The 144,179-nt window shown below is 37.6% G+C and overlaps 2 protein-coding genes across 2 annotated transcripts; one reads left to right on the forward strand and one right to left on the reverse strand.

The window, feature by feature from the left end:
• The first annotated feature begins 3,588 nt into the window (after positions 1-3,588).
• LOC140145753 (nose resistant to fluoxetine protein 6-like) lies at positions 3,589-74,164 on the forward strand. Its single transcript, XM_072167430.1, has 15 exons — positions 3,589-4,029; positions 22,342-22,514; positions 23,966-24,029; positions 39,885-39,981; positions 40,960-41,153; positions 45,840-46,016; positions 52,210-52,309; positions 55,582-55,674; positions 58,411-58,582; positions 61,127-61,206; positions 63,543-63,638; positions 64,715-64,799; positions 67,448-67,634; positions 70,086-70,228; positions 73,324-74,164. The coding sequence occupies exons 1-15, from the start codon at positions 3,729-3,731 to the stop codon at positions 73,537-73,539; spliced, it is 2,178 nt and encodes a 725-aa protein (XP_072023531.1). The 5' UTR covers positions 3,589-3,728; the 3' UTR covers positions 73,540-74,164.
• Positions 74,165-86,417: 12,253 nt separating this feature from the next.
• On the reverse strand, positions 86,418-108,215 carry LOC140145754 (sodium-coupled monocarboxylate transporter 1-like). The gene is given in 15 exon segments (XM_072167431.1): positions 86,418-86,689; positions 87,334-87,434; positions 87,753-87,952; positions 88,770-88,856; positions 89,146-89,213; positions 92,425-92,537; positions 96,985-97,073; positions 97,781-97,910; positions 98,187-98,327; positions 99,196-99,350; positions 101,483-101,550; positions 102,336-102,387; positions 103,045-103,110; positions 106,405-106,539; positions 108,005-108,215. Coding segments are annotated over 15 exon segments (1,884 nt in total). The 5' UTR covers positions 108,212-108,215.
• Between the last annotated feature and the right edge of the window lie 35,964 nt (positions 108,216-144,179).

The raw sequence follows: 144,179 nt of genomic DNA on the forward strand, positions 1-144,179 counted from the left end.
TCTTACTTAAATATCGCCATCTAAATCTAACTAGACGTTTATGCTATTTTGTCTTATCTAAATATCGCCGTCTAAATCTTAACTAGACGATATGTATCGTTTGTCTAACTATCAGATATATCGCCGATATTTTATAAAATTCCCATGTTCCTATATACTTTGTCTAACTATCGTTCTCAAAATCCAGCTAGACGATATCTATCATTTGTCTAACTATCAGATATATCGCCGATATTGTATAAAATTTCCAAGTTCCTACTTTGTCTAATTATCGTTCTCAAAATCTAGCTAGACGATATCTATCATTTTGTCTAACTATCAGATATATCGCCGATATTCATACAATTTCTATGCTATTTTGTCTTATCTAAATATCGCCGTCCAAATCTAACCAGACGATATGTATCGTTTGTCTAACTATCAGATATATCGCCGATATTTCATAACATTTCCAGCTACTTTGTCTATTACTTAAATATCGCCATCTAAATCTAACTAGACGTTTATGCTATTTTGTCTTATCTAAATATCGCCGTCTAAATCTTAACTAGACGATATGTATCGTTTGTCTAACTATCAGATATATCGCCGATATTTTATAAAATTCCCATGTTCCTATATACTTTGTCTAACTATCATTCTCAAAATCCAGCTAGACGATATCTATCATTTGTCTAACTATCAGATATATTCGCCGATATTTTATAAAATTTCCAAGTTCCTACTTTGTCTAACTATCGTTCTCAAAATCCAGCTAGACGATATCTATCATTTGTCTAACTATCAGATATATCGCCGATATTTTATAAAATTTCCAAGTTCCTACTTTGTCTAACTATCGTTCTCAAAATCTAGCTAGACGATATCTATCATTTTGTCTAACTATCAGATATATCGCCGATATTGTATAAAAATGTCCAGCTACTTTGTCTTATCTAAATATCGCCATCTAAATCTAGCTAGACGATATGTATCGTTTGTCTAACTATCAGATATATCGCCGATATTCTATAAAATGTCCATGTTACTTTGTCTTATCTTAATATCGCCATCTAAATCTAACTAGACGATATGTATCGTTTGTCTAACTATCAGATATATCATCGATATTTCATAAAAGTTCCAAGTTGCTACTTTGTCTATATCGTTCTCAAAATCTAGCTAGACGATATCTATCATATCTAAATATCGCCATCTAAATCTAACTAGACGATATGTATCGTTTGTCTAACTATCAGATATATCGTCGATATTTCATAAAATTTCCAAGTTGCTACTTTGTCTAACTATCGTTCTCAAAATCTAGCTAGACGATATCTATCATTTTGTCTAACTATCAGATATATCGCCGATATTTTATAAAAATGTCCAGCTACTTTGTCTTATCTAAATATCGCCATCTAAATCTAGCTAGACGATATGTATCGTTTGTCTAACTATCAGATATATCGCCGATATTCTATAAAATGTCCATGTTACTTTGTCTTATCTTAATATCGCCATCTAAATCTAACTAGACGATATGTATCGTTTGTCTAAATATCAGATATATCATCGATATTTCATATAAAAGTTCCAAGTTGCTACTTTGTCTATATCGTTCTCAAAATCTAGCTAGACGATATCTATCATATCTAAATATCGCCATCTAAATCTAACTAGACGATATGTATCGTTTGTCTAACTATCAGATATATCGTCGATATTTCATAAAATTTCCAAGTTGCTACTTTGTCTAACTATCGTTCTAAAAATCTAGCTAGACGATATCTATCAGTTGTCTAACCATCAGATATATCGCCGATATTTTATAAAATTTCCAAGTTCCTACTTTGTCTTATCTAAATATCGCCATCTAAATCTAACTAGACGATATGTATCGTTTGTCTAACTATCAGATATATCGTTGATATTTCATAAAATTTCCAAGTTGCTACTTTGTCTAACTATCGTTCTCAAAATCTAGCTAGACGATATCTATCCGTTGTCTAACTATCAGATATATCGCCGATATTTTATAAAATTTCCAAGTTCCTACTTTGTCTTATCTAAATATCGCCACCTAAATCTAACTAGACGATATGTATCGTTTGTCTAACTATCAGATATATCGTCGATATTTCATAAAATTTACAAGTTGCTACTTTGGCTAACTATCGTTCTCAAAATCTAGCTAGACGATATCTATCAGTTGTCTAACTATCAGATATATCGCCGATATTTTATAAAATTTCCAAGTTCCTACTTTGTCTTATTTAAATATCGCCACCTAAATCTATAGACGATATGTATCGTTTGTCTAACTATCAGATATATCGTCGATATTTCATAAAATTTCCAAGTTGCTACTTTGTCTTATCTAAATATCGCCATATAAATCTAGCTAGACGATATCTATCAGTCTAACTATCATATCGTTATGAATTCGGCAGACGGCCGAATCCGGATTCGTCTTTTGGTAAATTCATTTTACGCATACATTACTTTTGAATTCGAGAACAAGGGATCAATGCTTTACCTATAGAGGGCGGCATATCGATTTTTTAACGGTTATCGTCTTTGACCGTACTGTGAGTCACCGTTAGCTAACCCTGTATGCCGCCCTCTTTTGAATACTTATCATCTGATCTCCGTTAATAAATCGACATGCTGCCCTCCATCATGTATAGCATTGATCCCTTATTCTCAAATTCAAAAGTAATGAATGCGTAAAATGAATTTACCAAAAGCCGAATCCGGATTCGGCCGTCTGCCGAATTCATAACGATATATATGTCTAAATATCACAAAATATCGTGGCACTATCAAAAATATCTAAATTTCTCCCTATCTATTAGTACGTAAAATATCATTCATCCACCCAAAAAGACCAATCCTGCACCTTCCTCGACGTGTCTGGGATGGAAAAGCACGTCGTTCGTCTGCAGTATATTTTAAGATTGCCAGCTGGTTTGCATGCTTTAATTGTCATGTGTGTACTTGATTGTTTATCTTGTTCAGTTAACATATCTCTTTAAACTGCTGATAAATCGTGGTTTACTGGAGTTGGCTCTGTTAGAATTCAATATTTTTTAATAGAATTCTATTATCCAGATGGGGCAATGCAGCGGAATTTGACATTACTAGATTTAGCTAGATTTCACCTGAGCTTGGCACTTTAGATGCTAAAAACGTACAAACTTGACGTTTACACAAAATAAATTTAACATTTATTTTATTACAAAAATGGTTTACTATGGAAAGCCGATCATTAGACAGCTATTTAATTGCGCATTCCAATATCTGTGATTTAACCCAATATAGAATTTGAGTCAAGCTCTGTCTGTGTATATTATTCGCGCCCTCTAGCCAGGCAGACCATCATTTTAATAACAATATGCTATTAACATATGAATTGGACACATGCAAATTACTGAGTGTCACATCCTGATTTAATGATCCTTGTACTGATCTTTATGATATTCAGGGTTTTGTACAACTCATAATAACATGTCACCATGGTCACTAAGCAGATCATAATGTCTTGGCCGCCTCCTATTGTACTTGTTCATCATCCACGCCCGGCATCCACGTGAATTGAGTGCCCTCTCAAGGATGTCTACGTTGATAATATTTAGGCCTAATAGTTCCGCTTTCAGTTATACATTTGCTATGTAGAAACCTATACTCTCTGCCAAGTCTCTGCCCGTAAGCTGTTTGCACACCGAAGTGCTGAAAATCCATGTACAATGTGTAAATATCTACACTATACACTGTTATGGGATGTTCTTCTATTCACTTTAATCACCGTCATCAATGCACAAAATCTACAGCTTTCATCACAACTATTGTCACCTGAAACTGTTGCAAGTGGTACACTCTATGAATATTTAGTTAACGAGCTATTTAATTATGGCACTCCCCGTGGCATGCAAGAAGATACTGTTATATTGGATACAGACATGTCTCAAAATGGCTCGACACAATGTCAGCAAGATCTCAATCAGATGATGTTGGATCTTTCCCAAGGACAGATGTATGCCTTTAACAGTAAGTTAATTACAATTTTTTTTACTGAGTACTATAATAGAAGACATAGATAAAAAAAAGACTAGTTTGCGTCTGACGTCAATGTCAATCACATTCCTTACGAATCGCCAGAAAATGGCGGAAAATTACGTACTTTTACGAGGCAAAAGCAACTTTTCTAGGTATTGTTGACGGAGCCTTCGGGAAAAAAAGTTTCCCACTATAAAAGACCTAACTTTTGAGATGGTTTGTATGTTTGAAGGTGCAAAATTAACAAAGAGGCGTCCGGTTTTTCAGGACCTCATCATCACGACACTTGTTAACAAACCGTGCTCGAGTTTGATTGACAGATGACGTCAGACGCAAGCTGGTCTTTTTTTTTTTTATCTCTGTCTTCAATTATACCAGTGACACTGCCTGATTCCTATTGTTGCCGCTCAGCTCAGATATATCACTGCTGCTAGCAACTTCATTGGCACCCCAAGACTACCCCATTAAAACCATTTGTGTGCCTCACATGTTATATGTCACTGATGTCATCAGACAGGGTCTAATTCTGCATAAAACCGGGCAACGTTATTTCTATAGATCTGCTGCGCATTCAAATTGCATTGTATTGCATCGTAATTTCATTTGTGTCTATGCTAATTATGTTTACACAACATGAACTCACGTGTTTTCAAGCAAATTCGCCGATAATAGGTGATCAAAAGCGATCGGAATGTTACAAAAGTACAGATCACATTCAGCTTACTTCATATGAGATGATCTTTGGAAAAATACGGCATAATTTGTCTTGGTGCCATGAAATAAAATGCCATGAAATAAAATATTAATACGTTGCGGCAATTCATGATTGACAACTAACAATCGGCGTGTCCTTCGTATCCTCCACTGTCAATTTCTTATCCACTCACTAATCCTCACAAAAGCTTTGTATTGATTACGTAATGTGTGGAGGCAAATTGCAATAAGTACAATGAAATAATGAGTAGGGCGGGCTCCGAGGTGGGTTTCTTCTTCATCTTACGTAACAGTATTGTTCTCCAAAAAACCCGGAAGCTTGTCGTTTGGAGCTCTAGCTGAAATACAGCAAGATAATGTAAGATAGTAAATGTAAACCTGTATTTTAGCTAGAGTATCTCGAGCTAGAAGTCATCCTTACAAGCCGACGTCGAACGTCGGCTTGTGCTGTCTCTTCCCAATTCTTCTTTCTTCTTCTTCTTCTTTCTTTCTTCTGGCAACCGCAATCAACTGCATCTAGCTTCGCAAGGGATTGACAGATTTCAACCAAACTTGACCCAAAAGACCACGGGGGTAGGCCAAACCTAGCTAAAATACAGGTTTACATTTACTATCTTACATTATCTTGCTGTATTTCAGCTAGAGCTCCAAACGACAAGCTTCCGGGTTTTGTTGGAGAACAATACTGTTACGTAAGATGAAGAAGAAACCCGCCTCGGAGCCCGCCCTACTCATTATTTCATTGTACTTATTGCAATTTGCCTCCACACATTACGTAATCAACACAAAGCTTTTGTGAGGATTAGTGAGTGGATAAGAAATTGACAGTGGAGGATACGAAGGACACGCCGATTGCTAGTTGTCAATCATGAATTGCCGCAACGTTTTAATATTTTACTGCATGGCATTCCGCAAGCACCAAGACAAATTATGCCGTATTTTTCCCAAGATCATCTCATATGAAGTAAGCTGAATGCGATCTGTACTTTTGTAACATTCCGATCGCTTTTGATCACCTATTATCGGCGAATTTGCTTGAAAACACGTGAGTTCATGTTGTGTAAACATAATTAGCATAGACACAAATGAAATTACGATGCAATACAATGCAATTTGAATGCGCAGCAGATCTATAGAAATAACGTTGCCCGGTTTTATGCAGAATTAGACCCTGTCTGGCCAAACCTTCCATTTGACTTTGACCTTGCTGTGACCTTTGACCTAGCTATAATGGTCAAAAATGTGATTTCACCAAAAATGCTACTCCTTCCACAAATTTAATGCGATGAGGACATGGTTATATCATGTGACTCGGCCTTAGTCGGTGTCTATAGGGTGTGCTCAGATAAGGGGTCAAAGGTCATTAAGGGGTCATTTCCGGTCAAAGTCTAAAAAATATTCAAAAAATCACTGTCTTTACAAATTACATAGCAGAGAGTCGCCATTAGCACACATGCATCGCTACTAGCCAGGGTCTTTAGGATGCCTACAATTTTGGGGTCAAAGGTCATTAAGGGGTTACTTCTGGTGAAAAACCAAAATTATCAAAAATGTTCAAAAAAATTGTATCTCAAAATGTAAACAGACCAGAGTAATATAACCATCATACATGAATCAGTGTTACCTGATGTATGCACGGTATTTTTATTTTGGGGGTCAAAGGTCATTAAGGGGTCACTTCCTGTTTTTAGCTAGATAACTTCAAGAATTTTTATCTCAACAACTGAACATAGTAGAATTTTTTAATTAAAACTGGATCAATGCATTTTGTCGGTGTACATAAGGTTTTTTTTCCATTGAGGTCAAAGGTCATTAAGGGGGTCAAAAGGTCAATCAAAATTTTCAAAAATCAAAATCCATGTATAAGTTCCGATTAAGCTGAAATTCACCAGGAATATTTCTTATGACATCCTAAGCACAATGCAAGAGCAGTTGACCCCATCCGTAACCCAGGGGTCAAGTTATAGGGTCAAATTGCGGCTTGTATTCAGCGTCTGTTGATTTTTTTTCTTTCTTTTTTTAATATATTTATTCATATGTATTTTCTTTAATTGTTTAATTACTTATTTACTTGATTTATTTCTTGTCATTTACTTTAACTTGTTTTAAATTTAGCTGTCCATGACATTTTTCTGAATCATTGTGTTCATTGGCGGGTGATTGAACATGTTTTTCTTTCCTTAATCTTCGCCATTATACTTGCCTGCTATATTCACCTTGATTGCTGGAATGTCGTGATCAATTTTCCCCTTTTTGTTGTGTATTTTCAAGTCATATTTAGTACTAGGTTTCTAATCGTTGTGATTAAAAAAAAAAAAAAAAAATCCCTTATATTATTATTTCTGTATCTATTATTGATTTATATTTGTTTATGCATTAGCCTTTCTTTATGGTATATTTCGTCGGTCGCAACACATAGTGGCGTACGTGAAGGACAAAATACGTTTCCGAGCAAACCGTTTTTGAAGGATATGCTACTAGTAACAGGGTCTATACTTCTCCACTGTTATCTCTCAGTGGCCCGATTCCATTTGAAATTGAAGTTTAAGGTTCAAACTATTAAACTGTGTCTTTAATAGTTAACAAGGAATAACTGTTATAGGATAATAGTTAGCTCTAAAGCTATACGCCACTATGTGAAACGGAAAGTTTGGACAATCACTCTACGCCACTATGTGTTGCGACCGACGATTTATCAGTTACCTGGTGGTTTTCCGTGCTCGTATGACTCTGTCCTATATGCTTTTGGCCCCTAATTTGTTTTTCATCACCTACTTTAAACTTCAGTGTTTAGTTTAACCTTGTGAGGTTTTTTTTTGTGTGTGTTTTTTTGTTTGTGTTTGTTGTTGTGTGTGTTTGACGTTGGATCTTCATGGCAAATTGTAAAAAATGTTTGAAGACCATTGTTCATGATCGTATTTAGCTTTGCTCCAAAGCCAACCTATTTTCCATCCAATTGAAAGAAAAAATGAAAAACCATGCCATATGCCCTCTGACACTAATAGTAAAGACCTCGCCTGGCGGCTCGGTGAGTGGGCTTTCGCGGTTGGTGGGTTTTGTAGACCAATATCTTAGGGAGACAGTGATCTTTACTGCATAGTTGTCCTACTGCATAGTGGCCATATACCCGGTACTTGTTGGTGACTTATGTACCGTAGCTTGCCAATAGTGAAGCTTGCCTTCGGCAAGCTCTGTACCATGTACATGCACTGCTGGGAGTGGTATTAATTTTTTACAGAATGGTCTAAACCAGGCAGGGATTGGCCTATATACATTTTCTTTAAAAATACCAGTCACTTGCTTGGGTTTATTTTACTTGGGGATCACTGGATCTTCTAAGGTACTGCGAGGGCTCTTACCTGGCGGCTCGGTGAGTGGGCTTTCGCGGTTGGTGGGTTTTGTAGACCAATATCTTAGGGAGACAGTGATCTTTACTGCATAGTTGTCCTACTGCATAGTGGCCATATACCCGGTACTTGTTGGTGACTTATGTACCGTAGCTTGCCAATAGTGAAGCTTGCCTTCGGCAAGCTCTGTACCATGTACATGCACTGCTGGGAGTGGTATTAATTTTTACAGAATGGTCTAAACCAGGCAGGGAATGGTCTATCTACATTTTCTTTACAAAATACCAGTCACTTGCTTGGGTTTATTTTACTTGTGGATCACTGGATCTTCTAAGGTACTGCGAGGGCTCTTATCAAGAGCTAACAGCAGCTCTGTACCTGTAGAGCTGGAGTTAGTATATACTAGAATGTGCTTTTAAGTTCAAGCTTGAGCTTTAATATCATGCTAACATGACTTCATTAATTTTGTTTTCATGTTAGTGTCCTAACACGAGAGATCCGAAATGGATATTCGTGCATAAGGACAGGAAGGTCATTTTTAGCAATCATCACACGAAAGACCAAAAATGGGTACTCGTGCTGAAATTTTCATAGATCCAAGTTAGGAATCTATGTTTTCTTGTATGCTTTTATATGATATACCATATAGGCCTATATTATATAAGAAAAACGATATAATTCAACTATAGACATTCTTCAACTAAGTCGCATGTTACTAGTATAGGTTGTACTGCTATGAATAAGTAAAGTAGTAAGCCTATAGAGTGTCTGGAATTAATCAATATTACGGCGCAAGATGACATTGTCATGGTGCTGTAGTAATTCGTGAGAGCTTTAGTAAAAGCTAACCGATACATAATTTATACACATCGAATTTATGTTCAAAATCTAAACATGGGTCAGTTTTAGAACCATTCTAGACCTTCACAGCGCAACTGATGACGGAGTTTAACTCCAGAAACGTGATTTTGTATATAAGCTTGCATACAGCTTGCAAAACACGTCTTGCTAGCTGTATGTTTAGTAGCAACGGATTTAGCTTGTTCCAATTTGGGTAGATAATCATGACAGTGGAACAAAGTATAGCTAATTGCCGATATGAGTGGGTTTCGTTTGAGAATATGTTGTGCGCAGAGTAGCATAACTTAATACATTTGCAAGGCTCCAAAGAGCAAGCAAAAGAGACTTCTAGTACAATCATCATTATCATAAAATATAGTACCAAGTGCAGGTACATATGAAGTATACATGCTTTCAAGTCTGAAAGACAATTATGTGAACTCCACTAATTGCAAGTCTTTGCTATGTTTTTAAGCTGTACGGAATTAATATTTTGTTTAATTCCTAGTTAGCACGCTTACTATTCAGAACGCCGCATTAAAAGCCAATAAGACATGAAACACTGATCTCTCACAAAGTTGTTTCGATTAATCAATATTGTTATACCATGTACACGGTATAGTGATGAGATCAGATGGTGTTTAACATGTCTAGATGTTTACAGCATGATTCGATATTTCGGGTATTTCTAGCCAGAATTACCCGAGGGATTTCCAGATAGAAATTCCTTACAAAAATGAGACTCTAAATTGTTCCATAGTTTTTGGATATTTATGTCTTTTTCGGATATATTATTTTCATCGCCTAATGAGATAGCTCACTGGAAGCAGATTCTGTCCGTGGACCCGCCATTTTATATAATAAATTGAATCCTTTCTTTTATGATGATATTGTCGATAATGCTATGCCAAAGAATCTGTTTAAACCCAATTGTGTTAACTCCTGTAACTACTACTTTGATAATTTACTTGATATTGATGTATCGTTCAGTGACAATTTTTCAATTTTACATTTAAATTCTTGTAGTTTTAACAAAAACCGTGACAACATTGAAATTTTCTTATCAAATTTGAAACACACTTTTTCTGTAATTGCAATGTCAGAAACTTGGTTTAAGGAGGATCAATCTAATTTAATCGATATTACCAATTATAATTTAATTAGTGTACCACGGAAGAACAGGAAAAGTGGTGGTGCTGCTTTGTACATTCATAATTCGCTTTCTTTTAAATTAAGAAAGGATCTTGACCTAATTCAGTATGACTCTTCTGTTAATGTTATTGATCACTCTGAGTCTATCTTCGTTGAAATTATGAATTCAAAGTGTAAGAATATAATTATTGGTAATGTTTATCGTGCTCATAGAACTGACGTTGATTCATTTAACTCTGATTTAAGCCGTTGTCTTGATGTTATTGCAAATGAAAACAAGCATTGCTATATTTCAGGTGATTTTAACTTAGACCTTTTACAGCACGAGAATGATTTAAAAATTCAGAATTTCCTTACAAATTTCTTTGATCATAATATGTTTCCACTTATAGATAGCCCCACCAGGATAACGTCACATTCTGCCACACTTCTTGATAATATTTTCACTAATGTTTTTGATAAGAAAATTAAGTCTGGTATATGTGTGTCTGACATCACGGATCATTACCCTATTTTTCAATTTACTGATTCTATTTCATTGAAATATAATTTTGTTGGATCCACACATGGTCGTTCATTTACTCAACGGAACATTCATTCATCCACAAATCACCTTCAATTAACTAATTGGAATCATGTTCTTAATGAGGAATCTGTTAGCCAAGCGTATAAGTTATTTATTGATAAACTGTCTGTATTATATAATCGTTGTTTTCCAGTTAAGGCTAAACGTGTGAATTTAAGTTATAAGCGTATCTACCAAAAAAACGTTGACAACGTAAAGAAATCAGCAAGTTTAAAACAACCCACCTCGGCTCACTTTTTGAAACTTGGTCCCATTTGTAAAAGGTATACTGATTTAAACTTTATCATATTTATATAAATTTAAAACATTTCCAGAAGTGTTATGTATCTTTAATATTCAGATGCGATATTAATTTGTAAGCTTTCTGGAACGACCTGAAAGGTTATTATCTAGTTCTTGCATAATAATCATGATTAATGATTGAATTAAGCAAATAACAAGTAGGCTTGTAATCTTGTTGGAAACGCTGTGTTCTGTTGAAATAAAATAAAAACACTGATTTGCTGTTGGTGTTAAAAATGGGACCAAGTTTCAAAAAGTGAGCCGAGGTGGGTTTTTTAAACTTGCTGATTTCTTTACGTTGTCAACGTTTTTTGGTAGATTTCTTTTCTTTTTATGAATGTAGTCAAGCAGCTCCAAGCTTGGAAAGTCATCAGGTTAGGAAGTGCTCCATAAAACGAATAAAACGAAAAATAGATGTTTGAAGTTGCAATTCTTGATTCATGACAATAAATAATTAAACGAAACTTTATAGTCGTTTATTTTAAAACTTGCTTGTCATGCGTGACTGTAATGTTAAGAGGCGTACACAAATGATCAATATACATTTTAATATATATTCAAGGCAAGGTAAATATGTAAAGAAAATGTAAATATGAACAACACACACCCAATGTTGACAATGCCACAGAGACACAGAGAGTAAGTCCGATTTAGGCCTACCTCAAGTCGGAACTGGTAAATGCGCATTATATTTAAGCCTATACTACGGAAGCGTCTAAATTCCCCGAGTATGCAATATAATCGTGTTTTAATGTTTATGGTTCTTTGTAGCCCTAGTTGGATATTCCTATTAAGCGGCGGTTGTCGGCGATCTTTCGTGGTTTGTGGTTTTCATCAAGCCCTGCCCTCTATCGGGAGCTAATTTATAGTTTAAGCTTGTTGGATATCCATATTTCGTGGTTTCTGGTTCTTGGTAGCTATGTGGGGCAATCTATAGTTGCATATCCAAATTTCGCGGTTTCTGGTTCTTTATAGCCCTGTGGGGCAATCTAGTTGGATATCAATATTGAGCTGCAGTTGTTGTTGATCTTTCGCGGTTTGTGGTCTTAATTTGTTGGATATCCATATTTAGCGGTTTGTGGTTGTTTATAATCGATAGGCCTGCGGGCAATGTAATTGGATATCCAAATTTCGTGGTTTGTGGTTCTTTGTAGCCCTGCGAGGCAATCTAGTTGGATAACCCTATTAAGCGGCGGTTATCGGCGATCTTTCGTGGTTTGTGGTTTTAATTTTCCTCATCAAGCCCTGCCCTCTATCGGGAGCTAATTTATAGTTTAAGCTTGTTGGATATCCATATTTCGTGGCTTGTGGTTCTTTGAAGCCCTGTGGGGTCATAGTTGCATATCGAAATTCCGCGGTTTGTGGTTCTTTATAGCCCTGCGGGCAATCTAGTTGGATATCAATATTGACCGGCAGTTGTTGGCGATCTTTCGCGGTTTGTGGTTTTAATTTTTTGGATCCATATTTCGCGGGTTGTGGTTCTTTATAATCAATAGGCCTGCGAGAAATCTGGTTGGATTTCCAAATTTCGCGGTCTGTGGTTCTGTGCAGCCCTGCGGGGCAATCTTGTTGGATATCCCTATTAAGCGGCGGTTGTCGGCGATCTTTCGCGGTTCGTGATTTTAATTTCCGTATCAAGCCCTGCCCTCTATCGGGAGCTAATTTATAGTTTAAGCTTGTTGGATATCCATATTTCGTGGGTCTTCAACAAAGAGCTTATTAATGTGAATAGATGGTTCCAGGTAAATAAATTATCTGTCAATGCTAAAAAAACTAATTATATGTTACTCGGTACCAAGAAGAACACAAAACCCGAGTACAATTTGCAATTGTTTCTTAACTCTGACAGGCACTCAAGAACACCGCTTGAAAAAGTGCCAAGCACTAAGTTTCTAGGTCTACAAATTGACCAGAATATCACTTGGAAAGAACATATTGATAATATTGTAAAAACATGTTCAAGAAATGTCGGTATAATTAATAAATTAAAAACTTCCTCCCACATGAGGCGTTATATACATTGTATTGCTCTTTGATATTACCGTATATCAATTATGGTATCTTAGCTTGGGGATGTGCATGTTCATCATACATAAATGATCTTTTTAAAATTCAAAAGAGGGCACTTCGTATTATAAGTGCAAGTGATTATAGAAGTAGCACTAATCCCTTACTGATTAGGTATAATACTTTAAGTGTCAGGGATATGTATACATTTGAACTTGGTTTATTTATGTATAAACATGATAATGGACTTTTACCGAGTGTTTTTGATGATTTATTTGTAAAACAGTCTAAGATCCATGACTTAAACACCAGATATAAAGATCGACTGAGGCTTCCATTTATCAAAAGAGCTTTCTGTGAAAAATCTATTAAATATGCAGCTACTAAGTTATGGTATAATGTTGATAACAGCATCAAAAGTTCATCATCGATTAATCAATTCCGCCATGTATTTAAAAAACATCTTATGCAAAGTTACTATTAATTCCTATTATATCTGATTTATATGACTACATTGGATATTTATATTACTTATTGTTGTGCATTTTCTTATTCACTATTGTTTACTGTTATTTTTCATGTATTTAGGTTAATTCATATCAAGATATGACAGCTTACTGTTGCTTCTTCATTGAAATGACAACCTGCTGCCATGTCAAATGATGAATTAACCAATCAAGGGATCACAGAAATTCAGGCCTCTTCATGGCCTTTCCTGTGATTCCTTCACTCTGACTTGTATTATGATTTTGTATGTATCCTATGTTTTTTGCTATTTGATGAGTGAAAAAATGAATGAATGAATGAATGATTCTTTATAGCTCTGCGGGGCAATCTAGTATATATCCAAATTTCGCGGTTTGTGGTTCTTTATATCCCTGTGGGAAATCTAGTTTGATAACAATATTCGGCGGCAGTTGTTGGCGATCTTTCGCGGTTTGTGATTTTAATTTGTGACAATTTATAATATTTATTCCAAATATAATTTCAATGTGAGCTGTGAACAGAGCCACTGATAAATGTGTTTTAAATGACGAAAATATCATGATCGTCAGGCATGGTGAAAGCATCTGGATGGTGAAAGTAGGCCCTAGGCCTACGTGTGAATAAAAAATCAAACATGTTTGTTTGATGAAAAAAAATATAATATCACAATAGCAATGGATGTTCGAAATGGTGTTATTCTTGATTTATCTCAATAAATTGGTTAATAAAACATTTATAAAAAAAGGTGGTGGGAAGTTTCGAACTTGAGCAAAACTTCGAAAGTGGATTAGAAGTCCATGGCCTTAACCACTTCGCCACGTGGACGTCCCGATATAACGACGTGTGAAAGTGGAGTATTTATTAATATGAATGTATGCTGTGGTCCGGAAAGAATAAAAGAATTGTGAAAAACTTGATTTTTTTGGCGAATGGGATCCAGAATTTGTATGTAGGGTATCCAGGAAAATGCTAGGGTATATTTTGAAAGTGAATCTCAAAAAGTAGTGCGACAGTGACAGCCATGTATGGCTGTAGCAGTGACGAAAGATTCTGGATATCAGTATGATTAGCTATGATTTGCCACTAATTTTGGCTATGAAATACCGCGTGAAATAAACAAGAATGTTTGTTTATTATCAAACAATCGGATTGACTGTAAGATTGGCGTAACTTTTTGAATTAATGAGTTATTAAAATATTACACTTTGGACAGTAAATAAGATTTAGCATGGTTTTAGATATATTTTGTACCCAGCGAAAAATATCATAGAACAATAGCGTTTTGTTTCGTGTAAATATAGTCTTGCGGTGCATCTGTTTATTCTTCTTTATCAGTCGTTTTTTTAAAACTTGCTGGTCATGCTACCGCATGACTCTAATTCTTCATAAACCATGGATCACAACTGCTATTTTAACATCCATCAATCGTAAGGATAAGCTGTACCGTAAATTTAAATCTTCTCCAACAGATGCCAATAAGCGTTTACTAGTAAATTTTTGAAATACTCTTACCAGTCTGATTCGTAATTCTAAAAAAATGTATTATTGTAATTTGCTCAGTGAACAAAAGCACAATCTCAAACAAACCTGGAAAATCCTTAATGATCTTTTAGGAAGGAGGCGTAGGCAACCTCTTCCAGATTGTTTTGATATAAATGGCACTCCAACAACTAATCCTAAAATGATTGCAAATGGTTTTAATGATTTCTTCACCAACATTGGTCCTAAATTAGCTAAAAATATTCCTCCTATACATGTTTCTTTTGATCACTTTTTGAATGATATTCCTTCTCCCCAGAAGTTATTTATTGATAAACTGTCTGTATTATATAATCGTTGTTTTCCAGTTAAGGCTAAACGTGTGAATTTAAGTTATAAGCGTATCTACCAAAAAAACGTTGACAACGTAAAGAAATCAGCAAGTTTAAAACAACCCACCTCGGCTCACTTTTTGAAACTTGGTCCCATTTGTAAAAGGTATACTGATTTAAACTTTATCATATTTATATAAATTTAAAACATTTCCAGAAGTGTTATGTATCTTTAATATTCAGATGCGATATTAATTTGTAAGCTTTCTGGAACGACCTGAAAGGTTATTATCTAGTTCTTGCATAATAATCATGATTAATGATTGAATTAAGCAAATAACAAGTAGGCTTGTAATCTTGTTGGAAACGCTGTGTTCTGTTGAAATAAAATAAAAACACTGATTTGCTGTTGGTGTTAAAAATGGGACCAAGTTTCAAAAAGTGAGCCGAGGTGGGTTTTTTTAAACTTGCTGATTTCTTTACGTTGTCAACGTTTTTTTGGTAGATTTCTTTTCTTTTTATGAATGTAGTCAAGCAGCTCCAAGCTTGGAAAGTCATCAGGTTAGGAAGTGCTCCATAAAACGAATAAAACGAAAAATAGATGTTTGAAGTTGCAATTCTTGATTCATGACAATAAATAATTAAACGAAACTTTATAGTCGTTTATTTTTAAAACTTGCTTGTCATGCGTGACTGTAATGTTAAGAGGCGTACACAAATGATCAATATACATTTTAATATATATTCAAGGCAAGGTAAATATGTAAAGAAAATGTAAATATGAACAACACACACCCAATGTTGACAATGCCACAGAGACACAGAGAGTAAGTCCGATTTAGGCCTACCTCAAGTCGGAACTGGTAAATGCGCATTATATTTAAGCCTATACTACGGAAGCGTCTAAATTCCCCGAGTATGCAATATAATCGTGTTTTAATGTTTATGGTTCTTTGTAGCCCTGCGGGGCAACCTAGTTGGATATTCCTATTAAGCGGCGGTTGTCGGCGATCTTTCGTGGTTTGTGGTTTTCATCAAGCCCTGCCCTCTATCGGGAGCTAATTTATAGTTTAAGCTTGTTGGATATCCATATTTCGTGGTTTCTGGTTCTTGGTAGCTATGTGGGGCAATCTATAGTTGCATATCCAAATTTCGCGGTTTCTGGTTCTTTATAGCCCTGCGGGGCAATCTAGTTGGATATCAATATTGAGCTGCAGTTGTTGTTGATCTTTCGCGGTTTGTGGTCTTAATTTGTTGGATATCCATATTTAGCGGTTTGTGGTTGTTTATAATCGATAGGCCTGCGGGCAATGTAATTGGATATCCAAATTTCGTGGTTTGTGGTTCTTTGTAGCCCTGCGAGGCAATCTAGTTGGATAACCCTATTAAGCGGCGGTTATCGGCGATCTTTCGTGGTTTGTGGTTTTAATTTTCCTCATCAAGCCCTGCCCTCTATCGGGAGCTAATTTATAGTTTAAGCTTGTTGGATATCTATATTTCGTGGCTTGTGGTTCTTTGAAGCCCTGTGGGGTTATAGTTGCATATCGAAATTCCGCGGTTTGTGGTTCTTTATAGCCCTGCGGGCAATCTAGTTGGATATCAATATTGACCGGCAGTTGTTGGCGATCTTTCGCGGTTTGTGGTTTTAATTTTTTGGATCCATATTTCGCGGGTTGTGGTTCTTTATAATCAATAGGCCTGCGAGAAATCTGGTTGGATTTCCAAATTTCGCGGTCTGTGGTTCTTTGCAGCCCTGCGGGGCAATCTTGTTGGATATCCCTATTAAGCGGCGGTTGTCGGCGATCTTTCGCGGTTCGTGATTTTAATTTCCCGTATCAAGCCCTGCCCTCTATCGGGAGCTAATTTATAGTTTAAGCTTGTTGGATATCCATATTTCGTGGGTCTTCAACAAAGAGCTTATTAATGTGAATAGATGGTTCCAGGTAAATAAATTATCTGTCAATGCTAAAAAAACTAATTATATGTTACTCGGTACCAAGAAGAACACAAAACCCGAGTACAATTTGCAATTGTTTCTTAACTCTGACAGGCACTCAAGAACACCGCTTGAAAAAGTGCCAAGCACTAAGTTTCTAGGTCTACAAATTGACCAGAATATCACTTGGAAAGAACATATTGATAATATTGTAAAAACATGTTCAAGAAATGTCGGTATAATTAATAAATTAAAAACTTCCTCCCACATGAGGCGTTATATACATTGTATTGCTCTTTGATATTACCGTATATCAATTATGGTATCTTAGCTTGGGGATGTGCATGTTCATCATACATAAATGATCTTTTTAAAATTCAAAAGAGGGCACTTCGTATTATAAGTGCAAGTGATTATAGAAGTAGCACTAATCCCTTACTGATTAGGTATAATACTTTAAGTGTCAGGGATATGTATACATTTGAACTTGGTTTATTTATGTATAAACATGATAATGGACTTTTACCGAGTGTTTTTGATGATTTATTTGTAAAACAGTCTAAGATCCATGACTTAAACACCAGATATAAAGATCGACTGAGGCTTCCATTTATCAAAAGAGCTTTCTGTGAAAAATCTATTAAATATGCAGCTACTAAGTTATGGAATAATGTTGATAACAGCATCAAAAGTTCATCATCGATTAATCAATTCCGCCATGTATTTAAAAAACATCTTATGCAAAGTTACTATTAATTCCTATTATATCTGATTTATATGACTACATTGGATATTTATATTACTTATTGTTGTGCATTTTCTTATTCACTATTGTTTACTGTTATTTTTCATGTATTTAGGTTAATTCATATCAAGATATGACAGCTTACTGTTGCTTCTTCATTGAAATGACAACCTGCTGCCATGTCAAATGATGAATTAACCAATCAAGGGATCACAGACTTTCAGGCCTCTTCATGGCCTTTCCTGTGATATCTTCACTCTCACTTGTATTATGATTTTGTATGTATCCTATGTTTTTTGCTATTTGATGAGTGAAAAAAATGAATGAATGAATGAATGATTCTTTATAGCTCTGCGGGGCAATCTAGTATATATCCAAATTTCGCGGTTTGTGGTTCTTTATATCCCTGTGGGAAATCTAGTTTGATAACAATATTCGGCGGCAGTTGTTGGCGATCTTTCGCGGTTTGTGATTTTAATTTGTGACAATTTATAATATTTATTCCAAATATAATTTCAATGTGAGCTGTGAACAGAGCCACTGATAAATGTGTTTTAAATGACGAAAATATCATGATCGTCAGGCATGGTGAAAGCATCTGGATGGTGAAAGTAGGCCCTAGGCCTACGTGTGAATAAAAAATCAAACATGTTTGTTTGATGAAAAAAATATAATATCACAATAGCAATGGATGTTCGAAATGGTGTTATTCTTGATTTATCTCAATAAATTGGTTAATAAAACATTTAAAAAAAAAAAGGTGGTGGGAAGTTTCGAACTTGAGCAAAACTTCGAAAGTGGATTAGAAGTCCATGGCCTTAACCACTTCGCCACGTGGACGTCCTGATATAACGACGTGTGAAAGTGGAGTATTTATTAATATGAATGTATGCTGTGGTCCGGAAAGAATAAAAGAATTGTGAAAAACTTGATTTTTTTTTTGGCGAATGGGATCCAGAATTTGTATGTAGGGTATCCAGGAAAATGCTAGGGTATATTTTGAAAGTGAATCTCAAAAAGTAGTGCGACAGTGACAGCCATGTATGGCTGTAGCAGTGACGAAAGATTCTGGATATCAGTATGATTAGCTATGATTTGCCACTAATTTTGGCTATGAAATACCGCGTGAAATAAACAAGAATGTTTGTTTATTATCAAACAATCGGATTGACTGTAAGATTGGCGTAACTTTTTGAATTAATGAGTTATTAAAATATTACACTTTGGACAGTAAATAAGATTTAGCATGGTTTTAGATATATTTTGTACCCAGCGAAAAATATCATAGAACAATAGCGTTTTGTTTCGTGTAAATATAGTCTTGCGGTGCATCTGTTTATTCTTCTTTATCAGTCGTTTTTTAAAACTTGCTGGTCATGCTACCGCATGACTCTAATTCTTCATAAACCATGGATCACAACTGCTATTTTAACATCCATCAATCGTAAGGATAAGCTGTACCGTAAATTTAAATCTTCTCCAACAGATGCCAATAAGCGTTTACTAGTAAATTATAGAAATACTCTTACCAGTCTGATTCGTAATTCTAAAAAATGTATTATTGTAATTTGCTCAGTGAACAAAAGCACAATCTCAAACAAACCTGGAAAATCCTTAATGATCTTTTAGGAAGGAGGCGTAAGCAACCTCTTCCAGATTGTTTTGATATAAATGGCACTCCAACAACTAATCCTAAAATGATTGCAAATGGTTTTAATGATTTCTTCACCAACATTGGTCCTAAATTAGCTAAAAATATTCCTCCTATACATGTTTCTTTTGATCACTTTTTGAATGATATTCCTTCTCCCCAGAATTCACTTTTTCTTACACCAACGGACACGAATGAAGTCATCAAAACATGTGCTTCTCTTAGATCTGGTGCAAGTCCTGGATATGATGAAATTAGACCTGATATTGTAAAACATGTTAAACATCTGATTGCTTCTCCGTTGGTTCACATATTTAATTTGTCTATTTCTAATGGAATTTTTCCAGATGAGCTTAAGCACGCTAAAGTTGTTCCTATTTTTAAAGCTGGCGACTCCCATTTATGTAACAATTATCGCCCAATTTCAATCCTTCCTGTGTTTTCAAAAATATTTGAGCGTATTATTCACAAGAGATTTTATAATTTTCTTACATTTTATTCATTACTTCATCAAAGTCAATTTGGTTTTAGGACAAATTATTCATCCTACATGGCTGTTTTAGAGGCATACAATATTGTCACGGAGGTATAAGTGCGTTAGTGTTATAGACCTGACGGGGAAGTCCTCTTTTGGTCTATACGCTAGCGCGCTCGCCTCTTAAACCCAGGGTCGTGGGTTCGAGTCCCGGCAGGACCGGAAGTGGCTCGAGGAGGCGCAGGATATTTCCGTGAGGGGTTTGTGACAAAATGGTGGCAGCGGTGGTCCCTGGTGTTTCTTAACACCAGGGGATCACCCATCGGAATCGGAAAGGGTTAGGCGTTCACAAAAATGGCTGGCCGAGTATGCCTTGTATCAAGGACGACCAGTCTGGCCGAGTATGCCTTGTATCAAGGACGACCAGTTTAAACAGAGGAAGTAAGGCGCGAGGACGCGCCTTACGAGGAGGGGGAGCATGTCACGGAGGTATAAGTGCGTTAGTGTTATAGACCTGACGGGAAGTCCTCTTTTGGTCTATACGCTAGCGCGCTCGCCTCTTAAACCCAGGGTCGTGGGTTCGAGTCACGGCAGGACCGGAAGTGGCTCGAGGAGGCGCAGGATATTTCCGTGAGGGGTTTGTGACAATATGATTGTTTCTAACCTTGATAAAGGTCACCATACATTGGGTATATTCCTGGACCTCTCCAAGGCTTTCGATACGATCAATCATGATATTCTCATTGAGAAACTTCACCATTATGGAGTACGTGGAAAGGCTTTGGAGTGGTTCAGGAGCTATCTTACCAATAGAAAACAATTTGTTGTGTTTAATAATTGTAAATCTTCTTTAAGTACAGTTCAATGTGGTGTTCCCCAAGGTTCAGTATTGGGTCCCCTTCTTTTATTATTTTCCTTAATGATATTGTTTATTCTTCGAAAGATTTGTCCTTTTTATTTATGCAGATGATACAAATGCTATTATGTCCAATCCGAACCTTGATGAACTTATTTGTTCTGTTAATAATCAATTAATTAATATTTCTGTATGGTTCAAAGCCAATAAGTTGTCCCTTAATGTTCAAAAAACGAATTATATTATGTTTAAAAACCGTCATAGCAATCGCACATACCACAATACGCATATATTTATAGATGGCAATGAACTTATTAAAGTAACTCGTACTAAATTTGTGGGTGTTATTCTTGATGAATCTCTGACATGGTATGATCATACCTCTTATGTTACCAATATTGTTTCAAGATATAGTGGAATCTTATTTCGTCTAAAGCACATTCTTTCGTGTGATACGTTATTTACCTTGTACAATACATTAGTTCTACCTCATCTACACTACTGTAATATAATTTGGGCAGATCCTAACAATTGTAATTTGAATTCTATTTTTGTGAAACAAAAGAGAATTATCAGGTTATCATGGTTATGTACCAATTCCAGCTGGCTGGCCCATACATCACCTTTATTTTGTCAGCTAAATACTTTGAATATTTTTGATATTCATAAACTTATCAAAGATTTATTAAGTATAATTTCAGTATTAACAATATGCCTTGTAATTTTGCCAATTATTTTGTTAAAAATATGGCCATCCACAGTTATTCAACACGCTCATCCAATTTGTTTCGCCCTGCAATATTCAATTATGATTTGGCCAGAAATACCATTAGAAGGCAGGGCCCATTGCTCTGGAATTCTATCCCCGATGATATCAAAATCGCCTTGTCTCCTAATTCATTCAAACGCAGCTATAAAGATTATCTGATTTCTTTATACTCATAAATGTATTGCTTCATAAATACCCTGTATCATATATTGTATTTTGTACTGTATAAAGTTAATGCATTTTTTTTTTCAATTGACTTTTGTTTATATGCTATTGCCATTGCCAACGTCATTGTCTGTCCGCACTAGTCCTGTCAGTCTGCGTTTGCACCCCGTCCTTGTCTGTTGTCTGTAGGCGTCTTTTGTTTCTGCACTGAGGGCAATCATGTCTTACGAGATTTGCTCTTGTGATTGTCCTACCATCCTTTTCTTGATATTTTGTTATTGTATATAATAATATTATGATGATGGTGAAATAAACTTGAACTTGAACTTGAACTTGATATGTAAATCCACTCGGCTTATTACAAGTATTAAAGAGCTGAAAGCTCCAGAACTAATCCTTATAAGTAATGATGCTAGTCCTCATAATTCTCGACTGAAATTAAAAACTATATAAACAAATTCTTCTTCCTATTTCTCCATAGTGTTGGATGCATCCGGCAAACCCCCACCTGGAATTTTGCAAGGAAATATTCGCTGGATAGGAAGATACGACCTATGTCGGGACATAAAAGCCTCCCTCACGCAGCGTGATTTTAATGGACGCTACTGCTTGACAATGTCAACTGCAGTTAATAAGTCGGGGACGCTGCTACCTGTAAGTAATGAGACCTACATTTTGAATAATAACATATACCAAAAAGTAACTACCCCCTAATGAAAGACAGACCATTACTCAAAAACGGTTTATCTTGTGCCAAAGTTGGGACATTCATTCGGAGCAGAATTTATTTCTGCGCATTATGACATTTCATTTGTTGCAATGGTCCCAATATTGATGTCGCAGCGTACATTTAAAAAACCGCAACCCAAGATTTGAAAGTTGCAGCAAAATCATATTACCCCGCATATTGCCTTCAAAAAGGTGACATGAATACAAAAAGGGGGCCATTGGGTGAGAGGTAGTTCAGTAAACAAAAAAGGGGGTCATTGGGTTGTTTAGTGCTTTAAGTTCGTAAATGATTTTATCTGAGAATTAAAATTAAGGGCGCACAACCAATTATATAAATAATAAATAATAACAAATGAAGAGCTCTGTTTCAAAAGCCCTTACATCCACTTTTGGCTGAAATTGAGTTATTGGCATGATATTATAGAGTGGGTAAAAATACACATTTTGGTGGTTGTTTGACCTTCATATCACCTTCCCTTCCGGAGATATCGTATATTTCCCGTTTGGGAAATCTGAACTTTAAATGAATATAGAATTGTTTTGTTTTAATATAATAGTAGCCTGGAATGTTCTTTACCTATTAAAACCATCATGTTTGAAAAAATCATTTTAATTAACAAAAGGTACGTGTAGCTTCGGAAATACTCAAAAAATGCGATTTTCCCGAATTTAATTAAAAATTCATAATTAAAAAAGTAAATGAGATATTTCAATTTTTCTTTTTGATTTTGAAAGCATTAGTCAAGTTACATAAAGTAGTGCAAACAAATGGGCTCAAACTTTATTGCAAAGGTGGTTTCTAGAAAAGGAGTAAATGTATTTTGTTACAAAACCCCTTACATCCACAAAAGGCGTGATATAAAAGAAATAATAAAATAAATAGGAAGGCTTGAAAATAGTACCAAACCTATTTGTTTGTTTGTTTGTTTATTTCTTCTTTATACTGGGTCCATATTCAGGGGAAAATTTAAGTATTCCCTGTTCTTCCATATGGCCCAGTTCTTTTAGTTTCTATTCATGTACACTTTATCCAAACCCAAATTGAATCAAATCGAACAAGTAATACTTGCACAATTAAAAAAAGCTGTTTTTCTCAAAAAGTCAAAAGTTTATGTAAGGGGTTTTGCAAAAAAGCTCTTCAAATATTATTGTACTATTTGGTGGTGTGAAATCATCATGATCATAATGCAGGCCCTGCATTTTAACCTTTGTTCTTTGCCGACCCTTATTATGACTAACCATGCATCACACTACATGCACATATTAACATAATGTTACAGTTGCTGTTGGTTAATTGCTGCCAAACGACAAGCACCATGTACCATGCTATATGAATATATTTTTATTTCTTTGCTATCTTTTTTCTTCATGAAAAGGAAATAGGTGTTTGCGTTCCTAACAGTTGCAGTGCCGATGTGGTTAACCAATTGATTTTATCAGGTAAAAATAATATGAGTTTGCGTGTTGGGTGGGCACGTCTTTAGCGTCCCGTAATAAACTTTTTAGGCTTCTTGTGAGAAACACGCCATCTCGCGATGACCTCATGGCATGTGAACCAATCAAAATCCAGCTACTATCCAACCTGAAAAGGACGTGCGCTTGATGTAAAAAGGGATAAAGTCAATACGTGATTCTGAGAATGTGTACGCATGGTGGTGATTGTATTAAAGTATATTGTAAAACGCCGTCGCAAATTCGACGTTGCCAGCATTATAGGCTATCAGCAGTTTTGCGTCTGCCTGCATTATAACAATGCATAGCAACGATTATGGGACTGGCTCAACAAATCAGATACCGGTACCATAGGATTTAATAAAGTTCAAAGTTCATACAAAGTAAAATCGTTCGACGATTGTCATGCACTGGAAACATACATGTAGGCCTATCATAGCTGAATAGCTCTCAAAAATGATGACATGATAATCGATAATTAGCATGATCAAACTCAGAACTGCAAAAGTCAGATATCTGATAGTATGATTCAGCAGCAGGATGTCATGACTTAATTTATTCTTTATGATTACGATTTAAAAAATAACAACGAAATAATAATTATAATTAAACGATGATAATATTATAAACTATAATGTATAGGATTTTGTTTTAAATTTAATAAAGAAATTATAAACATTTTTTATCATAGGCCTAATTTAACATGTTAAATATAGGCCTAGGCCTATATATCATTTCGCAACATCTTACAGGCCACACAAACAGCATGAACATGATGAATATTATAAACTTGTCAAATAACTTAAAAACACTCAGTTGAAAACGATTGTCATTTTGTCTTTATTTATACAATATTGCTTCTCGTATCATTTGTTTTTGTGTAATTATTTTAACAAAACAATAGCCTACCAATCCAATTTAGCAGAAAAATGTTATATTAAAATGCGCTTTGCGATATTTGTAGGCCCTAAATTCAATTAAAACGCCATATAGGTCTAACTGCACGCGGTTGGTATAGGCTGAGAGAGAAACTTTTTCAGCCTACAATGAAATTATTATTATCATTATTATTATTTTTTTGGTTAAAAAAAAGCAGGACAATAAATCTGAAGTGTTTTCCAATTTATACAAATACATGTTTGTAGTAGGCCCTAACCCAGCGAACACAAAACATTAATTTTTAAAACGTTGGAAGCAGGTTGTATTTTGGGTTTTGGTTTTGGTTTTGGTAAAAACCTTTTAATAACATTAAAGGAGTATTTCGTGATCATAGCACTGATGATCCCCTTTTTATGACAATTTTCAGTATAGATATCCACGAAAAAAGCTTATTCCCAAAATTTCAGTTGAATCCAATTTTGCGTTTGCGAGTTATGCATGATTATACTGCTCCATAGACTGTGTTGTAATTTCGTTCTGGTATACCAGAATGAAATATTCATATCTTTGCTAAACGAATTAATCTGCAAGAATTTTTTTGTACATAAACATTATGTAAAAGTCTCAACTTTTTTTTGAAAAAAGTGGGGGAGATTTTATTTATTTATTTATTTTATTCATATTTATCCAGGGTAGCCCAATTCAGCCGATAGCTGGTCTTACATGGGGCCCTGCAATACATTTACATAACATTAAAAGGCAACAATCTTCAACATGCAATTTATATAAAATATACAACTATTAGATACAAAATTAAAATACAGAAATATATACAATTTTCAAAGTAGAAAGAAATACATCATTAACAAGTACATGCTCAATTTTTTTAAGACTTGAACCTTTGCTTGAAAGTCTGCACATTTATAGAACTTCTTACATCATTACTCAGTTTATTCCAAACCTCAACCCCACTGTATGAAAAAGATGATTTAAAGTACCCAGTGTCATAACCATTTGTGCAAGGCGGTAGAGCCAATAAATTGGACGCAGCTTGTCTGGTGTTCACATTATGTTTTTCATGTACATAAGAAAACCTGTTGATAAGGTACTGTGGTGATATATCGTTAAGACATTTAAACATTAACAGTGATTTGAAATACATTGCACGATTTGGAAGTGATTCCCATCCTAATATAGGAAACATTATATCAGAAGACGTAAGGTAGTTGGCACGCAATATTATTCTAGCACATCGCTTTTGTAAAACACATAATTTACGTACATCTTCATTGAAGCGACCAAACCAAACTACACTGCAATAGTCGAATTGCGGTTGGATAAGAGCCTTATATAAAACATTAAGAGTGCGAACGTCAAGAAATGTTTTAGACGTCTCAAGAGTCCTATTTTACAAAATAATTTCTGTATGACTGAATTAACATGATCGTGCCAAAGTAATTTAGAATCTATCTTTACACCAAGACATTTGGCACTATGAACTCTTACAAGTTGACAATCATCAATGGAAACTGAAAAAGCAGAGCATTTATCATTGCGTAACTTAGGCTCACTACCAATGAGCATAACATTTGTCTTATCAGTATTAAGAAACAATTTGTTTACATTTAACCATGCCTTAATTGCAGAAAGATCGTCAGTGAGCTTTTTAGAAATAATATCAGTATCAGTACCACTGACAGACAGAGTGGTATCGTCTGCGTACATAGATATTTTCCCATGTGATATTACATTTGGCATATCATTGATAAAAATCAAAAATAATAATGGGCCCAATATACTGCCCTGCGGAACACCAACTTTTATTTCAAGAGAATCAGAGACAATACCCTTAAAAGTAACTCTTTGCTTTCTACAAGATAAATACGATGCAAACCATTTAACTGTATCTTCAGATGCCCCAATATAATAGAGCTTTCTAAGCAAAATATCATGATTTACGGTGTCGAACGCTTTTCTAAGGTCGATAAAGGCAACACCAGTCAATTCACCGCTGTTGATGCTCGTCAGCCAATCGTCAACCATGTCAACAAGAGCAGTCTCGGTAGAATGACCAGGACGAAAACCTGATTGATGAACATTTAAGATACCATTTCGATTTAAAAAAGAGTAAACATGATTATGCATAGCCCTTTCAATGATCTTACTTATTACAGGTAGGATGGAAATTGGCCTGTAATTATTGGTGTTATCAAGATCACCTCCTTTATGCAAAGGGATCACTTTGGCTTCTTTCCACAAAGTAGGAAATATCCCCTTTGACAAAGAAAGATTCATTATATAAGTTAAACTTTTAACAATGACTGGACGAACCAGTTTCAGGATCTTGCAACTGACATCATCCAGACCTACCGCCTTTTTAATGCTCATGGAGCGAATTTCTTTGTCAACAAAATCATATGGAATACATGGTATATTAAGAACAGGTTTATCATTAAGATCTTCACATGTATGTAACACATTAACATCATCAATATTATTAACATTGTTAACATTTCTTTCATCACTTTCATTAAGTAGATTTGTTGCAACACTTGCAAAATGGCTGTTGAACACATTTGATATATCAATGTCAGATGTAACTACATTATCTCCAAACCCAACAGCTGATGGAGTTGGGGAAACTTTGGATGGTATAACTTTTTTTAGTGTTTGCCAGAGCTTACCAGAATCATTACAACTCTCATCTATTAGACCCTTATAATAATTACATTTAGCTGATCTTATCATACTAGTAACTTGATTACGAACAAGTTTATAGGCTTTCCAATCATTTACACTATTAGAACGAGTTGCAATACGATGGAGGCTATCCCTATGATGCATACACTGCTTTATTTCTCTACCTAACCAAGGCGATGGAGTTGATTTAACACGCTTGGTCTTTTTAGGTAAATGAAAGTTTACAACATCAAATAACATCGAATTCCACATATTTACAGCATCATCAACATTGTCAATTTTTTCAATATCATTCCATGGCAGTTCGGAGAGATGATTAATAAAACTTTGATCATCAAAATTTTTAAAACAACGATAATCAATGGTTTTATGTTGACCCTTACTTGGCTTGGATTTTCTTATGGCATAGATTAAATAGTGATCACTAATCGATGTTTGAATCACACCACTTTCAGTAAAAAGCTCATCTTTTGATGTGAAAAACAAATCAATAATCGTCTTGCTGTGAGATGTCACACGAGTTGGAAGATTTATCAATTGCTGCAACTGATACAAATCACACACAAATTTTAAATCTCTAACTTGCTTACAGTCGACATGAGGAGAAAAATCACAATTAAAGTCGCCAAGTACAATTAATTCCTTCTCTTCATTTGCAGCTTTTGACAACATTGTACACAACTTACTTGAAAAATCATTATCATTTCCATCAGGATTATACACAGCACATACAAGGAGTGTGTTTGTATAAGGTGGTGAAATTTCGACCCAAATACATTCAAGAGAATCATCACATAGGTCATCCCTTCTCCTGAAATCGAACATATTATTAATTAAAACTGCCACACCGCCGCCACCCCTATTTCGATCTTTCCTGAGAATATTAAAACCATCAAAATTAACCTCGTTATCACTTACTGTGTGATCACAAAGTGTTTCATTCACACAAATGATGTCAAACGAATCACCACACATATACTTAAACTCATCAATTTTACCAACAAGGCTTCTTATGTTAAGATGAGCAAATTTAATACCTTTGGTCTTAAAATTAGGTATTTTGCCATTTTGAAGTTGCACGTAATCAGAGCTCTCATCTGTATCAGACAAATCATTACCACTTACACTACAACTGTCATGCAAATTGTTATTATCATGAGTATCGTTAATGCAAGCAGAATTAAATACACTTTCATCAACAGATCTTAAGTGATTACTAACATTGCATGAAACATCGGGCATTTTCTTACTGACATCATTCTCAACATCATTTTCAGACACACAAGCAACATTTTCATGAACATTCGTCATATCAGAGTTAGACTTATTAATATGTGACACAAAGGTATCATTAATACAACAATTTTCACACATATTGTTATTAACATATATATCATTATTGCAAGCAAAATTAAAAATAGTTTCATCAGCAGTAGAGGAAACGTCGGGCATATTATTTGCAACATCATTATCAAACATAATGGAACAGGCAACATTATCATGAACATTGGTCATATCAGAATTATACATATCATTATGTGACACAAAGGTATAATTAACACAACAATTTTCATACATATTGTTATTCACATTAATATCATTATTGCAAACAGTATTAAAAACAGTTTCAAACACATTTCCATCAACAGATCTAAGTTGATTACCAATAGTAGAGGAAACGTCAGGCATATTTTTACTAACATCATTTGCAACTGTGGATCACGAAATGCCCCTTTAAATGTCGGATTATATAAAAGTCATTAAAACGTTTTAAAATGTTTTGTTATGAAAACACACAACAACAATATTTTTAAAATGTTTTCAAAATTTTATTTTTAATAAAAATTCCAAACATTTCTTTTGTGAAATATTTTGTCAACACTTAAATAACATAATGTTAGAATATTTTTGAATGTTATGAAAAACGTTTTATATATCGTCTGTATACCCTTTATATAACCCGACATTTAAACATTTTCTGACAACCTTTTCTAACCGTTTGCGAATGATCTCGAAAATGTTTTGTGTTTGCTGAGAAGGTTGCTTCATTTTAGTAATACGTTTTATTTATTTTCATATATTTAGTGTAGCAACATTGAATAGTATTGTTATTATTTTATATTGTTTTATTAAATTTTGAACTATATATGTTCAAAATCTCACCTTCTCTGGTTCAACTATGGTCTTTCAGACTTTCACATTAAAATGTAGATTATGTGGTATCTTTATACTATAGGCTATATAAATAAATGGCCAATGATTTAACATAAAAGTGGGAATATTTTAACTTTATAACATTAAGTTTTAAAGTTTTAATATTTATTTAATATTATTATTATTATTATTATTATTAGTGTTATTTTTGTAGCTAATGAGTTAATGACCATAGGGGTAGATCCCGGGGATATGGGGGATAAATCCTCCTAATATTTTAATCATCCCCCAATGTTGTGGCCTGTATATGGGTTTCTAACCAAAATTAACCCCATATTTGGTAATTTTAAACTAAAAAGTGCCAATTTTTTGCGCTTCGCGCAAATTAATTCCGGTTTTGTACTATATTTCACCAGTTTAGCTTCAATATAGCAATTTTTTTGCGTTTCGCGCGCATTTGTACTCATAAACTTATTTTGTCGGCAAAAGGTGCTGCATTCACTAGACTTTAAGAAATTTTCTCCAACCCCAAAAAGAAATCTATGCTACTGTTAGTGATGTATATTTTGGTTTCTTTTTTAGGACATGAAGGGGGATCAAAAAATTTTAGACCATAAAAGGGGGAATAAAAAATCCACCTTTTTTAGGGGATCAAAAATTTGACGTCCGAGGTTCCAACTTTTCCAACCATCCCTCCCCACCAAAGTATTTATGAACACTCCCTAAACTGGCACAAGTCTCTGGCACAAGTCTCTCTTGTTTTAGAAAAGATTAATTTCCGGCTTACGCGACACCACCCGGATTTAGAAAATTCCCGGGAAAAAATGGCCTATTGGCATTTCAACTCAAAACTTGTCATATGTGACTCCTCGCCACAACTGAGCCCGGATGTCGCCAGTGCCACTATTGAGATATGCTCCATCGAACTTAACAATAAACAATAGGAAAGAAAGGATTTATTGACTGTTTTATTGATTTTCACTACTTAAATGTCAAGTACTATAGACATGAAATACATCATTTTAAAGCTAATTTCAAGCAGAATATTTTGGTTGAATATCTCAAAAATGATGATTGGCGACATCCGGGCTCAGTTGTGGCGAGGAGTCACATATTATCTTTCCGATTTAAAAGCACCTATCCTAAAGAATATGATCCCGAATCACACATAAATTCGCCCAGTCCCATTTCCCAAATATGAAAGTGAAAAAAAAAGTGAATTTCAGTTTTGCAGAGGTGGGACTCGAACATACGCCGCAGCTGCATACAGTATCTCCAAGTCCAGCGCGCTAATCCATTGGACCACATGAGTGGCTGGTAGCCATATTGAATTTTAAACATATAGCTTATAGGCAACTCCAACATTTCTGGGTATAGAATAGAAATACAACAACGTGTACAACGTAATTCAGCATCGAAGTGGTTACGTAATTCTCTTGGTTACCGGATCACGCTACTTTGGTATGCCTTCGAGTGCCATATACTTTATGTGGTGATCATTTCGATCGTGGTTCATTACTCTAGCGCGTGATCCCGTTGACATAGTAACATTACGTAACTTCGATACTGAATACAACGTGTATTGTGCTGAGCACAATAGATAATATCAACTTTGACTGCATCGTGCATCATGGTATTGATATATCGGTCCGTACAATGTAGGCCTATAGGGAATCTACCATTTTCTTGTAGGCCTATAGTCCCCGGAGTATAGACGTTGGGTTTTCCCCCAGTTTATTCAAGATTTTCACATAGAACCCCCCAAGATGTTTTTTAGAAAATAGAAGATTAGATTACCATAAAAACGACACAGTAATCTTTATCGGGGTTCTATGTAAAAATTACATTAGATTTTTCATCATTTTTGAGCGTTTATTTTCAGGAAATTCAAAAAATATCTTGACGTATATAAACTTGAAATAAAATTCTCCCCTGCTAAACAACAACAACTGTACCACAATTGGGTATCACGAATCGTCCTACATGTTGTGCAGTTAATATTCATATATTCCTTTATACATAGAATGCTGCAGTTTTTACACAAAAAATATTTCAGCGAAAACCCGCCCACTCGGCTATTTTATAATGATAATCAGACTTCCTTGGAACATGCAATAATTAGCATTAAAACCAAGTTGTTTTTATGCATTTTAAAAACACTTTGGCTGGACGGCGAAGGCCGCTGTGATCCCGAATATAGAGTGCTTGCACGAAAAGTCATTAGTTCAAATCATCATCCAGACACGCTCCAGAAGATATATATGCAAATGCATGGAGTACAAAAGAATTACTTTGATCAATACCAGTTAAACAGGCAATTGGTATTGTACTCCATGCATTTGCATGTCTTCTGGAGCGTGTCTGGAGGATGATTTGAACGAATGACCTTCCGTGCAAGCACCCTATAATTATGATAGGGTCACGCATAAATTCAGCGCACACTTTAAATTTTCGTCTTGGGTAAAGACTATGCTGCAGGGATCGTTTTAAACGTAAATACCTAAATAAATCATGCAAGTGGCCATATTTTTGGGAATTTGTTGTGACGCACCATGATCTTTGCGAAGGTTGCATTCATAGAACACCTCAATGAAATATGATATGTCCCATATATATGTTTACTTTAAAGTCGAAACTAATTTATAGGCAGAAAAAATTAAAATTTACTGGCCAAAAATGTGATATTTTTGGCATTTTTCTAGTAACATTTTTATGGAAACAAAAATTACAAAAAACCTCGGTAAATCTGTCAATTTACAACCAATTCTACCACCCGAAAGAAAAAACTGTCCGTGTTATTTTGCTCACACAATAGTTCTTGTTCAAAAAAGCAAAACAGCAGAATGCGTGTTATCTCTAATTTTAAAAGAAATGTTCGGGACTTTTTATCACGATTATTGTAACACGACAAAAGAAGTACAGTACATACATCCGACACGTAGCATACATCCTTTTGGTCTGATAACATACCAACATAGCACCCGGCTATATGGCCACATAAATTTTTTAATTCGTTTCGCATCCCAGTTGGAAAAGTGAGGAGGGAGGGGGCTGTTGATTTTTTTTTGTTGTTGCTGAATTGACCAAATAAAGCAGTTTTCATGTAAAATTGACATTGCTAGCAGTTTTCGGGCATTTCAGCATATGCCATGAAAACGACGAAACCATCATTAATGAGGGGTAAGATCCCTTACAAAAACACTAGCAAGTGATTCATGCTGACTAATAATCTTGTTTATACGCATTAACATTTCACTCATGTATTGAAACCTTTTAATGTAATATGAAAATTGAAAAATGAAAAATGAAAAAATATAGACTGATCCCAGAAAGTGAGGAAGAAGGTGGGCGTACAACAAATGATTTTTTTTATTTGGCTTAGCATGGACTAACCGGTGTATGTCTATTATTCTTAACTGTAACTGCGGGGTCAACAGTACATCCGATTTATAGTGATCTACAATCAGTCGCCAAGCTGTGAGTTATTGATTAGCAATCAATCAAGTAAAAGCACTTTCCTACAATAACAAAAGCTTCTAGTCATGTCTCGCAGTTGAAATCGCAATGATCTTAAGCGACCAGTAAGTATAAACTCAGCGCCATGGGTTGTTCCTGGGATATTATATATAGAGGGAGACATTCCAAACCCAGAAAGATTATCGCTGTAGGACCTATGCTATGAAACACTTGTGTGGGGTGTATTTGTGTAGGAAACAAAATTACGAAGTTATTCGCTGGCGAAGTGATGTAATAATCTGATTAACTACTGTACCATAGCAGTAGGGTAAAACAATTTTTGAATATACCGCGCTGCACTAGTACGTGCTAGTCCTTCCAGAAGGACCCAACAGTTAGCATGACAACCCACGCTTGACGACGTGGATTAAAGTCTGTTACCGGCTTAGATATAGTCCGTCGGTCGGTGTGGATATTGTCCGTCTAGAAGGACTAATACGTTCACGCGGTACCTCTGCATTTAACCATATCATGCTGAGCACTTGCACCTGTAAGATTAGTATCTTTGAAAAGAACGGTATTGTATTCAATCTATGATTGTAGACATGCACAGGTGATGAGTGTAACCTGCTTGTATAGTGCAGGGCGATATATTCAAAATTGTTTTACCCTATTGCTAATTTCAGGGTCGGTTCATAGTGAATATTCGAAGGCGAATATTCGGCTTCGAATACTTTTTGTGACGTCAAAATATATACGGCAACGAATAAAATATGATGACACGCCGAGTTGAATCGGATTAAATATCGCGCAACTGATAGCGCGATACTATTGATTCATATGAAAGGCTCGAGGTCACCTGAATATCGTTCGACGAACGATGATTTCAAAAATCCCCAATGAAAATTAACCTGCACAGTTGTCAAAATACGCCTGGATAGTTCCAAAATGGCTGATAAAATGTTATTAGTGCGGTACTAGTCCGAATAATCAGACCCAGAACAAAATATTAATTTCTGACATGATCGTGTACTGGGTCTGAACTGTTTCCATATGAAATCTTGATGACAAATTGGACAATTCGCCACTTGCACGGTTCCGCCATTATGCACTATATGCGGGGAGAGCCTCGAACTGGCAGCATACATGAAAGGAAGAATTACGTAACCTTACACAGAATGTTATATGACTGGTTCAATTCCCATTCATGTATGCTGCCAGTTCGAGGCTCTCCTGCACATAGTGCATAATGGCGGAACTGTGCAAGTGGCGAATAGCTTTATGGTTCTACGTGACAGCTTTTTAATCCCTATTCATGTTACGTGAATCACGCTATTGTGGACCATCCTTCTGATACTTGAGTGTTTGGACAAGCGGAACGGTCTTTTGTCTACCTCTCTGTTTGTAAACAAACCAGGAGGTCGAAATCGTCCTCCTCGCCGAATACGAAAGTCAGCGTAATAGTACGGCACTATTGTCTGTCCAGATAACTTAGACACCCGGTTTTTAGGATATATTTCGAAAAGTTTTCACTTTGGCAAAAAGTCATGAAAGAAAAGTGGCTAAACTCGGTCAGACCTAACAGAAATTATTAGTAAAGCGATAAAAAAATATTCTTCCTTTGTCTACTTTTATTCAATTTTGACCAATTTACAGCAAGATATCTGGGTCCAGCCGAATATTCCTAATGACTTGAAACTTTTGATGGGATAATCTATTTACAGTAAGGATTGTTTAAACAGTGCCTCATTTCAAATATATAGTTTTGGTTTTGGTTTTGGTCACGTGGTTTCCTATTGTCCTGCCTAACCACTTGAATCACAAGATATCGAACTCTTTGTTTCTACCTTTTGTTTAAAACTAAACATTTGTGACAGGTAGTTTCGGTTTTGGTTTCAGTTTCTTATAAGTGGTGTGACGAATAAAATTACAGGATTTTCGAGTTACCTGATCTAAGTATACAAAAGAAATGTTTAAATTTCGCAGTGCAATATTCACGAGCAGAGAAGTCGAACAAAACAGTCTACATTTGAAAGCATTGATTTAGTTTGAAAGCATTGGCTTGAGACTACGAAATAGCCTAAGCTGATTTCACTGTGAAAATATATAGACCATCGAAATATTTGCATTCGACATTACAAAAGGGCCACTACTGTAATTGTATAGGTGCTATAAACAAAATCGATTCATGTCCTAAAGCAGTATACAGACTTTTTATTGTACGTACAATATTGTATGTACAATATGTACGTTATTTAATCTATTGCCATTCTATTTCCAGTAATGTTTTTAAGTTCTAACGAATGTTTGATGACGTAAAATCGATAATATATTTCTGCTAGATATAGTATGTAACATATTATCGATTTTTCGTCATCAAACATTCGTTAGAACTTAAACATTACTGGAAATAGAATGGCAATAGATTAAATAACGTACATATTGTACATACAATATTGTACGTACAATACTCGGAGTCTGAAGCGCGCTTTAATCCCATGTACCAGAATCGATGGAAGGCCATTATATGACCTCTAATAACCTAATGACTTTTACTGAAGCAATTTTTACTGCAAAAAGTAGAAGATAGAGGGGAGAAGATTGGGGGGTGTGTGTGTGTGTGTGTGGGGGGGGGGGGGGAAGGGCAAGGGGGATATGGGCCGGGAGAGAGAGAAACATATGAGAGAGAGCATTGGAAGTGAAAGAGAAGGGGAGGAGAGCTCGAGATGAAGATATCGAATGTAGGGAGGAGGAGGGGGAAAGGGGTAATTTAGGAAAGAGGTGGTTATATAGGGAGGGGAGCCCCCTCTTAAAGAGGTATGGGTTGTGCTTCCCGGGGATAATAAACTAATTCATAATCAAATCATCTCCATGCATCGTTTATGTTTCATACAAACAAACAAATTTCCCCACCCCACCCCATCCTTCAGTATACGCGCATGTATATGATTTCTAGGCCTAGAACTCGTGAGTGTAATATGCCACCTATACCTTCGACAGAGAGCATCAACTGTCGTCCGCGGGATAGATTTCCGATATCAATCGTGATAATAATTATGTTAGCACAATAGGCTATTGTATACTACTGGTTATATACCCTATACTGTGTCCTCCCAGCATAATAGTGTTATGATTGCAGATCAGATCAGCTCTACTTTTTAATCCCTTGATTTTTGGTTTCTGAACAAAAGAGAAACCAAAACTATATATTTGAAATGAGGGAGTGTAATCATGCATATTGATCAGTGATTCCGCCCGTTTTTCTTTGATCCTTTTACAAATTCACAATAATGGCGGTCTACTCAAATGCATTCAACAAAATCATGTTTGCAATCTACCGCGAGAGGTCGTCACACGCATAACAAATACACTACGATCAAATAGGTTGATGACAATTATTTGATTGAATGGACTACACTGTGCCATGATTTCGGTGAAGGACCCTGGTTCAAATCCTTTGTTTGGAGCCAATCAATAATTTCATGCACAATCTCTATAACTCAAAAGATGTCACAGTTGGTGCATTATAACAAATGATAGGGCAAGTTACTATGCGTCTGGAGTGTATTGTGAATTATACTCCTCACCAATAACATCAGAACATTCATATGGCATACATTTCATACAATTTGTATTTTCTTAGAATTGTGCCAAGCCAAAAGCATGCACAGAAGAAGATTCAAATACCGCGCCGAATTGTTGTAATTGGTTGAGGGACAGCTGGGATCACTGGTTAATACACTAAGAATAAATATATGCCAATTACAGTGGCGTACCGTGGCCGCCCCAACCCCGGGGGGCTGAAGAAAATTCAATTTTGCCGCCCCTTCCTCAACAGCCCGAAAAGATTGACCCATTTTTTTTCTCGGTCGTTTGAAAAAGTGAAGAGCAAAAAAAAAAAAAAGGGGGTTTCAGGCGGTTCTTCTCCAAAGGGGTAAAATTATTAAGAAAAAATGGTTTCAGGCGCTAGCGCCCTAAAAGCAGCACATTTTGATGTATAGTACCATTTTTTCAAAAATATTTATGCTTTATCAAATTTTTCCGCCCTTTTATTTAATAATTATTTTTGCCGCCCCTTCGTTTTTGCCGCCCCTGTTTTTGCCGCCCCTTCTTCTTCCGCCGCCCCTTCATTTTGGCCGCCCCCTGCTTTTACCCCGGGGGGCTGGCGCCCCCAAAGCCCCCCCAAAAAAAAAAAAAATACGCGCATGAATTAGAAACACTGTCTGCATTTTATGACCAGAATTATATTTTCATTTTTATAAAATGCTTTTGGTGAGGAGTATAATTAATTTACTATTCATCCATTCACTATCCAAAATCACCATACCTACAAATCTGTATAATGAGACCTTCCAAAATAATGGTACACAACTTCTACCGGATTATTTTTAAAGTGTTGAGAAAAACCTTCCAATTTCAATAGAATTTCTGGTAAACTCTCACTCAATGCTTTGGAAACACAAAAATCCCGTTAGGTCTCAGCGAATGTTAACACTTTTCTTTCATGACTTTCTTTGAAAGTGTATATTTTTTCAAATAAGTAACAAAAACTGGGTGTCTAAGTTAATTGGACAGACAATAGTGCGGTACAAGCGTACCCATTTTTATATGATATAAAAGAAAGGGACTATAATATAAAGACGTCCAGAAAAAGGAAAATGCCTGGTAGGCAATAGCATTCCAATGCTGTAGTGATGGTAAGTAATGCAAATAATATGATATTTAGGCTTACAAACATAACCTACAAAATGTACAAGTGAATGTTTCCATATTAACGTAGCTCTATGTAAATCGACTCAATGGAGAACTCAAAATTCAGATTGATGCCTCCACCCCGGTTTGTCGGACATAAATAATGTTTGGCCCCAGATCCAGGTCCCCATGCATCTGCCCCTGGCAGAGGTTGTGGGAGGGGGGGGGGGGGGAAGTAAATTATTGGTTATTGATATAAAAATGCGTTTGCCACGGTGGTTCACCCATTTTTGTCATCTTTTCCGCAATAGCGGAATTCTTGACGTTTTTTGGCACCTATAAATGATGTTATTTTGGGCGGAATAAAGATGAAATGCGTTATCAGTCAAATTCATAATTATAATTAATAATTAAGGATGCAAAATAAGTAACATGTAGGAATGGAACTATAGCGCTTTGCAATGAATCTCTTCATAAATTATGCAGAACAACCAAAACCACGAACGTTGGTACCCTATTGCGTGTTCTTTTAAAAAAAAATTATTGTTTATTTCTATAATTTGTGAATCAGGCATTAAAACACACTTATGCCCTATAGCAATGTAGCCTATACAAGTTCGGAACGAGACTTTTTATCTTTTGACGCGTATTCCGGTCGAATGCCAAAATTGATTGCTCAATGAATCATGAAATGAGAGCAATACTACTTTGATGATACCGATCTCAAGTGGGTATAGTATTATGATTTTATTAACTTCGTTAAAGAAATTCTCTAAATTTTGCTTACCTTGGTCAACGGGCAATACTTGGTAACAGTCGGGCAACGCTGTGAACTGTAGAAATATATCTTTCTCCGGTTCATAGTTTTATATTCGAAGCCGCATATATTTTGACGACCAAAAAGTATTCGAAGCCGAATATTCGCCTTCGAATATACACTTTGAACCGGCCTTAACATTAGTTTTGCGGAAAGTTGCTTTGTGCCGATTTGATTTGCCGACAAGCTATTCATTGTTCAGGACAAACGGGTTCCGCCATTAAATCGGTAACTGACCTGACATCGTATTAACGCTTGACCAGACAGGGTACTGTCAATAAGTGATCAAAAGAAACTCATGTGAAACGCCCACTTGAGCGAGAGGTACCTTTTGTTCTCATACAGCCCACGGATGTGATTGAGTCTTCGCCAGCACACAAAAGCACACTTTACCGTCAATGTGCAGCTATTTACCGCTCACTTTAATTTAGGCGCCTCATTGAAATAAATTGAATAGAGTGCTGAGCGATAACCCGTAACAACACGGCGTGCCTGCCACAGGTATATAAGCCCGTGTCTATCCGTGTTACTTTCTATTAATTAACTATTTCGCAGTATAATGTTGTTATGGGCCTATTTAGTAAAGTCAAATGGGTTTCTTAATGCCACGAATATCCATTTTAAAAGCCAGGGGTAAGTGAGGGAGTGAAGCAGGGGTCGAAGGGAAAAAAGAGGAGAAGCGGACGGGCTATCGAAATTGAAGGGGAGACAAAAAAGGAAGACAAAAAGAAAAAGAAAGGAAGAGGGGGAGAGAGGGAGAAGGGGAGCGAAGGAGTGATAGGCCTCTAAAGTATAGACATAAGAAAGAATAAGTGCAGAGAAAGGAAATGAAATGAATGAATAAAGAAAATAATAATTACTATTAGAGAAACTGGTCGCTAAAACGACCCTAAAATTTCACCGAAAGCTTGAAAATTTGGCAAATATTTTGAAAATGTTCTGATTTTTTTCTTCAAATTTTCTGTCAAAATCAATAAGTTGTAACTTAAAAGTTTTTGTCTTAAAAGACCCCAAAACGGCTGATTGTTTTTCGCTGCCTAAACGCTACTTTGTACACCCTTCCTGAACTGTAAGTCAGTCCTCTTAATTTCAATGAAGTTGTCATAAGATAGTTATTTACTTTTATTTACTTATTTGCTTTCAAGGTGTATTAGGAACGGATGTTCTTGACATTCCCAGATACAATCCCAATACCATTTGTATCACAGATCCAGAATATTCAGCCGCTGCTATTGCCGCATTGTAAGTAACACTTTTGGTATTCTTCTATAATACCATGTAACGTTCATTTAATGTTGAGCATGCACACACACCAATTCTGTTTCGTACATTTGCCTGTAAAATGATTTGAAAAAAAACCCAACAACAACAAAACAAAAACACAAACGGGAGGGAAATGGCTACTTATGGCGGGGGATAGAAAAGGCTTAGGAAGCCTGTTCCACAGTAACGAAGTGCCGAAATCATGTATGGCTTTCTGAACATGCTGAATGGATACCTATAAGTTCAGTGATGCCGAGGTACCAATTATTCATCATTCGGAAAAACCAAACCAAACCATAATTTCATAACATTAAACCGAACCCCCTAATTAACCCTTATCCTACTCACTTGGGGTTGCTTGGGGTGGCGGACATATCCACATTATGCACATGTTAGAGAGGTTGCGATTTCCAAATGCACGTATCATACGCTCGTGCATCTATTCAAAATCACTCTGATGTGACGGGATTTTGAATAGATCTACGGGCGTACGATACGCACGTTTTGGAAATCGCAACTTCTCAATTCTATCGTTTGTTACGTTGAAGCAGCACTCTTTTCTTTTTGGTACTATGTTGAGTTCCCCACCACCATTTTTCTTTGGTGCGATAATACTCCATGTGCCTATTACTATAATATACGAACTATTTAGAGAATAAAGTTATTGTTTTTAGCCGATGTCGTGTATCTATCGTCTCATATTACACGGGCGACATAATTGTTTTAAGCAAAACAACGAGGCGAAGCCAAGTTCTCTTTTTTTCTCCAGAATTATTGTACCGTGCTTGTTTTACAGTGAGCATTGCATATCAAAAGCTAGAAAACACATGTCAGAGTGACCTTCGTGTCATCAACTACCTATAATGACATATTTTCTACACACCTTTTCACTGTAAAGAAGTTCACCATAATCAGATAATGAATCGTGTCATTTGCTTTTTTCATTGTTCTTTGTAGATGCATTTGCTCTATTCTGGGTTTACTCAATGTTGGCGGCACTGGTATCAGCGTTTTCAGGTATCTACGAAAAACAATTTTTTCAACCGATGACGACGACATAGATGTTGATGGCATACTCAATCAGAGCGCAACGCAATCACTCGACAGTAGAAATCGTACCGAGTCGGACAATATGAGGGATACTGTGAAAGGTTTAGTTAAAAATGAAAAGGCTGCACATGTTCCCAATAATAATATTATACAACTAGTGTTTCCCATATCTCTATCTAAGGTCACATTGCATGCACATATGCAGGTGTGGTTCGTATGAGAGTATGCCATCGAATGCGGTCAGCGGCAGCCCCGGTAGCCTCAGTGATGCTCAGGCCTGTGATAATTTTGATGTCGTCAAGCCAGCTCGCTGCAGGTCTGCCTCTCGTTTGCCCTCAACCATTCCTTGGACAATTGTTTTCTGAAGGCAGTGATGTCTGGTGATGTGGCCAACGTATGATAACTTTCTAGAAATGATATCTGCCCGCAAGGTCTTCTGAACTCCAAGCTCTTGGAGAACCCACTCATTTGTTTTCCTCGCAGTCCATGGAATCCTCAGGATTCGGCGATAGCACCACAGCTCAAAAGAATCCAGTCTCTTCCATTGTCCAGGATTCAGATCCATATGATGCCACAGCAAATGCTGTTGATTTTAGCAAACGAACCTTGAGGGATGGAGGAATTTTACTTTTCCACAGTTTGGTCAGGTTTGAGACTATACCTCGAGCTATTGCCAATCTTCGTTTTATCTCCTGGGTGCAGTCACTTTTGGTGTTAATGATGGAACCCAGAAAGCTTTCCACCTCTTCAGTGAAATCACCCTCTAAGGAAAGGTTTGCATCTGTATCATTTCGTCCTGCGTCTACAATCATGACTTTCGTCTTCTTTGTGTTCAAGATCAGTCCCCTCTGTTCACTTGCCGATTTTATTGCTTTCAATAGATCCATCAATTCCTCTTTCCTACTGCAAACCAGGGTTGTATCGTCTGCATATCTGAGATTTGTGATCCGTTGACCACCTATGGTAACACCTCCTCCAAAGTTTTCCAAAACATCTCTCATGATGCTCTCAGCATAGATGTTGAAGAGCTGCGGAGACAAAATGCACCTTGTCTCACACCTCTGCCAATTTGGAACCACTCCGAGTCATCTCTGCTCGTCCTAACTGAAAATTCCTGATCCTGGTATAGCGTACTGATGAGCTTCACCACATGACCGGGGAATCCCATATCCCCCATGATGTTCCATAGGTCTTGATGGTTGACACAGTCAAAAGCCTTGCTGTAATCGATGCAACAAAGGTAGAGTGGAATGGAATGTCCTCAGCATTTTCAATGATATTTCGCATGTTGACAATTTGATCCCTGGTGCCTTTTCCTGCTCTAAACCCAGCCTGTTCATCTGCTATCTCAGTCTTGAGCCTCTGTCTCATTCTGTTGTTGATGATCTTGAGAAGAATCTTGCTGGCGTGGCTGATTAGGCTAATGGTTCGGTGGTTTGAACACTTTTTTATATTTACTTTCTTTGGTATTGGGATAAAAACTGCTCTCTTCCAGTCCTTAGGCCATTCCGCATCCCTCCAGATTTTGTCACATAGCTTCCACATGATGATCACACCTTGCTCACCAAATGCCTTTTGGAATGCCCAAATCACTTGGAATCTCATCACAGCCTGGTGATTTGCCATTTTTTCATCTCTTTCATTGATTTACGAACTTCATCCAGTAGGGGTGGTGGTTCAGGGTCAATTTCACCTGAATCATTGATAGTGGGTTCCTCCTCTGCCTTCTGTTCATAAAGCTCAATGCAGTATTCTGCCCAACGGGTCTTGATGTCTTCGCTCTCTGTAAGCGTGGTGCAATTTCTATCATTTCGTCGTCTGTATTCCATAGTGGCGTATAGTGGGGCGCCGCGAATAAACAACTTTTCGAGAAAATCGGGTTTGAAGAAATGCCAATTTACAATCGAGTTGTGTAAATCAGACATTCATTATATTTTGTAAATGATGTGAAATTTCTGTAGTAAACTAAATAGATTTTATTGTTTTTTCAAAAGAAATAAATACATACTATTGCTGACAAACTGAAAATAAAAAGCACAAAACTATACGTCACTATGGAAAACAAACAAAACGCAATACCCTAACCTAACGTTAACCTTACGCCACCTCGGTCGCCGTGTAATCCCTATGGCGTTACTTTTCGTCGTTTGTATTCCATAGTGGCGTATAGGTCCGATACGTGTACGCCACTATGACATACAATGTTTTTCATTTTGCCGATATTTCTTAATTATAAAATGTGTATACAAAGTGGCGTATGGTCGATACGCCACTATGGAATACAAAATGTCACTTTGTAGCTATACGCCACATTTAATTAATTAATTACTAATTAATTAGCTAATTATGACTGATGAGACTTAGAAAAAATGAAAGAGAACATCATTAAAAACATGACCAAAAATCACTTTACGCCACTATGGAATACAGCCGACGATTTATGACATCAGATCTTGCTGAAGTTTTTTTGAGTCAGCTCCTTTACCAAAGCAAACACCTTCTTGGAGTCATTTCCTGCTTTTTCCATATCCTCACATTTCCTCTCAACAAAGTCTCGTTGATCAGCTCTGACTGCTTTTGTTACTTCTCTGTGTTGTTTCCTCCATTCTGACATATCTCCTCTTTTCCTGGCTTCCTGTCTCTTATCAGCAAGCTCTATTGTCTTCTTAGATATCCAGGGCTGCTTCTTTTTCTTCTTCTTTGTGATGTTTTCCTCTGCTGCACTTAGCACTGCTTTCTTCATTTCTTCCCACAATTCATTCGGAGAGAGTTCTTCCTCATCCGTTCGAAGGAGCGCCTCAAATCGGTTCCCCACACTAACTGTGTATTGCTCTGGGATTTTATCCACATCAAATCTCACTGGTGGTGTCACTCGCTCCTTTGCTTTGAGTTTCAGCTTCATACGTGCGACAAGTAGCTGGTGGTCACTGCCACAGTCTGCACCTGGTCTAGTTCGTACACTGAACAATGAAGAGCGCCATCTTCTCTTAAGCAGAATATAATCAATCTGATTTTTCACATTTCCGCCAGGGCTCCTCCAAGTCCACAGTCTGTGGGGATGCTGCTGAAAGGTGTTTCCAACAATCAGGTCGTTTGTCTGACAAAACTCTTCCAAACTGTCTCCACGATCGTTTCTTTCTCCCAATCCAAACTTTCCAATTGACCTCGACTTGATGTCAGACTTGCCAACTTTTGCGTTCCAGTCTCCCAAGATGATAAGCATAGAAGTTTTCCATCGCTTCATCAGATGCAGTGGATGTTGGTGCATAAACCTGGACAATTGAGATGTTGAAAGGGTGACCATGCAGTCTGAGAGAGATGATTCTGTCGCTGATTGGGTTGAAGCCCAGGAAGGATCTAGCTGTATTCCTGTCCAAGATGAAACCAATTCCGAACTCCCGCTTTCCTTCATCTTTGCCTGAATATATCACTGTGTATCCATTGTCTGTAGTAAAACGTCCTTGGTTGAGCCACCATGTTTCTGAGATGCCCAGTACACAAATGTGTTGCTCTCCCATTCTTTTTGTAACGATCTCTAGCTTCCCAGCAGTCATACCTTGAACATTCCATGTTCCTATGACTTGATGTTTTCTCAGTTTCATGCTGCTCCTTTCATGCTCAGGGTTGTCGGCAGTACACTCTGCGTCATTACAGCTGTGCCTAGTCGGAACAACATGCTCCTCTTCCCCAGTAGCCATTGACGCATCGTCTGGCCTGCGGGTCCCACCATTGGATGACGGGTTTCTACATTGATTACGACCTTTCATATAAACTATCTTGGCCAAAAGTAAATGCAGTGGGTGGCCGGGTCCTTCTGCATTAACGGATTTGCTGAATGGTCGCCGTTGGCTCTCCAGAGCCGACGCCCTTAAGATGAATCTTGTATTTCGTTTCAACCGGGTGTTCAGCCACATATCAGCAGCCCTTAAAGTAGACCTACATAGGTCCTTTTGACCGTCCGTGACAATTTCCCAAAAACCCCGCATTATATCCAGAGAACTTCTAACCTAGGGATAACTGCCAGACTCAGAGACCGCTCGGGTGGAGTGTTCACTGGGTTTAACCCGCTCGGTGGACTGGTCATTGGGTTTTAACACTCCTCGCGATTTTGGCTTTTGTAGCGGGCCGAGGGGGGGGGCGATATTTTTGGTGGGCCGTTTGGAAATTTAATAGTGTCATATGACACTAGAAAATTGGGTATGTGTTGTTGATATTTGCATGTTCTTGCCTTTATTCAAATACAAAATGTATATAGCCTATTCATAATATTCATCTGCACATGAAGATGCATAACATAACACTTCAATTCTGGATATGTCTCTCTCTTCTCTCTCTTTTATTGGACAAAATACGTGCCATACAAGTGCGCGCTCTTCACCTGGACCGTACTCTGTTTTCGTAATAGCGCCATCTCATGAAAAGCGTTTTTAGAAGACTTAAAAGGCATTTTATTAATTTTGTATTTCAAGCGTTAATTTCTGCTGTATATAGAACTACTTTACCTGCATTCAATGCATATTAGTAAACAGTAACAAAATCAAAATCAAAACCAAGTTAGTTGTGTTATTTACTCTAAACACATACTTTTAAACAAAACAGATGCAAAGTAAATCTAGAAAGCCGAAATTTGAAGCAAATTGCAAAGCCAAGCCAATATAGGGGCCCCGCCGTAGCGGGTGCCCCAAAAACAGTATAAATTTCGTGTTACCGTTAAATGAAGTGTATTTGTGCTTTGTTGAAAATTATAATATTGATATGATATATATGATTTGAAATTTTCTCAACAGACGGAGTGATTGTAAAAACATTGTTGTGCTTCTGTGCCATAACAAATGGAAGGAAAATTTTGGCGATTCCAAAGTCTGGGCCATACAGTCGATTAGCAGCTCTGAATGGGATCCGTGTGCTCAGCATGTTTTGGGTTATACTGTTACATACACACCAGAATATTCCAAATTTTACTGGTAGGTAATAAATGAGGAGGGAGGAGGAGGAGGAGATATAATAGGGTCAGTCCATGTCAAATCAACCAATTTTCTGAAAAGTTCCCAGGTAACCCTCTCAGATTTTGATAAAATTCCATCAGAATAATCTTTTGTGGCCACAATGAACCCATACAAAAATTTGGCTTCATAGGCCATGTCGTTTTCGAGAAATGGCCCTTTGAAGTTTGGCTCGGACCCCCCTTTTTTTGGCACTCGCGAGCAACGCCCTGCAGGGTCTATTGTTCTATTGTTTCCGATTAGAGCGCTGACATATTGGAAAATGTTGCCAATCAATATTCATGAGAGTGTACATTCAACGCCCAGTTTGCGAAATTGGGTGCGTTGTGTTTGGTAGGTGTGAAATACATCTGACTGGGCATTTTAATTACGTAACGAATAAAGGCATTGATATCATCGAATGGCTGCCCAGTGCTGTTATGTGTTTAGTTATTATATAGGCCTAATAATTATTATTAAATGTATTCATCATTCCTTTCTTTTCCCTTCTCTGTACTTATTCTTTCCTAGGCCTACACTTTATCACTCCCTCGCTCTCATTGTCCCCTCTCACCCTCCCTCTCTCATTCCCATCATTTTCCTTATATTTCTATTTATCTACTTTTTATTTCTCCTTCCTCCAGCCCTCTCTCATTCTCCATATCCCCTCTTCCCCTCTTCCTCCCTCTTCCTCCCTCTCCCTCCCAAGACTTCTCACAGAGGTGAATCTGCCCCTCCCCAACCCCCTCCCCTCTTTGTGTACGCCACTATTTCTGTACCAATCTCCTTGTTAAAATAAAATTAAATGGAAATTTCTTAAAAACAACCTTTATAGGCCTATACTTATACTTACATGTATACGTATAGCGATTACCATTATAGTGTAATATAGATATATGGACTGGACATGGCAGCCTTCATACATTCTAATGTGTAATCGGTCAGCAAGAGCATTCAATTTATTTAAATGAAACGCGTAACGTCAGGTGGGTGGTAAAGATGATTGCATCGACAGCTAAAGCCTCCTTATAGACTCCAGACCCACACAAGCACACATTTGGGATACGTGAATACAATGGTACCACTTTACACATGACTGCCCTTACACATGACTGTAGTGTGGTCACTTATTGATACTCGCCTGTTGTGTAGAGCGTTAATATGATGCCGGATCAGTGACCAATTTAATGGCGGAACCCTTTATTCGAAACAATGGTACCACTTTTATGAATAGCCTGTCGCAACTTCTAATCAGCATCAAACGAACAAAAGATTATATAATCTATTGCGACTCTATTTCTATTTAAAAGCTCTTTGCTCGCGAGTGTCATTGGTGATTTTTACCAACTTTGGTGGCTCATAACTTTTTGTTCTAAACAGATCTGGCTCTAAATTTCAGATATCTGCTTTCTTTTTAAAGTTATGAGCACCCAAAGTTGGTCATTTATTCAACCGCAAGTGTGATTTTGGCATTTTGGGGGTCCCCTGGTGCCAAAAATATGTGATCATACAGGGTGTATCAAAATGATTGGTACCGGGCTATGTGACATTTTCAAAAATATATCAAAAATATAAAATGGCTAATTAATATAGTTTTTGTAGTATAAATAGAAAGGGGCATATGTTAACTTGTTGATCTATTAATCTGAAGTTGATAGGTTGATGCATCTGGGAGCATTAAAACGAAGATCGACGTAATTATGGTTTGACTTACACAACACAAGATGAATAGGTTCACTGCTTGAACCATTTATTGCATACATTCTCTTCAATATCTCGCCTCAGTGTACATAACATAAAATTGCTTTACACATTCTTTTAGAAAGACAGTTCTTGAAGTCCCTGCCTTACGACGCTGGCAGTGTGAGGTGAAGCCCTATCTTGAAAAAACTTAACATCTGGGATGGGTCCATTCTGTAACTGCCCATATCAAATTTTGAATCATTGCAAGTGTATAGCATGTTTGCATGGGATACGCCTTGCTCTTAGAAACTGTCTCCTAAATTTTTTCTGCACTTCTCCATAGCTTCGTGTCTACCAGTAATTCTTAACTATGAATGCACACTGAAGTGTGGAATACGGTGGAGCCATTCCAATAACTTTTACCAGGTCTAAACTAACCTACACTGTCTACAGTCTATAGCCATTCTGCCACACCATCTACTTAGTAATCTCAATAATACAATTTAAATTACCGACCGCACTGGATGGTGTTGATACACAAACTTCTTTCACCCCACCTAAATTATTCAAGTCAATAATATTACTCTCAAGCAATAAATATTGATTAGAACATTTATATATAATATGAATGAAGAAATAGGCAAGGAAAATATTAAACATTTCCATGATTTTCAACATATCATCCTCACAAGGTATTTGCAGTAAAATAGAGCTTTGAAAATGGTGCGCTCCAGATCCAGCGTTGCGACGAAAAGTGTGAAAATACCTACTTTCCTTTAGAATCATGTAACTTCTGAATAGAATGTGCTATCTTTATGATCCAAAAATCTTACAGAAGATAAAACTACTATAATTACAAATATTTAAACAATTAACCCCAAACTGCCATAAAAAATAGTAAAAAAATTCGGCAAAAAATGAAAAGTCTTCGGTACCAATCATTTTGATACACCCTGTATGACTCAAATGTCATAGATACATTGTTTATGGGTACGTATCTGAGGAGGTATAATAGGAGGAGGAGATATAGGAGAAGATATATACTGCTCCAAGATAGTATCCCTACACTTGGAAAAATAATTACAATTTCAAAACTGAACCATATTGGGGTAAATTTATTTTTTTAATAGATGCACTATCTAATACGGCACATTTTGACACCTCATTGACTCCAATGTGACTTCAAGAAGCAAAGTTACAAGCATTTGATTAAACGAAGGTCCAGTTTCAAAAGTGACATGCTGGCCTATTCAAAAATCCACGGACTAGACATTTGGTTTGAGAGTGGTAAATGGCTAATTTGTGTGTGTGAACAAAAGAAAACTGAAACAAAAGAGCTGACAAATAAAAGTTATGAAAAGTACAGAGAAGTAAAAACTTAAATAAATACTGCTTTAAATAAAGTTTCATTGAAGAAACTGTGTAGTCTCTTTGTTCATGTTGTTGCGCTTGTTGGAATAATTTTGCGCCTTGTATAGGCTAATTTGTCACTTTTAAAACTGAACATTCGTCTATTCATTTGCTTGTAACTTTACTTCTTGAGGTTACATTGGATTCAATGTGGTGTCGGAATGTGCAGGATTATATAGTGCATCTATTACAAAAACAAATTTACCCCAATATGGTTCAGTTCTGAAATTGTGATTATTTTTCCAAGTGTAAGGATACTTTCTTGGCGCGGTATAATAGGTGGAGAAGGAGGAGATATAATAGGAAAAGGAGATATTATTAGCTTTAGGTGGTATGGTACGGGAAATTATCGTGCGCGAAGTGTCATACTGGGTGAAGCCGAAGGCTGAACCCAGTATGACACTGAGCTGAACCTAATAACGAATTTATCATACCACAAAGTCATTCTAAATATTGAAATAATTACGTTTTTAAACATTTTAATTCCTGCCAAATAGGAAAAATATTTTTAAAAAAATAGATGACTGTTCCGCGTATTACAGGTTGCGTGCATTTTACGCGCCCGGTTTACGCGATTCGCCTTTATACGCGTACCTCGCCGTACACGCGTATCGGCCTTGCCTAGATATAAAGCGTAAAATACGCACTCACTGACTAGATACGAAAATATATCAGGTTAGCGGTGTTCTTTGATGTTTACCTTAGTGGTATGATAAAATAGGTGACGGAGATATAATAGGAGGAGGCGATATAATTGGAGGATATATAATAGGAGGAGGAGAAGATTTAGAAGAGGATATATAAAAGAAGGAGGAGGGCGGGGTATTATCCCAGCAAACACAAAACGTTTTAAATAAGTTATATTTTGGCTTTTGGTTTAGGTAAAAACGTTTTAATAACATTAAAATGTCGGGTTATATAAAGGTCATGAAAACGTTGTAAAACGTTTTGTATGAAAACACACTACAATATTTTTAAAATGTGTTCAAAATGTTATTGTAAACTATTTTTTGCCAAATATTTTGTCAACATATAAATAACGCGTGAAAATAGTTGCACCCAGCTAAGACAAAACGTTTTAATGACATTTAAATGTCGGGTTATATAAAGATCATGAAAACGTTTTTAAAACGTTACTGCAAATATTTTGTGCAAACATTTTTCGCAAAATATTTTTTCAACCTCAAAATAACAATCTGTTTAGAATGTTTTGTATCAAGTTTTCAAAAATGTTTTTGGATTGTTATTAAAACGTTTGTATACCCTTTATATAACCCGACACACAGCGACGACGCCTGGGAAATAATTATTTTGTACAGGCAAGGAAACTAAATCAATACCGGGGATCAATACACGTGTACTGTAACTGCTATGCACGATTTGATATTCAGACGATAAATCTTTGGATACCGGGAGTTCTATCAGAGTAGAAAATGATGAATATCTCCCGTAATTTTTTGTTTCTAAAGAAGCCGATTTTAAGGTTTGCACTTGAATATATGTGTTGAAAAAATATGATTGTTGTTAGCTTGCGTATTGACAAAGAACGTTGCTACCCTCATTCGTAAACACTCGGGTCACGGAAGATACACGGTATTATAGCGCAGCGTAGGCCCCTGGTGGAGGCAGTCCGATGACGTACCATGCTCACTGACATCTACAGAGGTCAGTCACCAGGCTATTGTCAATAGCCTTAGTCGGATGTCCCTCGGCCCATTATGCGTCTCAAAGCTATTAAACAGGTCGGAACAAAATGGCCATGAGTGGCTGTGGATTCGATCTACCATCGTACCGATTTCTGCCATGAAGATATCGGCCGATGACACTGTGCGACATTTAAACGTTTTCTGTAAAACATTTTGTGTTTGCTGGGCAGTAGCTTATCAAAAAATGTTTTTTAATGTTATGAAAACGTTTTACCCTTAATATACCCTTTATATAACCCGACATTTGAATGTTTTCTGACAACCTTTTATATTTTGCGAATGATATCGAAAACGTTTTGTGTTTGAAGGGATTGTAATGATGATGACGAGGACGACCCCCCGGGGGGGAGGGGCACTCCCACTTTGGAGGTGACGCGTATGTAGGGTCGCTGTTAACCCCCCCCCTTTTAGCTTCGCTGTCACCCAAACACTCCATATTTTTTTACGAACACAACTTTCATTTATCACTGATTTTGTTACTTATTTTAAAAACAACAAAGAAATTTGAAGCAATTTAGAACTAGAAATTCGATGTTCGAGGTTTCTGTGGCGCTGTTTCGGCTCTCACCAAAAATTCCATTAAAAAGGTCATGTTCTCACCCAATGACCTCATATTTTTTACATTTTGCTCTCACCGAATGCCAACAATCATGCTCTCATCCAATGACCCCATATTTTTTTACATTTTGCTCTCACCGAATGCCCCTTCTGCGAAGTATCCATTTCATATTGGAGTCCCCCACCCCTCCGGGGGGCGGATTATTTTACCGTAGTTCACATTTGAATAGGGAGCCTGTTTAGGCAATTATATACCTATTAATATTGATCGGAGATTATACTGTATTCACTAGTAATAGTATATCGTGTGTTTGCGCTTTATTCCGTAATCAGTAAGTATGTTAAACAGACGCATTTCTTGCAGAGCTACTCGTAGCACAGTGGTAAAGCGTCTGACTATGCATACATAGGTTGTTGGTTCGAACCCCGATCAATCCTTTGGTAGAATTTTAAATCTAAGGTATTTAATTTATTTTTGTTAAGTAAGAAGAAATTAATCGCAATGTGGTGGAACCTAGCCTATAATACATGTAACACTATACATGTACATTATGCGTTAGAAGTTTCTCCTATTCAAATGTTAACTACGGAAAAAAATATTGCCTCCGGGGGACGACCATGACGATGACGACGATATAAGTGGTAGTGGTGCTGGTGCAGGTGGTGGTAGGGTGAACAAAGGAGGAGTTGATGGTGTTTGATGAGGGACGATTTTGTTATTGGACATGTTAACTTACAATCCACGAAATAAATCAAATGAATGATAAAATAATAGTAAAACCATAACTCACTGACTATGTTGACTAATCTGTTCGCAGATAACCCACACGCACTGACATCAGTTTACGAACGATTCAGCGGTCAAGTTCTGGTTAGTGATAGTGCTACTCTCTCCGTCGATTCCTTCTTCGTTCTGAGGTTTGTTTGTTAAAGAGAATTACGGGGTTTTAAGAGGTTTTTTGTTTGTTACAAAGCACGTTATGGGGGTACTACACCCCTGTGGTACATTTGTGACCATTTTTGCATTTTTCTCCAAAAATAATAACACGCTGGTAACAAAAGTTATGTATATTATTGGGGTAAGGAATCCAATTACTACACTGAAATTTCAGTGACTCAAAACAAGCGGTTCAGTATATATGATAGAAAATGAGGTACATCCTAGCGGTACCTCATTTCTTATCATAAATAACGAACCGCTTGTCTTCTTTGCCCCTATAATATACATAACTTTTGTTACCACTGTGTTATTAGTTTTTGAGAAAAATGCAAAAATAGACACAAATTTAACGAGGGGTGTAGTACCCCCTTAAACAAGTTTACAATCAAACTTTTGATATAATTATGTTGGGTCAAGAGAGCCTAGGATGTTGTGAATTCAACAAGCCCAATCGGCATTGGAACTTCCGGTTTTTGAGAGCAGTTTTGGGACCTCTGACATATCGCGGAAATTGCTGTAATTATTATTAATTTATTTATTATTGTAATAATTTTTTTCATTAAAATATTAAAGTAATTAATTTACAAAATAACCATGTTTTTTTTTTATTTGTTTTTATTTTAGTAAAACATTTTAAATTTATATTTTGTACGAATTTTCCCGATAGATGATGGTTGAAGTTCATGCAGTGGTCAAAATTCTAAACTGCTCAAATGCTGTTGGAAAGGTCACCACATTATTTCTCATGTCATAACGATCCAGAAAAAGTATACTTATACCTATCTGTGACATTCCCTTCTGGAATTATAAGAAGAAAGGTCAAAGGTCACCATTTGACCTCCACAGGGGTAAAAACCTGATAATTTTTTATGACAGTCTATTCGTTTTCTAAGAACAATTTGAAATACAAATTCCTTTAAAAAGGAATGGGGCGTCCAATGGGAGCTTTGATGTGATGTGCTAAAATCCGGGGGAGGGGGCACTCCCACTTTGAAGGTGACGCGTATGTAGAGCTGTTAAGACCCCCCTTTTTCACCATCGCTGTCACCCAAAGACCCCATTACCAGCACATGCTTTGAAATAACAAAGCCATTTGAAGTCATTTAGAACTATAAATTCAATTTTCGAGGCTTCTTTAGGCTCTCACACAAAGACCCCATTAAAAAGTCATATTCTCACCCAATTCCCCCCCCTCCATAATTTAGATCCAAACGGATCTACTCTCTCACCCAATGACCCCATATTTTGGTCTCACCGAATGCCAAAGATCATGCTCTCACCCTTGCAATGACCCTTGCTCCCACCGGATGGCCCTTAGTGCACATTCCTACACCTGTATCCATTTCATATTTTTTGCATATTTAATTCTTAAGGATTGTTTTCCAAGTGGACATATGATAACTGTCGGTTGTAATACCTGACAATAATGCATATCTGGTTATTGATTCAACGGAACGTCGCCGCGGATATCAGGTTTTAAGACCATTTGAACTTGTTTATCATGTTTAAGCGACACACAAGTCACAGCGTATTTGGTGTTTTTTTTAAGTTTAATTTTGTTTTTCAAACAAAGATGACAAGCCTATACGCACGGGATTTTTTACAGGTAGGCCTAAATGTTTTAAATAACACAACAAATGTTAATTGCATCTACCGCGCTAGATTTTCCAGGGATAAGACACCATCATCCTTTTTTTTTTTTAATAAGACACCATGTTTATCGGTGGAATTCCTGGCTCCTTGATCGACAAAGCAGCTTTTTTGGATCAATGCCGCATCAAATCGTGCCGCTCATCACCTGGATCATACTCTGCGATCGTAATAGAGCCATCTCTTGAAGCGTTTTTAGAAAATCGAAAGGCATTTTTAGTATTTTCGTATTTCAAGCGTTTATTCCCGCTGTATATAGAACTACTTTACTTGCATTCAATGCATATCAGTAAACAGTAATAAAATCAAAATCAAAACCAAGCAAGTTGTGTTTTTATTTCTAAGCTGGGCATACCTTTAAGCAAACAGTTGCGAAGTAAATCCAGCAAGACCGAAATTAGAAGCCTTTTGCAAAGTCAAGCCAAATAAGGGGCCCCTCCGTAGCGGGCGCCCCAAAAAGAATAGTTTGCCGTAGCTAGGATGTTCCGGTAACATGGTGACAAAGGTTGGAGGTTAAATCGTGACCTTTGACCTTTTTGATTATAACTCCAGAAGAGTATGTCACAGATAAGTAAAAGTATAAATTTTCTGGACCGTTATGACAAGCAAACTTACGACAAACATATTTTTTTTTTTTTTTGGTCTTGAGAAGTAAAATCCATCAAAAAACAAATTATGGACACCAGAACAAGCTTCTGTGTAAAAATTACGTTTGGCAGCCGGACTATATGCAATAAACCAACCGAAACGGATAACAATTGAATACATGAATACAAAACCCACCCAAGTCCATGGGAAGTGATTTTGAGAGAAAAACCTGTATCATTTTAATTCCTTCAGTTATATTTACCTGGTCAATATGGTAAGTTTTACTTGCAAATGAGTGGGTTAAACTGTATTAAGTATAACGATTAGCATTTCAGGGACTTCGTGGGGTTCATTTTAAATTCTGGACTTGGGTGGTTTTTTGAATCATATACAAAGACAACAATGTTGGAATGAGATTACCACTTGTAAGATAATACAAAATAAAGCACACAGGTATGTATAATGTTGATAAGCATTCTGCCATGTAATATAAACCACACACTTTCCTTTATTAAACCCAAAGTCACGCTCCAGCAATGAATGTGTTACAAGCGGACATTTATACATACTAGATTTTAATCAATGTGTTACAAGACTCAAATCATGGACTTGGGTGGTTCTTTCATACATGCTATTTTTCACATGCTCAATAGACAAAGAGGATGAATTTGAGTTGTTTTTTCATACATATGACAGGCCTATGTTTAGCAACAATTTCCCATGCTTAACTCAATTTGGCCACAGTATGGACTTGGGTGGGTTTTATATTCATATTTTCAATTGATATGGGAGCCATGTTGGAGGACAGTTCTAAGCTAGCTCTCTAGATCGATTCCACAACCATTCATATCTATCACCTGTTTTATTGTATTACCATGCCTTATTTGAATGAGGACGACTATTACCTATGCCATAGACTACGTACGTACTTGTAATTAAAATAGAATGAAATTATTATATAAAAAAATGAAAATCTTAAGCATTTTATAATCTTTAATAATCATGGTTTCAGTGGCATGTTAGTGACGTATTTAACTTTGAATAAACTCGAGAAGGGAGCTGGACATTTGAACTGGGCAGTCTTCTACTTTCACAGATTTTGGAGGTTAGTGTGCTAGTTTGGGCAGTGTAATCTTGTGTAACCAAATGGACTGAGAGTGTTAACTGTAAAATATTAAGTTGTGCAATACCTGAAGCTATTTCACTTAAGAACAAAACAGTAAATGGTCGCATGTCTCTGGGATAATTGGTTAATGAGTTAAAGGTTAAAATAGACAAAAGGTCAATATGACCTTTTCTATCGAGGTCAAATATCAAAATTCTGGGATTCAAGCAAAGGACAAATTATTTAGCTCGATACAAGGAATGAAAATATAATGAAAGACAGAGATAAAAAAGACTAAATCGCGTCTGACGTCAGGGCAAAGGCGCGTCGTGATTGGTTGCCGACTCGCGCAGTACGGCATTTTTTGTCTAGTTGTCAGAATTTCAGACGCGATCTAGTCTTTTTTTATCTCTGTCCTTCATTATAGTACAATTTCTGCACTTATATGGTAATAGAATTGAGATCAGAGGTCAAACACCATGACCGTGTGGTATACAGTCTATGATTTAATATTGACCCTCCAGCATTAACATTGTGATTCCTTGGCGATTCAGAACTCTCTTTTCTTCCTCCTAGGATCAAGCTAAATACTGCGAGACTCTTTTCCGCTCCGATCAGAGAATTTTGAAATTCGACCACTGTGCTGATCTTTCCATATTTTACCATCTAACTCAGATCATAAACGTTCAAACAATTTCTTGCAGATTAATTCGCTTAGCAAATTTGTATCTCTTCTGGTACACCAGTCCAGAATGAAATTATAAGACTATGGAGCAGTGTAATACACATAAAAACGCATACATGAGGCAGAGGCTCCGAAGATTTTTAATAGAGGGAGCATCAATATGGGGGCTTCTCCGAGACGCGGATTTTGACAATCATTGATTTTACATTTTGTACGAATTATGAATTGCACCTTAAAATTATGAATTTTAGCTTAACATTTTGAATGTTACCCTAAAAGTATAGATTTTACCCTAAATAAATGAATTGTCCTTAAGGGGGTACTACACCCCTGTGGTAAATTTGTGAGTATTTTTGCATTTTTCTCAAAAAATAATAATACACTGGTAACAAAAGTTATGTATATTATTGGGGCAAGGAATCCAATTACTACACTGAAATTTCAGTGACTCAAGACAAGTGGTTCAGTATATATCGTCGGCCGTATCACATACTGACGTATTCGACATTTTTAACATTTTTGAGAAAAATGATATATTAGTTTGTTATGTTCTAATCTATATATTCACCAAAAACCATGTCTCAAAGTGGCTTAATTAGTAAGATATTAATTAATTTAATTATGTCGCATTTACAAAACCTTGAAATGCCCGCATCACATAACGACGTATTTGCCGATCACCTATACTGCGCAAGCCCAGTATATCGTATCTGCAATTTGAAGAATTTGCCGTTTCACATACTGACGTATTTGCGCAACGTATTTGCGCGACTCTGTCATTTCACGGCAAAATTGCTGTTTTGTCCTTTTCACATACTGACGTATTTGCGCAACTGTTTCACATACTGGCGTATTTGCGCGACGTATTTGTCATTTAAACGGCGAAATTGACATTAGTCCTTTTCACATAGTGACGTATCTTTTTTAATATTGATTTTTTGCAGAATGAGTTATGCTCTGATAGTGATAAGTGAATTATATTGAAAATATGATATATTTGCATTACTGTTATGTTAACCTGGTTTTAATCGACAATAATATTTTAATCAAGATTATAAGGCAAATGAAAATCGCTAAATTTTCAAGTTCGATTTTCTCGAAATGCGTATTTTGCAAATACGTCAGTATGTGATGCGGCCGACGATATGATAGGAAATGAGGTACATCCTAGCTGGTCTTGGGTCACTGAAATTCTAGTGTAGTAATTGGATTCCTTGCCCCTATAATATACATAACTTTTGTTACCACTGTGTTATTAGTTTTTTAGAAAAATGCAAAAATAGACACAAATTTTTCGAGGGGTGTAGTACCCCTTAAATAAAATATATGAATTGGAGGGCCTAGGGTACTTTGGATCCCAACCAAAAATATTGTGTGTGTGTGGGGGGGGGGGGCGGGTCCACTGTGAAATGGCCATTTAGCATTTTATATATGTTCATTATGATCCTGGGTTGGTTCACGGAGTCGTCAAAATTTCATATTATGACCCTTGCAAGGGTTCTGTTTGAGCACACTTATAACATGTATAGGCCTAAGTGCCAAGGCTCGAATTTGCCAGAAGAGACGGAGTTGCAAAGGTATTACCAGCAACTTTTAACTACAGCTCCACATGCTCAGTGTCAACTTGTAACTTTCAGCTTTGTTTATATTCATCTTACCAAAAGGCCAATTAGGCCGAAACAAAATTTGAATGATTTTGCATTTTGGGGGAAGTTGCGATTATACATTCAGGCAAGTTGTGAATCACAGAAGTTTGTGATGTGCAATCTGTGGGGTGACGGGCAAGTGGATTAACCCCAATGGTGCTATAGGCCAAATCATCGGCCTCTAAGAACTATTTTGAGTGGTTACCATGGTTACACAGATGCCTAGCTATAATCATTATATATTTGCGCCACTTGATATGGTAGGAATGTCCTTTGATTGGTTGACGAAGGCGATTGTAATGTAATTATCCAATTAGAGGCACTATAAGAAAGAAAGTAGTGCCCCTGTGAAGCAAAGCTGTTCATATGGTCTGCTACTTTTCATTTTTACTATTACACATGCAGGCTGACCCCTGTCTATATGATGATAATCATGCTCTGGACTACAATGGGACCACACTTCACAAATGGACCATACTATTGGATGATGAACTTCGACTTGCTCAATTGCCGAAAATATTGGTGGACGAATCTTCTTTACATTAATAATCTATATCCATATTATCTGTACGAGGAAGTAAGTGTTGTGATTTACTTATATCAATAATTATACCAATGAATATGAGAAAAAAGGAATCGGATATTTTTTCAGGTATATCAAATATGTTGCGGAGGAGCGTAGCGCATTGTGTTCACTCAAAGTAAAATTATCAACATGTCTGTTCATTTTGAGATCCTTCTTGCTGCTGCTAAGATCAAACCGCTTGCATCATCCTGGAAACCGCTTGCATCAAACCGCTTGCATCATCCTGGAAACCGCTTGCATCAAACCGCTTGCATCATCCTGGAAACGGTATATTGACGATATACATTTCGAAGAGTTCAAAACCCACATGAATTCCTTCCACAACGCCATCAAATTTACTTTTGAATCATCCACAGAGGTGCCATTCTCAGATACTCTCTTATCACTGAAGAACAATCACATTCATACCACCTTAACTCTTCCCACGCTGTAGATAGTCCCGGATGTACCAAATGTCCCTCACAGAAGTGCTCTGTATGCCCCTTCATCACAGAATCCAATATTCCAAGTAGTTTGACCTTATCAACAACCACAAGATTCTGACTAGAAATAGAGACTTCCACGTTAGGAGCAGGTTTTGTAGCAAAATAGACTTGCATGACCTGACATTCTGTAGGATTGAGCATCATTTAGGGGTTCATTCATATATTGTCATGACTAAACGGTTGTTATGCCCGAGGGGCCGCTTGCGGCAAAGGGCACAACCGTTTAGTCATGAAAATATATGAATGAACCCCGTTCATACATATCAGAACATTTTGTGATTCTTATTTCATCAAAATAATGACAAAAGATAACAAGGAACATCATAAAAAACGATGAATTTCCTTCGTTTTCTTTACCCCGAGAACGCACATCGACCAATCACGCGCGCCGTTATATATATAGCGCGTATGTATGAACTGATTATCAACAGTCCATTGGTGCAACGAGTCCAGGCTTTTCTGGATCTTACTAGGTTTCCCATGGCCCCTGCTTTCACCCATGGTCAGGTCGTCAACATATTTCCGCACGTGGATGTCTGATTTCTTGTCGTTCTCTTGGGCACTATTTAATGATACTCAGAAAAATTATTGGGGCCAAGATTGTACCTTGTGGAACCCCTCCCAATAAAGTTTCTCATTCAGACAGACTATTTTTTTATACTTGACTCTTTATTGCCTACCAGAAATAAGTCAGCCACCCACTGCACAATAGATGGTGACACATCCATGCATCTGTTAGTACCAATGCACTGATTGTACCAGATTTCTCAGTCTCCGAGACCAACTGGTCGTAAACATCTATCAAGCAGTGGGTAGTCGACATACCTTTCTTGTTGCCATATTGTAATTGAGGGGGAGGGTCTTTACCCGGAAGGTATGCAGGCCATTCATCACATTTGAGAGGTTGTTGAACTTGGGAAAAACTTGTCAGCTGTTTGCTGATAGCATTAGAACAACAACATGATCAACAGGGTCTACACCCGGCACATGGATGGTGGGGTTTGATTTGGTCATGTTAGCAAATGATCTTATTTCTTTGTGCCATTTACCAGGTTCAATCTTTTGCAGATATTTGACTTTATTTACATTATGAGTGCGTTTAGCTTTCTTGGTTTCATATATGACTTGGTTCCGCAGTTGATTAAAAATCTGTTTGTCCCGCGGCCCCCGAGGCAAATGCCTTCTGCCTTCTCTGAATAAGATTCTTGACTCTGTACGTCATCCAGGGCTTATCAGTGGAGTGCAGTCGGACAGTCTTTGTTGGAAAAGACGAGTCAATACCCTCATTCAGAGTATGATAGAAGGCATCAGCCTTGGATTGGACATCAGGAGCATTATCCTAACCAGGATTGTTTTTGAATCCATCTACCAAACTGACACATTTTAGAATCAGTTATTGGTTGAACAGTCTTGTATTTCAATGTGTTCAATGGTTTGGAATGATTTGGTACTAAGCTGATGCATTGATGGTCACTACGGCCAATGGGAGCAAAGTGAATTGGCTCGCAATAAAGACTCTCCACATTGGTCATGATAAGATCAAGGATGGCATTACCTCTGGAGGGTTTAGTGGCAATCTGCTTCAGCTGATTACCCGAGCATAGGGACTTCGAGCATAGGGACTTGATGTTAGATCGATTAAAGTCACCTAGAATCATGATGGCAGCTTGCGATATTGCACAGTATTCAATTGTTTGCACAGTATTTTTGTGGAAGCTGAGAGTACATCAGACCTATCGAATATGCATTCTGAATACGAGGAATGTCCTTCTGATATCAAATAATTTGATTTTTTCTAAATTCGCGATATAATACAAATTTTATGCAAAATTATCAAAATTTGATATTTTTAAAACTTTATAAATCTAATTATATGTACTTAAAGTGCATGTAGCTGCGATGAAAAGCCTTCACATTGAAGATATACACTTTTCCCAAAGTGATGGTAATACCATGGTGCTGGTGATGATGATTTTAATATGAAGATGGTGATGATGCTAATTAGAAACTAATCAATATGTGTTCACCGTATCTTTACTTCATCTTTCAGTGTATGCTCTGGACGTGGTACTTGGCAAATGATATGCAGTTCTATATCATAAGTCCATTGATTATCTATTTCTTATACAGGTTGGTAACAGAATGGTCGACTGCAGATCCGTCGCGAAAACGCTATTTCAATGGGAAATGAACTTTGCTGCTTGGATGAGGTTAGCATTTATTCCGTATTGAAAAGCGTGTTCCGACGGATCTGCACTCGACAGCCCTGCAAACATCTATGATAATATACAAATAAAAAACAAACCAAGCTTCTTTGGGAAGAGGGGAGGGGGTCATTTCAGAGAAAGTGAAACTCTTGGACCAACGGCAAATTATATTGTTCTTGTATAAAAATTAATATTTGAAAGATAAGTATAATTATTTGAAATTACTTGGTACTCCAGATCGGTAAACATGAATATGTTTTAATTTTTCATATATTTTCTTTAGTTACTTTGAAAATGGCACTCGCTAGCGTTCCGAAAGCTCAACCCTCTCAAAAGAACTTCTCTATCAAGGTTTTCCAGGGAAAGACTCATAAATATAATTGTTCGTTATTATTTATTATAATTAATATATTGGGCCTACCGTAAAACCCCGTCTACAAGCATTATAGTGTTATGAAAGCTAAATTAATGCGATATGCGATACGTGCGTAAATATGCCAATATAATAGATTGGTCTTACAGTAATACTTGTTTATGCTTGGATCTGTAATTTACGAGGGTCATTCAAAAGTTCTACCTCCATTGCCATGTCTCTGTTATCTTAAGTGCCAGGAAGTAGAAATTACTCATGATTATACTCGTAAATCTTGGCTACAAAATGACAAAAATGCATACACTTTATAAATCATACTAATAATTGCTACTTATTTGGCAATATTCTTGTTGATTACAAAGTTCTGTTGCACTCAACATAGTCAATGTTTCGGAATACTGATATATCCTGAATCAAACTTGTCCTGTGAAGAAGGCTACTCTTCAGCGAGATCCACTATACACGGAAGGATGAACACTTTTGTGTATTCCAAATCTTCTTCGTTACTGCTGGATTAATAGCACATTATTGTCTACATGCAAAATGACTGGTTTACATGTACCTTGCTTCGAAGGCACATTGACTACCAACACATTAGAAAGCCAACAACTTTCTTGATCCAAATAGTAAAACTGAAAAATCCCAGCTATCGATAACTCAAAACAATACATTGAGTCATATAGGAGTTCCCAAGAATAGATATCTGTTATTGAATAACAGTTTTGCGTGATTACTTGAAAGGGGGTTCCCATCTCTCATATCCCATATGAAATATGCCCAGCTTTAAATTGTAAACAAAGTTAAATGATCAAATTAAAATTACTCGGGACACATCACAATAGTTTGATTGACAGATGTCGTCAGACGCAAACCAATCTTTTTAATTTTATTTTCGGTTATAGTGTGTATTAGGGACGTACCATTAGATACTCGGGGGGGGGGGGGTAGGAAGTTTGGGTCGGGGGAAGATTTTTTTTTCGCCGCCAAAGGCGGCGAAGTTTTTTTTTTTAATTTCATGCATTTTACACAGTTAGATGGGGAAGGTTTTTTATTTTTTTTTTTTAGTGTTGGTGGGGATTGTTTTTTTTTTGCTCATGTAGTGGGGGAAGTTTTTTTTTTGGAACAACTTCCTACTTCTCCCCTGAGAATAAAAAACATGCCAGGGTAATAGTGTAGTTTGGAATTGATTTTTCACCATTGCCAATATAAAAAAAAGGGACGTATAATTATACAAAGAAGGACACTAATCTCAGTGGGCACAGGTTAGGGTTTCGACGTTGATACAACGTCAGGTGTGCCCACTGACTTGGTATAGCGCAGAGTGTGCCCACTTGGGTAATCGCAAAGAGTTATAAGCATACGTTGACTAATCAAGCCGGGGTCTATTACAGTATTATGGCTTTCGGAGGCGCCGGACGATGTCTCGTTTGTTTTTGTCTTATTGATGTTAAATGCCTTTGAAATTTCAGCTCAAAGCTCCACTCCACGGCACCCCGTCACTACGCCACTCAATGATCTATAATAGTTTGGCGAATTTGTAAGGCTATTAAATTTTTCAGTTTACATTATTTTGGAAAACGGTTTTTTGCTTTTGCGATGCGAAAAATAAGGTTGTCCGCACCCAAATAAAACATCAAATTTTGTTTTTGTTTACTTCAAGGGTGGCAAATTAAGTTAATTAGTTTCAAAAGCACTGAAAGCTCCCTGCGAGCTAAATATTTTCACACCAACACAACACACTAATGTTGACATAAGACTTCTGTTCTTTACCTTTGACATAAGACTTCTGTTCTATAATCTGTCTGAAGATCATACGCCTGTACTCTTGAATCTGGAGAATTAATTATTAATTTTACAAAATAAAAAAAAATCCGACTTACTTTCAGGTATTCCAAGATTGGATATGCTACAATAGCTGCTCTTATGACTGCATGTTTTACCAGTCTTGCTGTTGCGTACATGAAATATTATGATCTTGAAAAGTAAGTGAAGAAGGGTGGCCTTATGTTGGGCCTCATAACTGCTAAATTGTTGGTCTAAAGTATATAAAAGTATACATAATTAGAATGGCAAGGACTTGATGAATCCATCTGTGAGGTCAAATTTGGGCCAAAAAAATGTTTATATGATTATTTTTTTAATTTAGTGGTATTTTAATACCACTAAATTTAATTAAAATTAACCATAACTGAACCAGATCTCACTAAATCTTACTTTTAAATTCACTGCTGGTGCATTGCACGTGATGCGATTGACGCAATCAGCCTAAGTCATATATACCCAGGGAATCGCTGGCCAGGCCAGCGTCACCCGTGTGGCTACAGGTCGGTGATCTTCTGCGTTGGCATGCGAGGTGTCCGAGGTTCGAATCCCGGGGGTACCAAGTGACTTCTTTGTTCATCTTCTCTCCTTTTTCGTTTCTTCTTTCCCTTCCAATAGCAAAAAACACCTTGTGCACAGTTAGGGTTAAACCCTTACAATTCCCGGCGATTACGAGCTGATCAAACTGGAAACCCTTCGTGGATCCTCTAAGTCATGCTATAATTAAAGACAGAGATAAAAACAATTTATCGCGTCAGATATCAGTCAATTACGATCCTTCCTTGATTGGTTTACACAGGTTAATCGGCGCGTAAAAGGAAGACCGATCTACCTGGTGCTGATCGGAGAAAAGGAATAGCAGCAAATGGCGAATATTACGTACTTTTACAAGGCAAAAAGCAGCTTTTCTAGGCATTGTTAACATGGTGCCTTCGCCAAAGAAAGTTTCCTACTATAAAGACCTAACCTTTGAGATGGTTTGCATGTCGAAAGGTGCAAAATTAACAATAAGACGCCCGGTTATAAATCCGCGTTCAGCAAGTCATCATCACGACACTTGTAAACAAACCGTGCTCGAGTTTGATTGACAAATGACGTCAGACGCGATAAATTGTCTTTATCTTTGTCTTTCATTATAGTGCAGTTTTGTGTATGTTCAACTGGTTGGGGCACATTATTTCTCCCGCTTAGTCTAGCCACAATATAACAATAACAATGTAACATTTTTGCTAAACAGGAATCCAAAAAAACTTAACGAACTTAAAGCATTGACATACATCAAACCCTGGTCTCGAATCAACAGTTACCTTGTCGGCATGATTGTAGGTTACGTCTTATATGAGATGCCAAGGAAACGATGGAAAATATCAAAGGGGAGGATGGGGGCCAAGGACTCAACGGAGCTGAGCCCCCCCCCCCCCCCTCCGTGGGGAAAGGGGTCGGGTATCCTGGATCTTGGTTGGGCTGAGAACGTGAGCTTAAACATATTACCTCAACCTTCTGAGAACTACTAACACTGTGTACTTTCATTCTGGACAAACTTAAGTCCACGATTTTTGCAAACTTCAAAGAAAATTAACATTGTGTGGCAAATATGATTTTGAATGTCCAAATCAATATCCATTTAAAAGGAGCACCTCCTTATGGTTATGATCTCTATGACTAGGGTTTGGAGGGTAGGATAGGAATTGATTTAGGATTAGGGTTTGCATGTTAAGGGTATGTTATGGTTGGGGTTGGGATTAGGGTTAGGTTAGGGTTAGGATTAGTGCTAGGATTAGGGTTAGTATTATGGCCCAGGTGTAGGGTTTAGGGTTGGGGTACCGTATGAGAGGACTGGAGTCTGCAATTATCTCGGACAAAATAGTTGTTTTTTCAACAAACAAAATTGTCATTGGTGTGTTGGTGTGTGGGGTGTGTGTGTACATGTTAATATGGCTATGTGAATTATAAGCTTGTGAAGAATGTCATTTCTTTATAGTACAAGAACAAATAGATCATGCCCCAGGCTTAAGCATACCAATGCAATGTGTTATAGATTTACATGTTCTGACTTAATTTGACTTTTCATTGCAAAATTGCAGCCATTTTAGATTATCGCAGTATTTTTTTTTAAATTGCAACTTCCTACGTACAAAATGACGTTCAATTGACTCGCGCCATTACGTGTCGGGTAAAGCCGTTTAGAAGATAAACTCATTATGCAACTATAATTTAGGCTATCACTACTACTAATGATATGGCTATAATTTGTAGCTGTCAATTTCCACCACCCCCTCGGCCAGGATACCGGGGGTGGGGTGGGGGCTGGGACTTATGCCAGGGCTAAAATGTTAAAACTCCGCGGCTAACTCTCGGCCAATTCCATTGAATAGGTCATAATTACTCACATCACCAGTATCATAATACATTCAAAGTCCATCATGAAATCTAACCGGCTTTCAGAGTACCCGGATACATGTAATTTCCAAGTTCAAGCTAGTCCCCGGCAGTCATGCATGTATTAATTAGCAATTAGCATAAGGGCGCAGTGAAAAGGATGCCAGTCTTTCTCTATAGACTATCATTAAAATCTTTAAAAATTTTTCGATCTCTCCCATCTGTGGCGCACTTGCAGGATTTAATATTACTAATCATGACCAATCCAAATTTAGCCAAAATTATGCAAATTTCTGCTCGTTTTAATGCTTACATTAGCTTTCTATGATTTTTTCTGAGAATTGAAATTAAGGGCGCATAATCATGTAATATTATTTGGTGGTGTGAAATAAAAAACCGTTAGTTTTTTAAGTTCGGGTCCATTTAATTGATTAACATGTTGCATTCTTTCGTTGTAATTAGAACATGCCAACCTCATAGAAAACTATAAAGTCCCAAAGGACACCAAATTACCTCAAGTTGTCGTATAGTTTTCACCGGAACTCATCACCATTGCACTTTTGTCGCATTAATTTGGGTGTCATACGCCCGTATGCTAAGTAAAGATTTGTTCCAAGTCTACCATGTTATAATAATGTGAACTTTTTAGACTGCAGCAAGTCTGTCCTAAAACATTGTACCTGTATGGATTAAATGATTGGGAAATTCAAAATCATATTTGCCACACAATGTGAATTTTCTTTGAAGTTTACCAAAATAGCGGATTTAATTTTGTCCAGAAATGAAAGTATACAGTGTTTACTGTCTTCCATTTCTAAGCGATCTTTAAGCAAAGTCATTGCTCATTGTTCATTTACAACCGAATGACAAAAAAGGTGAAAATATTAACTTTTTGCACAAGATTTGCAATTTAGAGAGAATTTGACATTGCTCATTGAAATGAAACTAGTACAGTGGAAACTCATTAATACAAGCTCTGATAATACAAAAAACCTGATAAGACAAGCTTGATTTTCAGGTCCCTGGCACTGAATCCATATGTAATATGTGATGGACAAGACAAAATCCTGATAAGACAAACTAACTTTTGTGCCCCCACAAATTTCGTATTAAAGAGTTTCCACTGTATATGGACAATATAAGTGTGCTCTCTCATTTAATGGCATAACATTTGGAAATATTGTAAGGATCAATCGGGATTTTGACTTATAAAACCTACATCTTGGTCATAAATTGTGCGTGAATAGGTCGTTTTCAACAGATTTACCACATTTGCCTTGCAATAAACATTGAATTGTGTCATCTGTTGACTTAATGAAAAAATGTATTTTAGCAGCAAGTATTAGCTTTCATTCGACATTAAAACATTTCTGATTGACATGATGAAGGAAACTATCGGGGTTTTGATAAAACCAATCACAGATTATTTTGTAGCCAAACCTTTCGATATGATTGGTTAATTACGCAATATACTCACCTGAGTGACCTATGACAGCCTCTAAATATTAAGCCCAATCCTGTTCAGTCCTACACCCATTCTTACCATGCTGCTGACTAATATTAACCAATTGTTTTCATCTTGTAAATTCAGTTGGGTGCTCTGCTAGGATGGTGTTATGCTATAGCAACAGGCCTTGGAACAGTATATGGTCTGTACAGAACACCTCAGGGGCATTCCCAAACCAAACCTGAAGCAGTATTTTACGGAACTGTGTCTAGAACATTATGGGCCTCGGCTGTGTCATGGGTTGTGTTCGCTTGTGTAATTGGAAAAGGAGGTAGGTAAAACAGATGAGAATAAGGCCCGGAGAATAAGGTAGGAATATGAAAGTGACGTACCTGTGCATGTGCTTGCCGCAGTACGACTTTTGGTTCTGGGAGGGGGGTTCGGACAGGGTTATGCCGCTGAGAATTTGAAAGTGGACTCATCAATAAGCTGCAGCTCAATCAGAATAAAGCGGATTTTTTCATCAGTGCGACCAGTAGAGCTCTCAGTAAGCTTCCCGTCATTGAGCTGAACTTGGGCAACCACTCTATCAAACCACCTGCCAATGTTAAAGAACTTACGTGTTGTTTTTGATGGAGCTCTAAATATTAGCAATCTTTGTAAAACTCTCATATATACGCTCCAATAAAAGAGCCGGGGATTGCTGTTTTCGGGCCCCAGCTCTGGAACAAGCTCATTGTTTATGTTAGAGAAGCGGCATCTGCGGCTACTGAAGACATACCTTTTTCCTAACGTGTAATTTATTGTTGTTGATTTTATTTTGTCTTCCATATATATGTGACGTGTCATGTCAAAAGGAGACACTTTTGGGCAGGTTATGAATTTTGAGGTTTTACATATCTTAAATATAGAGATATTTTGCTCCACAACGCCGTTTTCCCAAATGAATTTGGACATTCCAAAGCAAAGATATTGAGTTTGGAAGTTATGGTATTATAAAATTGGATATTGAGATATCGGCCTTTAAAAATATTATTGACAATGTTGAGAGTGGGAATTAACTTGAAAAATGTCTCAAAAAATACAAGATGCCAGTTACATTCCGGTCTGAAACTATCAGACAATATTTTTAACATTAATAACATCACAAATTAGCAACAAACCCAAATTGTGAAAAAATCACCCACCAGCAGATTTTTGGCTATTTCTCCATTTACGATCCTGCCCAAAAGTGTCTCCTTTTGACATGACACGTCACATATTTTGTTTTGGAGCAAAAGCAATGTGTTATTTGTAGAGCGCTATGGAAATGTAAAATTTATTCCAAGATTATAATTTGGGCATTTCCTGGGCCAGTACGCGCAAAGCGCACAAAATTGTGCAATGTTACCATATATTGGCCCAAAAAAGGAGGATAAAAGGGGGGGGGGTCATTTGGTGTAGCTTCCATCCATTATGATAACATGGGTGCAAGTTTTTGGAAAATGGGGTCATTATGCGGCAGATTTGAAAAAAGGGGACAGGCACCATTAGTGAAATTGCACAAAGTAGGTAAACTGATTTTGCAATTTGCAAATGTTCCCCCGTACAAATCCAAGAACACCTCGGCACAAAAGATCCCCTACACACCCCAATGACGTTCCGCACCACACCGTAGCACCATATCAAATTAACTCTCACACTCCTCATCCGATTCCGGCTGGAACTTGATGCTGGTGGCGTCAATTTGAGAAAGTACCACGGTGCAGCACGCACCGCCACTGAGGCATGCGCCTAAGACCTCCATACCGAAGTATTCCTGGACATGCACAGAAGAAACATTTCCAAATTGTGAGTTATGAACAATCCCGATGGAGTTATTTATGAGTACTGACAGGTTAATTTAAGATGTAGTGATTAAGGAGCTCGGATTTGAAATATTTGAAAATTTGAACGTTCCTAACGTCAGCAGTGAGGTTGTTCCAGGAGTTGTATACACGGTTAAAAATGTCTGCTTAAAAATATTGGTATTGCACTTATTTGGGATAATTGTAGGCGAGTCAGAAGATCTTAAAGAAATGGATCCAGTGCCACGGAAATTCACTCTATCTTGTAATGAGATAAAAGACATGCCATGTAAACCCTTGAAGAGCAGGATGTTATCTTTAAACTTGCGTCGGTCCTCAAGACTAGAAAGGTTGAGTTCTGTAAGACGCTCTTCATAGGGGGCAGAACTTTGAAGGATGAATCTGGCAGCACGCCTTTGAACTCTTTCAATGGCAGTAATAAGACCCTTAGTAGATGGATTCCAAATTTCTGACCCGTATTCCAAAATAGGTCTGACATGGGCCAAATAAAGAATTTTTACGAGTAAGGGGGTCTTTCACTTGCAAGTGTGACGGATCAAGCCCAAAATACGGTTAGCTTTGCAAATCATATGATTAATATGCATTTTCTAATTCAAATTATTAGTGACCATGATACCAAGATCGTTTTGACTAGCAACAGAAAGTAAATTGTGTCATTTATTTTCCTTTTTTGTGATCCCAAGCATGCTCCTTTCCATACTGTGTTGAATTGAGCCACTCCTACTTCTGCTCCATGAGTCATTGCCCAAATATGCTATATATCACCTAAAGACTTATTTTTTTATTGCTAAATATGTATTTTTTCTTCATTAAAGTCTCTGCCTTACATCTATATCATACTCAATTACTCATGAGCTTACCCCGTACGCCAAATAGATGAATGGGGTACTAAATATTATGCTCTTACATGTGTCATTTATATTTTCATTGTTTAGGTCCAGTAAACAGTATACTTAGTTGGTCAGCATTTGCACCATTAGCTAAGCTCACATACTGTGCCTATCTACTACATCCAATCTTAATATATGTCTACTACAGGAGTGTTGTCACGCCGTTTCATTACAGCGACTACAATATGGTAAGTTACGCAGCGGCGTGACGTCAAATGGCGACATATTGGGTTTAACCGCAAGGAAGTGTGGGATTTACCTAAACGGTCAATGGCGCGTGCGATAAATAAACGTATTGTAAAATGACGCAAATGGTCAAAATAACAAATAAGCACCATTAAAACCAAAATCAACAAAATAAAATGCAACCAACTCAACCCAAGAAAAACAAAACAAAACAAAACAAAACAAAAAACTCTGCGCACCCAGTATTCCTATATGGTGCAATACAGGTTTATCCTGTTATATACGTCTAGGCCTCTTCTTTTGTTCCATTATCTATTGTATTTCTTTTGTTCAGAGTCTGGTCAACTGTCGATTATATCAAGTAATGTGGTCAGGTCAAGATAATGTGGACAGGTCAAGATAATGTGGACAGGTCAAGATAATCTGGCCAGGTCAAGATAATCTTGGTCAGGTCAATAAATTTTGAACAAGAGAAGTACATGTTCATATTTAGAAACACTGGCCACATTATTTGACTTTTTGGACATTTCAACAAACTTAAAATGCATGAAAGTTTAATATATTTTACACGATCAGCATAAATTAGTATGCAAGTTTATGCATATTAGATTTAAATGAAGATGGTAAACAATACTTGTGTGTATTGAATGACACCAAGAACACCTTTATTGAATAATGCAAATTAGTTTGTATTATGTCTCTTAAAGCCTGTATAATTAGGGACGAGGATGTCAATCTACCTTTGTCCCCCTCTCCCAACTAACGCAGATTCCGACAAAGTAGGTAACAAAACAGAGGATGATTTAAGCACTTCCCAGCAAGTCTTGCGGTTAGCACAGCTGTGTGAGGAACATGACACCACTGCCCGCCCACTGCATACACACGTGCATGGTTAAATTTGAATTTGGACAGATATATTTACAATAAAAACACCTTCAAAAAGTTGGTCGATTTCACATTTTATGTTATGTACAGAAGGTGTGAATTACCCTTCATGCATACATCACTTTAGATCTGAAATCGACCAAGTAATGACGACACACGGGCAATTCTAAAACAACATCTTTTGCACAGAGTTCAATGGGATTTGAAAAGTAAAGTGGCAGTTGAAGCTCTAGTGATACCACTTTTTACAGTGCATGATGGGGCTTCTTAAATCATCCTCTGGTAACAAAACAAGAGCCATGAGGTCTTACAAATTAAGTTCAACCAAGGATATTTTGCACCTAAAATGTAGTACATTACAGGCCACAAGACTAGATGTAGAAAAACTACAACAATCTGCGGCCTAACCCCAACCAAAATAGGTCGAGGAGGGTACCCAGGAATATGCGTTGATTTGGTTCAGGACATTTGTTCTATAAGTATATTAAAGATAAATATAAATTCTATGGTGTTAAATGTCAGAGTTACCGTCATGTGTAAGTAAAACACACCCACTTTGGTAATTTGACCTTTGAACTATTTACATATTCATTATTAATATTAATAATATGTATAAAGAATTAATAAGGCTATCGAGTGGGACCACAAGTGAATTGAATAGAATCTCTCGTTAAAATCAATGTTGTATTGATTTGATCAAATCATTTGCAATTGACACTAGATAAGACTCATAGACTCGAACGCAGGACACATGGGAATAATATTACACTGTCTCGGTGTGTTTTTATTTTTGGAAAACCCTAAAACTTACACAAGATAATCATATCAGCTTTTCCAGTTTGTCTTTTGGAAAATGAATAAACCATAACATCAAATTCGTTTATTTTGGCTCACCGTATATGTTCGCATGTTAGTCGCTCGGAAGGCTCGATCCCTTCGGGGTCTCGCCTTCCGAGCGACTAACATGCTCACCTTACCTCAACAAGACACCGATTATATATGGTAATGGTCTGTTTTGAACCCTTTATCTACTACTTAGTGTTGGGGTCAGGGTTATACTTGTGCGCAGGGTATACCAGAATTATTCCCGCCAGAACAACATTTGGCATGTTTACACGGTGTTATGATGACCCCATACCCCATAGAGATGTGACCCAAAGGACCGACTCTGACAGGTTTGCGATACTCTCTGTGACGATTATTGATATACATTTCTTGTCAAATAAATACATTTTCGCTAAAAAAAGAATAGCGCCACAATGGGTATTTTTGGTAAAAAACTATAAAAATCACGAAAAAAACATGTGTTAACTCAGATTTCGCCTGAAATTGATATGATGGAATATTTTTGTTCACAGATATAAAATATTCATATGCCCTCTATTACTCAGAGCAAAAAATTAAGGTTGCAGTCAATTTCTGTTTGAAGTTATGGCTACTTTTAGATTTGACATTTTTTAATGGGTAAAAATTGGAAAAAAGTCGCAAAAACACATTATTTAACCAAAATATCTCAGTTCACGTCACTTTTCAGAAATGCCAGCCGGTTTAATCAGAAAGATGAGACTCTTATGGCCCGTCTTATGGTTAATTTTAACCCGGCTGGCACCTTTGTCCAAAAATGTTGCACGGGACCCTATGTAGCCAGAAAGTGGGCTCTCTACTATTACGTCTTGTTTGTACTATGTGCAATGTACATGCAATGTACATCCCATTTGCTGCGTGAACATGGTGAAGCTCCCGATAATCATGATAATAATACGATCGGCGAGATGAATCATGCAATGTAGGCGCTGGAATGAAGTAGCAATTTTCTTCGTTTTACCTCATTTGTTTGGCTCGAAATTAAAAGGGGACAATGTGATCAGTAGCTATCAGTGAAAACTAACATTTAAATAGGAATCTATCTTTTATGCAAATCACACATTATTGCTTTAAGGTATAATCTTTGGTTTATCCACAAAAAGCATGAGTAATATCAGTCAGGGTTCGCAGGGTTTTGCCGCAGATGGAAAAAAAACCGCTTAGCAAAAACTGTTTTTGTGAGGTTTTGTCATTTTTTTGCCATTTTGCCGGTTTAAACCGGGCAAAAACCTAACCCTGACATCAGTGCAAAACCCATGAAAAGTGAGAGTAAGTTTGTCTTCTCCTTCTTTCACCTGGGAATTAACTTTACTGTCACATTGTATACTTTTATTCCTTTTCTTTTTAGGTCTATCTCTTCCTGGGTACCATAGTGTTATCATATGCAGCAGCATACATCATGTCTGTGTGTGCTGAAGCACCATTTATGGCATTGGAAAAACTGATTCTACCTACGAAAGGCTCATCAACACGAGATAAGAAACAGAGCTCCGAAACATCCAAACTTCTACAAGACTCGGATCCTACACTCTTAAAAATACGGGGTCACATATGCACCGACTAAAAAAATTGACCCCGTTTCATTGCAAACAACCACTTTTGAAGTCAAATTTAACCCCGCCCCGCACGGGGCCAAAAAGAACCCCAAGAGGGTCATTTTTGACCCTGCAAGCGACTGTCAATTATGTACCGACTAAAAAAAGGGTCAAATTTGACCCCATATTTTTAAGTGTGTAGCATCATGTCTGTGTGCACTGAAGCATTTAGACGTAATGAGATTAGACATAATTGATTACTAATTGTATTGAGCATGCGTGGTCCTTGTTCATTTGTCACACTAATTGTATTGAGCATGCGTGGTCCTTGTTTATTTGTCACACTAATTGTATTGCACACGCGTGGTCCTTGTTTATTTGTCACACTAATTGTATTGAAAACGCGTGGTCCTTGTTTATTTGTCACACTAATTGTATTGAAAACGCGTGGTCCTTGTTTATTTGTCACACTAATTGTATTGAGCATGCGTGATCCTTGTTTATTTGTCACACTAATTGTATTGAACACGCGTGGTCCTTGTTTATTTGTCACACTAATTGTATTGATCATGCGTGGTCCTTGTTTATTTGTCACACTAATTGTATTGAGCATGCGTGGTCCTTGTTTATTTGTCACACTAATTGTATTGAGCATGCGTGACCCTTGTTTATTTGTCACACTAATTGTATTGAACACGTGGTCCTTGTTTATTTGTCACACTTATTGTATTGAGCATGCGTGGTCCTTGTTTATTTGTCACACTAATTGTATTGAGCATGCGTGATCCTTGTTTACTTGTCACACTAATTGTATTGAACACGCGTGGTCCTTGTTTATTTGTCACACTAATGGTATTGAACACGCGTGGTCCTTGTTTATTTGTCACACTAATTGTATTGAGCATGCGTGGTCATAGGGCCTGCACTTAGTCTCGACATTTGAAAGGGCGTGAATTTATTTTTGGATACGCCCCTATTATAATTAGGTAATACTCACACACATTCCCTATATGTATACGTGTACCACATGTAGTAAATATGTCTGCTTTAGGCTGAGTTCACATAGAAGTATACGGTATACGGTATTCGCTATACGAAATACGCTCATTCGATCAGGCTGAGTTCATATAGGAGTATACTATGTGAACTCAGCCTGATCGAATGAGCGTATTTCGTATAGCGAATAGCGAGTATGTCAGTTTACCCATTTTCTTCGTCTTATCAAATGCTTGTAACTTTACTTCTTGAGGTCACATTGCATTCAATGAGGTGTCATAATGTGCAGAATTAGATAGTGCATCTATTAAAAAATGAATTTACCCACATATGGTTTAGGTTTTTAAAATTAGGACAGTATACTCTGCACTAAAATCAAACACGCACGATTCCCACTATACTATACTATACGCAGGTATACGGCCTTTTCGAATAGCTCTTATGTGACCCGGTACTATGAAATTACCTTGCTCGATTTAAGCTATACGTGTACACCTGTAAAACGTGCACCGTATACCCGAATAGTATACTTCTATGTGATCGTAGCCTTATGTGACCCGGTACTATGAAATTGCCTTGCTCGCTTTAAGCTATACGCGTGCATCTGCAAAACGTGCACCGTATACCCGAAATGTGAACGCAGCCTTATCTGTATTTTACCGTTCTTAAGGGATCTAAAATGAGCGTTTATTGCGTTTCGACAGTATTTTTTGTGTGACATGAGAGCACCTCAGACCTATCGAATTGCATTCTGAATACGAAGCATGGCTTTCTGATATCAAATAATTTTCATTTTTTTAAAATCGCAATATAATACAAATTTTATGACAAATTATAAAAATTTGATATTTTTCAAATTTTTGATATATAACAGTCCTCGAAGTAAATTATATAAATCTAATGATATATTCTTAAAGTGTATGTAGCAGGAGGAAAAGCCGACGGTCAATTGAAAATTTTGACCTTTCATATTGAAGATATTGATTTTTCCCCAAAAAGACCTTATTTTTTTGGTGTTTTGGGAAAAAATCCATATCTTCAATACGAAAGGTCAAAATTTTCAATTGATCGTCGGCTTTTTCATCCCACCTTACATACACTTTAAGTATAAATCATCAGATTTTTAAAGTTCACTTCAAGTACTGTTAAATATCAAAAATATCAATTTTAATGATTTGCCATAAAATGTGTATTAAATTGCGAATTTCAAAAATCAAAATTATTTGATATCAGAATGACATTCTTCGTATTCAGAATGCAATTCGATATGTCTGATGTGCTCTAATGTCTCAAAATAGATACCGTCCAAACGTTCATACCCCAGCCCTTAAGCAAATAGTTAAACACGATTTCATCAAACATAACAATTAGCTCTTTTACAGTGTGCAATCATCCCGGGCAATAATTGGGCAATAATAGAGCATGTGCGTGAAATTATTGATTAGCTCCATACAAAAGATTTGAACCGGTGTCTTGCGCCGTCATGGCGCAGTGCAGTCCATTCAATGAAATGTTGTCATCAACCTATTTGATCGATGTGCATTTGTTATGTGCGTGACACGAACAGTCACGGTAGATTGCAGTCATGCTTTTGTTGAATGCATTTGAGTAGTCCGCCTATTTACGGTATGATACGTCATATGCACAACCTCTATAGAAGTGTGTATAGTTATAAGCTTCATTCACATGCGGCCTTCAGATAATAGATCAGTGACCGGGTTGTTTACTACATCAAATTATTGCTGAACCATGAAATGGTATCAGCCTGTATGTAATAGGTTACTACCAGTGGCGGCGCCAGGTATTTTGTCGGGGGGTGGCAAAGTTAATTTTAGGGCGGAAAATCAACAAATGTTGCGCAAAATTACTGCAAAAAGTGGAAATCTGCGCAACTTTTGGGTTTTTACTGGGGGACAACAGGGGGCAAGAGTTCTGACTGTGGGGCATTTTCCCCCATGCCCCCCCGTGGCGCCGCCACTGGTGACTACATTTATAACTAACCTTTTGGTCTGAAATGGACGAAGGTATGACCCCCCCCCCCAAGTGGTGCCAAATGAAAGAGGAAGAAGTAAAATATTTCCACCCGGGGTGCCACCCGTCATAAGACCCAGGACAATATTCATATGGGTCCTTTTCATATCTCGAAATGCTAAGAAGGTATGACCCCAGTGGTGTCAAATGAAAGAGAACAAAGTAAAGAATATGTTCAAGAGACGATACGTTGGCGAAGTTACGTAATTAATCGGATTAATTACCATAGCAATAGGTTAAAAAATTTTGAACATATCACGCTGCACTACAAGCAGGTTACACTCATCACCTGTGTATGTCTGCAATCATAGATTGAATACAATGCCGGTCTTTTCAAAGATACTAATCTTACAGGTGTAAGTGATCAGCATGATATGGTTCAATGCAGAGGTACCGCGTGAACGTATCAGTGCAGCGCGGTAAATTTGTTCACCTATTGCTATGGTAGTTAATCCGATTATTACGTAACTTCTCCAGCGTATATCATGTGGGCTACCATGATGTCATCATGAATACTCGGATAAACTCATACTGCTAACGGGGAATTCTTGTGATGAGTTTATAAGAATCACTCTAGGAACTTTAGAGTTCAACTGATACCATGTAATATTTACATTCCAAGCTATTATTCGGTACTTTAAAGGAGTCTCCGGCAATAACAACATGCCTTATATGTTAGAAAAATAATTATCAAACACGAATCACATGTTTTTATTTAAAACAATCTCATATTGACCATAAAAAACGAATAAAAACAGTCGGCTCTCAAAATTCCCGCGCCGAAATTGTCTAAGTGCAATGACGTAATGGTTATCCGTGCTCAATTGTCGTCGTCAGCCTTCAATCATATTACTAATACTGGGACGTTATTGCACTCGACAATTTCGACGCCCGGGAATTTTGAATATCGCGTGTTGAGAGACGGATGTTTTATTCGTTTTTATGGTCACTACGAGTGTGTTTTAAATAAAACAAATTAAATCGTGCTTTATAATTATTTTTCTTACAGGCATAATGTTGTGGTTGGCGGAGACTCCCTTAACTGCTAAATGAAACTCGCTTTAATTAACCTCTACCTGATTATATACGTCTAGCCCTCTTCTTTTGTTCCATTATCTATTGTATTTCTTTTGTTCAGAGTCTGGTCAACTGTCGATTATATCAAGTAATGTGGACAGGTCAAGATAATCTGGACAGGTCAAGATAATCTGGCCAGGTCAAGATAATCTTGGTCCGGTCAATAAATTTTGAACAAGAGAAGTACATGTTCATATTTAGAAACACTGGCCACATTATTTGACTTTTTGGACATTTCAACAAACTTAAAATGCATCAAAGTTTAATATATTTTACACGATCAGCCTAAATTAGTATGCAAGTTTATGCATATTAGATTTAAATGAAGATGGTAAACAATACTTGTGTGTATTGAATGACACCAAGAACACCTTTATTGAATAATGCAAATTAGAATCTCCCGTTAAAATCAATGTTGTATTGATTTGATTAAATCATTTGCAATTGACACTAGATAAGACTCATAGACTCGAACGCAGGACACATGGGAAGAATATACACTGTCTCGGTGTGTTTTTATTTTGGAAAACCCTAAACTTACACAAGATAATCATATCAGCTTTTCCAGTTTGTCTTTTGGAAAATGAATAAACCATAACAACAAATTCGTTTATTTTGGCTCACCGTATATGTAAGATAAACGGTTCAAAACAGACCATTACCATAGATAATCGGTGTCTTGTTGAGGGATGGTTCGCATGTTAGTCGCTCGGAAGGCTAGTCACCTTCGGCAGTCCTGTATTCACTATTTATAAATAGCAATATATAAATTCTTGATAGAGAGAAATGGAGGTTGCCATTTTGGCTGGGCGCCAGTATGTCTGGAGAGTTGACCTCTAGCACAGTGGGGGTCTTCCTGTACTTTTCAATGGCAAGTCGGTTGACTTCAGCAACTAGTCGCTCAAAATTCGGGGTGTTTTACCGAATAAAAACCATTATAAAATGAATGGCGCTCGGTAACTTTTCTCTAAAATCAGTTTCTCATAACATATGTAAGTTACAGAATCCCCCAATCTTCAGATTTTTGGCCCATATCATTTTTGTAAAAATTCATGAATACCGACATCTTGTTTTCCTATTCATTTGTATGGAGTGAATGCTTATCTAGATACTCTTTGGTGATACGATGTTGTGTAATGGCTGCGCCCATGTATCCCATGGTGATATATAAATAGCTATTTATAAATAGTGAATACAGGACTGTTCGGGGTCTCGCCTTCCGAGCGACTAACATGCTCACCATACCTCAACAAGACGCCGATTATATATGGTAATGGTCTGTTCCTCACCCTTTATCTACTACAAAATATGTATGTGTACTTTAATACATCCGATCGCATGTCGAGGCGTTGAATATATAGTAAAACGCAGGTCCGATAAAAGTCGAAGATAATGACCTTTTTTGTTGTTGTTTCTTATTTGCCTTAGTTTGTTTCTTTCATACTGCAGTTACTGTCCGTTTTCCTATACACAATACACAGTGCTCTCACCATTGACGCGTGACCCCTACAAATGATGTATGTTGGAAGAATGGGCACTTGACTAGTTAACATCACTGTGTGAAAAATAACCAGCCAATATTTAATTTATTCTCCAAAACTTCTAGCAAATATATTTCTCTAACATGACCTAAAATTACAGCTAGGTTAGATGTTCAGAAATGGTCGCACTTTTGTAAAATATGAGTGAGGGCAAGGCATAGCTAGCCAACTCCCCGTGTTAATTGAATGGAGATTTGACCGAAAATATTGGTATCGGACCGCTCACTTCTGAAGGATGCCACAAAAAACGGTAAAAGCTACATTTTAATTATTCTCTGGCAAACCTTCATGATGAGTTTCTTATATAGTATGCCGAAATTGGGTACTGTAGGTGATTGACAAAGGGTCGCACTTTTCTGATAAATAAGTGACAGTGAACATGAAATATCAGCGCCCATAAACCCAAGTTAGTAGCTAGTTAGTGGAGGCCGTCACGGGACTGATTATTGATTATTGAAGTGCCTTATTAATAGATACGCACGATTTAGGGCAAGAAAAACAAAGCGGGACACTTTTGGAGACATCATCATCATCATCATCATCATCATCATCATCATCATCATCATCATCATCATCATCATCATCATCATCATCATCATCATCATCATCATCGACATCATCATCATCATCACTTTCTACATTTTTTCTAAACCACATCACAAAACAAATATAATGCATAAGAAATCGTTTGTTTTAGAGCGTGATGATGAAATAAAACATCACGATTTTCATCCCGAAACAAAGTAATACATAAGAAATCAATTTTTCGTGAGTGATGAAATAAAACATCAAAATTGTCATCACGAAACAAAGTAATACATGAGAAATCGTTTGTTTTAAAGCGTGATGAAATAAAACATCACGATTTTCATCACAAACAAAGTAATAGGCCTACAAAAGAAATACATTTTTCGAGAGTGATTAAATAAAACATCACGATTTTCATCACGGAACAAAGTAATACATAAGACATCGTTTGTTTGATTGCAATCAACCGCGACAGTTCGTCTCACACACATAACAATGCACTGCGATCAAATAGGTTGATGACAACATTTGATTGAATGGACTGCACTGCGCCATGATTACGTGCACCGGTTCAAATCCTTTGTTTGGAGCCAATCAATAATTTCACGTACAGCCTCTATGCAAATTAGAGTTTACACACGCTGCAGCTGGGGTAATCGACCGAAGCTGGTTGCCGTTAGTGATCGAATGCATGAGCTTATTTGCTTTACTGAATCGATTTACTGGATTAATTTCCTGTTAACTGGGTTTAATGCCACAAAGGTCGAATCGCCTTTGCCATGGACCATGACTGCATCATGTCTGGTTTTTTCATACTCGGGTAAAAGGTTATTTATTCAACACATACCTATAAAACGAACAATTAAACCCGCAAATCTATGTCTTAACGCTATTAGCTCAGTTGGGAAAGCGCCGGACTTTGGTACATCATCGTCGAGTCTCAGAGTTCGAGACTCGATGAAGTTCAAATCTGTTCAGTATTTCACTATTTTTTTCCTCTGCCATGTTTGTCTTACAGGTAATTTTAAAACTACGAATCTACATTTGAAATTTCATTAAGGTGGTTTTTGGGCTTTTTTTTTTTTGATTTTTTTGTTGTTGTATTTTTCGTATCTTTTTTATTAATTCTGTTTTAATTGTCGCGTTTAATATTCAAAACTTGCAACATAATATTAGAGAAAAATTACTCTAAACGATATATAATCCGTCGGTTCGAAAGACAGGACTAAACAGCCTCCCTGTCCTCATCTCTGCAGTAAAAACCCACATTACACCTCTGAACCATTCCAACTCTTGGGAATGATACGTAAGATCAGACACAGATTTTACGCATCATATTCCGAGGCGCGGAAAGACACCAAATTGGTGTCGTATGACCTTTGACATTCTTTTGTGGCGAGTGAGTCGGAGTGACATGGTCTCTCAATTCACGCCGGCTGTCCTTGACAGGCTTGACTATGCTTCAGTGGTCATGAAAGAATTCAAAAGATAACCTCTGCCCCAATAATCCCAAGCTATTGTCTGAAACTGCACCTCGGAAGATGTATGGTAACAACTCAGTCCTCAAATGATAGTCATATAACGACCAAAATTGATAAGTGACTGACTATCATTGAGGACTGAGTTCCGCAGTCTAGCGTAAGATGTGTTTTTGGTTTCACCACGATCTTGTTCTTTGAAATATGGATATGCCTGTTGTCAAAAAGACTGGCCACCACCGCGGCCGCATCTCTTTTCAAACTGGCCTTCTTGTGGCCAGAACGGTCCACGATGGCAACAGCGTTCTCGTCGTAGGGGTTGTTCCCAGACGGGGTCTAATTCTGCATAAAACCGGGCAGCCTTATTTCTATAGATCTGCTGCGCATTCAAATTGCATTGTATTGCATCGTAATTTCATTTGTGTCTATGCTAATTATGTTTACACAACATGAACTCACGTGTTTTCAAGCAAATTCGCCGATAATAGGTGATCAAAAGCGATCGGAATGTTACAAAAGTACAGATCGCATTCAGCTTCCTTCATATGATATGATCTTTGGAAAAATACGGCATAATTTGCCTTGGTGCTTGCGGAATGCCATGCAGTAAAATATTAAAACGTTGCGGCAATTCATGATTGACAACTAGCAATCGGCGTGTCCTTCGTATCCTCCGCTGTCAATTTCTTATCCACTCACTAATTCTCACAAAAGCTTTGTTTTGATTACGTAATGTGTGGAGGCAAATTGCAATAAGTACAATGAAATAATGAGTAGGGCGAGTTCCGATGCGGGTTTCTTCATCTTACGTAACAGTATTGTTCTCCAAAAAAAAAACCCGGAAGCTTGTCGTTTGGAGCTCTAGCTGAAATACAGCAAGATAATGTAAGATAGGAAATGTAAACCTGTATTTTAGCAGGGAGTTTAGCTAGAGTATCTCGAGCTAGTTGTTCCTCTCTCTGAGACGTCCCCTACGACTAGTCCATAATGTCACATCCCAACCGCTAGAATACCGTAAATGAACACCTTCATCGTGAGTGATGAAATAGAAATGATGAGAATTCATTCCTATCGTCATATTATAATTATGTTGTATCTGGCTAGTTTGTCTTCTCTTCATTCCCCTGGGAATTTACTTTACTGTCACATTGCCTAACCTTTTTTTATTCCTTTCCTTTTTAGGTCTATCTTTTCCTGGGTAACCTAGTGTTATCATATGCAGCAGCATCTATCATGTCTGTGTGTGCCGAAGGACCATTTATGGCATTAGAAAAACTGATTCTACCTACGAAAGTCTCATCCCCACCAGATAAGAAACAGAGCTCCGAAACATCCAAACTTCTACAAGACTCGGATCATACACTCTTAAAAATATGGGGTCAAATATGCACCGACTAAAAAATTGATCCCGTTTCATTGCAAACAACCACTTTTGAAGTCAAATTTTACCCCGCCCCGCACGCTTAATTTCTTTCTGCAACCATAATGGGCCGCAATACCGCATAGTCCGAGGCAAGGTTCATTATTGTCAGGGTTAGGGTCTTAGGCTTAGGGTTAGGGTAAGGGTTAGGGTTAGGGTTAGGGTTAGGGTTTGGGTTTGGGTTTTAGGGTTAGGGTTAGGGTTAGGGTTAGTGTTAGGGTTAGGGTTAGGGTTAGAATTAGGATTATATTCGTATTTATTAGTACTAATATACTAGTAATAGTATATTATGTGTATGCACTTTATTCCGTAATCAATAAGTATCATAAACAAACACCTTTCTGGCACAACGAATCATAGCACAGTCGTGTAGGCATTAGACTATGGCTACATAGATTGTGGGTTCGAACCCCAGGTAAACCGTTGTAGAATTTTAATTCTATCGATTTCTTCTTATTTTATTAAGTAAGAGGAAATAATAATGGTAATAAACTCGTGTTATATCTAGCCTCATTGGCCTATAATTACATGTATGTACTACGGTATGTGTTATCGCATCGCGGCCCATTCTCAGTCACATGTTTGACGACCTTCTTTGAAAGAGAACTGGCAACCTCGTTGCTAAGCAACCATCAGCATCAGTGGTACACAGAAGTTCGTCACAACATCAATAGTGTAGAAAAAGATGTCTGGTAGACATCGAAACGTCCACAGTGAGTACTGTTTATTGGACTTGAAGTAAGAAATATCCCAATTTTATGTTTCATAACAGTCCTGATGAACATGTTCAGTAATCATTATATAATGCTACTGTAATGTTTACTATCGATAAGTAGTAAAGGGGATTCTAGGGGGTGGGGGTGGTGGTTGGGGTGGGGATGAACGGGATATGAACAAACCACGATAAAAAAATTTCAACTGTACATGAATATATTGATAGAAGACTGAATTAAAGACTAGTTTGCGCATGACGTCCTGTCATCTTGACCAAAAATGCCGTACTGCGGCAGCAACCAATCATGCCGCGCTTTTGCCCTGACGTCAGACGCAGACTAGTCTTCAATTATAATATATGGACACAAGATAAGACATTTCACCAACTTCATGTAACATGGATTTTATTACGAACTAGATAGAATAATAACAATATATAGGTCTTTCTTAGTCAGTGGGAGTGATGTATTACGTAGACACATAATCTGATTGGACAATCGCATGATTTTGGGTGTCGTCTATCAGGCTGTAGACGACCCCACGTCATCATGAGTGTTGATAACGCGTAACACGCTCATAGAGGTGCGCGTATGTATCGCGTTCTAAGCGTAGACGCAGTGCGGAATACTCGCACGCGCTAGCAGTACGCGCAACAAAAGATGTGAAGTTGTAAACAAGTTTCGTTCATTTTCGAAAAGGGGGAGTTTTTATGAAGGTAACTTAAATAAGTGCTTTAAAAAATAGTTTACAGTTATTAAAATAATATTTAACTGACTAAGAATGAGAATAAACAATAGGAATTTTTATTTTGACTATCCTCTACTATGATAGACGACAGGCAGCTCCAATATTTTTTTATCGTAGTGGATACCGGCTGCGCCGGCATCCACTACTCAAAATATTGGACCTGCCTGTCGTCTATCACACGGTAGAGGATAGTCAAAATAAAAATTCCTATCGTTTATTCTCTTAATAATCGAGTGTTTGACAATATTTGCCAAAAAATTAATGTAAAAGAATACAACAGAAGATAATATAGACAAGTGTGTACAATTTGTATAGTATTATTTGATAACACAGTCGGATAATATTTGAAGAAAGCGCAAAATAGTGTTTATACATCCAGAGTTTTCAGACACACAGACAGACAGGTGGAGTGTCGTAGCGTCAAGCACGGGGGTGGTAGGGAGGGCACGTGTCCCCCATCGATCCTTAATTTTTTTTAAATTCCATAGGAAAATGGCCGAAAAACGGCTTGTGCCCCCCATCAGACTCGGTGCCCCCCAATCGGATGACCCACGCTACGCCACTGGACAGGTGTAGAGTAACAGGAGACCAAAAGACTACGTTCCTGGGGGTCCAATTTTCTAGAAACTTTGATTTCGCAATGCAAATTGAACAAGCATTCAACCGTAAGACTTGAAACGATCCCCCCCCCCATTATTATTATGTTTTCATAATCTTGCATCCTTTGCACATAACCTAGCGGTGCAAGTATTTCTTCTCGTTTACATACCCATGGAGACTGGGCTATTCTGAAAATTACAAAATTGGATTGATTTTTTTGGACAATACACACATTTTTGGTCTCTTGTATGAATAAAAAAAAAATGATAATGTGCTTGAAGTTATCGCGCCAAACATTTTAAAAACCTCAAAGCACGACCAATTAATTTGATATTGTGGTCAATCCATTCACTCAGTGGCGTGCAGCACATTGAAAGTTGGGATGGGGTGGGGTGGGTTGGGGGCAAGTTGTTCGGTTCCCCCGAATGGAGTCTAATTAGGAGTGTAATGTGCGGGCGAAATCAGTCATTTCGGGGGAAATGAAGCCCCCTGCCCCCCCCCCCACCCCTTTGCGCACGCCACTGCATTCACTTTTATATCGAACTTGCGGTCCCAGAACTTTTCTAGGGTAACATTCAAGGAAGTGACCTTTTGCTCAAACCCTGTAAAACAAGAATGCTCAAAACTAAATACATTTTACATTACAAATATAGGTGCTATAATATGACTGTTGACATGGCGGCGGATTTGGTGAAAGTGAGGGGGAAGAATGATTAAAATATTCGTGAAATATGCGAGAAATTCATTTGAAATCCATAGATTTCCACACAGGGATTGTGATATTTAAGTGGATTAGCTGAATGGGTAACTCCAATCGAAATCCACACCTGTCAAGGCTGAAGATAGAACACTGACAGCACCAAAATGGAACATCACTTGCACGCAAAAATCATGCGGAGCACACTAAAATTTGCAAAATGATACATAATCCGTCACTTTGTTGTCCACATGGCCTTATCCGGTGGACTTCTAAGCAATATTCTAAAATTTTCTACGGAGGACACCCTTGATGATTTTTTTCTTCAAAATTTTGATTTTTACATGATTGTAATGTAGTATAATAAACTAATATGAAACAAGAATTTGTCTTTAAAAAGACAAGTTCACGAATCAGGTGTATAGTACATATACTTTGAGCTACTTTGATCTAACATTTAATATTCATATCTAACCTACTCTGCACTTAGTTGACAATAAATAAGTGATATGAGGCTTATGATAATGATACCTGCGTTTTGACTCTGGAAAACAATATTTTATAAAAACCTCATTTTGCATTTAGTTTTTTAAGCCACCTCGGGAGCCACCTACAGGATCTCATTTTGCATTTAGGTTTTTATTGCGTTGCAAAGTAGCAACAGTTTCTTTATATATGGCCCAATTCGTACCTGGAAAAGGCTATCCCCTCTTACAACCTATCGACAGATCTAAAATCTATAATGAGGTGTCACCGGGTTTGCAAGAGATAATAATACCAAATCTAAACACTATGAAATTCACCACATCACGACCAAGCTCACATTGGGCGCCCCATTCCTTTTTGCGACCGAAATATTAGTCAAACGAATACTCGAGACGACCGACCTCAGTCATGGCCGACAGTGACACATGTTGGCGACATTAGCGCTGGAATTAAATATCGATTTGTTGGTACCTCATAATTATGTTAGTGCTCAAAATTAAACGGGGATATATCTGACGGTGAAAAATAACATTTTGTAGAAATGCACATTTTTTATGAAAATGTTACAATATTGCTTTAGAATATTAAACAACTATAAAGTGGTGTCTTCGTACTCGACCTCAGTTAAGGGTTTTTGTTTGTGCATTGCACCAGCTTCTTGCGCATCCACATCGATATCATGGTTCCTGTTTGGTTTATACAATGCTAGCTGATAATCCACTGCAGACCATGTTGTACTCTTCTTCACTTTCGCATTGTCCTTTTGGAAGAATCTCATGCGCTTGAGTGAAAAACAACAACAGCAGAATGCTTCTGAGAAACGGTAGACCAAACGCTCATCTACATCTTCGTCTTTTGTACCACCTGAAATAAGCGACGAGAAGGGTTATCTTGGATGTTAAGCGAACGTTGCCAACTAAGTTTCACCTTTCTCCTCCATCCCATCCTAGCCATCATGCTCCTCCCCTACTCCCCTCTACCACCATCCCCTTATTTGTGTAGTGGTTTTCATCATCCCTCATCATCACCATCATAAATCATCATCATCATCATCATCATCATGATCGGTATCATCATCATGCTCGCCATCATCATCATCATCATCATGATCGGTATCATCATCATGCTCGCCATCACCAATATACCACCACCGTCGTCATCATCACCATCATCATCATCATCATCATCATCATCAGCAGCAGCAGCAGCATCATCGTCATCGTCATCATCATCATCTTCGGTATCATCATCATCTTTGGTATCACCAATATACCACCACCGTCATCATCATCGTCGTCATTATCATCATGATCGGCATCATCATCATGCTCGTCATCACCAATATACTACCACTGTCATCATCATCACCATCATCATCGTCATCATCTTCGGTATCATCATCATGCTCACCATCACCAATATACCGCTACCGTCATCATCATCACCATCATCATCGCAGTCATCATCATCATCATCATCATCGTCGTCGTTTCGTATCATCATTTTACCTGTTATAATACTAGCAACGTATCCCACAACAATGGTCACAAGACACGTAAACATAGCATACCAAACTACTGAAATAGCGTAAAATGTAGCCATAGCTGGCCTGAAAGAATAAATGTAGCACCGACAAAAGTCAAATTTAGAAGAAAAATAATAATCCAAAAAACTCATAAGCTTACAATATGAGGTACTATTGTTGTAGTTATTATTATTGTTGTAGTTTTATGTTTAAAAACGATCGTTTAAGCAATATTCATAAGGGACGGCTTCAAAACTCAACTGCCGGTTTCACCCGGTTCCGTCCAATTGGAGCCGGTTTCTATTGTTCTAAATAATGGAACGCGGTTCAACCGCCATCAATTTTCGGTCAACTGGAGGACGAGTTTTAAAGCCGCCCCTGAACATTTAAATCACATCTGACCTGTTAGAGGCTTCTGAAAGCAACAATGTTGTTGTATTCACTTCCGGCACTGTAGTGGTAAGAAGTAACGTATCGTTGATGCTGTCAAAACAATCCTCAGTAGAGACTGGCAATGTTATTTGCTCTGGCGGGTAGGCTGTTGAACCGAATACCAACCAGAAACCTAAACCAAGTCCGGTAAAAAATCCTATGACAGTGCCCTACGTAAATTAATCAGTATTCAATAACAAGTTGATAAATTTAGCAATGATGAATATGAAATTTTTACAAGAAATAAGACCATAATATTGTTTGCAATACAATTTTCCTTGCTAATCTGAGTAAGATATCAGAACAAGTTTCTCCAAGATCAATATTTTTATGCATGTCATATATACTGTCGATGTGGCAATACGGTTAATTATGCACAGAACATCCAACCAATCAGGACACCCTACTCTCGAAATTAACAACATGTGGATATCTGTACACGGGCATGACGGGTATGATGGTCCTAATCAAAGACAAATACCGTAAAACCTCGTCTACAAGCATATATAGTGTTTTTTATAGAAGCTTAATTAATTCGAAGCAAGCGTTAATATACCAATACAATTGATCGGTCTTAAAATAATACTTGCTTGTATATATGCTTGGATCCGTAATTTATTTGCTCAAACTCCATAATGGCGACTGGATTAATGTAGCTTTCATCAGAAGCACACTATATGCTTATAGACGGGGTTTAACGGTATGTCATAATTGAAAACGGCAACCAATACCTGTGCCCTTTACCTCTGATTTAAGACCTCGTTTGTGTAGAAATCAATAGGGCATTCAATGGAGCAATCTGCAAATTTTGAATTTGCATTTTCCTTGGGATTTTGGATCACCATGTCTTTATTTCTTGATTCATTTCAACGAATGATGTCTTAAATCCGAGTTAAAAGATCTAACTATGACATCTGTCTTTGTTTAGGATATACAGGGGTGAAAATAACTGGTACCGTAATTGTTTTGCTGTCTGTATTTGCTTACCTTCCACGTCACTCTTGGGAAAAACACTCCTAACAGAAACATTCCTGCGGCAGGAGCTTGCGTCGTACCAACTATTCCAAACATCACCTACATTTAATTAGAATTTTAGATAGTTAAACAAATAGTAATTTGAGTCGTATACTTGTGACAATACAAATTCTTATAATTTTGTGCAGGGCGTATCAAGCGGGTCAACAGGATGGACGAAGTCCGTGGGCCCCGAGGGTTTAGGGGCCCCGATCAAAGGCGAAAATGACATAAGTACTGATAAAGGAGTTGTTAAAGGGCCCCGCACTGCTCGTTGTCCATGGGCCCCGAGGCTCTTGCTACGCCCCTGCAGTTGTGGTAACTGTAATATGGAAAGCGTCACACTTACTGGTACAATATCTCCCAGTTTTGGGATAAGGAAAGCCACAGCGAGAGCCAAGAATGAGAAGAAGACCACTGAAATGTGAAAATATATAATTGTCAGTAATAGTAATCTGTCGTTTAACGTTGTCATCATGATCATGCCCCATCACCAATGCTACCGCATCCGCCTCTCCACCACCAACACCAACACCACCACAGAAACTAACGTCGTCGCTACAACCAACAACAAGTGGCGGCAGCAAAAATAGCAATATTAATAACAACATCACTACCAATACTGCCACCATCATCATCACCCTTACCTCCACCGGCACCACCACCACCACTTCCATCACCACCACCTCCACCATCACCACCACCACTACTGGCAACACCACCATCATGACCCCCACCATTTCCACACATCCTACCATGCCGTTACAGCAACATCATCTATGCTATTGTGTCTTAAAGCAATACCGTAGAAACCCGTCTACAAGGAATAGTAGCGACTGTGATGATAGCATATTTCACGCTAGCGCCCTCCACAATATTATATCATTATGGAATTTGAGCAAATCATTTACCGACACAAGCAGGTATACAATGTATTATTTTATCTTTATTTCGCATCTCACGAGCATAGCTCACTTGGCAAGGCATAAGACTTTGGTTCTTTAGATCGGAAGATGGTGAGTTCGAGCCTCATCACGGTCACACAAACTTTTATAAACTAAATATTGTTCAAACTTTTCATTTATATTTTCTTGCATTTTCTAAAGACTCCTTTCGTGATCATTTTTTTTCATATTTAGTTTAATTTATTCTATTGTTTTTCTTTTATTGTTTCTTTTCTTAGTCTTTTTTCTTGTTTAATTTTATTTTTCTTTATTTTTCTTTGATTCATATAATATTGGCAGGATAAGGAGAGGAGGGAACTAAAGACCCATTCAGTGATTTACTCATCCGGACGATCGTAAAAATCATCAAAATTCACCTTTGTCATTGTCATAGATGTGGTAACATAGCCTGCTAGTGGTTCAGCAGAAAACCGTGTGACACATAATATACATTTGGCTACATTTTATTATACGATAAATACGAATTTATTAAACATGGTAACAAATATTCTCTAGCAGATCGGTTATACGATGGAACTGGTAGGCATAGGCCTATTATAAATTCGGGATATTAAATATCTTCCTGACAAGACAGATCTGCGCATGTTGTCAAAGACGATTCCTTACTAGCCACAGACCGTCCGCTGGAATTAGTTGAACATGAACCATTCGCTATGGCTGTTGGTCGGACCTCTCATCTCTCCACATCGATTGTGACCTATAATCCCCGACATTGCCCTTATGAACTCACATCCTCCTGTTTTATTCCAATACGCTGGCGAAGTTACGTAATAATCGGATTAACTACCATAGCAATAGGTGAAAACAATTTTTGAATATACCGCGTTATACACTGATACGTTCAGGCGGTACCTCTTCATTGAACCATATCATGCTGCACCTGTAAGATTAGTATCTTTGAAAAGACCAGTATTGTATTCAATCTATGATTGCAGACATACACAGTACAGGTGATGAGTGTAACCTGCTTGTAGCGCAGCGCGATATGTTCAAAATTGTTTTCACCTATTGCTATGGTAATTAATCCGATTAATTACGCAACTTCACCAGCGTATAATGGCCGAATAAATTCTGACCATCACTTGGCTTGTTGGATTCGTCTATACTACACAATTCGCTGTCGAAGTGACGTAATAATCGCAATAACTACCATCAAGCAGATTGCACTAATCACCCGCGCGTATGTCACCAAACATAGATTGAATACCACTCTTTTCATAAATACTAATCTTACATGGCGAGTGATTAGCATTTCTTTGACAACTATGGTTTAATGCATAGGTGCCACGTGAACGATGAAGTGCAGGGCTATATATTCGAAATTGTATTCATCAATTGCTATGGTAGTTAATCCGATTAATTACGTCACATCGACAGTGTATGTCCATTGCTAGCTATGGTAATTAATCATGTTAGTGTTTACATCACTACTTCGGTGAAGACAAGAGAAGTGTGCCTTCTCTACCAACGCCTGTGATATAACAGGTGCAAGCGAAACAAAATTGAATGACCAGAATAGTTTCCTTTGTCAGATGAATTGATTGAAGTTTTTGAAGACACTCTATTCTTGATGGGACAATAGATTCAAATATGGAATAATTATTATTCCTCATCTATTTTTTTATTGAAAAACTGCAATTGTGGCAACAGAACAATATTTATTTTGATATCATTTCAAGTAGAAACGAAATCGTGCTTAAGCCAAAAACGCACCCTACCTACCATTCCTCAAGAATTGGGATGGCACAAAGGTGCAACATAGGTTTTTATTGCAAAGACGAGGACAGACAAGTAGTTACAACACATCTGTCTAACCGTGGGTTTCGCTATTATTTAGAATAAATGCTTTTACTAGTTTCTATAAAACCACAAAATTACTAAAAAAAACTATAAAAAAAACTATAAAAAAAAACAAAAAAAAAACACACCTAAAATTAAAAGTAGAAAGGTAGATTTGAAGAAAGATAAAAAGAACATGTCAAAAAGTTAAAATTAAACGAGAATGAAAAAACGGAACCGGTGCCCGGACCATGCTCTCTTCAGCATGTCTTCAGTTCCAAAGTCTGACGCTCTATCAATTGAGCTAGACGATCCTGATATACGAAACAGTCGTTATTATGTCAATACAATTGATTGGTGTTACAACATACTTAGATGGAATGCATAGCCACCCAGTGCCAGTATATATTTGCTCAAACTCCAAATACAAAAAGCAACCAATTTTATTGAGGGCGTTTCTTAGGTATATCCTTGTAGACGGGGTTTTACGGTATTGGATTTGCTAAGAGGACGTCCGGCCCGGAGAAGGCTCTCCGTTTTTGTCTTCAAAATTCTTACTTTTACACAACTGTATAATGTAGTTTATACACTAAAATATCCGCAAAAAACTAGACCCGATGTGCTATATTGGTGACAAAATCTGAGATGTTTTACATCAATCAGATTCGCCGATTATTATACACGCATTCACTTTTTGGGCGCTGCAATGACACATCGATTTTCTTTCATTTCACCTCATTTAGTTCGGCTACAATAGTTTATTAATTTGAAGGTGAAAACTAACATTTTGTGGCGGAAAATTATAATTTTAAAAAATCGTACAATATTGCTTCAAAGTACACTGCATGAAATTATGATCTTGACTTCGTATATCATCTACATACCTAGACCTTTTATGATAATTATATACTTGGCATCAGAGATGTTACTCCAAATTCCTTTGATGATATGTTGTCCAGCAACTGCTGCATTGGAATTCAGCACAGACGAAAGCGTACTGTAAGCATATTGGAATTGTTAAACATCTAAATCTAACGTTAGACCTGGTCTAACTAGGTAGGTTAGAATAGGAGGAATCGTTTTAGGGATCAAATCAAAACTTGATCGCCGGTTGTATGTTACTCCATAGGACTAATCTCCATATTCAGGTCATGTCTAAAGTAAGACCTGGTCTAACTTGTTTTGTGCACACGGACCAAAGAGATGTAAGATTTTAGATAGCAATACCCCCCTCCCCATACACACACCCCACACACGCCGCACAACACACCATCCCAGGTGGTGCGAGTTCATTGAGAACATGTCGTGAGCCAGGTCACTATACTTGCGCGGATCTAAGGTACGTATGACAGCCATTACATGTTCTGATTAAACCAGGAACATCTTAGAGGAACATAGAGTTTTCTTACAATTATTCCTTTCCTGCCGGATGCCGTTGATGGCGTTTGGCTCGGCTAACTCCAATCAGGCCAGAATTAGTGAAGCAGAAATTGAAAGCGAGGCTTACATTTTCAGAGTATTTGAAGTTGATTTGCTAGATAACTGTATGGACTATCTAACTGAGACTTGGTACATATGTAGTACAGGTACAATTGAAGAAAATTACGTTGAGAGTTTTGCTAATTTCAATCTGCATAATTAAGCTTCAAGAATGGGAATTATGATAAAAACAACAGGTGATTGCACCGTCTGTTATCACTATGAGCCACAACATGCTCATCTGTCAGGGCACAGTTCTGTAACCCGTAATACATTATTTTGTAAATTTATAGGACATTGTAGGATGACCTTTGAAATGTGGGTACAAAAACTCATACTCTGCAACTTGAGGTCAAATTTTGCACAATTGAGGTTATTTCGCTCAGGTACACCTGAGTGAATATATACATTCAGGTTAGACCTTGGAATAAAAATCAAAAAAATCGACCTCTGAACCTAAGTAGCTTTAAGTCGAGCTTCTTTTGCAAATGCTTTTGCTTTGTAATCACTAAAAATATTTTGTAGAATAATGCATGGTATCTCAGTAATAGAAATGCACTACATGCAGGCTAATGCCAGCTCCAAAATTAACCTCACTCCTCATGACATAGTTCATAAATATATGCAGCAGTGAGATTTTAAACAGGGATGGGGATGAAATATTAGCCTCATTTCCCATGAAATTATTTATAAAACTATGTTCTGTTGCCCTTAGTGGAGGGTTTTGTTACCTGGGAATGATAATCAGTTTCACTAATTATGAGCGTTGACCATGTTGACAGATTGATAGTGGTGTGGAAGTTGAAGTTCGCAAGTTACATATTGGCCATGAACAGATTTTGTTTTATGGACAATGTCAGCACAGATGTCAGCAAGCTAGGTCAGCCTGCATGGTATACCAAGTTTACCAAATGTCCGTGAACTTCTTAAATTTGCATTGAGAGGTAAGTAAGTAGGCGTGTTCTGACTGTTCTGGATTTGCCAGAAGTTCACAAGTGGTCATCTCATCCACACTATACACTGTGGTCATCTCATCGACACTCTACACAAGAGCCTCCACCGTGACAGTATTATCTTTAAGACCAACAGAAATTGCAATATTCCGCAGATACAAATTTATATCCACAGCATCATCTTCAAAACCAATAGATTGGAATATCCCGCAGACGCAAATTTATCAAGTTTTATCATTTTTGGTAAAATAGCATCCGAACTTGAGGAGAGCCCGAACTTGAGCAGAGCACATTGGAGATAAGGGCTTAAGTTTTTTTTTGTTTTTGTTTTTGTGAAAATGATGCATTGGTGATAAAGTGGTGTAACATTTAAATTGAATTGTATTATTCAGATCGTTATAACATGTACAACTTAAAATTTACTTTTCATTTTCATGGGTAACATTCAATTGCATACATGTCTGTTTCGAATCACTAAATGTGACATAATATGTTAAAGGGGTATTTCACAATCCTAGCATACACTTTTTATGAGATTTGTCAGTAGATCTATATCCACAAGCAAAAACTTAAATCTCACAACTTCAGTTGATCAGATTCCCGGGATCAGATTGCAAGTATAAATAAGCATGTATGCTAGCTATTGGTAGCATTTTGATACAGGCTATGTATATTTATATATGGCCCATATCCTTGCTGTGTTATTTTGGGAACAAATTTGACCATAGGCTTGTTAAACGAATTAATCGGCAAGAATTAGTTTATACAGAAACTATTTTGCCAGAGGTTTCCAGTGGTATAAAATTCTGAATTGGCTGAAGTGCAAATTCGCAGCAGGATCCGCCCAATACAACAACATTCTTAATTATATTGAATTCTAAAACTACCTGTTTCAATATATTTTAGCTTATCTTCTCCATTATATTGCACACATGCAATGTGCCTGAATAGGTATAGTTCCATAGACTTTCAACTTACTACATGTATCCCTCTCTTGTTGAAATTAACCCCACTGCCAAGGTCCCATTTCCCGGTCCCATTTATGCAAAATTTGCCAAATCTGTCAATACTTGTGTTTTTAACTAATTGGTAATACACTTAACCTGGGAATTATACACAGAACAAGCCGACTAACCAGAACCAAATTTATTGTCTTGTGTGTCAGAGAGAAAAGCCACAAGACAATTTTGGCTATTTAGCTCAATTACTGATCCATAAAATTACAAGCATCACACACTGGAGACCTTCACTTTTTATAGCGGAACAGTGGCCACTAATGAACTTCCCAGCACTCACTATACCCCAATGGCCTCATCCCAAAGGCACACTTCAATAATCTCAGTTAAACAATATAGTGTCCAATTCAACCTCCAATTGCCAAGTATGAGTTTGGTATCCAAATTTTCAAAGGTCATCCAATGAACGTACAAACATATATTGGGGTTGAAGAACTGTGCCCTAATAAATGAGCATGTTGTGGATCGTAATAATTAACCATGGACTGTAGAACAGGCCCAGTTCTATACCTTCAACTTTTACCCCTATTAAGTTGAAGTCCAATGCAGAGGTCGCTCACATTTTACATCACTCACCCACAACTCAGCCCAAATTTATATTTTTATCATCTAACAAGAATGACAGCTGCCTCAGGACTCCTTTCCTCAAAGTTCCTTTACCTAAAACCACAGTGCCTAAAACTAATTGACACTGCCTTTCAACATGAAAGGGAGGGTAACAGTTGAAGGTCTGCGAAACTATACCTATGCATGATATTATTAATAATATCATATTGTTTCAGTATATTCAAAGGAGCTTAGTGCGGAGGCATGCATCACATTAGTAACGCTATTTAAACAAAAATCATATTCTTATTCAAGCATGTGAGCACATGAACAACTACAATAAAACACTGCATATGTTCACATCAAAATGCAGTATCACTAGAAAAAAAATGATCAGTCATCAAATATATTTAATTTCAAACTTCTTCTTGAACAGTTCACCAGTAAAACAATGTCATGAATAGACTTATAGTACACGCTTATAACAGGATAAAATTGCCTTTAATATTACTCTGTCACCTGCACATCCATCATAACAGCCACAAGGGTGCATAAATTCCACACTGACCAACTGCCTACTACCTACAAACATGAATTACAACCGACCTACATTCCACAACCATGTTTTCCAATCGTGCCTGAGCGCTCCCTTTTAAAGGGTTTTTTATTTAATTAACTATGTCATGAGGCCATTGTGGTCCATAGTGTATAGCAAGATATCTCTCATGAAAAATAATGTAACTAAACTGAGTACAAAGGTATTCCTTACATTGACGATTCGCAACATTCAATTTAAAGCCATATTATAACATTATCATACAAAATAGATTAACATTTCTTTGCCATAAAATGTTAGTTTTACTGTCAGATATATCCCTTTTATTTTTGAGCCGAACAACTACGGCAAAGCAAAGAAAATTGGAATTTACTATCAGCGCGTATGTCGCCAATACGTACCACTCCTTCGGTCATGTTATGGTACGACCCTTTGTTGTGTAGATCACCGTCCCGCTCGCCGTGTACGTACTGTGTGTTATGAACATCGTGTATGCGTTCGACTAATAATTCCATCGTAATAATAAGACGCCGGTTCCGGCGCTTTATTCAAAATCTCGGATTTTGACAAAACTACAGCATCTAGAGTCTTGATTTTTGCAGAATGATGATATTGGTTTAATAAAGTACAATATAATCGTGTAAAAATGAATTTAAAAAAAAAAAAAAACAGTGAGGGCGTCCTCAACAGCAAATGTTATAATATGGCTTTAATTAATGTAGTTGGTGACAAATTTCTACACTAGAACTGCAGCGCAATTCCAATTTGTGACAATCATAACCAGAGTAATACTATTCGCTCTAGTACGAACCGGTACGTTGTTATATCTCCGTATTATCCACCAGTGCATGTTCCTGTCAATCCAAAACATCTGACTCTGTACTATGTGCTTACCTTAGAGCAGCGCCGAAAATTCCCGACAATAGCAACCCCGGTATTCCTGGCAAACTATGGTACATTGCTACAATAGTATAAGGTAAAAGCTGCAAAATTAATATCATAAAAAAGTTAGATACTCTAATAGCTATGTTATGGCTATTTTCCTTTTCAACTACTTAACCGTATGGAACTATTTGTTCCAATTTACTACGCGACTTCTTCCCCGAAATTATTGGTACAAAAGAATCAATACTACATACTAATCATATTACGTGCGAGCCCGCTATCCATGTATAGAGGTCAGTGTGTCGATCTTGCGGGCAAAAATTAGACTGGCAAGAGCAACCGTTGGCGGCGCATGGCATTGTGAATCACGAGAATTATATCAAGGCAACGATTTCAAATGAATGATGGCTATTCGGGACAGGAACAAAGAAAGACGAGTAAAGTAACGACTGTGGCTTGTTTTGAATAGTTAAGGACACCATAGGAACAAATCTACTTCTTGTATATACCATAACCCAGTCTAACTACTTGCGCGAAGGCCGGCGAAGCACTGACTCTATCATGTCTATTTGGCATATTGGTCGATTAAGCTCTTGTGCTTGGAGCAAGTGTTCTTCTATATATAGATATGAACCTTATCGGTTATTGGAAGCTGATGGAATTTGAATGTAACCTTATGACATGAAACAAATTCCTTGTCAAGTATAATAATTCTCTAGTCAACGTTCTTTCGGATCAATACCTTTAGCCTTAAAGATTAAAATTTGTTCATCATAAGTATAATAACTTTCAAACTAAACCTTACTTCGTCATTTCGTTGAATCTTGCCCGATGTGACAGGATCACAACCAGCGTATAACGCGTAGAGAACTATTCCTGTGAAGCAACATAGTGAGTGCACGGTCATCATTCCAACTACATAAATGCTTAAAGCTCTGAAAGAGAACCAATAAATCTTTCAAATTCAAACAATAATTCGGTTAGAATCATTCTTGGTAACAATATACAAATGATCTAGCAAGATTGTAAATATCCAAACAGCACTGGACGGATTGAGACATGAGTTTAGCACCCTTTTTACTTCGAAACCTATACTGCCATAATGAACAGATGCAGCTCTCTGAATAAGGGAACGCTGGCGTTACGTCCCCTCCGAAGGACGGGTACCCAACTCTATATGGAATAAGTAGTCTTTCCGATGAATAACTTACATTTGTGCGTCCTTGATGCTTTAACAGCTGAGATAACGTTGCACTTGATACTGATTGGACACTTGAACTAGAAGAAATTGGAAGATACCGCCAAATACAAGACCCCAGATTGTATATAATTCTGTTGGATCTGGATTGATACTAAAAGAAAAGAGATAAAGTGTGGATTGGTTTTGACTGATTCAAATTTCATAGATTAAATTTTAATCGTAGGGCCTATTTCAGATGTGTTGAAATTTAGAATTACAGCTGATATTTCATCATGATGTAGAGGGAAGGAGAGAACAATGAAAAGTGTTTGTATGGTGGGTGGGTGTGTGTGTGGGGGGGGGTGCCGGGTGTATGGGGTGTGTTTGATGTGTGTGGGTGAGAGAAGAGAGGAGTATGTGGGTGAGTGAGTTTATGAGTTAGAGGGAAGGACAGAGAAAAGGGAACAGATCTTGCTATTACAGTTTGTTCGGCTTATAATTGGCGAATATTATTCTGTTTTTGTTATACTGCTCGCGTCAATAATGAAATCCCCACTTACGCTTGCGTAAATCGATATAAGCGCGGGCCAGTCAATTAGCGCAAGTACTGCGCCCAACTGCGTACACGCCATCTTATATCAATACACAATGTTTTGAGTGTCATTTTCCCCCCAATTATAAACCGAACAAACTAAATACTTCCTAGAGTCAGTGACGTCAGTCCGAAATTTAATTGTCGTAACATATGTGATTGCGCATTGAATCAAAGCGCTGGCATCCAGACAAGCGCGTTTCAAGGTGTTGTCCAGATACGCACGCGAAATAACGACCTGGACGCGTTGACGTCACTGACTCGAGGAAGGCAAATAGGCTATAGTTCGAAAGAGACAGAGGGACACTAATGGGACACTAATGATAAATTCTAATTATTTCACGTTGTTATGTCACGTTGTTAATTATTCGTCTCAGTTTCTTCGCAGTAAAAAAAAAGGTTTAATTTATGATTAATATTGAAAATCGATATAAAGCAATGGATTTACTTGAAGAAATCCGCTCTCATGCCGTCATCTGCTATTTTCCACACTGTGCCCACACCACCAACAGATACACAACCACTGATGATAACAGCTATGAGAGGTGCAAATGTAAGAATCATGAGAAGGCAGTCAGACCACAGAACAGCTTTCATACCACCCTGCAACAATAGCAGGTAAAACAATGAAAGTATTGAATTTCAACATGTTGAAAAAAGGTGTTTCAATGTACAACATTGACTTATCAATGTTTTCAAATGGTAAACGTTGACACATTGATACACGGTGTATTGTTGGTCGAAGCAGCCAAAAAAATCGATTTTCATTATCTAAATCGATATATTATTGGAAAATAACACTTTGATGTTCATTCCACAAATCATATACTTTGAAAACTTGCTTGATTTATTGTTGTTAACGAGTTATATACGTTTTACAAAAGTGTTGTTGTTTCAGCCCTCTTTACAACATAACTCAAGTACTACAGAAGTATAAACGTGATAAGTTTTCTACACACTCGCTATGAAATGATCAATGCAAATTTTGCTAAAGCTCACTACCATTCGCAAGATCATGCTGTGAACTACCAAATCGCAACAGTTTAAAGTAGTTGCTAACCTTAAATTGTCAAATTGTCAATTCTTTTGACTTTCTTGGTATTCTGTCGGTCCGTGTCACGTCACTTCCGGTTGATGATGTTCGAGTGAAAACAAGTCCCTGATTCGATTTTTGTTGATGATTTCTGTCATTGGTGTTATGTAAATTTCGACCGCAAATAGTCAGTGGAATCAAACAACCGTTTCTAAGTCTTCAGAGTGGAAGAAACTTTCTTGATTTACCGTTTATATACTGACAAACTTAAAATTAAATTCCATGGTCGAGTGTCGTTTTTTCCGAAATTGAATTTCACTCCAACAACATCGCTATGTAGCCTCCTTCACAGTTGGTTTCTGTTGTTCATAACAAACCGTGAGCCACATGCAGTTTGGGCCCGAGACTAGAGATAGCCCGGATGTTGGACCGACAGAATACAATAAACAACCAAATCGTGGTGCAGTGCAGTCATTGCTACAGTGATTGGTATGATTTTAACATTTTGAAATGTTAAAATTTCCAAAAAGTGCTTGTCATAAACATGATAAGGCCGTGTAAAATTAATATTTTGGTTCTCGTCCCCTCCCTCCTCAATTTCTGGGATTTGTCAGATTTTTTTTTTATAGATTTTTCAATTTTTTTAGACTTTGGAATGATTTATGAAATCTTCATACATATAAATAAGTTTATTAGAGAACAAGCATCACTTCCAAGTCTTTAAACGGTACTCTAAGGGGATTAACACTCACAATCTCACATTTGAAAAAAAAAAAAAGGGGGTCATCGTTTCCTCGAGCACTGTTGGAGAAGACCGAAAACTACTGACAATGCTAATTTTACATCAATTCATGAAAATCCTCTGGACGAGAACCAAAACATTAATTTTATACGGCCTTAAAATGTCACAGCGGGTTAATGTATTTGATGTTTTTAAAATCCCAACGCCTTATTGCAAAGTAATTATTATGATCTTACGGTGAACTTGTATTCAAGTTCAATGAAAAAAACACCGTTCAAATTGAATACCTGAGTGGAAGAAGGGCCCAACTCCAATTTTTTACAAAAATGAGTTAGACCCAGCATTTTATTGCTAGCAGACTGTTCTTCCTTGTGTGTGAAAGATAAGCCAAAATCCACTCTCTAAATAGCCTTCCACATACATTTAATCATGGTTTTCATGGAAGAAAGGCCCAACTCCGTGGAGTTGGGCTCTTCTTCCACAAATATAGGGTTAAAGAGGAATTTTGTTCATCCATGAAATCTGGTTTTCACTACAATAAATGTTCTTGCTGACATATTACATGAGTTCTACTTGTGCAATTAATGGTGATTACCTAATTTCTGTAGCTATTTATAACACAGAACTGGCACTTGCAGTCTATTAGTGGAAGAAGGGCCCAACTCCAGCTCGTATTAAGACCTGTACCGTTACCATGGAAACATCATATATAATTTTGAATGTATGTACTAGTGTACGTTCATGTGTTAGAGGTCCCCTGAAGATGAAAACGTCCTGTCTATAAAACTTTTCCAAATATTAAGTTTTTTCTTAATATCTCAAAAACAGTTTTGATGGAGTTGGGCCCTTCTTCCACTCAGGTAAATTATTGTATTTATACATTATACCTCACCATTGAAATTCTCATAAAATGTACTACAAGAATCTCTGGCTAAAGCTTTTCCTTAATGCCATACTTACAATAGTAGTATAAAATGAGCACACAGCTGTGAGTCCTAACACCGCCGCCGTAAAACTAATACCGCTTACTGCAAGTGCAAATGTAGGAAAACTTGAATTTTGCATAACGGTAAAAAAATTACTATACGGCCTACCTCATAAATATATAAATATTTATTAGGTAATCCAGACATCTTATTGGTTAATAACGCCAGCGTCCGTAGCAGCAATAGCGCGAGGAATAGCAACCATGACAAGCTGACGTTGCACCACCACCAAAAAAACAAAACAAACAGAAATGTGAGGAATGAGCAATTTATGTTTCTTTATGAGTTAAAATGATCAAAACCATGGGTTCTTTCACCGTTCTGTTTTGGTAACTTTAAAGGGTCTTTCGGAGTTGCCAAGCTTCAATGGATATATGCCTAATACCAATATGGTCATTTGTGTTAAGTGCTACAATCCCCCCAACGCTAGCAATAAGGGGCTGTGTAATGATTATGAACCCTGGGGGAGGGTAAAATTTGGGGGGGGGGCAAGAAATTTTTTGGCGAGCCAAAACGGGGGGGATTTTTGGCACACATTCATGGGGCGCCTTTTAAATAAAACGCTCAAAAAGGCTCAGGAAAACAGTACGGAAACGCTTTTATATGCAAATTTTCCTGCTCGCTTCGCTCGCAACATATATCTAGACCATTTAAGTTTGCAAATTGGGATCCCAAAAATTTGGCATGTGCAAGGGGGGGGGCAAAGATTTTTTGGCGGGCCGAGAAGGGGGGGCAATCGATTTTTGGCAGGCCGAGAGGGGGGCAAGCGATTTTTGGCGGAACATAATTATTGCACAGCCCCTAATCATTTAAGACATTAACCTTACCAGCAGTAATAGCAAGACTAGCAGCGTACGTCACAAGCCCAGAATAAAGAACCTGTTGATATAAAAGAAATAAAACATAACATAATATGTAAGCATATAAGGGGAAATCTAACGAACTAAAACAAACATTATGTGCACAGACAAACTTATCTTTTTTATTATGTTTTTGGCATAGCCTATTATGGTATAATCATAGTTGACATAGCCACATGTTAACTTTGGCAGTTTGCTAATTGTAACAGACTCAAACAGGAAATAATTCATCTTATGAATTTCCATTAAAATATTAAACAATTTTGTCACAAAACATCGAAAATGTTATTTACAGATGTAATTGAAAACCAAACTTAATTTGCTTTATTAAATTTTATGTGTATTCATTGAGCATGTTGAGGGTTAATTTAGTTGTGTATCTCCGAAAAGTGTAAAGTTAAACTGGCTTGTTGCCCTGTATCAGTCACTGTGAACCACAATGGCCTCAACCCAATGGCATAGTCCAATAACCTCAATTAAACAATCATAATGCAAAATTTGACCTCAAGGTGCAGAGTATGAGTTTTTGTACTCAAATGTTCAAAGGTCATTCTGACTCATTCAATGAATGTGCAAATGTATTGGGGTTACAGAACTGTGCCCTGATTGTTGAGCATGTTGGGGATCCTAGTTAGTATGAACATGAACTTTGTGATTAGATTTATGACGGACTTACCGCAAACAACAGAAAAGCACTGATCCCACAAATCTGAACGATGTTATTGAATCGCAGCTCCAGATACTATAAATAAATGGCAGTTTAAACATAGTTCACATCAGAAATACGATATAACTAGAGCGATAACCGCACCATAGCTGAACCATGTGGCTTCGGCAGTATATTGTGGTAGGCCTATACCACTGTCACCCGGAGTCTGTAATGGACATAATCTCGAAATGCTACGAAGGTATGAACGCCCGAGTGGTGTTAATGAAAGAGGAAAAGTAAAGAATATAAAATAAACTAGAGCAACTGTGCCCTTTGCAAGGGCACGAGGTAAGTTAGGCGGATGACTGTGACGATCTGATCAAGCAGCAATACTGTGCAGGATAGTATTAATTTTAATAAGACTGTTTCATTATTTGCCGTTTTAATATACCTTCATCGTGAGAAGCTGGCATTTTGAAAACTTGACTTTTGACCTCTGTATGACCCCCTTAATGACCTTAAATGAATTTTAAAATATTTAAAACATGTTAAGAATGTCATAAGGATCATTGCACTTAAATTTCAGCTGAATTGAAGCATTTTGAAAACTTGACCTTTGACCCCTTTATTGCCCCTTAATGACCTTCAATGAATTTTAAAATATTTTCAACATGTTGAGAATGTCACAAGGATCATTGCGTTTCAATTTCAGCTCAATCGGAGGATTTTTGGAAAACTTGAACTTTGACCCCTTTATGACCCCTTAATGAACTTTAATGAATCTTAAAATGTTTTTAAAATGTTTAGAATATCATAAGGATCATTGCATATAAATTTCAGCTCAATTGGAGCATTTTGAAAAACTTGACCTTTGACCCCTTTATGACCCTTTAATGACCTTAAATGAATTTTAAAATATTTTTAAATGTTTAGAATGTCTTAAGGATCATTGCATTTAAATTTAAGCTCAATCGGACCATTTTCGGTTAAAATGACCTTTTTTGACCCCCGTGACCCCTGGATGACCTTCGACGTTTGGAAATATTTTTATTATATTCTTTATGTTTTCCTCTTTCATATGACACCACTCATGGGGTCATACCTTCGTGGCATTTAGAGATATGTCCATTTCAGACCAAATGGTTAGTCAGTTAGTAAGACCTTTTTTGACCCCCGTGACCCCTGGATGACCTTCGACGTTTGGAAATATTTTTATTATATTCTTTATGTTTTTCTCTTTCATATGACACCCCTCATGGGATCATACCTTCGTGGCAATTAGAGATATGTCCATTTCAGACCAAATGGTTAGTCAGTTAGTAAGTAAGCTAGTAAGTAAGCTAGTAAGTAACATTCACTCCTATAGGCTGATACCATTTCATGGTTCAGCAAAAATCGCAGGCTTACAATCGGTAAGTCTGCTATAATTTGAAATGTGAATATTCAATGATAAAAGCATTTTCAAATTGATAATTTTAAATGAATAAATAAATACTTGAGTATGTTAATGTATGGAATACTTCTTCACGAAGTTGGTTGTGTTTTTTTTTTTTTTTTTTTTTTCTCTTCGTGCCCGGGTCTTCGTGCAGAGGTTGCCACAATGGAATTAAAACTAAACTTGAACTTGAACTTGAAAATCCTTTCTGCAATATGTTATATGAATAAGTTTTGTTTGCATTCACGGTCGGTCGGGTTTTGCTTTGTTTTGATTTTGGGGGGGGGGAATTATTTTGCCATGCAATGTAAAAAACTCCACCTATGTGGTAGACTGTAAACTACGACGACAAACAATGATTTATTTATTTATTTTTATTTTTTATATCAGAGTTATGTGTGGTAGGAATTACAAACATTAAAAACTTTCTGCGAATTTTATACCAATGAAAATTCAAATGTGATAAACAGCAGCCCCATTTTTTCCCATATTTTTGGATCGGTCGAAAAGGCAGAGCAATACCTTTTCCCTTAAAACAAAATTGCGTAATTCAAATGAAATGTACCAGGCAAAAAGGAAAGACAAAATAGTGATCATTTGTATGGTGACATTTGTCGAAGGTTTATAAAATTAATGTGCCATTTCTTTGACAAATTCTCTTGCAGCAATCCTACATTAATAGGCCTAGAGGGATGAATATAATAGCATGCAATTTGGTTGAGAATTATGTCTTCCATTATTTTACTGGTTTTGCAAAAAAACCTCATTAAAGAATAATTTCTTGGGTCACTCCGGTCAAAGTCAAGTGGATTAAATCCCGATGGATACTCTACTTTTCTAAAATCTCTTGACCACACTGACCCTGGTACTGACCCATGCTTCATGATAAAAATTTGAGGTATTTCACGCTTTTCAGGATCTGCATTTTTGTTGGAACCAAAATATCACAAAAGATGCCCCCCCTCGGCTTGCAAAAAATCTCCCCCACCAATTTTACCCTCACCAGGCCTCAGCTTTATTGCATAGCTCCTTATCTTTATTCAAACAATTTATAAACAGGTAAATTCAAAAGGAACTAGATATGATATGATCACAGACCACGAACACAACCGGTTATGCGATCTTTGGTCCATATGAACATGAAATGATTCAAATGAACACCCATAGACAATGACTAATGTCAAGGTCGTGCTATATTATTGTGAGAGAGAAGATATTTTAGTCTCAGACCGGAAATGATTCTTTATTGACAATTGAACTCAAATCTGTGAACACCCCATATACACTGGCTAATGTCAGTGCATATAATGTGTATAGAAGTGCATGGTGTTGCTGTCCTACGTAATTTGTGGAAAAATGATAAATTTTGAGCTGAAAATCACATGAATTCCAGTTCAAAATTTTTTGCTGAATATTATCTGTCTATTCTTACTAAATAACAAAAAGTTTTCCTATGTTTGATTTACACTCACTCGGTGAGCTAGCAACAAGCAACTATATTTTGTTGATCAGCTTCCAGAACAGATGGCAGAAAGCACTACTTAACTCATTGGTAAAACTTAATCTAGTCGTTCGACGGTCAGTAAGGATTTGGTTACATGTCGTAAGAGAAGTTGTATTATAAAGCCCACTGATACTTACCTTAACCCTAGCCCTAAACTTGACCCTTTCCCTAACCTATAACATAAGCCCTAATCATAACCCTAAACATAGCCCTATAACCATATTCCTAAACATAATCCCCGACTCCTAACTCTGCCACTAACCCATAACTTAATCCCCATGGTTCCGAACACTAATCCTAACACTAATGCTAGTGCTAACCCTAACCCTAACCTTAGCCCTAATCCTAATCCTAACTTAAAGTGCCCTAAACCCTAACTTTAACCCTTATCGGCCGAATGACCCTTCGGACAAGCAGGCTGTTCCGGACGATTCTAAAGAATATTTACCTCAAAGACGCTAGTCAGCTCCAATCTATAGAAAATAGGAATAAAATATCGGCCCGCAATAACCGATGCGATGATTTGTGGCACCAGATTCCACCAAATCATTGGTCCTCTGTAGTATACGTCTGCTGGCACACCCTAAATAAAGAAAGTACAATGGTTAAGGGGGTACTACACCCCTGTGGTAAATTTGTGACTATTTTGCATTTTTCTCAAAACTTAATAACACACTGGTAACAAAAGTTATGTATATTATTGGGGCAAGGAATGCAATTACTACACTGAAATTTCAGTGACTCAAGACAAGCGGTTCAGTAAATATGATGGTACATCCTAGCGGTACCTCATTTTCTATCATAAGTATCGAACCGCTTGTCTTGGGTCACTGAAATTCCATTGTAGTAATTGGATTCCTTGCCCCTATAATATACATAACTTTTGTTACCAATGTGTTATTAGTTTTTGAGAAAAATGCAAAAATAGTCACAAATTTATTGAGGGGTGTAGTACCCCCTTAAGTACCCAGCAAATATAAAACGTTTTTAAAACGTTTTATACAGGTTATATTTTGGGTTTTTGGTCTTGGTAAAAACGTTTTAAGAACACTTAAAAAAATCGGGTTATATAAAGGTTATGAAAAAGCTTTGAAATGTTTTGTATGAAAACACTACAAAAATATTTGTAAAATGTTTTTAAAATGTTATTGTAATTTTTTTTGCAAGCATTTCTTGCCAAATATTTTGTCAACACTAGTTAATGCTAGAGTATTTGCAGTATAAGTTTTCGAATGTTATGAAAACGTTTTATAACCTTTAACCCGACATTTTAAAAACGTTTTCTGGCAACCTTTTCTAACCTTTTGGCAATGATGGGTAAGCTTGCATTAAAGATGTGTTTACTCCCTATTCCAGAAAAATACAGCGTTTTGGTTTGTTTGGTTTTTTTGGGTTTTTTTTTATTAAAAGATATCATCCTGTTTTGCCAAATGAAATATATAATTATATCTTAATCCAATCCTAATTTAGTTCTAACTGGCAATGAAAGTCAGATTTTGAAATATGTTTTCGGAAAACATATTTTGGTCAATTTTTGGAGATAAGGGTGTTTTACGTATCCTGTGACAATCAAGCGGAATGACTTGTACAAAGACTAATTTCAAGTTATGCATTCTAATTTTTGGAAAATATATTTTCAAATCTTTTTCATAACCAATTATCAAAAATAACATAAAATATTTACATTTTGAGCTAATTCTTATCCTATTCTCAAGAATTTGAATGCTTAGACTTGTGCCAAGTCTTAGAATTTTGTGATTACTAAGAAAACATGCAAAATTGCATGTTTTGGCCCATTTTCCCTCAAATTGCAAAAATATGAAAATTTGACTGAAATTGCCAGTTAGAACTAACCAAGGGATTTGGTTCGTAAACATGGTAACAATTTGGAATGTGCAAAGGGAGGGGGATGCCAAGATTGTTTGGCAAGATCTTTGGGCAGGCCGAGAGGGGGAGCAGTTTTGCTACGCCGTTTGGAAATTTACCCCCCATCATGATTATTGAATATCACATAGACCTACAGGATCAGTGTGTTCTGCAAATCTTACCTGAATTGATACGCCAGAGTAGAAGCTTGCCATTAGTGACATTGCTACTGGAAACAAATGCATATTTCTATCCGCCATAAAATATTCATTGGATGTTTTCTGCCTACCACCGCTGAGGGCGTAAAATAAACCAATGGCGGCAGTGCCTAATAGTATTAGCCCGCACACTACATAGTCTGCCACAGCAAAGGTTAGGCGATCGTCCATTACGAAACCTGAAAAAATACAGGGAAATATCAGAAATGGTATGATTTGATGAAGGTGGTTTATTAAGGGGCTGTGCAATAATTATGTGTACCCTCGGGGTGGTGAATTTTCAAAATGGTCTGCCAAAAATCGCTTGCCACCCCCGCCCCCTTTGGGGGCCGTGCCAAAAATCTTTGCCTCCACACTTCTGACTTGCCAAAAACCTTTGCCCCCCCCCTTTACACATGCAAGATTTTGGGGAACCCGAATTTAAAACCTTAAATTGTCTTATCATATAATGCGAGCACAGCGAGCAGGAAATTTGCATATTTGAATGTGTTCCTAGCGTTTTCCTACACATTTTTAGGGCGTAATATAGAAATGGTACCCAAAATAACTGTGCCAAAAATCGCTTGCCCCACCCCCCTTTGACCTGCCAAAATCGCTTGACACCCCCCCACCCCTATAATTTACCAGACCGGGGGTACACATAATTATTGCACCACTCCTAACCTGACAAAGGTGGTGTATTTTCATAATGTTGTTAATTGATATACATGTACATCTTTCTTTCATTAAGGTGTAGATCATTTTCTGTTTTGACTCTAGCTCCCTCTACAGTGCCTAAAATGAGTGCCTAAAATGGCCTAAAATGAGGCTATATCGCCCTCTATTATAGCCTTCTCTAATTCACAGACTCCATAGACTTCATAATGTAAAATAAAAAGGACCATCAAAAAAGAGCCATATTCAGATTTATAATAGGCCTACAATGCACAAAATGCTAATATTGCGCAACATAATTATGAAAAGGTTTGACTACAAAAACGATTCTCTTATAAATGCGTTTACACACAGTTTCCACTTCGATACACCCGAGTACACAAATATTTCCAGCACAGCGAGTCTCCACGCAGTCTAGTCTCCACGCAGTCTGTGTTATATACTACACGGTTGAGTGCATAACATCATATCGGGTAAGAGCTGTGTGAGATCTAGTGGAAAATAGACATCTTTGATTGGGTTTTGCCAACACCACACACAGATCATTTTTTCTGGGTCACTTGACTCATTTGCAGTCTGACAATCACCGCTACTGCATTCAAGATGACCAAACACACAAAACAAAAATAGCGGAGGATCACGGAATGTGAAAAAGTGGGAAAGTTTGGCCGAAATGCTGAAACACATAAGAAAACCTATGTGGGTCATGTGACTCACTTATGTGAGTAACTGAGTATTCATTTTTGTCCACCTGGTGACCCTCTTTACGATTTTGTGAGTCAAATGGCACACTTGAAGTGAGTCAACCAACTCATTTAGTGGGTCAAATGTGTCATGTGACCCACTCAAGTGGGTCACATGTGTCATGTGACCCACTCAAGGTGGGTCAAGGAATGATACAATGATCCAATAAGTGTGTCACATGACTCACTCACCCACTAAGGGGTGGTGCAATAATTATGTGTACCCCCGGGTGGGGAATTATAGGGTTTTTTGGCAGGCCAAAAAGGGGGGGGGCAAACATTGTTTGGCAGGTCGAAAGGGGGGGTCAAGCGATTTTTGGCAGGTCGAAAGGGGGGGGCAAGCAATTTTTGGCACCGATATTTTGGGCACCGTTTCTATATTACGCCCTAAAAAGGCGTAGGAAAATTTCCTGCACGCTGCGCTCGCATTACATGTTAAGACAATTTAAGGTTTTAAATTCGGGTTCCCCAAAATCTTGCATGTGTAAGGGGGGGGGCACGTCAAAGGGGGGCAAAGATTTTTTGGCACGTCAAAAGGGGGGGCAAAGGTTTTTGGCACGGCCAAAGGGGGACAAGCGATTTTTGGCAGACCATTTTGAGAATTCACCCCCCCGGGGGTACACATAATTATTGCACCACCCCTAAATGAGTTGGTTGACTCACTTCAAGTGTGTCATTTGACTCACATTAATCTTAAAGGGGGTCACCAGGCGGACAAAATGAATACTGACGTAGGTGAGTCAAATGACCCACATATAGACTAGGAGCCCAGACAATTTATTCAGCTCAGAAGAGACAAAAGGTTTGATGGTCTGATTATGTTAGTATAGGCCCAAGATTCAATATTCCATATTGCTGCCGGGTCACAGCCTGTACGTTCAGCCTGGGGTCACAAAATAGGGGGCCAAAAAATGCATTTATTCAGCTCAAGAGAGACATGGACAAAACTTGTTGGATATCACTCCCAGGAGGATACTTTTCATGCCTATAGCAATGACAGCAATTTTGGCCTGTACGGGGGCCCAGACAGTAGCCCCAAATGGGCCCGCCCATATGGTGTTATTCAGCTGAAGAGAGACAAGGATGAATCTTTTTGCATTGGAACTATTACACATTGGGGTGCACAAAAATACCAATGACAGCAACTTTTTCCTGTACGGGGGCTCGACAGTAGCCTCAAAGGGCCCAATGTCCCATAACTGATTTATTCAGCTGAAGAGAGACATGGATGAATCTTTTTGCATTGGAATTATTACCCATTGGGGTTTACAAAAATATCAATGACAGCAACATTTTCCTGTACGGGGGCCCAGACAGTAGCCTCAAAGGGCCCGATGCTCCATAACAGGTTATTCAGCTGAAGAAAGACAAGCGTAAATCTTTTTGCATTGGAACTATTACACATTGGGTTGCACAAAAATACCAATGACAGCAACTTTTTCCTGTACATGGGCCCAGACAGTAGCTTCAAAGGGCCCGATGCCCCATAACTGGTTATTCAGCTGAAGAGACACGTGGATGAATCTTTTTGAATTGGAACTATTACCCACTGTGGATTACAAAAATACAAAGGACTGCAACTTTTTCCTGTACGGGGCCCAGGCAGTAGCCTCAATGGGCACAATATCCCATAACTTGTTATTCAGCTGAAGAGACATGTGGGTGGATCTTTTTGAATTGGAACTATCGCCCATTGGGGTTTGCAAAAATACAAATGCCAGCAACTTTTTCCTGTACGGGAGCCCAGACAAAGGGCCTGATATCCCATAAATTTTAGCACCCCGTCTGGTAAGTTCATCAGAGTTTCTAGTGCTGCAGAATGGGCGTCAAGTCTACACTACATCAAAAGTCAGAGCTGAAACATTTTGCCAGACCTTTGCCGCTAAATGTAAGCTTATTTATAACATTTGGCACAAGGCCAGGCAGATCCAATATTGATTACACAATAAATTGAAGGATTGCCCTTACATTAAAATCAAAACATTACTAGAAAATACATTATAATCAATATAGAATAAAGTAAAAACAAAAAATAAATTATGTGAACTGGTTAGAGGAGGTGGGACTGAATGGCCAATTTGAAGGCCTTGAGGGAAGAAGCATTGACAATAGCCTCAGGGAGATAATTCCAGATGGAGGAGGCAAACGGATAAAATGATCTCTGGGACAATGAAAGCCGGTGGAAAGGAACTTGAACAGCGCGGGAATTAAGGTTTCTTAGACCGGGGTCTGGGATGAGGCTGGAAAGGGTCGGGAGAGGAACAAAGATTGGCAAAGATTTTAAATAAGTGACACAGAGAAGCAACATCACGAAGCTTACTAAGAAGAGGTAGGTCGGAATCCAAGAGAAGGTCCTCATGGGAGAGGCTCCAAGACTGAATGACACAACAGGCGAATCTTTGAGTAGACTCAAGACGGTTGGTAAGGGTTATGTTCAGAGGATGCCAAGTAGTACAGCCATACTCCAGAATGGGGCGAACCAAGGCCAAGTACAAAGAACGACGGATGCTGAAGGGGCTGATTGGAAAGATCTATGAATGAAGCCGATGATTTTGCGAGCCTTTTTGCATATGTGATCGATGCGAACATTCCAAGGAAGCTTGTCAGACAGCCAGACACCAAGAAACTTTGCAGAAGACACACGTTCGATAGGCAGGCTGTTAAGAGTGAGATTGAGATCCGGAAAAGGGTCCTTCTTAGTGGAAATGACCATGACTTTTGTTTTGGAGGGATTCACAGAAAGGTGATGATTAAGGGAGAACCAAGAATGGATGGTATCAATGTCGGATTGGAAATCAACCAAGTCATATCTGGAGCAGAGATAGGCTTGAAGAGAGTAGTATCATTCGCATAAAGAACAAGAGAACTGTTTAAAGAAAAGGAAGAAAGACACAAGTCATGCTCAAAGGAAAAGATAGCCTTCAAGGTCAAAGATTTTCGGAAGCTTCTTAGGAATCTACAACCAGATAAAGCTACTGGTCCTGATAAAATCATTGCAAGCGTCCTGAAGGAATACAGCGACCACTCAGTCTGCTGTTTGAGCTTTGCTTCTCCAAGGAAGTTTTTCAAAGCCAATGGAAGACTGCATTTTTCATCCCTATTTACAAGAGATGCGAAGTCTAATTCATCTATGTACCGCCCCATCTCTCTGCTTTGCACCATCAGCAAGAGCATGGAGGCTGTTGTACAGAACTTCAGAAGTACCTCCTTGGAAACCAACTGATATCAGATAGACAGTTTGGATTTAGGGCATACCACAATATAACTGATATATCTTTACCATTCTGACCCAAGAGTGGTCCAACTCCCTGGACGTGGACGACCTGCGTCTGACTGCCCTGGATATCAAAGAAGCATTCGATAATGTCTGTCATGACTTTGCACTCATGGCAAGTAGTATCCGGCAAGCTGCTCATCTGGATTAGTAGCTACCTGACATATCATTCCATCAAAGTTGTCTGTATCTGGTCATCCTCCATTAGGGGTCAATATTGAACCCACCATTGTTCTCTGTCTTCATTGATGACACGGGTGATGAGTGTGAAACCCAATTCTACCTCTACGTAGATGATTCCACCTCTACGTAGATGATTCCACCTTTTTTTGTAAGATTACATCTACATGTAGAGACAACCCTGCTAGCCTGAACGGAGACTTGGAGAAAATGAGGATCTGGGCAGATAAGCATGACAGACGGATGGTGACCTTCGAGACATCAAAACGTAAGGCAATGGCAATATCAAGAAAGAGAATCTAACCAAGATATACATGTATATATTCTGTTTGGTACCACCAAACTGGCTGAGAAGGAGGAGCTGGAGATCCCGGGACTCACAGTCGACAGCAAGCTGACCTGGTCAAAGCATATTTCTAACGTCTCATACAGAGCAGGACATGAGTTGGGCGCTCTGAGGAGAGTTGCAAATAAACTTGATGTCAGAGACAGAGCAACTGTTTACAAGGCTAAAGTTTGCATTGTGATGGAATATACCTCACTGTCTAAGATGAGGGCCAGCACACCCACTCTAGGATTACTAGACTCTATCCAGAGGAAGGACCTTCGAATCATAAGCGTGAGCGAAGAAGCAAGTACAGAGCTGAACATCACATCTCTCCATCAAAAACGTCAAGTGACTGCAACAACGGTCCTCTATAAAATGCACACCAGCTTGTTCTCACCAGATCTGAAGGCACAGCCACTAAAGTCATTTGTAGTCGGAAGGGCTACCCGCTCAAGCCTGTCCATGCCTTGTCATGCTCTCACAGTACCAGTTTCTAGAACCATACCTACTGGCAGGACCTTCATCCACACTTCAGTTCACGTTTGGAATAGCCTACCAGATGGGGTAGTCGGAGAGCAGCGTGCATAAGCATCTTATTTCACATGTCTGATGCTTTACCCTTCACTCTTGTTGTTCCTAAGCTACTGTTTGGCACATGTGATTTTCTTTTATATAGTGCCTATATAATCGAGTGCCTATAGTTCTTGAATGTGTCACTCCTCATGGGCTATTGTTCACTTTAGTATTTAAAAAGCAGTAAAAATGTTTTTCAGCCAAAAAGACACACAGATCTTTTGAATTGGAACTCTTGCATATTGGGGTTTACAAAAATACCAATGACAGCAACTTTGTTCCTATACGAGGGCCCAGAAAGTACCCTCAAAGGGCTCGATGTCCCATAACTGGTCAATCAGCCAAATGTAATGAGCATGTTAAAATGCAGTGGGGACGCCATGACGGAAGAAAGTATTAATTTTTATATGCTCACTTTTTCCAAACAAAATTGGTTTAACATGAGGGAATAAAGTCGCATTGTGCCGAATGAGGCTTTAAAATTGGCTACGAAGAAGCTATCAATTGCTGATATTGATATCGATGAAGTACCTTTCTCCTGCTGATATTGGTATTGATGAAGTAGCTATTTTTACTACTGGTGATATCAGTATTGATGAAGTAATTACCTACTTCTGATATTGGTTTTGATGAAGTAGCTATATCTACTGTTGATATTGGTAGCTATTGGTATTAATGAAGTATAACTATCTACTGCTGACAGTGGTATTGATGAAGTAGTTATCTATTTGTTGATACTGGTGATACTATCTTATGCTAGCTGAATAAATCAGTTATGGGACATCGGGCCTTTTGAGGCTACTGTCGTGGCCCCCTATACAGGAAAAAATGGTTGCCATTCATTAGCATTATATTGTAGACCCCAATATGCAATAGTTCCAATTCAAAAAGATCCATCCATGTGTTTATTTGGCTGAATAACCAGTTATGGGATATCTGGCCAATTGAGGCTACTGTCTGGGCCCCTGTACAGGAAAAAGTTGATATCCTTAGTATTTTTGTAGACCCCAATGTGCAATAGTTCCAATTCAACAAGATCCATCCATATGTCTCTTCAGCTGAATAACCAGTTATGGGATATCTGGTCCATTGAGGCTACTGTCTGGGCCCCCGTACAGGAAAAAGTTGGTGCCATCATGGTCATTGGTATTTTTGTATACACAATGGGTAATAATTTAGTTCCAATTCAAAAAGATTCATCCATGTGTCTCTTCAGCTGAATGGGTAGGTCATTGGTAGATCACCAGCGTGGCCATCTTCGGAGTCTAATGTCACCCTTCTTAAGATGCGCACTCCTGGTGTAATTTTCTCTTGCAAGATGACAAAATTGGATAAATCTGTTAAGGGACATTAGGCCCTTTGGACAATTTGACAAATCGGTTATGGGATATTGGGCCCTTTGAGGCTACTGTCTACTGTCTAGGCCCCCGTACAGGAAAAAGTTGCTGTCATTGGTATTTTTGTGCACCCCAATGTGTAATAGTTCCAATGCACAAATATTTATGTATTCTTCCTTCAGCTGAATAACCTGTTATGGGGCATCAGGGTCTTTGAGGCTACTGTCTGGGCCCATGTACAGGAAAAAGTTGCTGTCATTGGTATTTTTGTGCAACCCAATGTGTAATAGTTCCAATGCAAAAAGATTTACGCTTGTCTTCCTTCAGCTGAATAACCTGTTATGGAGCATCGGGCCCTTTGAGGCTACTGTCTGGGCCCCCGTACAGGAAAAAGTTGCTGTCATTGATATTTTTGTAAACCCCAATGGGTAATAATTCAAATGCAAAAAGATTCATCCATGTCTCTCTTCAGCTGAATAAATCAGTTATGGGACATTGGGCCCTTTGAAGCTACTGTCTGGGCCCCCGTACAGGAAAAAGTTGCTGTCATTGGTATTTTTGTGCACCCCAATGTGTAATAGTTCCAATGCAAAAAGATTCATCCTTGTCTCTCTTCAGCTGAATAACACCATATGGGCGGGCCCCTTTGGGGCTACTGTCTGGGCCCCCGTACAGGCCAAAATTGCTGTCATTGCTATAGGCATGAAAAGTATCCTCCTGGGAATGATATCCAACAAGTTTTGTCCATGTCTCTCTTGAGCTGAATAAATGCATTTTTTGGCCCCCTATTTTGTGACCCCCAGGCTGAACGTACAGGCTGTGACCCGGCAGCAATATGGAATATTGAATCTTGGGCCTATACTAACCTAATCAGACCATCAAACCTTTTGTCTCTTCTGAGCTGAATAAATTGTCTGGGCTCCTAGTCTAATACGTTTTGTGTGCAAGTGTTCCCTTCATCCAATCAGAATTTTTTTATATTGAACGAAAACTAACACTTAAAAGTTAACTATTATTTGTTCATGGCAATAATAACACCAATACCATTTAAATTTTAATATCCACAACTACTAGTCCATCGTCATCGCATGCGATATAGAGATGCCATAGTGTATGCAGGAAATGTATACACGTGGAGCAAAATAATTCAATTTACAAACTTTTTAATGCTCTGCAGTCCATCAAAATAATTTTAGATTTGCAAAGTTAATGTGTAACGTAACGTCGCTTATATAACATTCGAAACCGACCCATTCCTGTCTTACCTTGTTTTGTACGTTTCCAAATGTGATTCGGACCAAAATCACTGTGTGTATATAGAACCGAGTATACTTTTGTAGTAGGCCTGCTCCATTCACGATAAACCATTGATTAATAGTAAATTCAAAACAATGCAGACAGTCCCATTAATAGGTCATACTGTGCTTCCATAAAAATGTTGACTGGAGGCCAAGTTAAAGGGCAATCGAGATTATTATATATCAATAAATATGACAGTACAAAGTTTCCAAGTTGCAATACGGAGTTGAGCGGAAAAAAATTATGATCTGAGCTGGGATCGCCGAATATTAGATATTAGGTTGTAAATGGAAACTGAATAAAAGGTTAGTTTCCAATTTCCCCCCTCCTCATCAATTTTGAGGGTTTTTTATGCTCTTTTTAGTTTTTTAAAATTCATTATTTTGAAAAGCAAACGCATTTAACTCTCTATATCAAACTCCAGTAAAATCTCTCTTAGGGGCTGTGCAATAATTATGTGTACCCCCGGGGTGGTGATTTTTCTAAATGGTCTGCCAAAAAACACTTAAAGTTCTTCCCCCCTTAACATGCAAGATTTTGGGGAACCCGAATTTCAAACCGTAAATTGTCTTTTCATATAATGCGAGCGCAGCGAGCAGGAACTTTTGCATATTTGAATGTGTTCCTAACGTTTTCCTACACCTTTTTAAGGCGTTATATAGAAATGGTGCCCAAAATATCTGTGCCAAAAATCGCTTGCCCCCCCTCCTTTCGACCTGCCAAAAAATCTTGTGCCCCCCCTATAATTCACCAGACCGGGGGTACACATAGTTATTGCACACCAGACCGGGGGTACACATAATTATTGCACCACCCCTTATGATTTGAACAGTTTCTTAAAGTCAAAGGTTTCAAGAGCTTTCAAGCTAACAGGGGCACCCGTGGGCACTCCCATACATTGGTTTGTTGAATGTGCATGTCAATAAACCCCATTTTAGTAGGCAAATCTGCCACCCAATGACCCCTTATTCATCAGCTTGCACCCAATGACGGCTTTTTTTTCTTCAAATCTGATGACCCCCTTTTAGCTCCTTTTCATCAGCTTTATAGGCCTACCAAATAAAATACAAATTGTGGCACATGAAATTTCAAAATAATAAACTGATAAAAGAACTTTCCATATTAGTCCAGTGAATAGCCACCACACCAGGAAGTAACGGAGGGGGCTGTGGCAAAAAGGCAGACTGCAGTGCGGTGATCATTTTCCGAAAAGGTTTCGCAGAATTCTCGAGTTGTCCTTGGCCTCTTGGCTCAAAAAAAAAAAAAAAGATCTCGAAGTTAAACCATGAGCAATAGGAAAACCTGTATTGTCCGTTAATTTTTCTCAAATTTGTAGAACATATACTAATAATTATAATATCTGATTAATTATGGTGTCAAATGTGTGCGACAATACGTATGCATGACGTTGAAACAATCATGATTAAAAAAACACCAATGATTTTAAATACAGTCATCGCCAATGACTCAGTAAATCGTATTTCTTTGATTTATATCGTGAAGCTGATCTTTCACCCCTGTCGTTAATTACTCTACATAGCGCCCTCTGTTGTTGATTAATCGCCAAATTCCAGCCTCGGAGTTTTGAGACCAGAATCTTGATGCCGATGAAATCAAGGAATAATTACGATGACGTCATCAATTTCTATCGAGGTTTACTGCTAAATACGAATGGGTGTGCAACGGTAGCCTGAATCCTTCCAGGCCCAGAATTGCGGCGTCTTTATATTACCCACAATCCTTCACGTTGCCTTATTCACCATCAGCACAACCCGATGACCGTGCGTAGATGTTGATAGGACTGGAGGATTCAGTCTAGTGCAACGGCACAGATTTTTATCTGCTAATTCTGTCACACGTTGCTATGCCAATTTTGCGTTGCTATGTCAGGCAGCTTCAGGCCTGACGTCAGCAAGATCTTGCTGATCAGAAAGCTGATCGGCGTGACGGTACTGCAGTAAAGATGGAGGCAAGGAAGAGAAAATGCAGTAGTCCTGCAAGTGAAAGGTGGGTATAATTCTTTCTTTGGAAGTATTTTGTAAACATTTTTCTTTCGTTGCGGAGTAATATTACATCTATGGATGTCTATTCAAAATTGCAATAGTGGGAATTTTGAGATTACATGATTTTTTAGGTAGTATTTGAGAGAGGTAATCGGTCCCTTTCTCAATTCTATGGTGTTAAAACGTCAATGTCACGAATTTGCATCACTCAAATTGCTTGACCTGGGTCATCGGTCATGTCGATTCTTTTATTATTTAACCTGGTTTGACCCAAATTGTTTCGAATGCACGATCGAGACGAAAAAAAAAGAAGATATTTGAAGGTATTTGCCCGGGGTATTTGGTGACGATAATGCAGCGAATACGAGACAAATAGCTGGTAACAGTTAATGTGGAAATAATGGATGGCAATTGTGAGCAAATCGCTGCAAAAAGTTCCAGTCTTGGGCTCCAGTTCAATCCAACTCATGAACTATGAATGTGATCTGTGAATGATACGTGGATATCATGACATGCAATGCATGTACTAAGACAAGGCAATCAACTGCCATGACTGTTTATTAATACATTCTGACATTGTGTATGATGTGAATAGTAATGCATGGATGCTGTGCATTTCGACAGTCTCACTGTAAAGTGTAAGCTGAGACTATTATCCGCCCGCAGGGTAGGCCCGGATTTTGCAGTACGGTAATCAAACTTGGAAGTCTTGAGTCTTGCATTTGCATGTCAATGTCATGCAAGTTGTTTAAAAATAAAAGTAAGCTTTTAAGCATAAAAAACATAACAAAACTGTGTACGTACTATAGCTAAAATAATAGTTTCTCGATCATGAGAGCTCAATAGGCACGCAATGACAATTGCGTCGCCGTACAACGCCAACCAGTGCTACCACACACGCTTAGCGCTGCATTTCCTGTGGCTGTGCGTGCACAATTGATCGCGCTATCGTGTCATTCCATTAAACTTGCGACATTACGCAGTGCACGCAGTACATTCATTCTCTCATGATCGAGTTTGTTCGGCTTATATTACAATAAAGGCGGAAAAATATGACTCGATCATAACACTCTTACTACTTAAGCTAGTTGTGCATTGTGTAATTGCGTGACTAGCCCACGCTATGTGAATTTACGCGAGGCTGAGACGAGTTGGGACTTTATTGACGCATGCGCAGTACGTAACAAAAGCCAAATAAATTCCGCCTTGTATAAATAAGCCGAACAAACGAAGTTACAGGTAAATTAGCAATTCTCGGCCAAGCTAGAACGCTATGAAAACATGCGCGGTAGAGAAGAAAGCATACACACGCCTTGCATTTTCTGATTGTGTACACGCTTATACTGCACTGGGAATTTCAATTGAATGAACACAGCCTGACGTAACGTGACGATTTTTTACGTGCAATGTGCGATGTATGCCAGCGTGTGTGCGTTATGCGTAAGTGAATCCTACCATGCCAACGCACTCGTGATTGGTTAATAGTACCGTATTGTATCCAAGGTCGTGCGTTTGCCTTGTTGTTTGAAATACAATTGCGGTTGGGTCACATACAGCTGTTGAAAGCTGTGTTTTCTTTCAATTGAAATCCCATTTAACATGTAGTACGGTACCCTACATGGACGCAACACGCATGTTCCAGCTTGGCCAAGAATTACTTAGTACGGTACTATGTCTATGTAATACCATTTTTCACCTTGCATGTGTGATGCGGCATTGACGTCAGTGTGCATTTAATTGGCAGCATCCTCAAATTGCTAGCGTTCACTCACAACGCTGGCGTGCATATATGCACGAGCGAATTTCAGCGAAACAGCTGCCTCAACGCGTTGACGTCAGTGCCACACCAGAGGGAAAGTTTAGCCTATAATTGCATCTCTCATAATTACGATCAACAAGTACGCGAGCTTACTCGTGGTGATTACGTGTGTTTGTTTGCGCATTAAGAAACAACACGCAAATGCCGGTCAATTGTGTGCAACATTAGAACAATACACATTTTGCGGTCAATTGTGAGATATTAATGACCTCGATTTGTGTTCACGTTTTTACAAATAACTAAATGTGATTGGATAGCACGCCCCTTACGAAAATGCAGCCAAAAAAAAATGTGTGCAGAAGCGTGCTGCACGCTTAAATAAGTGTGCAGAAGTGTGCAGAAGCGAGCAAGAGCGTGTTCATGTGTGCGAACTAGCCATGTGCATGCAGGCAATGCATGCAAGTATCAATTGCACACATATTTGCACACATATATAAACTGTCAGCGCTGCACGCATAACTTGCACATTTTCCTTGCACGCATTTTTTTAAGTGTGCAGTGCACGCATTTGCACACCTAATATTCTCTGCACATAAACTTGAGGCGTGCAGCGCCACGCGTTGCACACTTGCACGCATATTAAATTGCAGGAAGCAGCAGTGCAGTATGGGATGTCAGAGGTCACCAACTGCCAAGGATCAGAGAAGTGCTGGCTCCTCAGAAGCTCCCAATAATTTTGAAAATTTAAAGTTAGAAGTGTATTTTAGGGGTTTTCATCATTGTCTTGTTGATGTTGAGCATATCAAGAATTGTCTCTGCAAGAAAAATCGAATTGCGTAAGTTTCAAAAGTCTGTTTTTTGCAATTTTGTGGTAAATTGTGAGATATTAATTACCTCGATTTGCATTCGCGTTTTCACAATTAACAAAATATAATTGGATCGCACGCATCGCATTTAGGACATTCATAACCTCATGAATACATGTGATCCAATTATTTGTATTTATTTACCAAAACACGAAATGTGGTTACTAATATTCAACAGTTGACCTTTGCGCCGTCAGGTAAATGTTAGTGCGCCGAACAAACGGCGAGTGGTGGCCGCTATTTGGATTGCACTCTACCATATTTGCAGATTGTGATTTGCACTTCAAATGTTATTGGTTGTACTGTTTTAGCCTGTTTGATTTTTGGAAAGGAAATTGTTTATTTTTGTGAATTTTGAGTAAAATTTTATTTATTTATTATGGTTATGAATGAAAGTGATGGTTATGAATGAAAGTGATGGTTATGAATGAAAGTGATGGTTATGAATGAAAGTGATGGTTGTGAATGAAGTTAATAAGTTAACCGTACGTAGTAATGTGTTGGGCATTGTGAAAAATCTAAACATTTTGCTTTGGACTTTAGAATATCCTTGGGTTTCAAAGGCAAAATGTAGATTTTTCGTTTCCCACCAAATTTCATCCGGATCATGGTCCAAAATAAGTGCAAAATACTTTCATATTATTTTGAAAAAAAGAATTGTCACAACCTCAACTTCTCATATCAAATGGTCAGTCCCTAATTCTGTTCCTGTTGGAATTTTTTTTTTCGATGTGTATTAATAACCAGACTTAGGATTTGTATATACATTCTATGGTGTTTGTGTGTGTTTCTGCGAGTCTGGTCTTTATCACAAAATAGCGTGATTAGCGCGTTTCCTTGGCTATTTCTCCACAAAAAAGCATTTTATTCTTGCTAGTCACTAAATATGACATCACAATTATAGAGATCCGACCTTTGAGTGCTGGATGATCCCGGGTAGATAGATGATTACCGTGGTCGAGGTCCATTTCAGCATTTATATTACATAAGGGACTGTGCAATAATTATGAGCACTGTGATGTGGGATGAAGCATCTTTCCAGCCAAGTCGGGGGGGTGGTAAGCAATTTTTGGCAAGCGATTTTTGGCACACATTCATTGCGGGCTTTGACATTCATCGGGGTGCCTTTTTAATAAAATGAAAACAAGTAGCAAATTTTCCTGCTCGCTGCTCTCGCTATTCGCTGATCATCTCGCTCTTCGCCGATCATCTCAACTTGACGAGGTTCTACCCCGGCCCGGGGCCCCGGGAGCACTCAAATATGAAAGTGCCCTATTGGTGTAGAAATTTTTTGAACAAATGGGGTCATTCGGTGTCGACAATCTCAAAAATGGGGTGAGTTTTTATGGGAGCACCCAAAATTTCACATCATCGACAATCAAAAATAGCTTTTTACCCAGTTTTACAGTACAAAATAGACAAAACTCATTTATTTTGCTCAAAATGTGTGTCGCGCACCAAAATTTAAATTCTGAGACTACTTGTTAATAAAGAAAGGGGGTCATTCATAGGCTACTGAACAAAAAATGGGGTCATTGGGTATAGGATTTGTCGGGATCTTTTTGTGGGCACATGACGTATGTCAATATATGGTAGTGCCCCGGGGTTCTACCCGCCGCAAAAAAATGTCGCATACTCTTTGCAAAAGCCTTCTTTTTTTTACAGGGCCGGGAGAACCTCGATTTGGAAAATAGCGGATCCTTGCAAAGAGCGAATATATATTTACACAATGCTATGGTATTGAGATCACAAAAATTTGACATGTGCGTGGGGAGGAGGACAATATTTTTGGCAGGCCGAGCGGGAAGCAAATTTTCCCCCAGACTTAAATTTCCCCACTCCTGTGAAACTGCACGCTTTATCTACAGATACATAAGTGTTTTCATTAAGTTCTTTTACTTTTATATCATTATTTAAAATTCTTATACAAGTGGCACAGCTTCTACGGAACACTTGGGTGTTATTTAACAAACATTTTTTTACGTATATATATATTCTATGGTGTTGATTTTTCAACCATGACATGATTTTTCCCCTGCATGTTCCAGTGTTATTGTTTCACGTTTAATTTATACTGCATTTTCATATCATATTATTTTCATTTTCTCGAGAATCGATTCTGGTGTTTGAGGGTCGTACATCAACCAACATGTTGCATTATTAGTAAGTTATTTCAATACACCACCCGCGATAATCAACTTTTGAAAGCACCCTAAACAAGGATTTAATCCTTGTCTAAAATGATACTCTAAACAGGTAACACGCGCCTTGTTTTCACACCCTAAAAAGGGATTTTATTCCCTGCATCAACTTTCATAACCTAAATATCATTTCCGCGTATGAGCAATTGCAATTTTGCTACCCTTTTACCAATTTTTCTATAATATTTTGTAGTAAACCTTTGACAAGCATCTACTATAATTTATGTGCAGTAAACCTTTGACAAAAGTGTATTTTAAGCGAACAATGCATATTTACTGTGTTGAAATGCGCTTGTCTGATTGGCTGCTTAGGTGTTCTGCTGTTGCCGAGTGGGAATCATAGATTTAAAATAAACACACAGATTTATAAACACACAGATTGGAATTTTCCATGCCTGTGCCCTCCAAGCGTACTCGAATTCAGCTGACGCAGGTCCATCGTTCAGACCTGGCAACATCGCTCACCTTGCACGCAGTTTCTTTTGTGTACGCTTGCGCTATTTGTGTGTTTGCTGACGCAGATAGGCAATATGCCATGATTCAATGGTATGAATGAACTTTGCGCCGTACGCGTTGAGTCGACCTCTGACTTTCCAACATCACGGTAGTACACGCTCGTCAAAGGTTTACTGCAAAATATTATACTGTGATGTTACTAGTACAAAGTCAGAGCTAACAATGTGTGTGGTGCAAAGTTCATTCATAAATTTCCATATGGCAACAGCAGATCACTTCAGCAGCCAATCAGAGACTAGTGTGTTTCAACACAGTAAATATGTGATGTATGCTTAAAATACGCTCCCATCAAAGGTTTACTGCAAAATATTATAATTTCATAATCATTTTTAAACTTCCCACCTGACATGTTTCAAGAACTTAGATATGTTTAAAACCAAAATGTTTTACTTTAAAATGAAATTTCCAACATGACAAAAAATCACAAACAAGAAATACCTTCACTAGATCAAACTCTTTTTATTACAGACCATTTGCTACATTTTGTATTGGATAACTGAATCTAGGAAATAAAAACTGATTAGTAATGCACATTTTGCATATCTCGACTCTTAATCATGTTGCGCATAACTGGGACACATAAAAATCGTATTGTCCTAGTTATGCGTGACATGTTTGTGTGAAACAACAGTTTTATCCCACACATTGGGACTATTTTCTTGTCTTGGTAATTAATTAATTTTTATCTGTAATCAAATAACTTTAAAATGAACCTGAGGCATGCTGTGCATAACTGGGACACAAAAATTTGAAGTGTCTTAGTTATGTGTGACATGTTTTTGCGTTATAAATTATTTCACACACATTGAGACTTGACAATTTTCTTGTCTAAATTAAGTAATTAAAGGTACTACCTGCAACATGATTAACACTACATTACAATATCTATCTGTATAAAATAACACTAAAATTAACCAAAGGCAGTCGCACATAATTGGGATAAGCACTGTTTTGCCCTGTTGCGTGCAGCAAATTGGAGGCTTTGATCACAGGATTACAAATTAATATAATAATAATGAACTTTCAGCTATAGGATCAGAAGTTTGCTTAAATTTGCAATTTGTGTTACTAGTATGTACCTCCTTCAATAATGTGTCGCGCATAACTGGGACACAAAAATCATAGTAATGCACAACAAAACAACTTTACATCATGCATAGTTAGGATCTTTTCTTGTTTAAAGCAATTACTGATCAGTTGTAAGTGAATGATACCTAAATTGTTTTAATATTACACTTTCAGATTTAAAATTTAACAATTTTATGATTTAAATGCATGCTGTTTTGATAGATCTTATTTTTGCATTATTGTACGTTTGTACAACTTCACCAATAATTTGTATTTTCTAATATGAATGTTTTGTTAACTCTTTGTTTAATATCAGCCGCTCTCGAAATAAGCCGTATCGTAATTTGCACCTCAAAAATTGCATATCATGATATAACTTGCAAAACAGATTACATAAGTAAGTAATAAACTATGGTGGTTTAATACTTAAATATTGGATGAATGGCACTCCAACTTGAAAGTTGAGGTACAAAATGAGAAATCCTTATTTCGAGCACTGGTTATTGATATATTTACTTCTAATATTATTAACAAGATTTGAAACTTCCTTTGTGTTCAATTCATATTGTTTAATTCATATAGTTGGCGAAGGGTCTTGTGCGACCACCTGATGAGCTATATAGTAGTTTTGACTTCCATCATGATGTCAAAGGACCACACATAGACTTGCCCCTAACCCACTAACAATAGGTCCGAAACTGCTCGAGCATTGAAGCAAGTATTATGAAATTACTAAATGAACATGAGCTTTACAATCTTAAGCTACAAAACATATCTACAATTTTGGAAGGTTCTATTTTATTTTGAAAGTCTAAGATACTAACTTGATTTTTGGTTACATAAACCAAAAATTGAATGGCATAAAAAAATTGCATGCTTCACTTGCATCCTTTTCTACAACTACTTAGGATAGTGAGATGCACATAAATGAACCGGCATGTGTCACTGAAGTCACAAAGCATGCCACTATATTTGCCTGGAGCTAAATAATAGTTGTTTAATACTTGACAATGCTTGAGTAGTCGTGGTCACTAATAATACCAAATTGGAAATGAAGGAGATTTGGAGAATGTCCAATAAACGATATGGCAGAATAAAAAGCACATTATGATATATTAGACCTGCACAATATGCCTGACAATTTCCCAGTCTGTTTCACTTTCAAGCTGGTGACCTTTCAACTTCCATGACATCTAGGGGTAGAATTTTGGCAGTCACTACATGAACCCTAGTGAGTTTTTGGAACAGATCTCTCAGAAGAATCTCTCTGGGTTCTCGGAGTAATCAACAAAATTCTGACCCTTGATTTTGTTTCAAAACATTCGAATCCCTATAGGAAGAGGCCATGGCATTTTTAATTGGTCTTTACAATCAGCGTTTTTCTATTGAACTTACGGTATAATAAAGAATCATTCTGGTTAGAGATTAAACCGGAATATTCCTGTTCACCATGATTTTCTACTGCGCTAAATACCGCATGCCGCTGATGTCATTCGCATATTTGCCGGTTGACACCCCCACATCGTGATTAAACCACTCCACTGCACTGTGGCAAACCGGAATACGGAAGCTGTGCATGGTTTTCTATTGACGAAAGCCGGCTTTCATCTCCGGAAGAAATCCTAGATTTATTAGCATAAAATAATGCCGGCGAAATAGCAGAGAAAATTTAACCGGCATTCGCGACCAAATACCGGAGGACACCATTTTCTACTGGTAATCTTTAATCCCCAAACCGGCATTCCAATAGAAAAATGCTGAATGAGTCATAAAAGTTATTAATCATTACATGAACATGCCCTTAAAATCTTTTACCCCCAAATAGCCAGTAGGGGGGAATAAAACTTCTTTCCTATCGGCCTGATCTTATTTTCAAATACCACTGTCAGCAGGGTAGACATGGGCAAGGGTTATTACAGATGTCTTGGTTGGAGCTCTGGTTGGAGCCATGTCCTGTTATGTGAAAATAAGATCAGGGAAAGAAAATTTAATATCCCGATACTGGCTATTCGGGGGTATAAGTTTTTAAGAACATGTCCTCGAAATATGATAATGTTGTTGTTTTTCATCCACCTTCATACCGTAAAAACTTGAGAGCGCTTATAAAACATGCTAACATGAAGAGCCTCATCCACAAAAGTGTAAAGGGTTTTGAGCAAATCATCGATTCACATAGTTATACAAACAAGTAAACCTGCAAATGTGTGTCTCAACCGTACCCCATTAGCTCAGTTGGTAAAATGCAGGACTGACTTTCGTACAATTTCATGTTTTCAAAAGTGCTCGATATAGTAAGCACATCTGCTAATTATTGAGTTTTTACGGTACTGGTTGCTGCAAAGTGAATTCGATAAAAAATATATCCTTGAAACAGCAAACTACTCCAGAAAAGTACAGAACAAATTTTTTGAATTAAAAAATATTATCCTGAAAATTATCCATGAAACATAGCTAAATCCTAATCCTTTAGTTAGTCCTAACCGGCAATGAAAGTAAAATTTTAATATTTGGTCAATATTGGGAAACAAGGGCCAAAAACATGCATTTTTGGGGCGTTTTTTGAACATTTTCTTATTCTGTGTCAACAATCAAGCCCAAAGACTTGGCTAAAGGCTAAATTCAAGTTATGCATTGATTCTAATTTTTGGAAAACACATTTTTCAATCTTTTTCGTAACCAATTTATAGCAAAAATAACATATAAGGCAAAAAAAAAAAGGTCAGTGTCTCAAAGCTCGCGCGCGCATTTGTAAAATCACACGATTTGAAAAAAAGAAATGCAGATTTTTTTTTATTTCAAATTTTTTTTTTTTTTTTTTTAATAAAATTAGGCGAAAATCAGATTTTTTTTTCAAAATACCATAAAAATACGAAGTCAGGAATAAAAAAAAAAAATTGCATTTCGCATTTGTTTTCAAACCACTCGTGAGCTTTGAGACAAACCTTTACTTTTTTTTGCCTAATATTAAAATTAAGAGCTAACTCTTACCCTACACTCAAGATTTTGTATGCTTAGACTTGTGCCAAGACTTACAATTTTGTGACTACAATAATTGTAAGAAAACATGCAAAATTGCATGTTTTTGGACAAATTGCAAAAATATTAAACTTTGACTTCTATTGCCAGTTAGGACTAACTAAAGGATTAGGATTTAGCTATGTTACATTTGGCAAAACAGGATAATATTTTTTTAATCCAAAAAATTTAGTGCTGTATTTTTCTGGAATGGGGAATAGAGAGTAATTGCACACCAACATATATACGAGGTTCAGCATTATATAAATTTACTGTTTACACAATTTGTGACCAGTACATGTAATTCTTTTCAAACAAAATTTGTGTGCAGTATACAAATTATTTTGATTTATATAATCATATAATTATCCATTACTATGTTCATTGTCTGATTAATATGATTCTTTTGTTTTGCTTTATCAGGGAGAATTGACCAGCAACATATTTTCTACAACCCTGCCTTTCATTGCAATAGCTGGAGGTTGCAAAAGATAAACAACATCTTCCACTTGATGGCTTTAGAGATAATCTTTGCTCCATCTGGCCAAATTAAGGATTTACCAATCTCTACTTTCTCCATAAATCTGACCTGGACTGTGTCATCTGTCCTTTTCACAACCTGTATACAGATACAGAAAAATGAGAATATCACCACTTTAGAAACTTACAAATGTGACAATAAGCCATTACATTTACATTAATACATTCAGCAATTATTTAGTGCTCATCTTGATATGGTGAAATAAGGCTCTGAAGGTCACTGCCCTGGTGATCAACCAATGAAGAACTTCTCTTGTGTACATGCCGGGTGTACGTACATGACATGAAACTGTGGTATTTGGGTTTATGTCAAAATATAATTGCAGTCAAAGCATGATGTTATTTCTTTTTAATTACAATATAGATACATATCATTTAATACATCAATTTCTTGGTGGCATCAAACATATCACAGTTTAACATTATAGTGATATTTTGTTAAAATTTACTAAGATCATTTAGGAATCATGATAGTCATTATACTCACACAAGCTATGTTGTTGTTGTGACATTGCCTCTCTGACCCAGCTGGGGCACCTTCACAGTAACAAAATCACCAGTAGAACAAAGTGCAGCATTACCTATCAAAAAAAAGTAGACTATTTTGATGAAAGGAATTTCTTCTTGAGATATGTTTGATAAAGAGTACATTGCATTGCAGTCAGTTAATTTGAGATTAAAGATTTTTAAGTCAGTACACATAGTTGACAGTGGTGATACAACCCACCCTTTTTATATCAAACCCACCCTTTTTATTTTATACCCTTTATACCAAAACTCCAAAACCCACCCTTTCTATGCATGGTTACTTAACTGGTTATGGTGGTCCAGGAGGTGCAGATTGCATCCAAAGAGAACAGAATGGGATTTCAATATTTTCTTTTGTTTCATTTAAGTGTCATTCAATTGGAAATTACAGTAAGCTTTGAGATTGCAATTGTTGATTTCTAAACCCACCTTTTTTATCAGTGACCACGTGCACACTTTATATTTGGACACGCATTTTAACCAGAATTTTTCAAACCCACCCTTTAATAAGCATTTTGTGGACCCTTCAAACCCACCCTTTCTAAAGCGTGTGTTACCAACAGTTATACATATTACTCTTTCACTTCAGATTTACCTGTAATCAAATGATTTTGTTTTTAGCACTGTTTGTGATGTCCATATTATAGCTTGTTTTCAATGCTAAGGCCACTGCGGAAATTCAGATTGTTTTTCTCAAAATACGTACCATAAAAATACCAAGTCCGGAATAAAAAAAAAATCGCATTTCGCATTTGTTTCCAATTAAACCACTTGTGAGCTTTGAGACAAACCTTTACTTTTTTTTTTCCTAAGTGTATTATAATTTTGCAAATATTGTACATGGGATGGGCAGGGTATAAAAAAAAAGATTCTCCACTTCAGGTCTGCCTTTGTTTTCAAGCCACCTTACGTAAAAGGCTGACATTTTTGATGGTGACTGTGTGTTGGCTAGATCTAGTACCATTTCAGCATACTGTTCCGGACTACATTTTGAGGAAAAAGTCACCAGACTTTTGTGATAAATTTGAATTTTAAAATTTACCTACCTTCTTTCGCATAAAAGAATACATAGTTTGCATTCGCTGCCAGCTGTCTAGCCTGAAGTAGTATTCACATTCAGTGTAATTTCTGTAGACAGAAAAAGTAAAAACACATTAATATATGTTATTAAGGATTGACCACAATTACCAATCCACCCAATCTTGTGTGATTTATTGGTGCTTGTCAGCATGCTTACTACATCAGCCTTTTTACACATAAACAGTACTTGAATAACTAGTCTTGCCTGCGCTTTCGCCACCATTGGCTTCACAGATATTTGAAAATCTTTCATAAAGTCTCTATCAGTGCATTATTTTAGCTTTGGAGCACAATATCATCAATTATAAGCTACAAATATAAGCTACCCCACTAACCTTACACCACCACCCACTATTACCACCCTGACAACCCTACCCTACTACCTAACCTGCCACCCACTATTACTCCACTAACCTTACACCACCACCCACTATTACCACCCAGACAACCCTACCCAACCACCACCACCCAGACAACCCTACCCACCACCCTAACCTGCAACCCACTATTATCCCACTAACCTTGCACCACAACCCACTATTACCACCCAGACAATCCTACCCCACCACCACCACCACCACCCAGACAACCCTACCCACCACCCTAACCTGTAACCCACTATTACCCCACTAACCTTGCACCACCACCCACTATTACCAACCAGACAACCCTACCCCACCACCCTAACCTGCCACCCACGATTACCCCAAGTAACCTTGCACTATACCACCCACTATTACCACCCAAATAACCCTACCCACCACCCTAACCTGCCACCCACTATTACCCCATTAACCTTGCACCACCACTCACTATTACCACCAGACAACCCAACCCCACCACCCTAACCTGCCACCCACTATTACCTCACTAACCTTACACCACCACCACCCACTATTACCACCTAGACAACCCTACCCACCACCCTAACCTGCAACCCACTATTACGCACCATTGGAACCTAGGGAGTTTTTTTTACTGCACTACCACCCACTATTACCACCCAGACAACCCTACCCCACCACCTAACCTGCCACCCACTATTACCCCACTAACCTTACATCACCACCCACTATTACCACCCAGACAACCCTACCCCACCACCCTAACATGCCACCAACTTACCCTGACAAGGCAACAACCCTACTCCATCACCACCCTTACCCCACCACCCACTATTATATAACCACATCACCATCTATTACCTCAGCACCTGAGACAAAAAAAAACCAACAGGGATCGGAATTCACCAGTGTGCAATGAGCCAGGTCTGTTACGGATTTATGTGCATGCATGCTCTGATCAAGCAACCCAATTTTCTGCTTCAATAACTAATTGTACCTAATGTGCATGAGTAGTCCAATTAGACTGGCGCGACATTTAAAATGACCTCGCTTGGATCAAAACAAACTTGACAGGATGAACGATGTGTATGTGAATTGGGAACAAACTTGTGCTTCAAACTAAATATTATTGAGACTTACATTTGTAACCATTGCAATGCATTAAGGGGGTACTACACCCCTGGCCAAATTTGTGCCTATTTTTGCATTTTTATCAAAAATTATAGCACATTGGTGACAGGTAAGATATGTATATTAAAGGGGCAAGGACTACAACTACTACACTGAAAATTCAGGAACTCAGGGCAAGTAGTTTTTTTGACTGTAACTCCACAACTATTGTCTGTGCTGCAATAAAAATTTCCAGTGCAGTAGTTGTAGTCCTTGCCCACATATCTTACTTGTCACCAATGCGCTATAATTTTTGAGAAAAATGCAATAATAGGCACAAAATTGGGCAGGGGTGTAGTACCCCCTTAAAGAAATAATACACCATGTCATGGGCAACTTAAAAATATTAATATGTAGTTTGAAGCACAGGTTTGTTTTGGACGTATCGTTGTTAATCTGTGACGAACAACGGTGAAACATGATTGAATCCCTAAATCACCACCTTATTTCCCCACCATGTACCGTACCCCTCTTAACTTGCATTTGCCCCCCCCTAGTATATTTCTTTCCCCCAGTTTTGAGACAAAAACCCAAATTACATAAATTTCCGCTTTTTGCAACAAACTTTGTCGACCCCGAAATTCACTTTTGCACCCCAATGCCCACCCCCTGAAAAAAATTACTGGTGCCGCCACTGTTAATACCGTGTATTTCCTGACAAATACAGAGCAGAATATGTCGAGATTTTAACCGCATGTTAGCTAAGCTCAACTGATGGTTTGATTTAGTTTACACAATGCATTTCACATTACAATGGGCAATGTGATTATTAACTGCATAAAAGTTAACTTTTTACTTTGGGAGTATATGAGGTGAGGACCAGACATATCATTTTGTGGCATGATGTCCTACATATACCCAGGCCAGTGCAATGTGGTGATGCGATCAAGCAAAATCAGTCGGAACATTTCCAAAGATATGAGCAATTAAGGAGTTTCCAAAACAAGAGGCAAAAAAGGAAATATTTTCTTTGTTTAGCTGTATCTCAAAATCAATATTTCCGAGGTTCCGACTGATTTTACTTGATCGCATCACATAATGTTGTTTAAAATTTGAAACACAAAATGGTAAATCAGTACAATAATGCACCATATTGCTCTCAAAGGTGCTAGATAGGATGTGTGATGATATGATGGTATCAGTGAGACACAATAACTATAAATCTCTTGTTTTTGAGACAAAATGTTTCTTTTTGCTATGTGACCGTACACCACAAATGGGCTGTTGGCGGCAATTTCACTTTGTGAGATAATGGACAAGCATTTTTTGCTCAAAATATATACAGCACACCAGTAAATAGCTTCCATTGACTTTCTGTACAAACATGGTCCGGGAAAACATCATTTTCTTGACTTCAGAGCGACTCAGCTCTTCAAAACTTACACTTTCTGCAAGTTGAAGGTCAGCTGAAGACATCTAGTCCAGAGAAATCATACGAAGTCCATCGTTTTTTTTCCAGAAAATTGATGACTAGATCACCCTATAGCTTATGGCGTCTCACAAATAGCTTGCTGTCTCTGAAATGTACATTTTAGGAGATTCCTATTTACTGGTCACTGGCGTGCACTCTAAAGAATTTTTATGTTTACATGTTAATATAATATATCATAAATTTGGATACTGGTAAACATAAACATAATTAGACAGGTTTGATTCAATTTTGAGGGTTTTTACTATGCAAATTTATAAGCTAATTTACATGGTATCATATTTAGCCTTTTTTGCTATCTACTACTGATAGCAATGACAAAATTACACACTTAAATAGCTTGATACAATGTAACATTTTTACATTTTATTGTTCATTTTCAAATGTTTTTATACACTGAATGATAGAAAAATTGTATTAAAATATTGCTTGAATTCAAAAACAAATGCCTGAATCTATTTTCTGTGTACTTTTTGTTTATTTGTATAGAGTGGGGGTCCAAGCCAATGTCGGGACTTGGGCATGTATTACATACGTACCGTATTTAGTCAAATAGTCGCCCCCCCCTCAAATAAACGCCCACCACTTTTTTCAACCAAGATGTTTCAAAAATGCTGATATTTCCATGCTATCTTGTGTAGTAAGCTTACCAAGTTGCTCACATGGTCGATAATAGTGTAACTTTTTGGCGAAAATCTGGATTGGAAACCCGGAAGTGAACCAGAAGTCAGTGTTTCTAGTTCATAGTTCGTCATTTTAGCACAAGTTTTTAGTTTACCTAATGATTTTAACATGAATTATCGTTCTAAAATTGACCTTGAATAAACGCCCCCTTTTGGGAAAATGTAACACCCCGGGGCATTTATTTGACGAAATACTGTACTTTGGGTTCAAAGCTTCAAAACAAGGTATATTTTACACCTACTATTTCCCCAATATACATTGCTTGTGAAATTAGGCCCGACATTGAGAGGGGATTTTTAAATTGTGTTAGTGAAGCACTTGCAGCATAACTAAAGAGCATTTTATAGGCCTGCAAATGCCCTACATGCATGTATATGAGAGTTGCAAACTATTACATCATTTCTCAAATTGTTACTGGATGCAGTGTAGTTGGCTGCAAGTGCTTCACATAGCCACTGGCACTGGCATATGGCAGTTCACACTCTCTCTTTCTTTTGAAAGCCATGTAAGAGGCTCTGTGACTGTGTGCACTCACCGAGACACTGTCCCCTCCAATTGTCAAATGGACTCTGCCATAACCACATACATTGGTGCACCCATTCCACTTCCAGCAACTTTTTCTGAAGGCATTCTTGTTTCGAATTTGCCGCTCAATTCTCTGTTGCAGATTCTCAAAGAAGAGTGCAGGGTTGATTTCTTTGGCCATGTCAATATCTCTATGTGCAAACAAACATTAAAACAAACAAATTGATAAAATAGAGGGAAAATTGGTGTTTGTGACCTGTATTTTGAAAAAAACCCTTCTTGGGCACCCCCCATGGTGCCTCACCAAATATTTTTCAATTTTCACCCCACCCCATTTTGACAATCTTCCTGACGCGATCTTAATTAAATCCTGTGTCTTAATGCTGCCGCGCGCGTTAGTAAAATCATGCGCGTTGCCCTCTTTGAAAATCAAGAAATTCATTTTTTTATCTCTTTTTATTTTATTTTTTTTACAAAAAGGAGAAAATAAAACTCAAAATTCGTATTTGATCTCAAGTTTTCGATTTTTTAGCAAACTTTGGACGCAAATATAATAAAAGAGAAGAATAATATTTTGTAGCAGTGACTACTATCACTACAGTGACGTATAATTACCGAGGTAGAACCGATTTGCAATTGCCATTAGAACTTGACCTGTTAACTTTTTTTGCCACTTTAATATACATCATTATTTCCATAGTAGAGGCGCAATATTTATATTTTTGTGATCCTTACAATTGAATAGAATAGGTTCCCTGATTTGGCAATTCCAATATGCCTTATGAAAGCTAGATTTTTACACATCTTTAATTTTCAGGAATTCACAGCTAGCAGCTAGAAATGTAAACAAATACGTTTCCTGTAGAGAGAATAATTGAGAGTAAATATTTTTTTTTTTTCCTTTATTTTTTTGGGACAAGTTTCAACTTCATATCAAAACATTTGTTTACCAAATTTTTATTTTAAACTTAAAATATAAATTCTATGGTGTTGCTATAGAATAATGAGTAGGGATTTCAATTTAGGCACATTTTCAATGAATCTACCAGCAATAAATATTAATCGGCGGGTGGTTAAAATAATTAACGTAAAAATAAAAAACAATACATCTGGCATAAATAATTTAAAAGCGTAAAGCAGGCTCTTGTTTGCACATGCATGTCAAGAAGCCAGTGTGGTCTTGTTAATCAAGCTATACTTTAAAGACACGCTAAATTGAAAATACATGGCCTAATGCAATATGTGGAAACAACAGCCAAGATTTTGTTTTTGTTAATGGATTTATATGAACAGTAATATTAATGTGGCGACTCAGTGAATATTAATATACATCCACGGCTTAAAATGCGGCCAAGTGATAGGATTCCCCACCCCATATTAAAATGTGGGCATCCTTAACTAGCAAACCACAGCCATGTTCACATCCCATTTTACTGGTTGGAAAATCCCGGGTGAGTTACAACATAATCCCGGCCCTAGACCCGGTAAAGTCCCAGCCCAATTTCTTGCCTGTGAATACGAGCTGATCATAGGACCAATGTGCGCGACCCAGTCATCGCATGGTACATCGGAAGCAGTACCAAACTAGGGAAAGAGTGTCCATCTCGGCCCCAGTGGTCGCCGGATCATTAAAACACAAAACAAATAGTACATATGCCCCATTCCACCATCTTTGTCTCGCCTGTACCACACACACACGCATGATACGGTCTTGGAATAATTTGCTAAGAACTGTTACCTTTTAACTTAAATCTTTTTGCATCTTCAGGCATGCTTGCGTATTTTGGGGGTGCCAGCCCCGGTCAAAAGAGGCGGCAAAAAAGCGAAGGGCGGAAGAAGAAGGCGGCAAAACAAGGGTGGCAAAAACGAAGGGGTGGCAAAACAATTAGGAAAGAAAAAAGGCGCCAAAAATTGAAAAAGCATAAAAATTGTGAAAAAGGTTGCTTTTGGGGCCGCTAGCGCCTAAAATCCTTTTTTTTTTTTTTTTTTTTTTGCTCTTCACTTTTCAAACGACCGTGAAAAAAAATTGGGTCAACCTTTTCGGGCTGTTAAGGAAGGGACGGCAAAATTTTTTCTTCTTCAGCCCCGGGGTTGGGGCGTTACCACGATGCGCCACTGTCAGTGGCAGGCAATTGTATAATTGGTAACAAATGGGAAGGACATTTTCAAAATACTCTTAAATCTTTTGCACTGGCAGATTTGACTCTCTTCACAATGTAATTAGGAAGTCAGTTTCCCATGATTCATATATCATTTCATCATCACATGCACACCTCAATCGACCAAAAGAAGCTGTATGCCATAGCATAGCATCACATGGAACAGGCATGACCTACAAGTAAATAAAGTAATTCTTGGCAAGCTCGAGCGTACATGTAATGCGTACCTGTTGCCATGATGTAGCGTATTAAGCGTGTACACAACAACTGAGGTAAAGCAAAGAAAATTGGAATTTACTACCAGCCCGACGGCGATGTAAGTCAAATGCATGTCACTCCATAACATGATAAAAGAAAAGATTTTTCAAGGAAACCTACATTTATGTTGTCTATAGTATACCTACTTCACTTGACCCAAAATGATTTTTTTTTATGAGACAATCGCACATGGAATTTTAGAGGGATTGTGAATAATAGTTCCACAGAGAAAAGCTGCACTCTCGATCATGAGACTATGCCGTGTCGTTATTTAATTGATGCATTAAATGTTGGCTGAATTTTTTTGATGAAAGTCAATCTTTTGACAAGATGTAACTTTGCTATGGAAAGTGCTATGACAAAACGGTTTTCAGTTTTGGTTTTCTTTACTCAAGGCCCGAAGGGCTTTAATTTGATATATAAAATGATGCGGTTTGATGGCAAATTTGAATTCACCTTTCATATACATCATTACCATGATTACATGGGCACGGCCTGGTCATGTGGTGATGTCGTCACATTTGTTGACAAAATTAATATACCAGCATGCGCGCCAGGCCAGGCAGGGGAGTCCAAACCACAAATGTGCCAGTAAAATCCGCAAGCATTAACCTCAAAATTAATACAGCACAGTTCTCAATGCACACCATGCATCATGCATGACACACGCACATTGAATCCATTGAACATGATGAACACTGAATGTGAAGTACTGTTATTCATGAAGTAACATGGATATGGCATGTATGGTAAGCTTACCATCCAATGCATTGATCATGACTTGTGCGCCGAAAAGCCCTCAAAATCAACTTTATCGATGCCCAAATTTCATGCAAATTACATCTGCACCCTCTTTAGATTTTACTAAAATAATAATAATATTGAATAAAACCGACAGTACTCACCAATTTTGTTTTCCCGGTGATTAGCACAGCGCTGACATATCACATGTGCCGTGTTTTCTGTTTACATCCCTCGATGACCACTCGATGACCTTGAAATTTGCGTTTTTTTCATAATGACGCGCGCAGAAAAAAGGTCATGGAACGTGACAAAACTGTCAGAAAATGAACCGATAAAGTTATGTATTTCACGTAATATGATTGGTCAAAGTGGGTCACGTGATAACGTGTTGCATACCCCTTCGTATTATAGTATGGTAAGTAAGATGCTGCTGACGTCACTGTAACTCTTGTGTAACTCTTAGTCGTGAAAAATCGCTTAGCAAATTTGGCATGGAAGAGTGTCATACATTCAAATTATAACATCTCAGCCGTGATCTGCAGATGTGCTGCTTTGTTGCCAACAGAGGGCAGTATTTAATTCTCATTAATAGAATGATACTGCCCTCTGTTTATCGTTTTAGCGATCGATAGAGGGGGGAAATAGGCAATTTCTAATGACAGTGGGGGTATAACAGTAATTTATACATTAAAAATACACATTTGACACCATTATTTTTATTTTTATTATAATTTTAATGAGTTTTGTTCAACATAATTCGGAGAAATTGACGGATAATACAGGTTTACCTAAAGCTCTTGGTTAAACGATAAAAATGTGAAAGGTTTTACCGTCTTATATGTAATATCAAAAGCTGCCCCTTTGTGCTCCAAACATTGCTACTTTTTTGACATGCCAAAAATTAACATCCTCATTTTGGCTTAATACATATTTTCCCCCAAAAATGTAATGATATGTGCCTGTGCTGGCCTACATGGCAGAACGCAATAGCGCCTTTATCGTGTTTATACTTTTGCTTCATTGTGACAGAATGATGCAAACTTTATTTTGAGGGCGCAACACAAAACACAGCCAACAGACGTTTTGTGAATTCATGAAATTTCACCAAATAAATTTCCCTAAAATGAACATTTTGCCTGCCAACAGAAGACGTTTTGGGAATTCATAAAAAACAGTTTCACCAAATGAATTTCGCTAAAATGAACATGAAAAAAAAAAAAGAAACACAAGGTTTTTTTCCGCACCGGATGGACTCGAACTGACGCATCTTGCTTTAAAAAACGCGCTTGCCAGCACAGTAACAGAGCACAGCGTCTTAGGACCGTTCGGCCACCATTTCATGGGGAGCCATCTTGAAATTATTTGACGCTAAAGTATAATGTTCATTTATGGTTGCCGGTTGGACAGATGTTTCAGATACTTTTTTATAAAATCTGATTGTTGAGTGATTTTTTACTTAACATGCTTAGTTTCTCATTTAGTTTAGAGAATCACTACTGGTGGAACCTTTATTCTGTAATTCCGTGGACATAGAGAAAACTTCTGGTCAAACAACAAATTAGTACATCCCGGGCAGTATACATTAATTAGAGAATAAAGGTATCATAACCAGATTGATTACATCTTGGTCAAAAAGCGCTTTCGCTCTGGTGTTAATGTTGCAAGAACACGCAGCTTTCCAGGTGCTGATGTAGGAAGCGACCATGATCTTGTGATGATGACCTTCAGAGTGAGACTGAAAAAAACCAAGAAACCCAAACAACTGAGGGTAAAGTTTGACCTCGAGAAACTAAAGGACCCAGACGTGGCAAGAGAATTCGCAGCCAACATCGGAGGAAAATTTGCTCCGCTGATCTGCATGAATGATACTGACCTGGATTTGGACTCCTTAACGGACACCTTCAATACAGCTCTCACTGAGACCGCCTCTGAGCTTTTAGGCAAACACCGCCATGTGAAGAAGCCTTGGATCACAAAGGAAGTGCTGGAGCTATGTGACAGGAGAAGAGAGTTGAAGTGTAAACGGAACAATCCAGATGGAGCAAGAGAGTATAGGGAGGCCAACAAGTTGGTTAAGAAAGGCATTAAAGAAGCAAAGGAAAACTGGATTGGACAGCAATGTGAAGAGGTGGAGTCGAGCCTGAACAAGAGCAACAGTAGAAAAGCATACCAACTGGTAAAGAATTTAACCACTGTAAAGAACAGCAGATCTGCAACTATACAGGACAAGAACGGGAAGTGTTTAGTGGAAGAAAAGGAGATTCTAAGTAGGTGGACGGAGTACTGCTCTGACTTGTACAACTACGAACTGCAAGGTGATCCATCAATCCTAGACTGCCCACAGTACTACCCAGATAATGAGGAAAGTCAGCCTATCCTGCGAGAAGAGGTTGAAACCGCTGTGAGAGCACTGAAAAAGGGCAAATCACCAGGCATAGATAACGTTCCAGGTGAGCTTGTTCAAGCAGCAGGTGATGCAGCTATTGACGTGCTTACAAAGATATGTAACAGCATTTGGAAGACGGGCAAATGGCCTACACCTTGGACACAGTCCTTAGTGATTACACACCCCAAGAAAGGGAATCTCCAGCTTTGTCAGAACTACCGCACAATCAGCCTCATCAGCCACCCCAGCAAAATAATGTTAAGACTTATCCTGAACAGACTAAAACCTCTGGCGGAGAACATCATTGCTGAAGAACAGGCAGGCTTCAGAGCAGGAAGGAGTACCACAGAACAGATATTCAACCTAAGAATACTGTGTGAAAAACATCTCCAACACCAGCAGGACCTATACCACGTCTTCATTGACTTTAAGAAGGCGTTCGATAGGGTGTGGCATGCTGCACTTTGGGCCACTATGAGGACGTATAACATCAACCCAACATTAGTGCGTACCATCGAACAGCTGTACAGTAATGCCATGAGTGCAGTGCTGGCAAATGGTAACATAGGAGACTGGTTTCAAACATCAGTCGGGGTGAGACAAGGTTGCCTGCTATCACCAACGCTTTTCAACTTGTTCCTGGAAAGAATTATGGCTGATGCACTAGAGAACCACGAGGGAACTGTTAGCATCGGAGGCAGAGCAGTATCTAACCTTCGCTTCGCTGATGATATAGATGGCTTAGCTGGCAGTGAGGAAGAACTCAAGTCCCTGATTAATAACCTTCATCAAACATCACAGAGGTATGGAATGGAAATAAGTGCAGAAAAGACCAAGCTGATGACCAACAATCCTTCAGGAATCAATGAAGCAGTGGAAATAAGTGACCAAAGGCTAGGCACAGTAACCAGCTTCAAATACCTTGGTGCGATTATATCAGATGAGGGGTCAAAACCTGAAGTGCTTTCCAGGATTGCTCAAACAACCAGTGCCATGGCAAAATTAAAGCCATTATGGAATGACAAGAACATCTCACTGGGATCAAAAATCAAACTGATGCGCACCCTCGCCATATCCATCTTCCTGTATGCCTGTGAAACGTGGACACTGACAGCTGACTTGGAAAGGAGAATACAAGCTTTGGAGTTGAGGTGTTTCCGGAAGATCCTTAACATATCATATAAAGATCATGTGACCAACGAGGAGGTGCGGACCAGAGTGAAGCACGCTATTGGTCCCTACGATGACCTACTAACAACAGTCAGGCAACGTAAACTACGTTGGTATGGCCACATCTCTCGCTCCTCTGGTTTAGCAAAGACAATCCTACAGGGTACAGTGGTTGGTACAAGAAGAAGAGGAAGACAGAAAAGAGATGGGAAGACAACATAAGAGAATGGACTGGCCTGAACTTCGCCACCTCACAGAGGGCAGTGGAAGACAGGAACAGATGGAGAGAGATTGTCAAGATGTCATCAGTGGTGCCCCGACGACCAAGCCGGTTAAGGGAGCAGTAAGCAGTAAGCAGTGTTTTAGCCGCCGAAGTGCATCTATCGTCTCATATAACACGGGCGATTCAAATAAATATATTAATCATAAGTTTCAAATCAAATTAAATCTTTCATTTTACAGTTCAGTTCAGTTCAGTTCTCTCCATATGGAGAGATTTTATTTCTCAGTATATATAGGCCTTCGGCCTTACAATACAATAAAGTACAGTACAATATATTTACCCATCACCAGGGGGCAAAAGAGTTTGCCTGATTTTATGAGCATTAAAAATAAATTTTGATAATGAAATTATAGTTTGTTGATTTCTAGACTGAAATAGAGTAATAAAATAATTGAAATTTGGAATACACTCTGGCAATAAGCGATTTCTTTCATTAGCATAAGCAGGACATTTTAATACAAAATGATACAAATCTTCAATTTCACCAGTGTGGCAGATTTTACAAATACGTAAATTTCGAGGAACCTTAAACCATATTCCACGAACATATTCTAACTCAAGAACACCCAATCTGGCTTTGGTCAGAAGTATTTTATGAAATGGTTTCTCCAGCCACAATAAATAGTCTTCCATCACTAGATTTTCTTTGATTTGAGTATAAAATGTAAGTGATGAATATGTACTTAATGCATTTCGCCAATTTTGTATATCAATATCTTTACATCTCTGGTTGAAAACATCAATAAAATAATTTACATTGTCAACACCTTGAGCAATCCATATTTCACCAAAATCGTAAGAGTACAGAATATTTTTGATCTTCATAGCCCAGCATTCTTTACCATTCTCTGCCTTTTTGTATTGAAACTCATAACTTTGTCTTAAAAACCTGTTATTATCCAGTGATAAAATGTAAAACCAATACTTAATACAGTTAATAAGTGAATTTACCAACAGTGCATTTCTACCAAGTTCACCACGAATGGCACAGTGTGGGATAGATTTACATGATTTAGATACACCAAGAACATAACGACAAAACTTAATATGTACTCTTTCAATTATCTGGGACTCAGATGTTCCCCAAAGTTCACTACCGAAAAGGAGTATAGGTCTTATTTTTGTGTCAAAAATCTTGAATAGAACATCCACAGGGAGAGGACTATAGCTTTTCAAAATCTTTATGAGACCAAAGAAAGCTTTGTTAGCTTGCGATGCAGTGGATTTCTGCATGATTTCTGTGCATTAAGCCAGTTCCCATTACTTGAAAACACATTACCTAGGTACTTGAAGGTATTGACCACTTCTATTCTTGTTCCCTTATAAAACCATTTCTCAGCACGTTTAAGAACACCACCTCGTTTAAATACCATGATTTTAGTTTTATCTATATTTACTGAAAGGCCCCATTCATGACAATATTCTGCTAGAACATCAAGTTGTTTTGTAGACCAAAGATAGTGCCACTTATAAGAGCTAAGTCATCAGCAAATAGTAGATGACTGATAAAACATTGATTTATCTGCACTTTTTCAGTGTCGTCAGAGTTCAGTCGTGTACTCAAATCGTTTATAAAAAGTTTGAATAAAAATGGTGACAGCAAAGAACCTTGCTGAACTCCAGCCTTACAAGAAAAAACATTTGTTATACTTGTAGATGTTCTGACACAAGCATATAATTGCATATACATTGAACTCAAAACATTAAGAACATTACCAGTAATACCATATCGTTTCAGCTTAAATAATAGAGCATCATGATTTATTAAATCAAAAGCTTTACGAAAAGGATTTACCTAGGGCTTAGAATCGATCAGTCCCATTGTTTCTGTACACCTCCGATTGGTTTAAATACCGCGTCGACCCGCACGCGCTAAAGTGTGTGATATCGTGTCATATCATGAAGAACCAATAATGCTGGTTTCATACTACCCTGCCGCTTGCCGCTGAGCGGCGTGGCGCACGCGTATTGCAGACAAACGGACACAATCAAGGCTTGTCATTGGTTGAAACGCCCTGCCGCTTGCCGCAGCGGCAAGCGGCAGGAAAGTATGCTGGAGGCTTAAGATTGCAAGAACAATGCCTCATTTCAAATATATAGTTTTAGTTTTGGTTTTGGTTTTGGTCACGTGGTTTCCTATTGTCCTGCCTAACCACTTGAATCACAAGATATCGAACTCTTTGTTTCTACCTTTTGTTTAAAACTAAACATTTGTGACAGGTAGTTTCGGTTTTGGTTTCAGTTTCTTATAAGTGGTGTGACGAATAAAATTACAGGATTTTCGAGTTACCTGATCTAAGTATACAAAAGAAATGTTTAAATTTCGCAGTGCAATATTCACGAGCAGAGAAGTCGAACAAAACAGTCTACATTTGAAAGCATTGATTTAGTTTGAAAGCATTGGCTTGAGACTACGAAATAGCCTAAGCTGATTTCACTGTGAAAATATATAGACCATCGAAATATTTGCATTCGACATTACAAAAGGGCCACTACTGTAATTGTATAGGTGCTATAAACAAAATCGATTCATGTCCTTAATCCCATGTACCAGAATCGATGGAAGGCCATTATATGACCTCTAATAACCTAATGACTTTTACTGAAGCAATTTTTACTGTAAAAAGTAGAAGATAGAGGGGAGAAGATTGGGGTGTGTGTGTGTGTGGGGGGGGGGGGGACTTGGAGGGCAAAGGGGATATGGGCCGGGAGAGAGAGAAACATATGAGAGAGAGCATTGGAAGTGAAAGAGAAGGGGAGGAGAGCTCGAGATGAAGATATCGAATGTAGGGAGGAGGAGGGGAAAGGGGTAATTTAGGAAAGAGGTGGTTATATAGGGAGGGAGCCTCCTCTTAAAGAGGTATGGGTTGTGCTTCCGGGGATAATAAACTAATTCATAATCAAATCATCTCCATGCATCGTTTATGTTTCATACAAACAAACAAATTCCCCCACCCCACCCCATCCTTCAGTATACGCGCATGTATATGATTTCTAGGCCTAGAACTCGTGAGTGTAATATG

Source organism: Amphiura filiformis, unplaced genomic scaffold (genome assembly GCF_039555335.1).
Source record: "Amphiura filiformis unplaced genomic scaffold, Afil_fr2py scaffold_597, whole genome shotgun sequence".
Classification (NCBI taxonomy): domain Eukaryota; kingdom Metazoa; phylum Echinodermata; class Ophiuroidea; order Amphilepidida; family Amphiuridae; genus Amphiura; species Amphiura filiformis.

Excerpts from the sequence above, each read along its gene's own strand:
- LOC140145753 (XM_072167430.1), top strand. The coding sequence starts at position 3,729 with ATGTGTAAATATCTACACTATACACTGTTATGGGATGTTCTTCTATTC. Across the intron at positions 4,030-22,341 it reads ACAGATGTATGCCTTTAACA|TGTTGGATGCATCCGGCAAA; the intron begins GTAAGTTAATTA and ends ATTTCTCCATAG. Across the intron at positions 61,207-63,542 it reads ATTATCTATTTCTTATACAG|GTATTCCAAGATTGGATATG; the intron begins GTTGGTAACAGA and ends ACTTACTTTCAG.